The sequence below is a fragment of the Anolis carolinensis genome, chromosome 6 (assembly GCF_035594765.1).
Source record: "Anolis carolinensis isolate JA03-04 chromosome 6, rAnoCar3.1.pri, whole genome shotgun sequence".
In the NCBI taxonomy this organism is placed as follows: domain Eukaryota; kingdom Metazoa; phylum Chordata; class Lepidosauria; order Squamata; family Dactyloidae; genus Anolis; species Anolis carolinensis.
The window spans coordinates 120269252-120404831 of NC_085846.1; the positions used below are offsets into that span (position 1 = coordinate 120269252).

At 49.9% G+C, this 135580-nt stretch overlaps 8 protein-coding genes across 12 annotated transcripts in view; 2 read left to right on the plus strand and 6 right to left on the minus strand.

The window, feature by feature from the left end:
• iqca1l (IQ motif containing with AAA domain 1 like) overlaps positions 1-50 on the minus strand; it is an 18943-nt gene extending 18893 nt beyond the window's left edge. The window contains exon 1 of the mRNA XM_062957866.1: positions 40-50. Coding sequence (XP_062813936.1) covers positions 40-50 — 11 coding nt within the window. The remainder of the gene's footprint in view (positions 1-39) is intronic.
• Positions 51-4665: 4615 nt separating this feature from the next.
• Positions 4666-14274, minus strand: abcf2 (ATP binding cassette subfamily F member 2). The gene is made up of 15 exons (XM_062958181.1): positions 14183-14274; positions 10653-10843; positions 10348-10563; positions 8752-8934; positions 8427-8598; positions 8236-8331; positions 8036-8138; positions 7229-7324; positions 7018-7137; positions 6816-6905; positions 6613-6723; positions 6428-6490; positions 6127-6255; positions 5695-5898; positions 4666-4918 (listed from the first exon to the last, which is right to left on the minus strand). Exons 2-15 carry the CDS (start codon positions 10810-10812, stop codon positions 4781-4783), a joined length of 1881 nt encoding a protein of 626 aa, XP_062814251.1. The 5' UTR covers positions 10813-10843; positions 14183-14274; the 3' UTR covers positions 4666-4780.
• An 8155-nt stretch (positions 14275-22429) lies between these two features.
• On the plus strand, positions 22430-54593 carry smarcd3 (SWI/SNF related, matrix associated, actin dependent regulator of chromatin, subfamily d, member 3). Of its 3 annotated transcripts, none has more exons than XM_062958185.1 (13): positions 22430-22676; positions 43595-43875; positions 45810-45852; positions 47328-47450; positions 47632-47754; positions 48146-48241; positions 48594-48695; positions 50155-50316; positions 51044-51141; positions 51260-51395; positions 52105-52227; positions 52572-52673; positions 52798-54593. In XM_062958185.1, exons 2-13 carry the CDS (start codon positions 43604-43606, stop codon positions 52849-52851), a joined length of 1434 nt encoding a protein of 477 aa, XP_062814255.1. In that variant the 5' UTR covers positions 22430-22676; positions 43595-43603; the 3' UTR covers positions 52852-54593. The 3 variants fall into 3 exon arrangements, with proteins under 3 accessions (XP_062814255.1, XP_062814253.1, XP_062814254.1); XM_062958183.1 differs by lacking the exon at positions 22430-22676 and adding an exon at positions 32419-32503; XM_062958184.1 differs by lacking the exon at positions 22430-22676 and adding an exon at positions 33163-33487.
• LOC134292632 (uncharacterized) lies at positions 30669-32763 on the minus strand. Its single transcript, XM_062958189.1, has 3 exons — positions 32432-32763; positions 31847-32149; positions 30669-31712 (listed from the first exon to the last, which is right to left on the minus strand). Exons 1-3 carry the CDS (start codon positions 32659-32661, stop codon positions 31676-31678), a joined length of 570 nt encoding a protein of 189 aa, XP_062814259.1. The 5' UTR covers positions 32662-32763; the 3' UTR covers positions 30669-31675.
• Positions 54594-55043: 450 nt separating the features above from the next.
• On the minus strand, positions 55044-75731 carry susd2 (sushi domain containing 2). Its single transcript, XM_062958182.1, has 14 exons — positions 75520-75731; positions 74989-75190; positions 73277-73428; positions 72650-72826; positions 70972-71143; positions 70304-70505; positions 68966-69051; positions 68546-68814; positions 66814-66966; positions 63173-63331; positions 60854-61129; positions 58229-58501; positions 56195-56377; positions 55044-55218 (listed from the first exon to the last, which is right to left on the minus strand). The coding sequence occupies exons 1-14, from the start codon at positions 75593-75595 to the stop codon at positions 55148-55150; spliced, it is 2451 nt and encodes an 816-aa protein (XP_062814252.1). The 5' UTR covers positions 75596-75731; the 3' UTR covers positions 55044-55147.
• Positions 75732-78727: 2996 nt separating this feature from the next.
• Positions 78728-93996, minus strand: cib3 (calcium and integrin binding family member 3). Of its 3 annotated transcripts, none has more exons than XM_062958187.1 (7): positions 93847-93996; positions 93716-93750; positions 87505-87588; positions 86175-86286; positions 83745-83874; positions 82856-83051; positions 78728-79310 (listed from the first exon to the last, which is right to left on the minus strand). In XM_062958187.1, exons 1-7 carry the CDS (start codon positions 93895-93897, stop codon positions 79289-79291), a joined length of 630 nt encoding a protein of 209 aa, XP_062814257.1. In that variant the 5' UTR covers positions 93898-93996; the 3' UTR covers positions 78728-79288. The 3 variants fall into 3 exon arrangements, with proteins under 3 accessions (XP_062814257.1, XP_062814256.1, XP_062814258.1); XM_062958186.1 differs by having other exon boundaries at positions 83745-83892; XM_062958188.1 differs by lacking the exon at positions 87505-87588 and having other exon boundaries at positions 83745-83892.
• Positions 93997-101045: 7049 nt separating this feature from the next.
• Positions 101046-108008, plus strand: dctn5 (dynactin subunit 5). Its single transcript, XM_062957903.1, has 6 exons — positions 101046-101211; positions 101358-101426; positions 102980-103098; positions 104553-104664; positions 106856-106958; positions 107047-108008. The coding sequence occupies exons 1-6, from the start codon at positions 101164-101166 to the stop codon at positions 107142-107144; spliced, it is 549 nt and encodes a 182-aa protein (XP_062813973.1). The 5' UTR covers positions 101046-101163; the 3' UTR covers positions 107145-108008.
• A 5164-nt stretch (positions 108009-113172) lies between these two features.
• On the minus strand, positions 113173-125102 carry LOC103281604 (zinc finger protein 135). The gene is made up of 2 exons (XM_062957902.1): positions 125028-125102; positions 113173-117492 (listed from the first exon to the last, which is right to left on the minus strand). Exon 2 carries the CDS (start codon positions 117202-117204, stop codon positions 115882-115884), a length of 1323 nt encoding a protein of 440 aa, XP_062813972.1. The 5' UTR covers positions 117205-117492; positions 125028-125102; the 3' UTR covers positions 113173-115881.
• Positions 125103-135580: the final 10478 nt, after the last annotated feature.

The window sequence follows — 135580 nt, forward strand, 5'->3', positions numbered from 1 at the left end:
GGGAGGGGTCCCCTGCCCCCTTGCCCCCCCTGCACACACCTGCTCGCCATGCTGCCCACGCGGGACAAGCCCCGCCCCTGTCTCCCACGCCCCGCCCCTTATCTCCCAAGCCCCTCCCTCCATTGTTGGCTCCGGTTCCCATGGGAATGAGGGAATGGAGGGCTCCCCCCCCCCGCACCCGGCTCCACCTGCAGATCCCTGGGACACCAGGTGCTCACCTGGAGCGCTGCTGCTTTAACCTCCGGGTCCCGACCCCTTAGCCAAGTGCAAGTGAAGTCTCCCAACACATTGGCCACAGGAAAAGGTTTCTGAACGCCGCCCCCCCCCCCCCCACTTGCAATGACTTTTTCAGGCATTGACACGCACCTGTTCCCCAGAAGCAGCGTTTGCAGCTGACTTGGCAGTAAATGCTCATGCTGTACTTCATAAAATAGGGGAAATCTCCCCTTTCAGAAGTCTTGCAGATGCTGTTATTGGTTTGAAGCCTTGACTTAATAATAATAATAATAATAATAATAATAATAATAATAATAATAATAAAAGAACAAGGTTTGGATCATTGATGTCGCCATCCCAGGTGACAGTCGCATTGATGAAAAACAACAGGAAAAGCTCAGCCGCTCTCAGGACCTCAAGATTGAACTTCAAAGACTCTGGCAGAAACCAGTGCAGGTGGTCCCGGTGGTGATGGGCACACTGGGTGCTGTGCCAAAAGATCTCAGCCGGCATTTGGAAACAATAGACATTGACAAAATTACGATCTGCCAATTGCAAAAGGCCACCTTGCTGGGATCTGCACGCATCATCCGAAAATACATCACACAGTCCTAGACACTTGGGAAGTGTTCGACTTGTGGTTTTGTGAAACGAAATCCAGCATATCTATCTTGTTTGCTTTGTCATACAACGTCGTTGTGTCAATAATAATAATAAACATAATAATAATAATAATATTATTATTAATAATAATAATAATAATACTTTATTCTTATATCCCGCCCCATCTCCCCAAGGGGACTCGGGGCGGCTTACAAAAAGACCATGCCCAAACAATATACAAATACAACAGTAAAAAAAAATCTAAACACAGCAATAAATACATCAAGAAAAAGCATACAACAACAACAATTTAAAAACAATTAAAACATGTTCAATGCCCTGGAGCGGTACAGTTGGTACTTCAATCTTCAGACTAAGGGCGAGGAGTAAGGTCAACAAGAAGCCTTGACTTATATCGTCCTTGGCATTACACGAGCCCAAGCATATAGGCCCATATAAAATACTGATCAAAATCAAACTGATAACAAATCAACATCTGCAAGATTTTCTAAATTCGGTGATTTTCCTTTTTTTTAAAGTACAGCTGAAGCATTTTCTGCAATTTTGCACAATCAAAACTTTTGCGCCAGTTGTGCCTGTACCTTAGAGAGCCAGACTTGGTCACAGTGGTCTATGCTCTGGTTACATCTCTAATAGACTACTGCAACACATGCTATGTGGGGTTGCCTTTGAAGACTGTTCAGAAGCTCCCATAAAGTTTTTTGTGTAGGAAATGCCCTAGAAACCTTGACTTATATCATCCTTGGCATTAGTTGGCAGCCTCCCACCCAAGTCCCAGACAAGGCTGACGTTGCTTAGCTTCCAAGATCAAGCTGGGTTTGAGACCAACCAAGGTCCCCCTATGACTCGGCATGGACTTGTAAATCTACCGGGGAGGCCCTCCTCTCGCTCCCACCACTGTCCCAAGCACGGTTGGTGGGAACAAGGGAGAGGGCCTTCTCAGTGGTGGCTCCCTGCCTTTGAAACGCCCTCCCCAGAGAGATAAGACAAGCCCCGTCACTATCCTCCTTCCATAAGGACCTGAAAACCTGGTGGTTCCAGCAGGCCTTTGAAAATGATTAGCCCCAGACCCCACTCTGGCCATCAGTTAGGACCCTGCTGTGCACTTCACCCACTTCCTTGGCTCTACACTACCTCATTGTATTAGTCCAGCTCAGCAGACCATAGCTGCTCTGCAGCCTTTGGAACTGAGTAGCCCAAGCCCTATCCTGGCCATCAAATAGGACGTCCCTCCCTCTACGAACCATCTTGTAGTTTAAGATCATCTGGGGAGGCCCTGCTCTCAGTCCCACCTCCCTCGCAGGGCCTTCTCAGTGGTGGCCCCTCCCTCAGCTTTGGAACTCCCTTTGGAATTCCCTCCCCAAGGACATTAGATCAGCCCCCTCCCTCCTGATCTTCTGCAAGAAAGTAAAAACGGGGCTTTGTGACCAGCCTTTAGAGCAGGCGTCCCCAAACAAAGGCCCGGGGGCCAGATGCGGCCCTCCAAGGTCATTTACCTGCCCCCCACCCTCAGTTTTAGACTTAGGCTTGCCCAAAGTCAGAAATGACTTGAAGGCACACAACAACAACAACAATCCTAATTAACTTGACTATCTCATTGGCCAGAAGCAGGCCCACACTTCCCATTGAAATCCTGGTAGGATTATGTAGGTTAAAATTGTTTTTATTTTTAAATATTGTATTGTTCTTTCATTTACTAATATTGTGCTATGGTAATAATATCATATATTGTATGTATATACAACTTGTAAACTGCTCTGAGCCCCCTTCGGGATGAGAGTGGGGGGATATAAATGTAGTAAACAAACAAACAAACAAACAAACAATTGTTGTTGAGGTTTTTTGCACTACAAATAAGACATGTGCAGTGTGCATAGGAATTTGTTCGTCTTTTTTTTTTAATGATAATTCGGCCCCTCAACAGTCTGAAGGATTGTGGGCCGGCCCTCTGCTTAAAAAGTTTGAGGACCCCTGCTTTAGAGAATTGTGCAATAAAAAACATATATGAGTCGATATGTTAGGACTATAGGAATGGCCTGATTGATGCTGATGGATCATGTGATTAATTATGACTGTGATTTTCAATGTTTTAATTGTTTTACTTGAATTTTTGTCAAGGTATCAAATAACTTACTTTTCATGTAAAGCCACCTTGAGTCCCCTCCAGGGTAGAGAAAGGCGGGATAGAAATACCGTAAATAATAAAAATCCTACACTGCACTTTGTTACTTTGCTGCACTAGCCCTGGCCCAGCCTGCTCATAGCTGTCTAGACCAGCAGTCCCCAAACTAAGGTCCGTGGGCCGGATGCGGCCCTCCAAGGTCATTGATCTGGCCCCTTTCCTAAACTTTAGACTTAGGGTTGACCTAAGTCTACCTGGTCTTTGGCGAGGTCTTTACTTACTTATGGCCTTATGAGATCGTCTAGATGGTCTTTGAAGGTCTCTTTGCTTAGCTACAGCCTTGTGAGACCATCTAAATGGGTTTTGGAGGTCACTTTGCTTACCTAGGGTCGTATGAGACCATCTAGATGGCCTTTAAGGGTCCCTTTCCTTACCTATGGTCTTATGAGACCATCTAAATGGTCTTTGGAGGCCTCTTTGCTTACCTATGGTCTTATGAGATTGTCTAGATCAGGGGTCCCCAAAAAAAGGTCATTGACCTGGCCCCTGTCCTAAACTTAGAGTTGACCTAAGTCTGAAATGACTTGAAAGCACACAATAACAACAATCCTATTTTTTTTACTATTTCATCATAGCCTGATGGACTGTGAATCGGCCCTCTGCTTAAAAAGTTTGAGGACCCCTGGTCTAGACCCACCTGAAATTCTGACCATTGGAAGTTGAATTTCACCCAATGGAATCGTACTGGAACTGGCTTTTAAATTTTAAATGCATTTTGATTGTTTTATGTTTTATAACAGTTATTTTGTATGATTTTGTGTTGGTAATTGCTTTATGTATGTTGGAAACGGCCGTGAGTCCCCTCTGGGCGACAATGGGGTATACAATTAAAGTTTTATTGTATATTGATGAAGTCTGCCTGCCTGCCCTCGTGTTCACCCCTCCCTCCCTGGATGTTGCATTTCCGGGAAGGGTCCACAAGCAGACCGCTGGCTCAAGCCTTGTTGCTCAGGCCAAGGCCCCGCACGAAAGAAGGAAGGAAACCCCACAAAAAGCCCCCGCGCCTTTCAGAGTTTTAATTCACTGAGAAGACAGAACATTTCCCAAGAACCCCCCACTCCATTTCAACCCCCCCCCCCCCCCATCCTCTCCACACAGGAAGCCCCTTGAATAAACAGGACGCTTGTTCCCACAACAAGAGAAAGAGAGAGAGAGAGAGAGGGCTCTGGAAACACTTTTCTGTTTATTGACGGAGACTTCTGAGGCCGGCTGGGCAATTACACTGATAAATAACTGTGATAAAGAAACCGAGGCCCACGGAGTTTGGAGTGAAGACTGGAAACTGAGGCGGAAAGGGGGGCCCTGCTCCGGAGGGGGGGGAAGGGGGGGCACACCAGGCCCCCTGGCCCCCAGAGGGTGGGGGAGGGGGAGGAAGAAGGTGGCCCCCCAAAGGCAGAGCGGGAGGGGAGGGGAGGGGGCGCTGGCGGTCAGCACAACGGACCAAGAGTGGCATTGGGGGCAGAGGGGGGGGGCTGTGAGTGTGTGTGTTGGGGGAAGAGCTTGGTGTTCCCAGAGGCAAAGCTGTGTGTGTATGTGGGGGGGGGGCGAGGGGGGAGCAGAGCAGGGCCAAAGGTCAGAGCAGCAGCAGCATCAGGAACTGAAGAGAGGGTCCTTTCCGTTCCCAGGCCGTTGGGGAGGAGGAGGGGGCGACTTGGCAGGTTGGGGGCCACCAGTCTCTGAGGAAAGGCCCAACCTTGCCCCCTCCCTCCCTCCCTCCCTCCCTCCTCCCCTCCCCGCCCCGACTGCCTGCCGTGGGGCTCAGGCGCTGTGGGTCTTCTTGGCGAGGGCCGGCTCCTCGTCCAGCAGCTTGGACTTGAGATGCTCCTTGTAGGAGAGGATGTCTCCGGGCCACTTGGTGATCGTCCGCTTCTCGCAGACCCAGATCTCCTGCGCCACCTGATGCAAAATAGGGAGGGGGGGGGGGTGAGGATCTCCTGCCATTGGGAGCGAGGAAGGCTGACACAAAAATATAATGTGCAGATTTGATAAAGGTGGATTTTATATGATATAAGATATGAATGAACTGTATGGGAGAGGAATCAACGAAGCTAGTAATTTTGGAAACACCATTCAAAAATATTAAGGCCTGCAATGACTAACGTGATTTTTAATGCCTTTTAAATTTGTGTGTTTTTGTATTTGATATTATTGTATGTTGGTTTTATATCTGTAAGCTGCCCCGAGTCCCTCTGGGGAGATGGTGGCGGGATACAAAAATAAAATAATAATAATAATTATTATTATTATTATATCTGCCTGCTTGCTGAACTGTAATTAAAACCTGATAATGAGAACTGAAATAGTTGACCTGCCTGGTAAACTGTGATAAGAACTGTGACAATGATAAGAGAAATGTTTGCATCAAGTTAAGGAAATGTTTACAACTGTTAAGAAGGAAGTCAACACAAGGCCAACACCCATCAAAAAGAGTCAACATCTGGTCCAGGAAACTGAGATGGAGCCAGGACGGAAGACGGCTATCATTTTACAGCTTGCCCTCGTCCTCCGAGGATATCCTGGTAATGGGGAGCCCCCCACCCCCGAACAACCCCCCTCTTCCCAATCCTGTCCTGTCCTGCTCCCACCTGGGTGGTTGAACCCCCCCCCCAACCCCGCCCCAGATACTCCCCTGACCCCCTCCAACCCCCCCCCCCCCCCCCGGGTCTCCTGACCTGCTGGATGAGCCGGAAGTCGTGGCTGACCAGCATCATGCCCCCCTCAAAGTCGCTGATGGCGTCGGCCAAGGCGTCAATGGTCTCGATGTCCAGGTGGTTGGTGGGTTCGTCCAGGAAGAGCATGTGGGGGTTTTGCCAGGCCAGCCAGGCGAAGCACACGCGGCACTTCTGGCCGTCCGACAGGTTGCGGATGGGGCTCACCTGGGCGGGCAGACAGGTGGACAGGTGTGTCAGGCGGCAGCTGGATTATCCGGGCCCCCTCCCCAAACAAAGGAAAGGGCCATCCTCCCCTTTAGGAGCAGCAGGGGCCACCCCCAAAGCCCCAACCTGGAAGGCAGCAGAGCATGGACCGCCCAGAGTTCTGTGGGACCCCCAGGCACCAGGGGCACACCCCTCCCTCCCTCTCTCGCTCCCTCTCTTGCTGCTCACCTGCTGCTTCCCGGTCAGTCCGTAGCGGCCAATGACCTTCCTCATCTCCTCCTTCTCCTTGATCTCCGGGTAGCACTTCATCATGTACTCCAGTGGGGAGAGGTCCAGGTCCAGCTGCTCTTGCAAGTGCTGTTGGGCAGAAGGGGGGGTGGGGGGCAGAGCAGGGTGTGTGAGGGGAGCCAAGGAGAGCGGCCGTGCCTTCGAGGCCGGGCTCCAGGCTCTTGCAAAGGGCGGTCTCTGCCCTCCGTCCCAGCCCTTCAGCAGAGCCAGCCTGCCCTCCTGAGACGCCCCTGTGACATACCTGGTGGTACCTGCCGATCTTGACGTGCGAGTGCTTGCGAATCATGCCATCCGAGGGCAGGAGCTGGAAGGGGAGGGAGGGAGGGAGGGGGGAGGGAGACCGGTCAGGCTGTCCTGGGCCAAGCACTGCCCCATTGCCTCCCCCCCAGATCAGGATTGGGGGGACAGGCGGATGACAACACGTACCTCTCCCGTCAGGAGCTTCAGAAGCGTGGACTTCCCTGCGCCGTTGGGCCCCACCAAGGCCACCCGTGTGTCCAGGTCAATTCCAAACTCCAAGTTGTTGTAAATCCAAGGCTGATCCCCCACAAAAATTACAAAGACGGTAAGTACATAAGCCTGGTGCTGAGCAAAGCCCCCCCTCCCCCGGTTCCTGCCCTTCTGCTCACCCCGTCTTTGGAGTATCGGAAGCTCACGTTCTGCACCATGATGACCGGTGGAGGGATCTTGCCGCAGGCGGGGAAGCAGAAGGAGAGTGTCTGCAGAGTAAGAGGAAGGGGCAGGAGGGTCTGGTCAGGCTCTGGCTCAGAAAGCCCCGCCCCCCCCCCCACCCAAGGGAACCCCCCTCCATCCCCTCGCCCAGGGCCTGACCTTGTCCGTAATGACCCGCTCGGTCAGGCCCGAGGCCATCATCTTCTGGAGGGTCTTCTCTTTGCTCTGCGCTTGGCGGGCCAACTTGGCACTTCCGTGGCCAAAGCGGGCAATGTAGTTCTGCAGCAGAAGGAAAGGAAGAAGGGGTCAGAAGGGGTGTTTCCAGGGAAGAACCACTTGCCCCCCCAAGACCAGAAGCAGGAAGCGGCACCTTCATGTGGGCGATCTGGTCCTGCTCCCAGTGGAAGCGCTTCATCTGGTTCTCCTCCAGCTCCAGCCGGGTCTTGACGTACTGGTCGTAGTTGCCCTGCAGGATGGACAGACGGATGTACGGACTCAGTGCACGGCCACCTGGGATGCCACCCCTCAATCACACCCATCAAGAAAGCCCCAAACCCAAGACTTGAGAACGGGAGGGTTGTGTTGGGTGAGTGGGCTTAACAAAAGACCCTCCCCATGAATGCACAGCGGAGTAACTGATTAGCAACAGCGTGACCCAGCACCAGTAGCCACGAGTGATTAAAAAGAACAAAAACACAGAGACCAATGTGATCTCTTTCTTTGGAGGCTTTGCTTTGCAGCAAAATATGGTTGCACTATTTACAAACACAAGGTTTCCATAACACAAAAAAAGTCCTTTATACTTCCTTCTTTGTTTCCACGCTGGGCTTCTTTCTCATGCAGATAAAACAGCTTCGCTTTCACAGAGCCTCCTCTCACACTGAACTTACACAGGAGTTTTACACAGTAGCTTTACACTTGAGGCCTTCAACCTAGGGCTTCTCTCACTGAAGTTTACCTCACACTGAGGCCTACCACACACTCAAGCGTTCTCTCACAGGGGCTGACTAACACACCTCAGGACGACACTAGCTTTGGCCCACTAATTCCAACAGGCTTCGGCCTGCTCACTCTCCTCCGGGCAACACTAGCTCATTTAACCCTTTCAGTGCTTGACTTACATTTTTGTAATTAAAAATACCTAGCTAATTTTTTTAATACTTCTGACAGGTCTCACCGTGTAGTACTTGAGCTTGCGGTTGTGCATGTGGATGATGTTGGTGCAGACGCCGTTGAGGAAGTCCTGGGAGTGGGAGATGAGCACCAGGATGCGCTTGAACCTGCAAGGGTGGGGGGGGGGGCAGTGAGGGAGTGGTAGGGGGTAGTGGGGGCCGGTAGGAGAGCCCCTCCCTCAATGGGCCCCTCCCCCGCACTCACGTCTTGAGCTCCTCCTCCAACCAGACGCAGGCGTCCAGGTCCAGGTGGTTGGTGGGCTCGTCCAGGAGCAGCATGAAGGGCCGGATGAAGAGGGCCCTGTGGGAGATGGGGGCGGGGTCAGGGGCGGAGCCAAGGACCAGGTAGGAGCCCCCCACCCCACCTCACCCACGCATGCTCCGCCCATGACCCACCTGGCCAGGGCCACCCGCATGCGCCAGCCCCCGCTGAAGTCCTTGAGCTTCTTGCGCTGCATGAGGGGAGAGAAGCCCAGGCCGTGCAGGATCCGCGAGGCCCGCATCTCTGCCTTGTCCGCGTCCAGCTCTTCCAGCCGCTCGTACAGCTCCAGCAGCTTCTCACACTCGGCTTTGGGAAGGCAAGGCGGGGAGGAGAGAAGGGAGTGAGTGGCAGGAGGCTTCCCTCCCCGCACCCAAGCACAAGGCCCTTTGCCCCCTGCGCCTGCAAGAGGGCCGTCCCCTGCCCCTTCCCCAGCCCTGCCCAGCCGGATGAGCCAGTCACCATCTTCGTGGGCCAGGCGCTCGGCCTCCCGCTCCAGCATGGCCCTCTCCGTGTCCACCTCCATCACGCACTGCAGGGGCGTCTTCTCGCTGGGGGGCATCTCCCGGGTCAAGTGGTAGATGTCGATGTGCTCTGGGATGGGCACCTCCCGCTTCCCGATGGCCGACAGCAGCATGGATTTCCCTGCGGGTGGAGCAGGAAAGGCATGGTGGTGGTTGACCTCCAGGGCAGGAAGCACCTCCGTACTGAACCACCACACTCCAGTCCAAGTTAAATCGCCAACGCAGTTTGTTGAAGATTATATAAAAGGCAGTTCAGCAAAAATAGTAAAAACTTCCAAGTCTAAATGTAGGAAATAGTCCACAAGGTTCAAGGTACAAGAGTAGTTTCAAAAACACAAAGCAATAAGACACCCAGAACAGGAGTACAAGCAGCATAAAATCCAATACAAAAAACCAGAAACGATCCTTTCAACTTGGAAGCATGAAACATGATCAAAGACATGGAACTAGAATTCCCTTGGCAGGCTTGACTAGGACTTGGCATGAGCTGTTGCCTCAATACTGGCGTAGACCAGACTGGCTGGCAAAACCCCGCAGCCTCTCTAATATACACATAAAATCATGCCTTTTCCCATGAATTCCTGATAATATAGTTGTATAATATAATATAATATATTGTATGTATATATACTTGTAAACCGCCCTGAGTCCCCTTCGGGGTGAGAAGGGCGGTATATAAATGTCGCAAATAAATAAATAAATAAATAATAGCCTTTTCTGTAACAAGCACTGTGACCTTCAGAGATTCTGTTGAGTAGCATGAAGTTTACAAAAACTAAGTCTCTTTTCTACCAGCTCATTATCCTCTCCACCTGGGATTTTATTCTCTGAGCTCACTTCAGTCTCTGACCTTGCTTTCCTAGAGAAACAATTCTCAACAGCATGTGGACCCCTCTCTGGAATGTGGCATTCACTAATAAATACTAATAATAGCAATAACTATTATTCTATCCTGCCACCATCTCCCTGAAGGGACTTGGGGCAGATTACAAGTGGAATCAAGCCCAATACAAACAAAGTACAAACTGACACAGTTAAAAACATAAACAATAAGATATATTAAAAACAATAAAAATAAGTAAAATTAAAGTATCATAAAAAAATTAGCCAAGCAACAGACAATCAATCGGCTCAGTTTCAGGATGCAAAATGTCATGCTGGCTCACAGGCCCAGAAATCCCATGATCCAGTTCCTCATTGATATTTGGACCAGGCACAACCATGGGCTGAACTATAATAATGGTTCACAGACAAAAGTCTTACTTTTAGACACAAACCAAGACTGGGAAACACAATTACACAAAGCAGTCACATAAGAATATCACAAACTAAAAACTCCCCATGTCCCGGACTAATTGCTTGTTCCCAGGCAAACTTGGGTTTGTGCCTAACGTGCTGGTAGGCTGTTAGGAATTGTGGGAGTTGAAGTCCAAAACACTTGGGAGGGCCCAGATTTTCTGGAAATGATCCACAATTCAAGGAAGGGACACCACCTTCTGCAACACCCCCCTCCACCCGTGCCTCTATTATTTACCAGTGCCGTTGAGCCCAATGAGCCCGTATCTGCGCCCGGAGTTGAGCTCCAGCTTGGTGTCGCTGAGCAGCTCCTGCCCGTGGAAGGTGAGCGCCAGGCTGATGATGTGGACGTCGGTGGAGTTGGGGTGCGAGGCCAGGGCCCCCGTCACCGCCCGCGCCGCCGCCTTCTTCAGCTCGAAGGCCTCCAGCGCCCGGCTGGCCTCGTCCACGTCCCCTGGGGGGTCACAGGAGGGGTCAGTGGGCAAGGGGGGTGACTTCTGGTCAGAGTTGTGCTAACTTTGGGGGGGGGGTGTGATTGCTGACCTCCTGCTTCCGGTGCGGGGGTGCGGGTCCCGTCTTGGCCCTGGCTCCCGTTGGCGGTGGCCTCCTCCTCCTCCTCCTCGGGGCTGCGCTTGGGCCGCTGCCGGGCTTTGGCCGCCTCCTTCTTCTTGGCCGCTTTCTTTTTCGCCAGGTCCGACGGCATGGCGGCAAGGGCTCTTCCGCTCTCTGTGTCTCTGTGGGAGGGAGGACGCTCAGCTTTCGACTCTGATCCACTAAAGCAGGCATGGGCAAGCTTGGGCCTTCCTTCCAGATGTTTTGGACTCCAACTCCCACCATTTCTAACAGCCTCAGGCCCCTTCCTTTTCCCCCTCGGCCGCTTAAGCGGCCGAGGGGGGAAAGGAAGGGGCCTGAGGCTGTTAGAAATGGTGGGAGTTGGAGTCCAAAACATCTGGAGGGCTGAGGTCTCCACAATCATGGGGACGTGGAGGAGGGCCTTCTCGGTGGTGGCATTCTTGGGAGATTAGGCTGGCACTCACCCTGGCCACCTTTCATAAGGGCCTAAAAACATGGATGTTCCACTGGTTTTTGCAGTGTATCCATCAGCCCTGCCCTTGCAACTGATTTCTACTTGACTGCCTGCCCGAGTCCAGTAGCTGTTTACTATATCAAGTTGTTAGTTGTTTGTTCAATTGTTGTCTTTAACTTGGAGCTCGCGAGGGGGGTTTCAAAGAGGTCGCTAAAGGCCATCAGAAAACACAAATTTTGATGGTCTTAGGAACACAAATCCCTCCGGTATTTTCTGCTGGTCATGTGGGAAGTTTGGCCCTATTCTATCGTTGGTGGGTTTCACGGGGCTGTTTGATTGTAGGTGAACTATAAATCCCAGCAACTACAACTCCCAAATGCCAAGGTCTATTTTCCCCAAACTCCACCAGTGTTTAGATTTGGGCATATTGAGTACTGATGTTGAGTTCAGTCCAAATCCATCATTGTTTGGAGTCCACAGTGCTCTCTGGATGTAGGTGAACTACAACTCAAAACGCAAGGACAATGCCCAGCAAACCCTTCCAGTATTTTCTGTTAGTCATGGGAGTTCTGTGTGTCAAGATTGGTTCAGTTTCATCATTGGGTGGAGTTCAGAATGCTTTTTGATTGTAGTTTAACTATACATCCCAGCAACTACAACTCCCAAATGACAAAACCAATCCCCTTCCCAACCCCACCAGTATTCAAATTTTGGTGTATGAGGTAGGTATGTGTGCCAAATGTGGTCCAGTGAATGAAAATACATCCGGCATATTTACATTGATTCCTAACAACAGCAAAATGACAGTTATTAAGTAGCAACAGAAATAATTTTATGGTTGTGGGGGTTACCACAACATGAGGAACTGTATTAAGGGGTCACGGCATTAGGAAGGGTGAGAGCCACTGCTTTATACTATGTTATATGATATTGTTTTATATTGCTTTATGATGTTGTTTTATGAACTGTATTGTGTTATATTTTAACTATGTTGACCGGACTTGGTCCCCATGTAAGCCACCCCGAGTCCCTTTGGGGGAGATAGAAGTGGGATACAAAAATAAAGTTATTATTAGGATTATTATTAATATTTGTTTATATTTTATTTCTGGCTATTGTTATGATGCTCTGTGTGGTTTTTTTCTTGCATTCTATGTTCAGTGTGCTTTGATTTGTATTGTATTGTATTGTGATCACATCTCCCCCTACAAACCGGAGCGGGCTCTAAGATCTTCTGGGAAAGCCTTCCTCTCGCTCCTGCCACCGTCACTACAATGTTTGTTGGGGACGAGGGAGATGGCCTTGTTGGTGGTGGCCCCATCCCGGCTCTGGAACACCCTCCCCAGAGAGATTAGGCAAACACCACCTCGGTCTTCTTTCTGCAAGGATCTGAAAACCTGGTGGTTCCTGCAGATCTTTGAGCAGGGCTAACCCTCGTCCCTCCCGGCTATGACCCCGCTCAGCACTTCACACACGTCCTGGCCCTATGCCATACTGTTGCACCTATCCTGACTAGCACTTAATAATAATGATGACAATGATAATGATAATGATGATGATGATAATAATAAAAATAGCAACAACTTTATGTCTGCACCCCGGCTCCATCTACCCAAAGGGACTCGGGCAGCTAACATGGGGCCAAGCCCAGGTAAACACACAAAAACGGGATAAAATACATACTTATAGTTGGCCGTTCCAACGTCGAACCCTTGATCACTGTATCCTGGCCTACTAATGGAGTATTTTGTTATTACTGTAGTGTCTCACTTATCCAAGCTAAACGAGCCGGCAGAACCTTGGATAAGCGAATATCTTGGATAAGGAGGGATTAAGGAAAAGCCTATTAAACACCAAATTAGGTTATGATTTTACCAATTAAGCACCAAAACATCATGTTATATAACAAATTTGACAGAAAAAGTAGTTCAATACGCAGTAACGCTATGTAGTAATTACTGTATTTACGAATTTAGCACCAAAATATCATGATGTATTGAAAACATTGACTACAAAAATGCACTGGATAATCCAGAACGTTGGATAAGCGAGTCTTGGATAAGTGAGACTTTACTGTAGTTTTTAAACCTGTGGTTAATTGATTGATTTGTATGTTTCGTCTACTTATGCTCATGATTGTATTATGTTTTGTTGTGGTTTGGTTTTAAGTTGTTGTATGGTTTCCTGAGGAGGTAGGGTGGCTTATTATTATTATTATTATCATCATCATTATTACTATGCTCATATAAATGCATTGCATTGCCATATAGTATAGACTCATATAAGTTTTTAAACCTGTGGTTAATTGATTGATTTGTATGTTTCGTCTACTTATGCTCATGATTGTATTATGTTTCGTTGTGGTTCGGTTTTAAGTTGTTGTATGGTTTCCTGAGGAGGTAGGGTGGCTTATTATTATTATTATTACTACTATCATTATTACTATACCCATATAATGCATTGCCATATAGTATAGACTCATATATGTTCTTAAGCCTGTGGTTAGATTGGTTTGTATGTTTAGTGTCCTTATGTTCATGATTGTATTATGTTTTGTTGCGGTTTGGTTTTAAGTTGTTGTATGGTTTCCTGAGGAGGTAGGGTGGCTTATTATTATTATTATTATTATTACTACTACTATCATTATTACTATACCCATATAATGCATTGCCACATAGTATAGACTCATATAAGTCCTTAAGCCTGTGGTTAATAGATTGGTTTGTATGTTTAGTGTCCTTATGCTCATGATTGTATTATGTTTTGTTGTTGTTTGTTTTCAAGTTGTTGTGCTGTTTCCTGGCGATGTTGGAAACCGCCCTGAGTCCCCTGAGGAGGTAGGGCGGTCTATAAATAAAGTTTTTATTATTATTATTATTATCATTATTTGTATTGGGCGGGTAACCCGCCCTGCGCGCCCTTCCTTCGGGGCGTGGGGACGGAGCCAGTGAGGCGGGCGAGGCCTGGCCTCGTGGGCCTTCCCTCAGTCCCTCAGGCTCCTCGCGGCCGGCCCGAGGCCACCCACCCCCGAGGCCTCAGGGCCTACCTTCCGGGCGCCGCTTCCACCTCTCGCTTCCTGCCCGCGCCGCCCGCTCTTCTCGCTCTCCGGCCGGCTTCCTCGCTCGCTCGCTCGCTCGCTCGCTCGCTCCCTCCGGGCTCCTCCGGCGCCTTCTCCTCTCCTCTTCCCGGCCCGGCTCTTCGCTTCGCTTCTCTTCCTTCTGTCGCAACAGAACAGCTGCCGCCGCCGCCGCCGCGTGCGCACGCCCCGCCCACTCCGCCGCCGCCTGGCCCAATCCCCGCGCAAGACGTCACCCGGACGCCGGGCCCCGAGCGCTGCCGGGAAGGCGAGTCTCCAGGAAGGAAGGAGGGCGCGAGGAGGGGACTACACGCCCCGGCGGCCCCCGCGCCACCCCGTCTTCCGGCACAGGCCCCGCCCCTTCCCCGCCGGGTTCGGACTCGGTTGAGTTTCACGCGGAGCAGGCCTGGGACCCCTCGCCCCCCCTCCCTCGCTCTCCCTCCCTCCAGGTATTTGGGACTCCAACTCCCAGCATTCCCTACACCCCTCGCCTGAACACGTGGCTCTTCGCACAGGCCTTGGGTTGAAGATGGCCCATCCCCGTCACAGTTGTGTTTCTTGACCATTTTTGCATCGGTGGCTCTTTTCCTGGCTAATTTGATATGAACTCAGGGCCCCTCCCATCCCAAATTGATCCCCAACGAAACTGCAGCACTTTATTCTGTTATCTTGGCTTTACAACTTTTATCATGTGCACTTTACTTAGTCTGTTATCATAACCTCGCTGTTTTTAATTCCATGTTTTATCAACTGTGTTTTTATATCTAGAGGTTAATGTTTAAATTTTATAATTTGCGTATGTTTTTGCTCATTGATGTATTGTATATTGTTATTGTTTTTATCTGGTATTATCTGTGAGCCGCCCCGAGTCCCCTTAGAGGAAGATGGAGGCGGGGTACAAATAAAATTATTTTATTGAATGTCACAGCAAACAAGATAGACATACTGGATTTTGTATCACAAAATCACAAGTCGAACACTTCCCAAGTGTCTAGGACTGTTGTTGTTGTTGTTGTTATTGTATGACACAGCAAACAAGATAGATATGCTGGATTTCATATCACAAAATCACAATTTGAACACTTCCCAAGTGTCTAGGACTGTGTGATGTATTTTCGGATGATGTGCGCAGATCCCAGCAGGGTGGCCTTTTGCAGCTGGCAGATTGTGATTTTGTCAATGTCTGTTGTTTCCAAATGCCAGCTGTGATCTTTTGACACGGCACCCAATGTGCCCATCACCACCGGGACCACCTGCACTGGTTTCTGCCAGAGTCTTTGGAGTTCAATCTTGAGGTCCTGAGAGCGGCTGAGTTTTTCCTGTTGTTTTTCGTCAATGCGACTGTCACCTGGGATGGCGACATCCATGATTCAAACCTTGTTCTTTTCCACAACTGTGATGTCTGGTGTGTTGTGTTCCAGAACTTTGTCAGTCTGGATTCGGAAGTCCCACAGTATCTTTGCGTGCTCATTTTCCAATACTTTTGGAAAAAGTATTATTATTATTATTATAGTATTATATTATATATATTATATTAATATAATATATATTAACACGCTGCTCCCGGGGTTTGAACCTGGGACCTTTCAGTCTCCAGCTCAGTGCTTTAACGCACTTCTCCACCGTGTGTTATCCTCACGGATAAAAAGGGTCTCCCCCACAGAAGCTGTTCCTCCAGGCCTTGTTGCCACAGGACACATTTTCCAAAATCCAGTTCTCACAGGAACAGGAAGTGAGGCGAAGTCTTCTGAACAGGCAGCAAAGCAGACTCTGAAGAGCGAGCTCTTCACCCTCCTCTGTGCTCTTCAAGGCTTAGGTGGATGGAGACTCCGTCAGAAGGGCTTCAAGGCCAAGAACAAAGCGCGAGAGCCAAGGGAAAGAAGGAAAGGCCCGTCCAGAGGAAAGGTGCTCCTCAGACAAGACAGCAAGGGAAGCGGATGACGAAACACAACCTACAAACTATCTCCAGACCCACCAAGGAAATCCAACCAATGCTACGTTCAGCTAAGGACAAGAGGAGTCTGTCGTATCCCATGCAGCTGTGGACAAGTCGACATAGGGACCCCCAAACGCAGCTGCAATGCCAGGCACAACTCAAAGGACATGAAAGGCACGGCAGACTCACTCAGCCAGAGAAGTCGGCCATAGCAGAGCCCTTGAGGATCGAATCTGGGCTCGGAATATTATTACTGGAGAACAGAGACATGCTGGACCACTGTGACCACCACCGTGCCAGGCAACACAGAGAAGCCAACGAAATCCACAAAAAGCAGGTGGGGAATCTCCACAGAAAGGAGGAAACCATGAACATGAACACAATAATAATAAAAAACACTTTATTTATACCCCGCCACCACCTCTCCACGGGGACTCGGGGCAGCTTACATGGGGCAAGGCCCGACCAGAACAATTTACAAAAACAACAGCATAAATACATTGAACAATATACAAAATATAAAACACGGTAAGACAATAAAACAAGAGTTAATACAGCAGTAATAATATCAATCAACCACCAAGTACAATTCAATCTGGCCCCCAGTATTTTAAAAGCCTCTAGAATCAGGGTAGTAAATAAAGAACAACACGCTGAAAACGGGGGAATTCCAGACAAGAAATAATCAGGGCCAGCTGGCACCTCCTAACAAAGGATTCCCCCAGGCAGGACACAGCCAGGTTTGAAACTGAAAGGCCATTCAATGCTAATGAAGGTGGCCAATGGCAACCTTCCTCCCCCCCCCCCCCCCAAAGACAAGAGTTCTTTCTTTCTCGCACCCTGGGCGTCATTCCACAGGGATATCAACCCAACTTGCTGACTTTCCAACAGACCTCACAACCTCTGAGGATGCCTGCCATAGATGTAGGCAAAACGTCAGGAGAGAATGCTTCTGGAACATGGCCAGACAGCCTGGAAAACTCACAGCAACACAGAAATTTAACTTAGGAACAAACAGACAGCAAAGGAAACACTGAAAGAGTTTCAAAGCATATATATATATGTCCCTGTTTGAAACAAATTCAACTTAAGAACAAACCTACAGAACCTCTCTTGTTTGTAACTTGGGGACTCCCTGAGGTTTCCTTGATCAGAGCTGACTGTCCTGGAGGACGAACACGGGGGGGGGGGGGGGCATCTCTGAGGAGGGAGTCACATCCTAAACAGGAAGGCAACACTTGGAGGAAATTGACATATACAAAGTCCAGGAATGATTCTGTTTGGAGCCACAGAGTCAGTCTGGAACTCTCTCCAGAGAGTGCTTTTCAATAACCTTAAAGCATCGGTTCTTTTTATTGCAATTTCAGTGAGAGAGGTAGATCAGAACTTTTACAGAACAACAAAGAATGACATTTAGACATACAGACCTACAGATTCTATGTCAATACATTGGATTCTCAACAACCTACTGTTACATTGTGTTGTCGAAGGCTTTCATGGCCGGGATCACAGGGTTGTTGTATGTTTTCCGGGCTGTACCTCTCCTGAGGTACCTCACAACCTCTGAGGATGCCTCCCATAGATGTGGGCGGAACGTCAGGAGAGAATACTTCTAGAACATGGCCATACAGCCCGGAAAACATACAACAACCCTACTGTTACATTGATTAAGAAACAAGGGGGCTACATTTTCACTCAGTGTTCACACACATCTACCTGCATCCATCTTCATGCATACACATGTCACAATATCCCTTCTCCCTCTTTGGAGAAGCACCTGCTTAGCCCGGGCCCAGCTTCCACTGCAGCCTGCCAACACAAAATCCCAAAATGCCAAAGCGCCAGAATTTCTCTTTCCTTAAGAACAGTGCCAAGGATCAGACCCCTTTTTTCCATAGAGCAGAACTGATTCCCTGCAACACACACAATGACCCCAAAATGCACTCTTTCTTCCCTTGAGAAAAGGAGGCCCAAAAGGGACCAGAATCCTGCTTTCCCATTGCAGATCTGACACAGACACACTCTCTCTCTCCTTCCCAATGGAGCAGAGCATGGCAGGTGAACAGCGTCGCTGTCTGTCACAATTTCTGGATTGTCATAAGGTCACTTATATAGCAAAATTTTGCTGATGTTATCCTAAAGTTTTAAATGAATGATAGACTTCTTCAATTCTGGCTCCATCTCAGTTTCCTGGACCACAGGTTGACTCTTCTTGATTGGTGTTGTTATTGTGTCCTTCTTAACAGTTGTAAACATTTCTCTTATCACTGTCACAGTTCTTATCACAGTTTACCAGGCAGGTCAACTATTCCAGGTCTTATTAGCAACTTTTAATTACAGTTCAGCAAGCAGGTAGTTAGTCATTGTAGACCTTAATTTTAGAATAGTGTCTCCAAAATTTAGCTCTCATTCATACATCTTCCATTCATACCCACACAAACCATATATCATATTTTTATCACAATTCCACAGTGCTTATCCCTAGAAAGGCCCCTGTCAGCAAAAGAAATGACACAGCCTTTCCCTACGCCATCCAAAGCTTGTGTGTGTGTGTGTGTGTGTGTGTATGAAAAAGCATTTGACTGGACTTGCACTTTAAACATGTCCCTGTTCCGACTTACAATCAAATCCAACTTGAGAACGAACCTCCAGACCCTCTCTTGTTCCCAACTCAGGGACTGCCTGTATAGATGTAGGGCAAACCTGCGTGTGAATGGAGGAAGCAGGCAAAGGAAGGCTTCCTCTTCTCCAGAGAAACAAATTGATATAAAAAGGGAGGAGAGAGGAAGTGGTGGGAGAAGGGCCAGTCTGGCCATGCATTTGAATGGGCAGGAAGAGCAAGGGAGGCACAAGGGGAGGACACTCTTCACTGCCATTATAATGCAGATTGAACTGCATGACATGCTTGCCTTAGGACCCATCTACACTGCATACAAAGTCCAGATTATGTACTTTGAACTCCATCATATGGTAGTAGAGACTCAGAACATCCAGCTCAATGCAGGTAAGTATGGGTTTAATACGGCAGTTATAAATGGGGCCCTAGACTCACAGAATCCAGCTCAATGCAGTTACACTGTATGAGTGCACACTGACCTTACCAAGCAGGCCAATCTGCATTATAAAGCAGTGTAGATGAGGATTAAATAGAAGATGCTGCTTCTGTTGGAGCAGGACAGAAATAGATAATGAAGGCACAGTTTCAAACAGTCTCAGGGAGGGAAAACGGGAGGTGCCTCTTCTTACTCTAGGACCCTGAGAATGGACAGCATAGAATCATAGAATCGTAGAGTCGGAAGAGACCTCATGGGCCATCCAGTCCAATCCCATTCTGCCAAGAAGCAGGAAATCGCATTCAAAGCACCCCCAACAGATGGCCATCCAGCCTATGCTTAAAAGCCTCCAAAGAAGGAGCCTCCACCACAGTCCGGGGCAGAGAGAGAGTTCCACTGTCGAACAGCCCTTCTCACAGTGAGGAAGTTCTTCCTGATGTTCAGGTGGAATCTCTTTTCTTGTAGTTTGAAGCCATTGTTCCGTCTCCAGGGCAGCAGAAAACAAGCTTGCTCCCTCCTCCCTATGACTTCCCTTCACGTATTTGTACATGGCCCTCATCATGTCTCCGCTCAGCCTTCTCTTCTGCAGGCTAAACATGCCCAGCTCTTTAAGCCGCTCCTCATAGGGCTTGTTCTCCAGACCTTTGATCATTTTAGTCGCCCTCCTCTGGACGCTTTCCAGCTCGTCAACATCTCCCTTCAACTGCGGTGCCCAGAATTGGACACAGTGTGATTCCAGGTGTGGTCTGACCAACTCAGAATAGAATAAGGGGGAGCAGGACTTCCCTGGCCGCCCCCTTTGAAACCCCACCAAGTTGTGCGGCCAGTGGTGCATCTTGTGGCAGTGAATCCCGCCCTTGGAGTGGCCCCTGGGCCCCTCTGTGTCCTGCGTCTGATGCATCCGGAGATGGTGGGTGGCCCTCATTACACAATGGGATGTGCCTCACCCCCTTGCACTAACCCCAAACACTGCAATCTGTGCCCCCCTCCAGCTCCCCAGCTGCCCTTTGGGGTCCATCCCCCATTTCCAAAGGGAGGATTCAGGGTGTCAGCTAGAACTTTGGCCAGATTGGGCTGCATCCTGGCTGCGCTGGAGATCCTTCCTGGGCCTTGCCATTGGGCCAGTCTGGGTGGCTTTTGATCAGGCCTGGGCCAACTTCGGCCCTCCCTCCAGGTGTTTTGGACTTCAACTCCCACAATTCCTAACAGGTGATAAGCTGGCTGGGATTTCTGGGAGTTGAAGTCTAAAACATGGAGGGCCAAAGTTTTGTCCATGCCAGTTTCTGATTGTTAGCTTCCCACCAGTTCCCAGGACCCCTGGGCCAGGGCCTCCTGCGTGACCCCCGCCCGTTTATATTGGGGGTGGGTGGGTGGGCTGTTGTTTCTGGCCACATCTTCCCCACTTCCCACTGGATGCCCACCTTCTGTTTTGGTCCCAGTTGGAGAGAAGAGTTCTGGGCGCTCGCCTTCTCTTGTCATGACCCTCAGCGGAGCCCCCCCCCCCCCGGGTGTTCCTTGAGGGCAGAAGAGAGTTTGGGCTGGATGGCCCTGGCCCCTCCCAACTGGAGGATTCTGTGATCCCATCACCCTGTGTCACCAGGAACCTTCCAGTGCAGAGCTCTCCAAACGATGTGTCGCGACACAGTGGTGTGTGGGCTGTAGCCCCCCAGGTGTCACATAAAAGTGCTTCTCCTGCATTGGCTGCCCAGCAAACAACAGCGGGAGTGACAGCAGTGGCATTGGAGCTACAATGACAGGGGCTTTTAATACTGTCGTTTTTTATTTTCGTGTATTTTAGCTTCTTATGATGCTTTCAGTTTTTGTTATTTTGTTTGTTACGTTAAAATAGGCTATGTGATATTGTTGAATGTGTTTTTTTAATGAATTGTCTGAATGGTTTTCCTGCCGGAAATTGAACACTTGCCTATATGTTGGAAACCGCCCTGGACCACCCAGAGTCCCTTCGGGGAGACAGATAGGGCAGTAGACAAATAAAGTTTATTATTATTATTATTATTATTATTATTATTGACACAACGATGTTGTATGACACAGCAAACAAGATAGACATGCTGGATTTCGTTTCACAAAACCACAAGTCGAACACTTCCCAAGTGTCTAGGACTGTGTGATGTATTTTCGGATGATGCATGCAGATCCCAGTAAGGTGGCCTTTTGCAGTTGGCAATATTATTATTATTATTATTATTATTATTATTATTATTATTATTATTATTATTATTATTTCTTATGACACAGCAAACAAGATAGATATGCTGGATTTTGTATCACAAAATCACAAGTCGAACACTTCCCAAGTGTCTAGGACTGTGTGATGTATTTTCGGATGATGCGCACAGATCCCAGCAGGGTGGCCTTTTGCAGTTGGCAGATCGTGATTTTGTCAATGTCTATTGTTTCCAAATGCCGGCTGAGATCTTTGGGCACGGCACCCAATGTGCCCATCACCACCGGGACCACCTGCACTGGTTTCTTCTTCTTCTTCTTCTTCTTCTTATTATTATTATTATTATTATTGAGTTGTAGTGTGTTTTCCGGGCTGTCAGGCCATGTTTCAGAAGCATTCTCTCCCGACGTTTCGCCCACATCTATGACAAGTATACCTCCCAACCTCTGAGGATGCCTGCCATAGATGTGGGCGAAACGTCAGGAGATAATGCTTCTAGAACACGGCCAGACAGCGTGACCCAGGGATTCCGGCCATGAAAGCCTTGGACAGCACATCCTGATTATTATTGTTGCCAATGATGTTTATGATGAAGGGGGGAGAGGTGTGGGAGTGGGTGGGTGGGTCCTCTCGCTCTTGCTCCCTCTTCCCGTCTGGGCCCCCCCCCGCCCAAGCCCCCTCCCCCCGTCCCGTGTCCTCGGACGGCACCCTCTCCTGGGCGGCCTCGCTCTCCCTCCGTCTCCCCAGCAACGGGAAACTGGGCATATTATACGGTTCCCATGGAAACCCGACGGGCGGCCGCATCGGCAGCAACAGCAGCAGCAGCAGCAGCATCGGCGGCAGGAGGCTCTGGGCGGTGAGCGGGCGGGCGGGCGGGCGGGCGAGCGAAGGAAGGAAGGAAGGAAGGAAGGAAGGAAGGAAGGGAGGAAGGAAGGAGGGGAGGAAGGAAGCGGGGCGGCGGCGGCGGCGGCGCTCCTTTGTCTCCTCCTCCTCCTCCTCCTCTTCCTCGTCTTCCTCGGGGCGGAGGGCGGCTCGGACCCGGCGGAGGAGGCGACTGTCTGCGCGGCGGGCTCCCTCCCTCCCTCCCTCCCTCCCTCCCTCCCTCTCTCTCTGGCGGCGCCTCTTCCTTCCTTCTCGCCCCCCGTCCCCGCGTGACGCATCCCGGGAGGCGCCGGGGCCGCGCCGCAGAGGGCCCGGGCGGCAAACGAGGGGCCGGCGGAGGCAGCGGAGGCAGCGGAGGGCAGCGCCCGGCGGAGGCGGCAGGAAGGCGGCATCGGCGTCCGAAGGGTAAGCAAGCGAGGGGCCGGGCTGCTCGGGGGGAGGTCCTCGGGGCCGGAGGGAGGGAGGGAGGGAGGGATGGGGCGAAGGGGCGGGGGCGGCTCCTCTCCTCCTCCCCCCCCCCCTCATCCTCCTCCCCCCTCCTTCCCCAGGCCCCGGGGGTCGGGACCCTTTGTGTCGCGCGTTTCGGGGCAGAGGGCAGGGGGAGCTGGGCTGGCAGGCTGCCCCCACCATTCATGGCCCCCCGAGCTGCCCCCGAGTCCCCACGACCCCCCTCCCCTTATTGACAGGCTGCAGGTGCCCCCGCCCGCTCGCCCGCCGAGTTATTGACATTAAACATTGACAATGGCGCCCCCCAATGCTGAAAGCGGTTTGGCCAGATCCCCCCCCCCCTTTCAGGCTCAAGAGCGCCCCTTTGGGACCCCTGGGTCATCGATCTCCGAAAGGCCTGCCCGAGACCCAAGAGGGTCGCCCTCTCTGCGCACATTCCGACTGAACCTGTCTCTTCCGCGGCGGTGGACACGGGGGGATTCCAGGTAGAGTGGTCTGACCAAGGCAGAATAGGAGACGGGGGAGCAGGACTCCCACCTCTGGGTCAAGGCACGAGGCTCCTCGTCATGAGAGCCAGTGGGATCCTGTCCTGCATCAAGAGGAGCCTCGTGCCTGGATCCAGGGGTGGAAGCCCTGCTCCCCTTCTATTCTCTCCTGCCTTGGTCAGGCCACTCTACCTGGAACCCCCCCGTGTCCCATTCTGGGCACAGCCAGGGAAGGGAGAGGTTGGCACTCAGCTGGAAAGTGTCCAGAGGAAGAGGGAGACTCTAAGGATCCAGGGTCTGGAGAACAAGAATCCCTGTGAGGAGCGGCTGAAAGAACTGGGCATGTTGAGCCTGCAGGAGAGAAGACTGAGAGAGAGGGGACAGGAGGAAGGGCAGGGTTCAAGAGGTGAGGAGAAGGAAGCCCCAGGGAGGAGGGAGGGGGCTTCCTTTCTGCTGCCCTGCAGACTAGGACGCCATGGAACAAGGGCTTCAAACTACAGGAAGGCAAGGAGATTCCACCTGAACATGGGGAAGAAGTTCCTCACGGTGAGAGAAAGAGCTGTTAAGCAGTGGAACTCTCTGCCCCAGAGTGTAGTGGAGGCTCCTTCTTTGGAGGCTTTTAAGCAGAGGCTGAGTGGTCATCTGTTGGGGGTGCTCTGAATGCGATTTTCCTGCTTCTTGGCAGAATGGGGTTGGACTGGGTGGCCCACCAGGTCTCTTCCAAATCTAGGATTCTAAGGCAGGCATGGGCAAACATAATCATAGAATCATAGAGTTGGAAGAGACTTCATGGGCCATCCAGTCCAATCCCCTGCCAGGTAGCAGGAAATCGCGTTCAAAGCACCCCCGACAGATGGCCATCCAGCCTCTGCTTCAAAGCTCCAAGGAAGGAGCCTCCACCACAGTCTGGGGCAGAGAGTTCCACTGCTGAACAGCCCTTCTCACAGTGAGGAAGTTCTTCCTGATGTTCAGGTGGAATCTCCTTCCTTTCCTGTAGTTTGAAGCCATTGTTCCATAGCGTCCTAGTCTGCAGGGCAGCAGAAAACAAGCTCCCTCCCTCCTTCCTCTGATTTCCCTTCACGTATTTGTACATGGCTCTCATGTCTCCTCTCAGCCTTCTCTTCTGCAAGCTAAACATGCCCAGCTCTTTAAGCCGCTCCTCATAGGGCTTGTTCTCCAGACCTTTGATCATTTTAGTTGCTCTCCTCTGGGGCAACTCCAGGTGTTTTGGACTTTAACTCCCACAATTCCTAACAGCCAGTAAGCTGTTAGGAATTGTGTGAGTTGAAGTCCAAACACCTGGAGGGCCCAGGTTTGTCCATGCCTGTTCTAGGGCCACACATCCAGCCTACTTATCTATATGAAAGGAATGTTTTTGGGGCCCTGGTGGTGCCAAGGGAGGGGGTTGAAGTGGAAGACCTCAGCGAGGAGGGAGGAAGGGGCCTGGGGGGGGGGAGAGAGACCTGCCCCTTTCCTGCAGGGCTGCCATGGCACGCTCCGGCCACCAGGAGGCGTGCTTCCCCAATCACGGCATAGCGGTTCTGCGCCTGGGCCCGGCCTCCTGTTGACCCTCGTGGTGCCCAGAGGCCACTTGCCTTTCCCCCAAAAGACAGCCCAGTGCTGCAGGCAGAGCAGAGGCAAAAGGCAGCGGCCACATCCGGAGCAGAGGAGACTCCAGAGCAGCTGAAGGGAGGGCGGAAACAGGCAAGGAAACGAGGAAGGAAGGAGTGTTGTCAAAGGCTTTCATGGCCAGAATCACTGGTTTGCTGTGAGTTTCCCGTGCTCTCTGGCCATGTCCCAGAAGCATTCTCTCCTGACGTTTCGCCCACATCTATGGCAGGCACCTTCAGAAGTTATGAGGTCTGTTGGAAACTAGGCAAGTGGGGTTTATCTATATACCTGTGGAATAATGTCCATGGTGAGAGAAAGAAGGAACTCTTGTTTGTTTGAGGCAAGTGTGAAGGTTGCAGTTGGCCAGCTTGATTAGCGTTGAATAGCCTGGCAGCTTCAAAACCTGGCTGCTGGATCACTCTCACAACCACCATGTCGGAAGCCCTGAAAGACCCAGGCCAGGGCCCTCTTTATGGCCTCCAGTGGCCCCTTCTCTCCAGGAAGGAGGAGGAGGATCCATTGGACAGAAACACCTTTTGCTTCGGCCAGTTAACCCATTCCCTATTTATTTATAGTATTTATTTATTTATAGTATTTATTTATTTATAGTATTTATTTACAGTATTCTCACCCCAAAGGGGACTCAGAGCAGCTTACAGAGCACACCTACGACATACATTCAGTGCCAGTTATACAATTAACAAGGACAGACAACACAAACTGAGGTCAAGGCAGTCTTCCCCATCTTATTTCCGGCACCTTGGAGGCTGTGTTCAACTCCACCAACAGGTGTGTGTGTGTTGTTGCTCCATCTCCCATGCCGAGGAGCTTCCTCCCAATGTCCTTAACGTCACCTTTATTTTCTCCCCGCTAAAAGTGGTACCTATTTACCTACTCGCATTTCTGCTTTCGACCTGCTAGGTGGGAAGGTGAGCTGGGGCTGATGGTGGGTGCTTACTCCAAGCCAGGTTGGCAAGATTGTTCTTCAGCTAATGGTTTAGCCTGCTGTGGTAAGCCTGGCCCAGCCCACCTCCCAGTAGCATTGTCTTGCAGTTCACCCATTAGCTTGCAAGAATGTCATGGAAGACCTCACCCAAAACCTTTCTGAAACCTACACATCTACAGCATTTCCTTGGTCTATAAAACTTTCCATTCTATGAAAAAAATGACACGACTAGCTTGGCATGACATGTTTTTGAGAAACCAGGTTGATTTTAGTGCTCTTGGCATTTTTGACTGTTGGATGCTTTCTTCTGGAACTTTTTCCTGGTGTCCAGGTCCTCTCTTTTGCTGTTCCTTCCCGTTTCCATCCAAGGGTTCTCCTCTCCATCCTTGAGCGGTCATCTGTGGGCACCAAGTCCCGCCTGCCCTTCCCTCCCCTCCCCTCCCCTCAAGCACCCTCGTGGGGCAGCTCCCCATGGCTTGATGCGCAGGGAGGAAGCTCCATCATGTTTCTGTTGCCATTCAGAAGGGCTTGTGCTGCCGGAGGGCTGCTCCCCGAAGCCCCTTCGAAGCCACAGTGCCCCCCCTTTTCCAGGCCTCTCCTCCCCTTGTGGGGCTCCTGCCCTTCAGCGTTTCCCCTCCTCATGGGCAGAGAGTGGGTCCAGGTCTGCCAGGTTTGCAGAAAAGCAAAAGCGGCTCTCACCTGCCTTCTAGTTTCCGCCCCCACCAAGAGCAGTCTCACCATAAAATGACACACTGTGAGATCTAGAGAGAAACCGGAGAAATGCCCACCAGAACAAGAAGGAATCCACTGCACGAGAAGTGCCAACTCAGAGCGTGCCCACCTGGCCCCACCTAGAGCAAGGGACGCTGGCCTTTTGGCCTTGGACCACAACCATGCTGGCCTGGCTGCTGCTGGGGCCCACACTGACCCCTCAGGGCCCAGAATGGAGAGCCTGCCAGGGTTCAGACTGACTCCAGGCGCAGGTCACATGAATCCCCTGGTGCAGGGAAAGGCAGGTGCCACCTGGGCCTCTGGGGAGAGAGCAGAAGGTGAGCTGTGGGGTTTTTTTGGAGTGCGGAAGGGGCTCATTCTTTACTTCTCCACTGTTTGTTAAAGGCTTTTGTTTGTATTTGGCCAGCTGTGGAATGCCCGTGTTCTTGACAGAAGATGTGGGGAGCTATACCTGCACCAGGGGCAACTTGATGGTGGCCCTCTTGCGGGGGAAGACCCAGCAGACGCAGGCTTGTGCATCTACCGGCAGTCCCTGGTGGGTTGCAAACATCCGACTTACACATTGTTGTGGTAATCTCTCTGAGTGGGTAGACTCAATTTAACCCTCTCTGGGGGAGATTCCACCAAAATGTAGCAGAGTAGCAAAAGCAAAAGCTTTCAAATGCAACAGTTACTTACACGGGGTGAGCAAGAGAAGCCTTTCAGCTTAGGATGACAATGGAGTGCAGAGTCTCAGTAAAAGTTCAAAAACATTTATTCAGGTAAAAAGAACTCCATTGTAGATAGAAAGGCTTGGGAGCTGTGTAGTCTACTCTAGACTGGTTTCTAAGGAAAAATAAGAAAGGAAAAATAACAAACATCTAAATAGTTACATCTTGCCAGGAGAGACAGCAAGATGCTGCTTGTTAGCTAGAAGAACAAAGGGAGAAGAGAGAACCAAAATGGTTCCAACTTCATGGTCCAGTTTATTGGGGCCATAAAAGACATTCTGACCAATGAGAAGTTAGTGTCCCTAAAGATTCACATTTCTACTAACTTCAAAGGGATGTGACGTAAACAGGACAGAGTGAAACACAGTTCCTAGTGAGGAACGGGGGGTGAGGCAACAGGAAGTGAGAGGAACCAGACCACACCTGGAATCACATTGTGTCCCATTCTGGTCACCGCCATTGAAAGGAGATGTTGACAAGCTGGAATGTGTCCAGAGGAGGCCGACTCAAAAGATCAATGGTCTGGAGAACAAGAATCCCTATGAGGAGCGGCTGAAAGAGCTGGGCATGTTTAGCCTGCAGAAGAGAAAGCTGAGAGGAGGAATGATGAGGGCCATGTATAAATATGTGAGGGGAAAGAAGTCACAGGGAGGAGGGAGCAAGCTTGTTTTCTGCTGCCCTGGAGACTAGGACGCAATGGAACAATAGCTTTAAAGTGCAGGTAAGGAGATTCTACCTGAACACGAGGAAGAACTTCCTGACTGTGAGAAGGGCTGTTCGGCAGTGGAACTCTCTGCCGCGGACTGTGGTGGAGGCTCCTTCTTTGGGGGCTTTTAAGCAGAGGCCGGCTGGCCATCTGTCGGGGGGACTTTGAATGTGTTTTCCTGCTTCTTGGCAGAATGGGGTTGGGCTGGATGGCCCATGAGGTCTCTTCCAACTCTAGGATTCTAGGATTCTGTGCATCTGCCCTGCAGGAGGAAGGAAGGAAGGAAGGAAGGAAGGAAGGAAGGAAGGAAGGAAGGAAGGAAGGAAGAGAAGGGGAACTCACTCCTGGAAGAGTTTTTCTCATGGGAAAGCTCTACCTACAATCCACAAGCCAGATTTTCCAAAACCCAGTTTTCACAGGGACAGGAAGTGAGGTGATATCTGAAGAGGGGCACAGGCAGCAAAACCAACTCCGCAGGAGTGCTGCCCCTTCCCTATGCAATCCAAAACTTATACAGGAGTTACACTTCAGAATGTACCTGTTTTGACTGACATACAAATTCAACTTAAGAGCAACCCTACAGAAGCTTGGGGACTGACGGAGGTTTCCTTGGTCAGAGCTGACACTCCTGGATGAGGAACCTCAGGGGACGTCTCTGAGGAGGAAGCCACGTCCCAAACAGAGGAGGGCAACACTTGGAGGAAAGTAGATGTGGATGGACGAGGAATCATTCTGAGTTTGGAGCTCCAGAATCCATTTGGACCTTCCCCCAGCACCATGGATGGTGCAGAAGAGCAAGAGAAACCACAGTGCTCATCTCGGGGAATGAGTAGGGCCCCTGGAATGAGTAGGGCCCCTGGAAGAAGGGCCCCTGCCACGGCTCCAAGGGGGTGGGCCCTTCCTGGCAGGGGTCTCACTGCCAAGGGTCTGACCCCAGGTGCCTCCAGGCGTTTGCGGTCCCTATGATGGAACAAAGAGGCAGAAGAAGCTTGCCAAGCCCACAGACCTAAGCCCTTTCCTTCCTTCTGGTCCCTGTGGGAACCAATGGCCCTGCAAGGCATCTCCCTCAGGAGGTCTCACAGGTGATCTATGGGTGAGAAGCTGAAGGGCCTGGTGCCCAGGCCCTCGTTCTGTCTCTTTTTTGTTCAAGGAGGCAGGCCAGGAAGGGAGAGACAGGCTGGACGTGGCAGGATCCTCAGGTGGGAGCGACTATCTTCTCCCGAGGAGTCCACGATGGAGAGGAGTTTCTTGAAAGTGGGATATGGGTGGCACAGTTTCAAGCTTTTCCAACAAGGAGAGAGACTAGGAAAGGTTTAAAGGAACCAGAATGCCAGAAATAGCCAGCGCATGCAGGGAGAAAGCCAGAAAGGCCAAAGCGCAGAATGAGTTCAGACATGCTAGGGAGGTTCAAAACAGTAAGGAAGGGGTTTGGGGAGCTTTCTCCTGAGCAAGAGGAAGGAGGAGGAAACAGCGGGGGCCGTTGCCTGAACAAGAAGGTGAAAGGCTGATGGGACAGAGAAAAGGCAAAGTTACTCAACAGGTTCTTTACCTTTTAGGATCTGGAGAACAAGCCCTGTGAGGAGCAGCTTAAGTAGCTGGGCATGTTTAGCATGCAAAAGAGAAGACAGAGAGAGAGGAGACAGGATGAGGGCCATGTGACTGGAAGTCATAAAAGACTAAGACGTGGAACAATGGCTTCAAATTACATGGAAGGAGATTCGACCTATACATTACTAAAACCTTACTAACTGTGAAAGCTGCTCAGCAGTGGAACTCTCTGCCCCAGAGTGTGGAGGACACCGGATGGCCATCTGTCAGGGCTGCTTTGAATGCAATTTCCTGCTTCTTGGCAGAATGGAGTTGGACTGGATGGGCCACCAGGTCTCTTCCAACTCTAGGATTCTATGGTTCTAGGAGAAGACTGAGCCAAACAGTGCTCAACTTGGGGACAATGGAGTAAATAACGCAACGGGGGAAATGCGCCCTTGCCACCCCATATGAGAGCCATGCGTGAGTTGGGGCCTTTTACCCTCGCACTCAAGACCTGGCTCTTTACTAGAGCTTTTAATCTATGTTAATTTTATCAATATTTGTATGTATGTATTTTTATCCTTTACAATTTTATCTTGTAAATCGCCTAGAGCATCGTGGATGGAGGGCGATTAATAAGTAATTAAATGATGATGATGATGATGAAATGCGGCATAGAATAGGTAAAGGCAGCACAGGAATACCTGGCTAATCTAAACGAAGCCACATCTCCAGGAGCAGATGTATATTGAGAGAACTGGCAGAAGTCATTTCAGATGAACTGACAATCATCAAACAAAAGCAAGTCATGCTGGATGAATATTAATTTTTTGGATAGAGTTGCTAGCTTCATAGACCAAGGGAATGCTGTGGATGTAGCATATCTTGATTTCAGTAAGACCTTTGACAAGTCTCCCCATGACATTCTCACAAAAAAGCTAATCATATATGGGCTAGCCCAGGCACTGGCAAACTTGGGCCCTCCAGGTGTTTTGGACTCCAACTCCCACAATTCCTAACAGCCTGGGCCAGATAATGCTACTGTGAATTGGACAGGGAATTGGCCCGCCCCCTGAACCCAGGGGCACTCCTGCCCAACGCTTCCTCCTCCTTCTTCCAGGGGACAAGGGCCCAGTGGGGGCCACAAAGGGGGGGTGAGGTCTGTCCTGAGCCCAGTACTGTTCAACATAATAATAATAATAATAATAATAATAATAATAATAATAATAATAATAATAATAATATACTTTATTTATATTCCCCTCTATCTCCCTGAGGGAACTCAGGGCGAACTACAGAACACACATACGGCAAGCATTCAATGCCATTATACAATTAACAAGGACAGACAATACACAAACAGAGGTAAAGGCGTTTCCCATCTTATTTCCAGCATCTTGGAGGCTGTGCTTGACTCCAGCCATGGGTATGTGTGTGTGTGTGTGTGCTGTCACTCCATTTTCCATGCCGAGGAGCTTTGTCTTCCTTAGATGTCCTCCTGACTGATGTCCTTAAGGGTGCCTTTTTATTACCCCCCTGCTAAAAGCGGTATGTATTTATCTGCTCTCATTACTGCTTTCGATCTGCTAGGTGGACAGGGAGCTGGGGCTAATGGCAGGTGCTCACCCGGCCTATCAATTGGCAGAATTGTTCTGCAGCTAGCGGTTTAGCCACATGCTGAATGTGAGCCAGGAGTGTGATGCGGCAGCTAAAGGAGCCAAGGCCATTCTGGGTGCATCCATAGGAATCTAGGGTCTCCTAAGGAGTGCCAAGGTGCCCTTTCTTCTGCTTTGCTCTGGCCTCTTTGCCTGGAATAATAGCCCTGTGTCCAGCTGGGTGGAAGCTGGAGATGGACTGGGTGGAAGAGGGCCGGAGTGGGGTGGCCAAAAGGGCCAAGGGCAAGAGGGACCAAGCCGCCTCCCCCTCAGTCCCGACTGTGATCCAGTGGTGGTCACCCCACGGACTCCCCTCTTCCCTTTGGTGCCAGGCCTGTCCTCCAGCTGTGATTGGCAGCTCAAAAAGCCAACGGGATCCTGTCCTGCCTCAAGAGGAGCCTGGTGCCTGGATCCAGGGATGGAAGTCCGGCTCCCTCTCTTCTCTTCCGCCTTGGTCAGACCACGCCTGGAATCCCACCGAGTCCCACTCTGGACACTGCAACTGAAGGGAGATGTTGACTCTCAGCTCGAATGTGTCCAGAGGAGGGAGACTCAAAGGGTCAAGGCTCTGGAGAACAAGCCCTATGAGGAGTGGCTGAAAGCGCTGGGCACGTTGAGCCTGCAGGAGAGAGAGAAGGCTGAGAGAGAGGAGACAGGATGAGGGCCAGGGATCAAGATGGGAGGGGAAGGAAGTCCTAGGGAGACGAATGCGCAATGGAGCAATGCCTTCAAAGTACAGGAAAGAGATTCCACCTGAACATCAGGAAGAACTTCCTGACTGTGTGTGAGAGAGATTGCTGTTCAGCAGTGGAACTCTCTGCCCCGGAGGGAGTGTGGTGGAGGCTCCTTCTCCGGAGGCTTTGAAGCAGAGGCTGGATGGCCATCTGTTGGGGTGCTTTGAAGGCGATCTTCCTGCTTCTTGGCTGAGTGGGGTTGGACTGGGTGGCCCACCAGGACCCCCCAACTCGAGGCTTCCACGAGGCGTGTCCCGGAGGCGCGTGTTCAGGCGCGGGGGGGCTTATGGTCACCCGCCTTCCCGCCGTCCGCTCGACTGACCTTCACGGGAGAGGGAAAAGAAATCTCTGCGCATGCGCCCTTCCAGAGGTACGGGGGGGGGGCGCAGGGGAGGGGCAGAGGGGCTCTTCCTGGGGGTGGGGGTCCCTTTCCCGCCTCCGCGACCCTGCAGCCGAGGGCGCCCTCTGCCCCTCCCCCTCCCTCCCCCCCCTTTCTTCCCGCGCGAACGCCCTCCGCAGCCCCGCCCTCCGAAGGGGCGTCCCCTCCCTCCCTCCCTCCCCCCTCCCTTTGAGCCTCCCTTGGGTACCACGCCCCTCCCGTTACCTGGCAACGCCGCCTCTGTTGCCAGGGAGACCAGCGACGGAGATGCCGGTCACCGCCGCGCCGGGAAGGACGGCAAGCGCGCCCCCGCGGGGACGGGAAGGGGACCGGAGGGGGGGCGGGGGGACCGGCACCCACACGCTGCCTCCCGGGCGGGGGTCACTGCGCATTTGGGGGGGAGGGGGGGTCTGGCTGCTCCGGAGGGGGAGGGGGGGCCGGTGGGGGGGGCGCATGCCTTCGGAGAGGAGGCCGGAAGCGGCGGGGGAGGGGCAGCGAGGGAGGGAGGGCGCGGCGTCCGAAAGGGAGGGGGAGGGGGAGGGAGGAGCCTTTGTGCGGGGGGGCGGGAGGGCGGGCGGGAGGCCCCTTCCTGCGCCTTTGCTTCCTTCCTTCCTTCCTTCCTTCCTTCCTTCCTTCCTCCTCCCCTCCCCCTCCCTCCCTCCCCTTCCCGGTCCGGCTCGGGGTCTGAGCGCGGAGGGGAGCCCGCCCGCCCGCCCGCCCGCCCGCCCGCCGAGGGTCTGCCCCGCCCCCGCCCCTCCCCCTCCCCTCCCCTCCCCTCCCTGCCCTCCCCTTCCCTCCGCTTGTGCTTGTGCTTCTCGGCGGAGGAATTTGGGCCGCAGCAGCTGCGCCTGCCTGCCTGGGTCCGGCCGCCCCTCGCAGCGCCCCGCGCGGACCCCTCCCCCCCCGCCCTGCCCCTCCCCCTCCCCCTCCCCTCCCCCGCCCTCCCTTCGGCCTGGCCCGGCGGCAGACTGAGAGAGAGAGAGAGAGAGAGAGAGAGAGAGAGGCCGGAGAGGCCGGAGGCGGCGAAGGCGGAGGCCGGGCGGAGGAGGAGGAGGAGGAGGCCGGGGCGGCGAAGGCGGAGGGAGGGAGGGGAGCCAGGCCCCTCTCCTCCCCCTCCCTCCCTCCCCCCTCCCTTGCCCCCCCCCTCCCTGCGCGTCGCCCGCCGGAGAGAGGGCGGGGGGCGGGGGGCGGAGCGGGCGATCGATGGCCGCGGAGGAAGTGACTGGCGGGGCGCGGAAGGCCACCAAGAGCAAACTTTTCGAGTTCCTGGTCCATGGGGTGGTGAGTCGGGGGGGGAGGGGGGGAGAGGGGAGAGGGAGGGGGCTGCCCCGCCCTGCCCCCAACACGTGCCGTGCCCCGAACAGGTGCCCGGAGAAGGAGGGGGGCCTCGCTCTGCCCCGCCCCCCCCTTGGGCGCCCCTCCCCCTTCCCGCGCGGGAGATGCCTTTGCGGGGTGGGGGGTGGGGTGGGGGGCGCCTTCTGACTCCTCTGGGGCCTCCACGGGGGGGGGGGGGTAGGTCTCCCGGGCAGAGCAGTGCTTGCTTCTCGTTGCCTCCCAGGCGGACCCTCGGAAACTTTTGCCCGGAGTCTGTTCAGTGAGAGGAAGGCCCGGCGCCCCCTCTGCCCCCCGCCCCCCGGTCTCCTCCGCAGCTGCCCCTCCCTCCCTCCCTCCCCCTCCCTCCCTCTCTTCCTGGAGCAGCTGCGGGGCTTTTCTGGGCAGCTGTGCCTCGGGATGCAGCCCCAAGCCTGAGGGGGGGGGGGCAGGAGTGTGTGTCTGGGGGGAGGAGGCACACAGGAGAAGCCCACCCCAAGTTTGGGCTCCTGGAGGCCTTGGGAGCCTTGGGACCCCAGCCCAGTTCTCTTCCCTGGGGAAGAAGACCCCTCCGTCCAGCCCACCCCTCCACCATTGTGTTCCCCGATTGTCTTCTAGACCAGGACTCCCCAACCTTTGGTTGACCAGGGAGCCCTTGACCAGGGGCCACTCTCCAGCGTGAGGACCAAAGGGCTAGGAATCAGTTTTTGGTCAACTTTAGATTTGGTTTGATTATTGGGGTGCGGATTCAGAAAATTGCATGCGACAGACCACCTCAGATCTAGTTCCTGATACAGAACGTATGCCATATCCAGTAGTGGCCGTCTGCTCGCCCACAGAAAACCATGTTTAATCCTCCAGAGCTGATGTGGTCTCTCCAATGCCATTTTCTGAATCTGACCTCAAATGACCCCGAAACAGGCCTCAAAATGAAGACACCAAGAAACAATCTTTTTTTTGACTGGGCTTTGTTATTATCCGTAGTAGTAACAGTGAGGCCACGGACCGTATTTTAGAAAACTCACACAAAGAGTGAAGATACCATACGACCTTATTGTTCGGAATACAAGCGTCTACCCTACTGCCCACCTATATAGGCCCTCGCTACAGTGATACAAATCATTCTTACAATGGGCCTGGAGGTTGCCCATTCTTTCCCCCCACCTCAGGGCAACTGAGTTTTATGGCTGGTTCATACTCCTGTCCTCCCTTTCGGCCCATGGGCATGTGTTCTGTGCCAGCGCTCTGTGTCCGGAGATGGCACGAGATGGGGATCATGACAGGACCACTGTTCTAGACCCCCTTCTGCACAAGTGGGGCCCAAGTGAGTACTAATGCTGGAAAGTGGCCCCTGGTCAAGGGCTCCCTGGTCAACCAAAGGTTGGGGAGTCCTGGTCTAGAAGACAATCACGGAACACAATGGTGGAGGGGGTGGGCTGGACGGAGGGGGTCTTCTTCCCCAGGGAAGAGAACTAGGCTGGGGTCACTTCTGACATGATTAAATCATAGAATCATAGAATCATAGAATAGTAGCATTGGGGGGGGGGGGGGTCAGCCACTTCCAAAGTATGGGGGGGGGGCTTCTTGCTGTCCACGTGTCACTAAAGAAGGGGCTCATTCGCTTGGCTTCCAAAAGGGTGAGGGGGTGCAGAATGGGTGCCCATTGAGAGTCCTATCCCTGGACTCCAAGCGTGGCCTGGCCTTCTTCCAGAGTTTGGCCAGAGCTGCCGTCCCCAAAACATCTGCCGTGAAAAGATGGAAGGCGCATCTCTGGGCTGGTGTCCCAACTAAGACTTGTGCGCCAGCTGTGCCCGTACCTTGGGAAGTCTGACTTGGCCACGGTGGTCCACGCTCTGGTCACATCCTGGTTGGATTACTGCAACGCGCTCTACGTGGGGCTGCCTTTGAAGACGGCCCGGAAGCTCCAATTAGTACAACGGGTGGCAGCCAGACTAATAACTGGGGCGGCTTACAGGGAGCGTACTACTCCCTTGTTAAGCCAGCTCCACTGGTGGCTGATATGCTACCGAGCCCAATTCAAAGTGCTGGTCTTGGCCTTCAAAGCCCTAAACGGTTCTGGTCCAATTTACCAGTCCGAACGTATCCTCCCCTATGAGCCTCCGGTGGCCTAGGGGATAAAAGCCTTGTGACTTGAAGGTTGGGTTGCTGACCTGAAGGCTGCCAGGTTCGAATCCCACCCGGGGAGAGCGTGGATGAGCTCCCTCTCTCAGCTCCAGCTCCATGCGGGGACATGAGAGAAGCCTCCCACAAGGATGGTAAAACATCAAAACATCCGGGCAACGTCCCCTGGGCAACGTCCTTGCAGACGGCCAATTCTCTCACTCCAGAAGCAACTCCGGTTGCTCCTGACACGAAAAAAAAAAGCCCACAAGAACCTTAAGATCATCTGGAGAGGCCCTGCTCTTGGTCCCACCTGCCTCTCAGGCACGGCCGGTGGGAACGAGAGACAGGGCCTTCTGGGTGGTGGCTCCCCAGCTGTGGAACTCCCTCCCCAGTGACATTCGGCAGGCTCCATCCCTTCTGGGGTTCAGGAAAAAAATGAAGACCTATGTATGCAGGCATTTGAAGAATAAGTATGTGTTGGCTTCGATGCGGTCTGGTATAAGGTCTGGTGGATGAATGGCATAAGCACTTTGTATATTGTATTTTATAACTGTTTTAACTGTTGTAACGTTTTAATTCATTGTATAACGGTGTAACGGCATCAATTGCCACTTGTAAGCCGCCCTGAGTCCCTTCGGGTGAGCGGACCCGAGGCTTCAGCCCTCCAGGTGTTTTGGACTTCAACTCCCACCATTCCTGGCCTCAGGCCCCTTCCTTTTCCCCCTCAGCCGCTTAAGCGGCTGAGGGGGAAAAGGAAAGGGCCTGAGGCCAGGAATGGTGGGAGTTGAAGTCCAAAACACCTGGAAGGAGGGCCCAAAGCAGGCCCATGCCTGTGTCAAACCCTTGTGCGGGCTGAACTGTTGTCCTGAAGGTTGAAAGTTCGAATCTGTGAGACGGGGTGAGCTCCCATCTGTCAGCCCTAGCCTCCCAGCACGGTGGTAACACATCCGGGCAACGTCTTTGTAGGCGGCCGATTCTCTCACAAACAGAAGCAACTTGTCTCGAGTCACTTATGACACTATTAAAAAAGAACATTTTGGGGATTTTAGGAGAGGAAGCCTCCAAAAGGAAGGCCCGAAAACTCCCAACTTTCTACTCCTGGGAGAAGAAGGGCAGCTTTGGTCCCAAGCTTGACCGCCACTGCACTGATTCTCCGTGCTTTGTGTGACTTGGGACCTTGCCGTGGCCCTGAGGGTGGAAGAGAGCCGGTCTTACCGTGTTTCCCCGAAAATAAGACAGTGTCTTACATTAATGTTTGCTCCCAAAGATGCAGCAGGTCTTATTTTCAGGGGATGTCTTATTTTTCAGGGGATGTCTTATTTTCCATTTACATTTATTGTTGAACAAAAAATGAACATTTATTATATACTGTACAGTAGTTGTCATCACAAAGCATAACCAGACAAACTGTGAATCCTATCAAGAATTTCTTGTTACTACAGTAGAGTCTCACTTATCCAACACTCGCTTATCCAACGTTCTGGATTATCCAAAGCATTTTTGTAGTCAGTGTTTTCAATTCATTGTGATATTTTGGTGCTAAATTCGTAAATACAGTAATTACTACATAGCATTACTGCATACTGAACTACTTTTTCTGTCAAATTTGTTGTATAACATGATGTTTTGGTGCATAATTAGTAAAATCATAACCTAATTTGATGTTTAATAGGCTTCTCCTTAATCTCTCCTTATTATCCAACATATTTGCTTATCCAACATTCTGCCAGCCCGTTTATGTTGGATAAGTGAGACTCTACTGTACCGATATTTCCATGTACAACACTCTATGGTATGTACATTTACCGATCCTGCATGCTCTGGTGTTCTGTTTGTTGGGCATGCTTCCAAACAAAAACTTTGCTAGGTCTTACTTTCAGGGGAGGCCTTATATTTAGCAATTCAGCAAAACCTCTACTAGGTCTTATTTTATGGGGATGTCTTATTTTAGGGGAAACAGGGTAGGCCCTTGGTGTTTCGTGGCTGTGCGTGTGTTTGTGGGGTGTATGAATTCTAGAAAAATGTCTATCAGCGATGGCTCGGCCGCTTGGCATGATGGAAGGCGGCAGCTGAGCCTCCTTCTGTGGAGGGTGGCCAGGATTGCAGATGGACAGCAACAGGCCTTTGCTGAAATGCAACGGGCGTTTGTTTGCAGGGTCAGTTGTGCCAGCGGTCTGTGTGTGTGTGTGTATCTGCACATACCAGCATGAGCGCCGGTTTGGGAGGAGACCGAGGTGGTGGTCTCTTTTTCAACAGGTGCCACTAGGGCAGAGGAGGCATCGTCGTCCCCCCAAGCAGGACCTTGCATGGTGGCCTCCCTCTCTCTGGGAGCTGGACGTGACTCTCGTGGACATTGCCATTAGGAGAGTGGCCAGGGAACAGGCCTGGCCTGTGCGCCCCAAGGTGCTCCTTGCTGGTGGTGCAGGGAAGCGCACGGGTCAAACAGCGTATCTTTTTGAGGAGGTTGCAGAAGAGGCCTGGCAAAGTGAATTCCAGCGCAGGAGAGACAAAGACAAGCCTCACCATCTGGCTGAATTCAGGACTGAATGGACTCACAGTGGTCAGACCAGGCATGGGCCAACATGGACCCTGCAGGTGTTTGACTGCAACTCCCATCATTCCACTTAAGCAGCTGAGGGGCAAAAGGAAAGGGCCTGAGGCAGTTAGGAATTATGGGAGTTGCAGTCCAAAACACCAGGAGAGAGGGCCCAAGTTTGCCCATGCCTGGACTAGATGGCCCCTGACAGAGCCGTCCTTAGGTAATTTTCTGGAGTAGGCAAACGGAATTTTGGCGCCCCCCCCCCAGGAGGCGGGGCCGCGCAGGGCAGAAGGCATGGCCGCATGGGGCGGGAAGGAACACGTTCCTGGGCACTTTGCGTCCGCTTCTCTCTTCAGCAAAGCACCCAGGAACGTTTGCCTTCTTACCAGGAAGATGTTCCTGGGCGCTTTGCGGAGGAGAAAAGCGGCGCCCGCTTCTCTCTTCAGCAAAGCGGCCAGGAAAGATTGCCTTCTCTGAGGCGTGGCCAGGCCGCACGGGCCGGGAGGCAGGGCCAGGCCGCGCGGGCCACATGGTGGAAAGGCCCAGGCTGTGGCGGCAAGGCCCAGGCTGTGGTGGGAAGGCCCAGGCCACAGCGGGAAGGCCCGTCCCGAAGGTGAAGGAGGCGGGGGGGGGGGGAGGTGTGCCACCCTCCCGGGGGCCTCGACGGCGCCCCCGGGACGATGGCGCCACAGGCAAATGCCTAGATTGCCTGGTGGTTGGACCGCCTCTGGCCCCTGAGGTCCCTTCCAACTCTGGGATTCTATGAGTCCCAATACGATAGACATAATGCAGTTTGGCACTGCTTTAACTGCCATTGCTATGAGATTCTGGGAACTGTAGTTTCCTGGGAGAAAAGACTAAAGGCAGTGTAAAATTACAGCTTCCGGGATTCCATTGCATTGAGCTGCAGCATTTAAAGTAGTGTTAGTAAAGGTAAATTTTTCCCCTGACATTAAACCTAGTCGTGCCCGATTCTGGGGGTTGGGCTCATCTCCATTTCTAAACCAAAGAGCCGGGGTTGGGCATAACAGCATGGAGCGTCAGTGTTACCTTCCTGCCGGAGCGGTACCTATTGATCTACTCACATTTGCATGTTTTTGAACTGCTTAGTTGGCAGAAGCTGGGGCTAACAGCGGGTGCTCACTCCACTCCCTGGATTCAAGCCTGCGACCTTTTGGTCCGCAAGTTCAGCAGCTCAGCGGTTTAACACGCTGTTCCACCAAAGTAGTGTTAACCTCATTAATTTTGCCGTGTAGATGCATCCTAATACATTGCAGGCAACACAGTTACCTGTAATAAATGGCAGGTTTGCCCCCCAGTTTTGCCTCGTGTTCCTTGACCTGTTCATGCAGTCACAAAGGGTTGTGTTATACGCGTTTACAACTGACCCAAGTGCCACAGTTATATCTCTAGGTGGGACTATTCAGGTGGTAAACACAGTGAGGCCGCAGCCAGCATCAATGTTGTTCTGCTCCTGGCTTTTCTTGCGCCAAAGCCACTGGGTCTAATTAATTACAGCAAGACCCCCCCCCCTTCTTTCTCCCAGGTGAGGCATCTGGATCTTCCTTTTGAGGGCAATGGGAGAGCAAGGCGGTCTCCTCAGTGTGTGTTTTGGGGTGGGGGGAGGTCTTGTGTGACAGGACAGTTCCCAAAAAGAGGGCTGTAGTGGGAAGTCCAGGATTCCTGGGTGGATGATGGGGGGGGGGGGGGGCTTGCTATGTGCATCGACCTTCTCCCCTCCAGAGCAGTCCCTCTAAGCAGCAACGGCAGCTGAATGAGCAGAGCCCTCATCTGTGCTCCTTGGTCTACCTTTCCCACACCTTTGACCCCGCTGGCCTTCCAAGGGTCAAGGGGGCACTCGGTCAGCCTTCAGAGCTGGGCCAAAGCAGAGTGAGGCTGGAAGAGTCGGCTGCAAGGCCGGGAAGGGGCAGTCTGGAAGAATCGAGCCTTCAGGGCTGCTGCTCTCTTTGATTCATTGACTCCGTGCAGTCAATTTTCCGCCCAGCCCCCCCATCAGGCCTTGTTAACCCGCCCACCCACCCCCCCCCCATTTCTCATGTAGAGCGTCCTGCGTTTCTTTTCTTTCAGTTAACTAGTTCTACATAATGTGTTGTCGAAGGCTTTCGTGACTGGAATCACTGGGTTGATGTGAGTTTTCTGGCCTGTCTGGCAATGTTCCAGAAGCATTCTCTCCTGACATTTCATCCGTGTCTATGGCAGGCATCCTCAGAGGTTGTGAGGTCTGTTGGAAACCAGGCAAATGGGGTTTATATATCTGTGGAATGATCAGGGTGGGAGAAAGAAAGAATTATTGTCTGTTTGAGGCAGGTGTGAATGTTGCCATTGGCCACCTGGATTAGTACCTTGATTAGTACTTTGAAGACTTACAGCTTCAAAGCCTGGCTGATTTCTGCCCGGGGGAATCCTTTGTTGGGAGGTGTTGGCCAGCCCTGATTGTTTCCTGTCTGGAATTCCCCTGCTTTCGGAGTGTTGTTCTTTATTTACTGTCCAGATTTTAGAGGGTTTTTTTTTAATAGTAGGAGCTAGATTCCTCATTTCCGTTGACATTGTCCACGTGCTTCTTGTGGATTTCAGTGGCTTCTCTGTGTCGTCTGACATGGTGGTTGTGAGAGTGGTCCAGCATTTTTGTCTTCTCCAATAATCTGCTGTGTCCAGGTTGGTTCATCCAATGCTCTGATATGGTTGATTTAGTCTGCAGGGCCTTGCATGTTCCTTGATGTGTTCCTGCGCAATGTTGCTGCGTTTGGAGGTCCCTGTGTAGACTTGTCCACAGCTGCATGTCATACGGTAGACTCCTGCTGATGTGAGAGGATCCCTCTTGTCCTTTGCCAAACAAAGCATTTGTTGGATGTTCTTAGTGGGTCTGTAGATTGTTTCTAGGTTGTGCTTCTTCCTCAGTTTCCCTCTGCGGTCAGTGGTTCCCTTGATGTATGGCAAGAACGATTTTCCTCTGGGTGAATCTTTGTCTTGACTCTCGTGGCTTTTTCTTGGTCTTGCAGCTCTTCTGAGGTCTGTGGACAATTGCAACATTCACACTTGCATCCAACAGACAAGAGCTCTTTCTCCCACCCTGGACCTTCCACAGATATATAACCCCACTGGCCTAGTTTTCAACAGACCTCCCAACCTCTGCCACAGATGTGGGTGAAAAGTCAGGAGAGAATGTTTCTGGAACATGGCCAGGGCTGTAGCCAAAGGGGTGTGTGTTTAGGGGTTCAACCCCCCCCCCCATTTTTCAGGGTTTTTTTAAAACCTGGTTTACTCATGAATTTTAACTGGTTAACCAAATCCCAAATACAGTAGAGTCTCACTTATCCAACATAAACAGGCCGTCAGAATGTTGGATAAGCTAATATGTTGGATAATAAGGAGACATTAAGGAAAAGCCTATTAAACATCAAATTAGGTTATGATTTTACAAATTAAGCACCAAAACGTCATGTTATACAACAAATTTAACAGAAAAAGTAGTTCAATACGCAGTAATGCTATGTATTAATTACTGTATTTACGAATTTAGCACCAAAATATCATGATATATTGAAAACATTGACTACAAAAATGCGTTGGATAATTCAGAATGTTGGATAAGCAAGTGTTGGATAAGTGAGACTCTACTGTACTCTTCATGATTCACTAAAAATAAAGTTCCAATCCCCCCCCCCCCAAAAAAAAATTATTTTCTGGCTATGGTCCTCAACATAGCCATACAGCCCAGAAAATGCACAGCCACCCAATTCTACATAAGACTCCCCTTCCTCCTCCTCCTGAAGCCCCCTCCCCACCCCACTGTTTGAATGTGTGGTGGCTTCCCCTATTTGATTTGCCCTCCGGCTTAAATTGGGGTGGGGGATACCGGATGACCTGTAATGGAGAAAGTAGGCAGGCACTCATGGTCAGCAGTCTCCCCCCCCCACCCCATGCCAGGGCGAGGCTTCCTGCCCCCTTTGCTGCTTCCTCACAGAGGGACCCCCCCCCCCCCCAGGAGCTCAGGCATCCCAAGAGATCATGTTTCTATGCCTGCATTGGCACGGAGGAGAGCTTAAGGCAGTGCCTGGAGGCAGCGAGGGAGGCCACAGCCCCCCGGATCAGGCTCTCAATGGGGCTTTGTGGGGGGCCAGAAGGGCCACTGACTCGGGGCCCCTCCTTGGGTGCATCATTGGTGGAGGCTGTGGGGAAATGAGGCCTCCCTCCCTCTCTCTGCCATATTTATTTATATTTATTCATTTACAGTATTTATATCCCGCTTTTCTCACCCCGAAGGGGACTCAGACCTATGCGGCAATGCTGATTATAACAATGACAAGACAGACAACAGATAGAGGCTTTCCCATCTTTCAACATCTTTTGGAGGCTGTGCTCGGTTCCAGCCACCTGGGGGCGCTGTTGCTCCATCTCTTTGTTTGTAAACTTCTCCCTCTTTCTGATTGAAATGCTGAGCCTAAATACCTCCCTGCTTTTTTTTTTTTTGGCCCCCTTGATTAGTATTGAATAGCCTTGCAGTTTCAAAGACTGGTGCTTCCTACCTGGGGGAATCTTTGTTGGAAGATGTTAGCTGGCCCTGATTGTTTCCTGTCTGGAATTTCCCTGATTTCTGAGTGTTGTTCTTTATTTACTGTCCTGATTTTAGGGCTTTTTTTAAATACTGGGAGCCAGATTGTGTTCATTTCCATGTTTTCCCTCTTTCTGTTGAAATTGTTCATATGCTTTCCTCTCTGTTGAAATTGTCTGGGGGGGGATCCAACAAAGGATTCTCCCAGGCAGTAAGCAGCCAGACCTTGAAGCTGCAAGGCTATTCAATGCTAATCAAGGTGGCAACATTCCCACTTGCCTCAAACAGACAAGACTTCCTTCTCCCACCCTGGACCTCATTCCACAGGTATATATATAAAAAAACCCATCTGCCTAGTTTCCAGAAGACCTCACAACCTCTGAGGATGCCTGCCATAGATGTGGGCCAAACAACAGGAGAGAATGCTTCTGGAACATGGCCAGATGGCCTGGAAAACTCACAGCAACCCAGTGATTCTGGCCATGAAAGCCTTCAACAACAAATGTTCATGATGTTTATGTGTTTTTAGTTATTGTAACCTGCCTCGAGCCACGAGGAGAGGTGGGTAAGATATAAAATAGGATAATAATAATAATAATAATAATAATAATAATAATAATAATGATAATAATAATGGCACCTCACCTCACCCGCAATTATCCAATTATCCAGCAAGACAGCCTGCAGTGGGGCCTCCCACCACCTTCGCGGGTGCCTCTGTTGTGGAAGTGGAGTGGGAGTGGGCTTCTTGCGGCGTCTCCCTCCAGAGCCAGGGGTCCCTCCCTCCCTCCCTCCCTCCCTCCCTCCGTTAACCAGCGCCTTTCTTTCTCTCCCGCTGCAGCGCCCTGGGATGCCCTCAGGCGCCCGCATGCCCCACCAAGGGGCTCCCATGGGCCCCCCCGGCCCCCCCTACGTGGGGAGCCCCTCCGTGCGCCCCGGGATGCCCCCGGCCGTGATGGAGCCCACCCGCAAGAGGGCCGCCCCCCAGCAGGGCCAGCAGCAGCCAGGGCAGCAGCAGCCGGGACAGGCGCCGGGCCAGGCGCCGCCAGGGACACAGCAAGCCCAGGGCCCGCCAGGGTCAACCGGGCAGCAGGGCGGAGCCAGCCAGAACCGGCCCCGGAGGTGAGTCCATGGCGAAAGGGGGGAGGGGGTGCAATCTGGAGGAAGCGGCATCCAGGCACTGCTCTTAGGGCGATGGAGGGGCACCTGGGACCCCCCCCCATCCCCCAGAGCAGGGCTCACCCTCACGGACAGAGGGGCTTCCCTGGCACTGCCCTTGGATCGGGGCCCTGGCTGATCTTTCTGGTGGGGCTGAGGGACCCATGGGGGGTCCGTATTGGGGGGCGGGGGCAGGGAGAGCAGCCTGCAGAGTTTGTCATGGGAGGGGGCAGCAAGGGCTCTGGGGATGCTCCTGTTGGGCGAGTGGGCTTCTTAACAAAAGACCCTTCCCATAAATGCATAGCAGAGTAACTTATTAGCAGCAGCATGACCCAGCGACAGTAGCCAAAAGTGATAAAAAGAACAAAAACACACGAACCAATGCAATCTCTTCCTTTTTGGAGGCTTTTCTTCCTAGCAAAATAATATCGTTGCACTATTTACAAAAACAAGGTTTCCATAACACAAAGTTCTTTATACTTCCTTCTTTGCTTCCGTGCTAGGCTTCTTTCACATGTAGATAAACAGCTTTGCTCTCACAGAGCCTCCTCTCACACCAAACTTACACAGGAGCTTCACACAGTAGGTTAGCACAAAGCAGCCTTCACACTGGAGCTTCACACATGAGGCCTTCAACATGGAGCTTCTCTCTTTGAAGCTTCTCACACCAGACCTTCTTTCACTGAGGCCTTCTCTCACACTGAGGCCTCTTCACACTGAGGCCTTCCTCACACTGAGGCTTCTCTCCCTGAGGCTTCTCTCACACAGAGGCCTTCCTCACACTGAGGCCTTCTTCACACTCCTCAGGACGACACTAACTTTGGCCCACTAACTCTGACAAGCTTTGACCCACTCACTCTCCTCAGGACAGGCTAGATTGTTTAATCCTTTCAGTGCTTGACCCACCTTTTTGTAATTAAAAATACCTAGTTGATTTTTAATATTTCTGACAGCTCCTCTGCCCCTTCTCCTCTTGGTTTGCTCCTGAGTGGGCAGCCTGTGGCCCTCCCTATTCTCCAGGGAGTGGACAAGATGTTTGAGGAGCTGAGGTCCAGGAGCCCTCCCTGCAGAGGCCCAGGAGCCCGAGGGGAGCAGCCCATTTTGGTCTCCTTCCACTCCTCCTCTCCCAGCCTGCCCTGTGTGTCTCTGTGTGGAGGACCACAGGAGGTCTGCCAGCCCCTTCTTGCCCCCTTTAGGTGGTGGGCGAAGCCCGGCTGGTTCTGCCCAAGGAGCCCCAGGCAAGCCATGGGTGGCTGGGCCTCTGCAAGGGTGGGCTTTGGAGGTGGCTTTGAGAGGCCAGCTTTGGTGGTGGACGCAGAGGAGGTGCTTGTGGCGCCCCCAGTGGCCTGTTTGGGTGCCTCCACCCAGTGGTTTCCAGGGAAGGCCAGACTCCGCCAGGGAGGGAGGCAGCGGTGGGGAGGGGGCTTCCTCTGGCCTGGAGAAGGCCCAGCCGGGCGGCCAGCGGTGGGGAGGGGGCTTCCTCTGGCCTGGAGAAGGCCCAGCCGGGCGGCCAGCGGTGGGGAGGGGGCTTCCTCTGGCCTGGAGAAGGCCCAGCCGGGCGGCCAGGGGTGGCGCCTCCTTCGCCCGGGAGCAGCAGCTGGGACTTGGCTTCCCTTCCTTCCTGGCAATCTCAGTTGGGGAGGCGGGGGTGGATCAGTGGGGACCTACCCTCTGCCCCATGCCCCTCTTCAGTTGGAGCCCCCCCCATTAGGGGCAGATAGCCAATGGGGCGGGAGGGCTTTTGGGGAGGGCAGCGGAGACCCCCCCACACTCCCCTCGCAGCATCAGCCGGGGCCGGGCACAGGGATGCCGGGATAATTTCGCAGGTGGCCGCCTGGCTCCTTGACCAGTTGCCATGGTAACCAGGCCTCTCTTTTTCCCCTTTCAAAAATGTGCAGTGCCAAGCGGAGGAAAATGGCGGACAAGATCCTCCCTCAGAGGGTGAGTGGCTTCTTCTCCACCCGGCGTCCTTCTGCCCTTCCTTCCTTCCCGCCTCCCTCTCCCCGCTCTCCCTGCCATTGCTGAGCAGGGTCTCTGGCACGGGGTTTGCCCGGCTGCTGGGCTGAAGCCCCACGTGTGTGTGTGTGTGTGTGTGTGTGAGTGCAGGGGGTGGGGGTGTTTCCCACCCCCCCTCCCTCCCTCGGCCCCTCTCCAGGCTCTGCCCAGGTGGGCTCTTGGACAGTGGGAGGTTCCTTGGCCGGCTGCAGTGGGAGGGAGGGGCTGGACTGCAGGGGCTCCTGAGGGGGGTCTTCCTCTGGAAAGTGTCCCACACCTGCAGCCCTCTTCCCTGGCTCTTCCCCCAAACAACGGGCAAACTCCTTCCCCATTTGGTTGCCACGGCAGGTCCCTGGCTTTTGGCTTCTCTCCCAGGGAGCCCTTGCCCAAAGGCAGTGTCCGGCCCGTTCCCGTTGGCATTTCCGGTGTCCTCCCTGTGTGCTCCGCCAGGAACAAGGCAGCACCAGCGTCACTGGCTTTGCCCACCTCCCCTCCGGACCCCACCTGCACCTCCTGCTTCTTGTTGGGAGGGCAGGATCCCCCCAAACCCCATGCCTCTCTCAATGAGTCCCGTGATTGATCTCTTTGTTTATCGATTTATTAATTGACAGTATTTATATTCTCCCCTTCTCACCCCGAAGGGTGCTCAGAGCGGATCACAGAACACATCTACGGCAAACATTCAATGCTGATTAGAACAGTGACAAGACAGATAACAGATAGAGGTGTATATAGGCTTTCCCATCTTTTGGCATCTTTGGAGGCTGTGTTTGGTTCTGGCCACCAGGGGGTGGTGTTGCTCTATCTCCCTGCCAAAGAGCTTTCTTTGTTCATAAACTTCCTCCTTTTTCTGATCAAAAGGAGCCTAAATACCTCCCCGCTTTAATGTGGTCCCTATTTAGTCTTCTTCATTGCCTTAGTTCTTGACCGTTGACTATGCTAGCTTGTGTTTTGGGGAGACAAAGTCTAAAGCATCTGGGTGACCAAACTCTGAGATGGGCTCCGGGCTGTGGTGCAGGTGGGAGAGCAAGCAGCTGCAATTAACTGCAATGAATCACTCTGACCAGGAGGTCATGAGTTCGAGGCTGCTCGGAGCCTATGTTTGTTTGTTCTATGTTAAAAGGCATTGAATGTTTGCCTATATGTGTAATGTGATCCGCCCTGAGTCCCCTTCGGGGTGAGAAGGGCGGAATATAAATGCTGTAAATAAGTAAAAATAAATAAGAACCCCTGATAGATCTTGTCTGATCTTGGAGGCTTATTAGGATCAGTCTTGGTTAGTAGTCACTGGATGAAAAACCACCAAGGAACCCAGAAGCCTTTGGAGGAGGCAACTGCCAAAGCCATCTCCGAGGCTTCCTTGCCTGCCGGCCTCCACCCCCCCCCCCCCCAAGTGACACTGCTCCCTCCCCTCTGCCCAGATCCGGGAGCTGGTGCCGGAGTCTCAGGCCTACATGGACCTCCTGGCCTTTGAGCGGAAGCTGGATCAGACCATCATGCGGAAGCGCGTGGACATCCAGGAGGCCCTGAAGAGACCCATGAAGGTGGGCAGTGTTGCACGGCGGGATCCCAGTCTCCGTCCTTTGCACCCCTCCTCCGGTGCTGCAACAATCACCTTGGTGCCCAGGAACCACCTCCTCTGGGCAGATTTTTCCACTGGGCCTCAGGCCCCCGGGGCCAGCTCAGCCCTATATCTGCCCCTCATGTTGCTCTCTTTTCTGACAGCAAAAGCGGAAGCTGCGCCTTTACATCTCCAACACCTTTAACCCGGCCAAGTCTGACGCAGACGACTCCGATGGGAGCATCGCTTCCTGGGAGCTGCGCGTGGAGGGGAAGCTCCTGGACGACGTAGGCATGCATGCGCCCGCACACGCATGGCATGGAGGCACATGTGGGGCTCCCCTTCATCTTGGGCCCCTTTCTGAGCCTGGGTGGGGCTGCTTTCTCTCCATTCGGGGTTGCAGGGGGTCCACCCCCCACCGGTCAGGGCAGAAGTGGCCCTGGGTGGGGGCAGGGGAGGGGCACGCGGGGAGGGGCCGTGGCCCTTCTGCAGTCTGGGCAGGCCCCACGGCTTCCCCCACGGGTGCCTGACTGGCTGAGCATCCCGGGACAGCGAGGGGCCTAATCAAGGGCTGGGCCTGCCACCCACCCGCAGGAACGGGGGGCAAGGTGGGCAGGGCAGGGGCAGCGAGAGGGGGTCACGGCAGTGCTGACACGTTTCTCCCTCCTGGCTCCACAGCTCAGTAAACAGAAGCGGAAGTTTTCCTCCTTCTTCAAGAGCTTGGTCATCGAGTTGGACAAGGACCTCTATGGGCCAGACAACCACCTGGTGGAGGTAAGGGGGCCCCCAGGGCCCACGAGGAGGAAGGCGGCCCACTCCTGCGCTGTGGCCTCCACACGGTTCCTGGAATGGGCCTGTGCGCCGTGTGGAGCATCGGGAATCACCGGCAGGAAGGAGAAGCCTGGGAGATGCAGGAGGGCCCAGGGAGAGCAGGGCAGGGGCCCCAGTCTCTGCCAGAGGGGGTTGCCCCCGCCCCACACAAGGCGAGAGCAGGAAGGGTTCCTGTGGGTGGGCTTCTGTCCCAGAGGTGGTGTGATTCCAGGCTGAGCTGTAGTTCTGCTGAATGTCCCCAATTGGGGGGGGGGTGTCCCCGCCCCTCAACACCCCTCTTGTCTTCTCCCGGCAGTGGCACCGGACGCCCACCACCCAGGAGACGGACGGCTTCCAGGTCAAGAGGCCCGGCGACGTCAGCGTGCGCTGCACCCTCCTGCTCATGCTGGATTACCAGGTGGGGCCCTTGGCAGCTCTGCGGGTGTGGGGAGGGAAGGGGGGACACACACGTGTGCATGGAGGTGTGGTGCGTGAAGGTACGGTGCCTCCGTCTGGCTCCTTGGCTGGTGAGGTCAAGGGCCCTGAGCTGCCATCGGACCCTTGGGAGAGGAACGCTGGGAAAGGGGTTAAGGCTGGTCTCAAGAGCCAGAGAGGAAAGTGCATGTACAGTAGAGTCTCACTTATCCAACATAAACGGGCCGGCAGAACGTTGGATAAGCGAATATGTTGGATAATAAGGAGAGATTAGGGAGAAGCCTATTAAACATCGTTAGGTTATGATTTTACAAATTAAGCACCAAAACATCATGTTATACAACAAATCTGGCAGAAAAAGTAGTTCAATACGCAATAATGCTACGTAGTAATTACTGTATTTACAAATTTCGCACCAAAATATCATGATATATTGAAAACATTGACTACAAAAATGCATTGCATAATTCAGAACGTTGGATAAGCGGATGTTGGATAAGTGAGACTCTACTGTATATGTATTTGTGTGCGCGCGCAGGGCTGTAGCTATGCATTTCCCTCCCAGCCGGAGTCCGTCCTTCTCCCTCATGAGTTTTTCCTTCTGTCCCCAAATTCCCAGCATTGCAAAGTGTGAGGCCCTGAACACGGTTCCCTCCAGCAACGCTTCCCTTTGTTGGTTCGGCATTCCCTGAGTTGCTTTGCCTGCCGCTCTTTTGACCTGGAGGCTGAAACCCCATCTTGAAAATGCAGCTGAAATGCCGCGTTGCTCTGATGCTGGTATTTTGAGGGCTGAAGGAAAGTTTTATCTGGGAAGCTGAATTCTGGAGCCCCCTGCAACTGCGCTCCCTTTTGTAAATAAGGCATTTCAGTGTGTCTGTAAAAGTTCCCCTTCCCCCTTCCTCATTGTTGCTGTATGATGTGGTTGTGGGGGCCAAGGGGGGGGGGCGCTTGGGAGCTCAGGGTAACCCATGCTAAGTTTCCGCTGGTGTTGAAAGTTGTTCTGCTTTGCGTGGGGAAAGAGCAGCCATTATCTTGACGGAGGCTCTTCTGATGGCCATTGGCCATCTGCCACAAATGGGGACGGGAGCTGAGGGGCCGGCAGGGGGGCTCTGGCATTCTGGTTCCCGTCGCAGAGCAGGCACCGGAATGCTGTCATTAGGGTTCCATATCTTGAGTTGTCCGAGCACAAGTGGCCCCTTCCGTTTTGGAACAAACAAAAATGGTTGGACTCCCTGGGCCCCGCATTTAATGTTGGGGTCTCCCTCCTTCATTCCCTGGTTCAGATGGGCTCTGGGAGGTGTGTGTCAGTGTCTGAGTGTGTGTGTGTGTGGGGGGGCAGCACCAGAGAACGTGGCCATGTAGCCCCCCCCCCCGAGAGAACCAAGCTGGGCCCAGACCTGATGCCCCCCCCCACAACACACACCCTCCCTTCTCTGCTGCAGCCCCCGCAGTTCAAGCTCGACCCCCGCCTGGCCCGCTTGCTGGGCATCCACACGCAGACGCGCTCCGCCATCATCCAGGCCCTCTGGCAGTACATCAAGACCAACAAGCTGCAGGACTCTCACGACAAGGAGTACATCAACTGCGACAAGTACTTCCAGCAGGTGAAGTGTCCCCTCCACCCTGCATCCCAACCACCTCCCTTGACTGGCAGGCCACTGGCCACATGGGCTGCTCCGTAGCCACAGGCACAGCTGCCGGGACTTGGCTCTGGGGGGGGGGGCAGGGCACACGTGGCAAACAATTGAATCCACTTCCATGCTGCTGCCCTGCTTGTGGCCACTCTGCTGACCTGAGCAGTGATGGCTGTGCCCCCACCCCTTCTGAAAGAGGAGGGTGAGGAGGGGTCCCACAGTGTCTCCGAATGGCTCCCAGAGCTGGGGAGGGGGCTGCTGTGAACCAGAGAGGGGTCTCCCCAGGGCAGATTTTGTCATAAGCACACATGCAGCAGAAGACCCACATAGAAGCACTGGCACCAGTAACGAGGCTGGAGACTTCTGCTATCTATAAAAAGGTTTACTGGTGAACGGAAAACTCTCACAAGACGATATACATACAGACAGAGTGCAGAGAGCAGATAACCAGAGAGAGAATACAGGAAGCAGAAGGCTATATATCAACACCTCTGCTGTATGATGCAATACTCAGTTAACTCTTTACACACTTGCATAGTGGACAGCAGACAGTGCATGATGCAATCACCAGTCCATATTGCAACAATTACATTTAAACAACTCTATATACAATCATTCCCACTTCAACAGATTTGGGGGCTTCCTATCTTTGGCCTCCTCCTGACCACCACCCTCGGTTTCTTCTCTCTCGTTCCAGATCTTTGACTGTCCTCGGCTGAAATTCTCTGAAATCCCCCAGCGGCTGACGAACCTGCTGCTGCCTCCCGACCCCATTGTCATCAACCACATCATCAGGTCAGGTGTCTGGCTGGGGACCCTCCCCCCCCTTGGTGGTGGCCTCCATGGGACATTAAGGGTGTCCTCCAATTTGGGGAAAGCTATGGGCTTCATGCTGCCCCCCCCCCCCCCGCAGTGTGGACCCCAATGACCAGAAGAAGACGGCTTGCTACGACATTGACGTGGAAGTGGAGGACCCCCTGAAGGGCCAGATGAGCAGCTTCCTCCTCTCCACGGCCAACCAGCAGGAGATCACTGCCCTGGACAACAAGGTGCCCCTCAGGCGGGAGGCCCACTGAGCGCCTTGGGGTGAATGGGGGTGGGTGGGGTGCCTCCTTAGGCAAGCAGCCTCTTCCCCACAGGAAGACAGTGTGGGGCCTGCTAGCCAGCACCAGATTTGGGGGGGGGCAAGAGGGGGCAGATGCGTGACGGTGGAGGAGAGCTGTTGGCCTCCCCTCCTGCTTTGGCACTTCTGACCCTCATGGAAAGCAAAGGGGTGCCAGATCCCGCAGGCCCACTTGGTCCAAATCTCCCCTGCGGGGGATCCACACCCACTCTCCTGAGCTGGAGCCCCTCTCAACAAGCCAAACTCAGTTCCAACTCTCATGCACCAGCTGTAGTCCTGATCTTGCAAGCCACCTTGGCCTCCTCGCTAGCCCATTCCTTTCTCAAAGGGGCTCCTCTCCAAGTAAGTCATCTCCAACCATTGAAGATGTGATGCTCCTCCTGAGGCACCTGAGACCTGTGGCCGTCCCCATCCCACAGCTGGGGAGACAGGCCCAAATGGGGCCAGCGGGAAGAACCTGTGTGCTGACGGAGTGAGGGAGTGGGGTCCTTTCCAGTGTGATTGTGAGGCACCAGACCTGGGTTGGGGTGCGATGGGGTGGGACACGTCCAGGGCCCAGAGAGTTTAGGGCGAGTCTTTCCCTGACTGGCTTCTGATAAGTGGCCCCCAGGTGACCCCCAGCCCTCCCCATGCAGATTCACGAGACAATCGAGTCCATAAACCAGCTGAAGATCCAGCGAGACTTCATGCTGAGCTTCTCCAAAGACCCCAAGGGCTACATCCAGGAGCTTCTCCGGTCTCAGAGCAGGGACCTCAAGGTAGGCCAGGGCTCCTCCAATGGGACCTCAGCTGCCATCTTGTCAAGCAGGAGGCCAGGTGGGGTGGCGGTGGTGGTGGTGGTGGTGGTCCTGGGGGTTGGGTCTGGATCCCCCGTCCATTGAGTTGCTGGGCTGCAAGGCCTTGTGGGTCATGAGCTCACTTGGAGAATGGCCACAACTGGAAGACAGCCCCAAGAGCGAGAAACCCTTTCCTCATTCCTGTTGCCCACCCTGCTCTTGCATCCTTGGCGGGGGAGGGGGGCAGGGGAGCACAGGGGAGGGGAGGGGAGGGGGTGGCCTTGTGGCGGTGGCCCTGACCCACTCCTCCTGCCTCCTCCTCCAAGGTCATGACGGACGTGGTTGGGAATCCTGAGGAGGAGCGCCGGGCAGCGTTTTACCAGGAGCCCTGGTCCCAGGAGGCCGTCAGCCGGTACTTCTATTGCAAGGTGAGGGGCTTTGGGGAGGGGGGGGGGCAGGTGGAGTGCATGCCATCCTGAGTGCACGCTTGCAGCCTTGGGGGGTGAACAGGTGACTCCCCAATGTGACCCTGCCCCCTTTTCGCTTTTTCAGATCCAGCAGCGTCGGCAAGAGTTGGAGCAGTCTCTGGGGGTGCGCAACACATAAGCCCCCCCTCACCTCCTGGCCATGGTGACCCAGCGGCCGGTGGACTTCTCTCTCACAGGCCTGCTCCACCAGCTTCTGGGGGGGTCTTGCCCCACCAACCCGCGCCTCCTCGTGAGGAGACTTCCGCCATGACTTTTGCTCCGCTCCCTCCAGTTGGTGGGCAGCTGCGCGGGGGCTGTGGTCCCCGTGGACCCCCCCCAGGAGGGAAATGGACCCAACGGCCACCTTGGTTTTTGTCCCACCGCCCTCTCATTTGGGCAGAAAGATTGCCGGGCCCCAAGGATGGGGGGGAGCACTTCATCTGTGTGCAGGGTGCCCCCCCTTGCTGGCTGCCTAATGCCAGGCCTTCGGAGAGCCAACCCCCCCCCCCCCCCCCGCACTGCCCCCCAGCTCTGGCCCGGACCGGACCGTCCTTCCCAAGTGGAGGGAGGGAGGGAGGGGGGGCAGCGGAGGCTGCTCTGCCCATCCCCCGGGGCCTGATTGGCGGTTTCTGCAGGATGACCAAAGCCCACCCCTCCCCCCATCCTGGAGAGGCCCCCAAAGTCTTGCCCCCCCTCCCCCCCCTTTGCTCTGTCCAAGGTGGGGCTGTAAATGTTCCAAAAAAATTTGTTTGGGGGAAAAAATTTTCAGAAAAAAAACTGAAAAGCGTAGTCTCGGCACCGTTTGCAGATGGAAAGTCACTTTGTTACTTTAGGATCATCAAATGCATTGTATGTATCTTGGTTTGACATAAAACGATCATGTTTGGTAGAAAATGAAGACTCTTTGGGAACCAATTCCAAGGGGGTGTCCAAGGGGGTGTGGCCCTGGGTTGGGGCCCCTGCTTGCCCAGGGATCCAGGCCGCAGGAGGGGCACTGGGGGCCCTGGCCTGGCGCGCTGGGAGCGGGGAGGGGGCGGCGAGGAGGGGTCTCCTGGGCAGCAGCCCGGCCTTCACCTGGGCCTCACAACCAAGAGCGGGGCTGACGGCGCTCCCGGGCCAGAGTTCGGGCTGGCGGCCCTTTTGTGGGAGGGGGGTCCTGTCGGTTGGACCTATGGGTCGGACCACCACCTGGTGTTGCAGGAGGGGCTTATGGGAGCGGGAGGGGCGGTCGTGGCAGAGGCAAGGCAGCCTGGCTCGGGGCGTCAGAGGGCTCCTCCGGAAGTGAGGATGGGAGGCGGCACGGAAGAGTCTGGCGGGGGGGGGGGGGGGGCTGCAGGGCCCGATCCAGAGAGAAGCCATGCAGAGATCCAGGGAGAGGGCAGCACCGGCGCAATGGGTTAAATCCTGCTGACCTGAAGGTTGCTTTGAATCCGTGAGACAGGGTGAGCTCCCGTCTGTCAGCTCTAGCTTGCAGGGATAGGAGAGAAGCCTCCCAGCAGGATGGCAACACATCCGGGCCATTTCCCCTGGGCAACCTCTCTGTAGGCAGCACCAGAAGTGACTTGCAGTATGTTCTCAAGGCATTGTCGAAGGCTTTCATGGCCGGGATCACAGGGTTGTTGGACGTCTTTCGGGCTGTGTGGCCATGATGTTCCAGAAGCATTCTTTCCTGGAGAGAGAATACTTCTGGAACATGGCCACACAGCCCGAAAGACATACAACAACCCTGTTCTCAAGGCGCTTATGACATGATAAAAAAAAGCTGGCTCTCCGGTAGCCACCAGGGGGCGCTTCCTGTGCGACACCCTTCTGTCTGTTGGGTCGTCCCCTGCAGACTGTTCCCTGGGGGACTTTTTCAATAAAAGGCTCCGTTTCTTTGTACCTGTTTCTCAAAGACTGGAGGGGGGGGGGGGGAGAGACAGGCATGACAGCTGCTCTCTCAGTCAGGGCCGTAGCCAGAAAAAAATTTCGGGAGGAGTTTTGAAAATTTTGGGTGGGGGGGAGTTGAACCCCTAGCACACACCTCTCCCCGCTACAAACCTGTCAATATCTGCTTGAAATAGTGCCTGGAGGGACTCTTAATGTTTTGCGTCTCATAGACTTAGCATGGGGATTTGGTTAACCAGTTAAAATTCATGAGTAAACCAGGTTTTTTTTATAACCTGAAAAATTTCGGGGGGGGGGGGGGGGTTGAACCCCTAAAGTGCTTCCTCAAGGGAAGTGGGATCCGGGGGCCATGCTGGGAGGGGGGTTGAGTGCCCCCCCATCTGACACCCCCCTTTCCTCTCTGGCTTCTCGCCTCCCCCACTCTCTCAGAGACAGACAAATGACCACAGGCCTCCTGCCTTGGCTTTATTGCATTCATAGCACCCCACGCACCTGAAGCACCTGAGGCTTCTGCTGTCGGCCTTCTGCCTTCTGCTTCTCCTCCCCGTCTAGCCCGAGGCCCCCAGGCAGAGCGCCAGGCTCAGGAGCCACAGGGTGGAGGGAAGGGGCCCCGAGGAGCCTGAGAGAGAGAGAGAGAGAGAGAGAGAGAGAGAGAGAGAGAGAGAGAGAGAGAGATCTTGGAGTCCTCAAGGACAACAAGTTAAACATGCACCAACAATGTCATGCAGCAGCTAAAAAAGCCATTGCGATTCTGGCCTGCACAAATAGGATGCCTAGTGCCTAGATCCAGGGATGGAAGTCATGCTTCCCCTGTAATAATAATAATAATAATAATAATAATAATAATAATAATAATAATAATACTTTATTTATACCCCGCCACCATCTCCCCGTGGGGACTCGGGGCGGCTTACATGGGGCAGAGGCCCAAACAACACAAGGATAAAATATAAGCAACATAATACAATCACAATATAAAACAGTAATGCAATATATCAATTAAAACAACAATACAGGGGGAAAAAATTACATTAAAAACACATAAATTCTGAGTGTCCAGAGGAGGGAGACTCAAAGGAGCAAGGGCCTGGAGAACAAGAATCCCTATGAGGAGCGGCTGAAAGAGCAGGGCATGTTTAGCCTGCAAAACAGATGGCTGAGAGAGAGGAGACTGGATGAGGGGCCAGGGATTAAGATGTGCAGAGGAGTCACAGGAAGGGGGGAGGGGGCTTCCTTTCTGCTGCCCTGGAGACTAGGACTTCAAATGACAGGAAAGAAAAGAGATTCCACCTGAACATGAGGAAGAACTTCCTGACTATGAGAGAGAGTTGTTCAGCAGTGGAACTCTCTGCCTCGGAAGTCCAGTGGAGGCTCCTTCTTTGGAGGCTTTGAAGCAGAGGCTGGATGGCCATCTGTTGGGGGGCTTTGAGTGTGGTGTTCCTGCTTCCTGGCAGGATGGGGTTGGACTGGGTGGCCCACCAGGCCTCTTCCAACTCTGGGATTTTAGGATTCTATGATTATATTCCTTTTGCGGGCGGGGGGGGGGATGTTCTAAGTGGGCTCCCCCCTTCCCTCCCACGGACCCCTCCCCTCACCTGCAGCGGAGGCGCAGTGGGAGGCACTTCCGGTCCAGGCGCCGTCCTGCTGGCAGAGCCTCGTGGGGGGGCCCTCCAGGTGGAAGCCTGGCTCGCAGCGGAAGTGGACGGTGGCCCCGGCCAGGTAGTTGGTCCCGTCCTTGGCCCCGTGCTCAGGGGTGGGCAGCCAGCCGCAGGAGACCACTGGGGGGGGGGAGAGAGAGAGAGAGAGAGAGAGAGCATGTTGAGGTTCATCCCTGAACTTCACAAGTCTCTTGTATCATCAAGTCTCCAGTCCTCAATGAGTAGCTAGTTTAGAGACAGGGCCAAGTTTATTTATTTATTAATTTTATTTCCAATATTTCTACCCCGCCCTTCTCCCCGAGGGGACTCAGGGCGGCTTACACAACTGGCAGGATCAATACCAGTATATCAAAATACAATAAAATAATACAACAGTTAAAATACTTAAATAACATAATAAAATACAATATATAAAAGATTTAACACAGTGCAACACTGAATATATATGCCAGTCATCCATCAGACCTTGTACAAGAGCCTTAATCCAATCCATGTCAACGCCGAGTTCATTCATTAAACGCTTGCGCACATAGCCAGGTCTTCAGCTTCTTTCTAAACCCCAGAAGGGATGGAGCCTGCCGGATGTCACTGGGGAGGGAGTTCCACAGCCGAGGAGCCACCACCGAGAAGGCCCTGCCTCTCGTCCCCACCAGCCGCGCTTGTGAGGCAGGTGGGATCGAGAGCAGGGCCTCCCCAGATGATCTTAAGGTTCTCGTGGGCTGATAGGAGGAGATGCGTTCGGACAGGTAAGTTGGACCAGAACCGTTTAGGGCTTTGTAGGTCAAAACCAGCACTTTAAATTGGGCTCGGTAGCATATCGGCAGCCAGTTTAGCCAGTTTAGGGGTTCCTTTCCCTACATTCATATGCGTGTTCCCCAAAAGGGCTTTGTCTTTCCTCTTCCAGCCAGCCACTGTCTCCCCCACCCCCACTTTGATGACAAAGCAATGGAATTCTGTGAGACAACTTCCTTTTTAAGTGCCCTTATTGCCCTTAGCTGGCCATGTGGCCATTCATTCACCTTTGTCTTCTGTCTTTATTTCTACCGGTGAGGATGCACATTCGGCCTCTCTCTAGGCAAAGTGTAGCTGCGTGGACCTTTTATCCTTTTACCACTCTTAGAAGATGAGACTGAGTAAGCTAGTTCGCCCCAAGACCTTTCCTGTCAAGAATGTATCTCCTTTACTTTAATCAATAAAAATTCTGGCTCTGTAATCCTGAACCTTCCCGAGGAATGGAAGCTTATCCCAGATCATCACATGTAAGTTTCTGCTGGTTTCCTTCTGGTACTCTGCTATTTTACGGTGGAATCACCCCAACTGAGGGTTATTTTGAGCCTAACAGCTTGGATCTCCCAACAAAGGGTTATGGGCCCAGCACGCTTCTGCTGCACACCTCTGCTATATTTACGGTGGAATTACCCCAACTGAGGGTTATTTTGAGCCTAACCACTCAACTTCTCCAACAAAGGGTTATGGGCCCAGCACGCTTCCACTGCGCAACTTTGCTATATTTACAGTGGAATCACCCCAATTGAGGGTTATTATGAGCCTAACCGTTGAACTTCTCCAACAAAGGGTTATGGGCCCAGCATGCTTCCCTTGCACAACTCTGCTATATTTACAGTGCAATCACCCCAACCAAGGGTTATATTTAGCCTAACAGCTTGGATCCCCCAACAAAGGGTTATGGGCCCAGCACGCTTCTGCTGCGCAACTCTGCTATATTTATGGTGGAATCACCCCAACTGAGGGTTATTTTGAGCCTAACTGTTGAACTTCTCCAACAAAGGGTTATGGGCCCAGCACGCTTCTGCTGCACAACTCTGCTATATTTATGGTGGAATCACCCCACTGAGGGTTATTTAGAGCCTAACAGCTCAGATTCCCCAACAGAGCAAGAGATTGGTGCTGAGCAGATGACCGCCTCCAGGTTGCTCTCCACCACCCACTGGCCTCCCCATGTGCCCCTACCTGGCCGGAGGCTGTCCTGGAGGCGCTGGAAAGTGAGGTGTGCCTGCCGGGTGGCATTGCCGGTGGCCAAGTCCCGGGTGGCGAGGGCGTCGAAGCGGCAGGAGGGATCGGAGCGGCAGAGCATGGCCACAGCCTGGGTAAAGGGGTCGGCGAGGTCCTCTTGGGGAGGGGCGTCCGGCACAAAGGAGGCGTGGTGCTTTGGGCCCCACAGGAAATCCTCCCGCAATGATACGGAGTCGTAGGCGAAGAGTGCGCTCTCGTTGTGGACTGACCCTGGGGGAAAAGGTCAGGAGAGAAGCAAGAAGGTCAGAGGGGAGAACCTCCCTGGCCCGGCCCTGCTCCGTCATGGTCTCTTCTGCCCCTGCTTTTGGAGGCTTAGATCAGGCATGGGCAAACGTTGGCCTTCCAGGTGTTTTGGACTTCAACTCCCATGATTCCTAACAGCCTCGGGCCCCTTACTTTCCTTTTCCCTTTCTTCTTAAGTGGCTGAGGGGAAAAAGGAAGGCTCCTGAGGCTGTGAGGAATGGTGGGAGTTGAATGTGTCAAAGTCTTTCATGGCCGGAATCACTGGGTTGCTGTGTGGTTTCCGGGCTGTATGGCCATGTTCCAGAAGCATTTTCTCCTGATGTTTCATCTGCATCTATGGCGGGCACCCTCAGAAAATATGCAGGACCACTCAGACAACCACCCTGTCAGACTACACAGAGAAGCCACTGAAATCCACAAGCACGTGGACAATTTCAAAACGATCTTGACAGACTAGAGAGATGGGCCGAAACTAACAAAATGAAGTTCAACAGGGACAAATGCAAGATACTTCACTTCGGCAGAAAAAATGGAAATCAAAGATACAGAATGGGGGACGCCTGGCTTGACAGCAGTGTGTGCGAAAAAGATCTTGGAGTCCTCGTGGACAACAAGTTAAACATGAGCCTACAATGTGATGCGGCAGCTAAAATAGCCAATGGGATTTTGGCCTGCATCAATAGGGGAATAACGTCTAGATCCAGGGAAGTCATGCTCCCCCTCTATTCTGCCTTGGTCAGACCACACCTGGAATCACACTGTGTCCAATTTTGGGCACCGCAGATGAAGGGAGATGCTGACAAGCTGGAAAGCGTCCAGAGGAGGGCAACTAAAATGATTAAGGGTCTGGAGAACAAGCCCTATGAGGAGAGGCTTAAAGAGCTGGGCATGTTTAGCCTGCAGAAGAGAAGGCTGAGAGGAGACATGATAGCCATGTACAAATATGTGAGGGGAAGTCATAGGGAGGAGGGAGCAAGCTTATTTTCTGCTGCCCTGCAGACTAGGACGCAAGGGAACAATGGCTTCAAACTACAGGAAAGGAGATTCCACCTGAACATCAGGAAGAACTTCCTCACTGTGAGGGCTGTTCGGCAGTGGAACTCTCTCCCCCGGGCCGTGGTGGAGGCTCCTTCTTTGGAGGCTTTTAAGCAGAGGCTGGATGGCCATCTGTCGGGGGTGCTTTGAATGCGATTTCCTGCTTCTTAGCGGGGGGTTGGACTAGATGGCCCTTGAGGTCTCTTCCAACTCTACTATTCTATGATTCTATGATTCTATGATTTCAACAGAAAAGAGGAAATGATGAAAATGAACACAGTCTAGCTCCCAGTATTAAAAAAAACTCTAAAATCAGAACTATTCTAAAATCAGAACTATTCTAAAAAAATCAGAATAGTAAATAAAGAACAGCATTCCCCCCCAAAAAAAACCAACAAGGGAATTCCAAACAGGAAATAATCAGGGCCAGCTTATCTCTCCCAACAAAGGATTCTTCCAGGCCGTAAGCAGACAGGCCTTGAAGCTGAAAGGCTAATCAATACTAATCAAGTTGGTCAATTGCCAAGAGTTCTTTCTCCCACCCTGGACATCATTCCACAGATATACATATAAACCCCACTTGCCTAGTTTCCAAGAGACCTCACAACTTCTGAGGATGCCTGCCAGAGGCAGTTCAACCACCAGGCCAACTAGGCAGCTGCCTGTGGTGCCATCTTGTGGGGGGCGCCATCGAGGCAACTCCTGTCTCCTGCGGCCTGCCTCCGCAAGGTATTGAACTGCTTTTTCTGTTGATTTGTTGTAAAATGATGTTTTAGTGCTTAATTTGCAAAATCTTAATGTAATTTGATGTTTAATAGGCTTTTCCTTAATCCCTCCTTATTATCAAACATTTTAGCTTATCCAACGCTTTTATGTTTCAGTGATTGGTTTGGGAGGGGGACGCCAAAATTCTGTTCACCAACACTTGAAAAATACCTAGGGTCGGCTCTGATGCCTGCCATAGATGTGGGCGAAATGTCAGGAGAGAATGCTTCTGAAACATGGCTAGACAGCTCGGAAAACTCACAGCAACCCTGTGGGAGTTCAAAACACCTGGAGGGCCAGTTTGCCCATGCCTGGCTTAGAGGGTCCCAACTCCCCCTCTCTCGGAGCCCCCTTCCCTTCTTCCTTACATCCCCCCTCGTGAAGGAGCCCCTAGAGAAGAGAGAGGGGTCAAGGCTCCACCCTGGGGACTGTTGTCACGGGGGAGATGGAGTACTTTGGGGCAGGTCCAGGTCCAGGGAAGCCCAAGGCCACCCTGCCCCCCCCCCAAAGACCACTCACAGTGGGCCCCAAAGGCCAGGATCTGCTCCGGGGAGGTTGCAGCATCAGCATCCAGGGCGGTCCCGTTGCGGAAGGTCAGGTCGTCGCGTGGGTCCCCGTTCAAGGTCCCGAAGAGGCCCCGCGTGCGCCCCGTGAAGGCCTCCGGCAGCAGGACCGTCACGGCCAGCGCCCGGCTGCCCCCCACCACCACGCTGGCCCCCGAGGAGAACATGGCCGTCACCACCAGGCCGCCTTGGCCTTGGCCTTCGCCCCCGGGGGAGACCGAGAGGAAGAGCCCTGCCGAGAGAGACACAACGGGGTGAGAGGGAGAAGGAAGCAAGTCTTCAACAAGGCTCTGCAGAAGGAGAAGAGTCCTCAGGATGGGACATGAGAGGGTTCAGATGCTTGGCGGGAAGCCCACCCTTGTGCCCCCATCTTTGGGGCTTAGACTGATGCCCTCCCAGCCCCACATCTTATCCACTTCCCAGGAACTGCCTTTTCCCTTCCTTCTCACAGAAGGAGCTTAGCCTTGCCAGAGCAGTGGGTCCCAACCCTTTTTTTTTTGACCAGGGACCAGTTTGACCGGAGACCACTCTCCGACATGAGTACCAAAAGGGTCACTTTCTGGCCAACTTTAGATTTGGTTTGATTATTTGGGGTGCTGATTCAGAAAGCTGCATTGGAGAGACCACATCAGCTCTAGTTTCCGATACAGAACATATGCCACCCAGTGGTCGCCATCTGCTCGCCCACAGAAAACCACATTTAATCATCTGGTCTACCAAATGCAATTTTCTGAATCAGCACCCAAATAACCCCAGGAACAGGCCTCAAAATGACACCAAGGCGCCACCCCTTCTAGGCACCACATGGAATGGCTTCACTCGGGGAGGGAGGAGGAGAAGCAGCAGTCAGGAGGCCTGTTGTCGCACCTTTCATGGGTAGTCAGCCTCTCCCCTCCCACCGTCCCTGTTGCCTCAGCACAATAAGAGGGTTTAATGAGACCAGTTGCTCTCATTGTAACGGTGAGGCTGCTGACCATATTTTAGTTCTTGTGGACCACTGGTGGTCCACAGGTCACTGGTTCAGAACCACTGTGCTAGAAGAACCACCATCGTCTCTTTTTCCCCATGGGCTATAGAGTTCTCTCAAACAAAGATCTTTGCAGCTTTAGCTACTGGTTTTGCTGGTCAAGTGTGGGATCTCATGGCTCCTCCTGAGAGGCCCTCTCTCTGCCAACAGAACGGGGGGGGGGGGGGCTGCTCCTGGGATAGGAAAGAAGGCGTCCAAGGATTGGGGGAGGGGAATGGGGGGGGTCTGGCCCTGGCTGTTCCTTGGGGGCTGCTCCAGATTCTGGCTCTGCTGGCTCTGCTATGGACTGGAACCGCCTTGTGCGAATAATAATAATAATAATAATAATAAATCTTTATTTGTGCCCCACTTTTCTCCCTAAAAGGGACCCAAAGCGACTCACAACATTATGTAAAAGCAATACAAGGCAACATACACATATAAAACAAAACCTATAAAAACAATGTACAATAAAAACAAGTAAACATATTTAAAAACATTTATCTAGTACGGTTATTAATGGCAACTCAGCAGACGGGTGATAACTTGAGCACGACTCAATACAAGTGAGCCTTCCTGTCACTATAGCTAAGCATCTTCATGAAAGGCTTGCGGACAGGAAAGTCCTTGATTGCTTTCTAAAAGCTGTCAGGGAGGGGCCTGTTTTAACCTCCTTGGGGAGGGAGTTCCAAAGGGTTGGTGCAGACATGAGAAGGAAGGTCTTCTCTCTCGTGGCCACCAACCGCATTTGCAATGGTGAGAGCCAGGAAAGGAGGGCCTTGCTAGAAGATCTTAACCTTTGGGCAGATTGGTCAGACAGGTGAGTAGGATCTGAACCATTTAGGGCTTAATAAGTCAAAACCAGCACTTTGAATCGGGCCCGGAGAGGAATGGGCAGCCAGTGCAGGTGCTTTAGCTGAGGGGTTGACCACTTTCTGGGTCCAGCACCCATTAATAACCTGGCTGCAGATCTCTGAAATAATGAAAGTTTCCGGACACGCTTCAGGGGCAGCCCCACATAGAGCCCGTTACAGTAGTCTAGATGGGATGCAACCAATGCAGGTCTTTGTCCCATCCCATACCCCCCCAGAAACCATGTTTTGAAGTTGTCTACACCCCCCATTTTCATAGGCAAAAGGCCCTTCTGGCCCATGGAGAGGTGGGTTGGCCACCCCCCCCCCCAGCAGCCCCAGTGGAGGCCCTGTGCCCCCCACTGCACACAAAGGGCCCCTCCCTCCCTCCCCACAACAGCCCCTTGAAAGCCCTCACCATTCAGGTCCATCCAGGTCTGTTCAGAGAGGTTGAGCGGCTTCTGGTTCAAGAGGACCTCCAGCTCCTCCGAAGCCTCCGGGAGGCGGACCTCGACCACGTCGGAGGCGTTCTCCTGCATGGCGATGGCGCAGAGCCCCGTCACGTTGGGCCCGGCTCCTGCGGGGAAGGCCAGGCGTCAGGGCAGGGCCGCCCAGGACAGGCTGCGCAGCCAGGCAGGCCTCACAAGGGGACCCTGGGCTCTGACCACGGACCTTGTCAGCCGGGCAGGGGGTTCTGCTCCCAATCATTGAAGTCTGACCTCCTTCTTCCCACATAGTTTCCCCGTCTTTTCCCGCTTCCTCTTCCCTTCTTTATCAAGAGTTGGGAGAACCCCCACTCCTCTGGCCTCTGCTTCTCTCTGCTGCGAGAACGGAGCCCCACAGAGTCCCGCTGGAAGTAGCCCAGCATCATGAGATGGGCTTGGTGGGACTCCGTTTCCACAGCAGGGAGAAGACCCGCCTCTCCCTGCGACTGATAAAGTCCTAAGAGGAACCCAGCACTGCATACGGCAAGGCTGAAAAAAACACTAAACGCCAAACACAGCATTTAAGAAACCAACACGCTTGAGCAAGATCCCTCTGAAAACCCCAAATGGATGTTCTGCCACCATATTTTGAAAGACACATGAGAAGAAGGGGATGGCAATTGGTAGCAACAGGACCAGAAGCAAGATTTAGTGTGTGTGTGTGTGTGTGTGTGTGTGTGTGTTGAGATTCTCACAATCTCGCATGTCTCCCTTCTTTGTTCCCTTCCTGCTGCATAGTAATCCCCATTTGTCATCCCCTTTGTCATCCCCATTGTTGACAGTCACTGGGCAAAAGGAGATTCCTTTGGATGTTTGAAGAGGGGAGCGGACTCCTTTGTTTTCAGAGAGCCAGTTGAGCTGTCTTTTGTCTCAGTTGGCAACCCACCTTTTATCCTGCCAAAGAGGGCTTAAACTTGCGTGGCAGTCCTTGCACAAGTTTGCAAGTGAAACTACTGTGATGCCTCGTTCAGTGTGACCTGCTCTGGTCTCTGAATATCTCAGTGTGTGAACAAGGAGACAGGAGGGACTGGGGACTGAATCTCCTGCACTGCTCTACCTGCCTTCTATCTGGATGTTACCAGGTGCTGTTCACCCTGTTTTCTTGAAGGGAGTTCAAATCTCAGCAGGTTTGCAACCTGGTCAGATGCCCAGAGGTATGCAAATAGTGGCATTCCTTAAAGGAGCGGCTTAAAGAGCTGGGCATGTTTAGCCTGCAGAACAGAAGGCTGAGAGGAGACATGATAGCCATGTACAAATGCGTGAAGGGAAGTCCTAGGGAGGAGGGAGCAAGCTTGTTTTCTGCTGCCCTGCAGACTAGGACACGGAACAATGGCTTCAAACTACAGGAAAGGAGATTCCACCTGAACATCAGGAAGAACTTCTTCACTGTGAGAAGGGCTGTTCAGCAGTGGAACTCTCTCTTTGCCCAGGACTGAAGTGGAGGCTCCTTCTTTGGAGGCTTTTAAGCAGAGGCTGGATGGCCATCTGTCGGGGGTGCTTTGAATGCAATTTCCTGCTTCTTGGCAGAATGGGGTTGGACTGGATGGCCCATGAGGTCTCTTCCAACTCTACTATTCTATGATTCTATGATTCTATGCTTTCTCCGGCATTTGATGGGCTCCAAGAATCAAGAGACCGAGCCAGAAAATAAACCAGAATCCCAAGCTGCTTCTGCAGGAAGAGGGGTCCGTCCGGTGGGCCGTCAAGGGCGCCAAAGAGGCCGCCCCTCCCGCCCCCCCAAGCCAAGCCAAGCCAAAGGGCTATGAGAGCACCACACACACTTTGGGAAACACACAGACTGCTGCCCAGAGGAACCACACACACGTATGGCATCTCCTTGCAAGGTGGCGCTGCAGGCCAGATTATGGAGCAGAGCTTTCCTAACCGCGTGTTTGGCAAAACATTCCATGTGTCAGCTGCAGAGTGTAGGTGTGAGTCTATGTGAAATAAACAATACATCCTATATTTGTCAAAATGCAAATCAAAGGTTTTCATTTCCTTATTATGATTTGTGTGTGTGCCTAGTTGGTTTAACTTCTAGTAACTACTAGTTTGCTAATAAAACTGAATATCTGTGTCACAAAATGATGCAACTCCCAAAAGTTTCCCCAACATGAAATGTTTAGAACGGGCTCCTCCCTCCCTCCCTCCCTCCTCAAGGTCATTGCCTCAGAAAACAGCATGAGTTTCATGGGATTGCCACAGGTTGGCAGGCCGTGCGGACTTGCTTCATATGTTTACCTTTGCCTTAAGACGCTGGAACAGTGTCATGAGAAGCACAAGCTGTAAGTAAAACACTTGGCTGTCTTGCTTGTTTTGGCTCGACCTGCCTTTTCTGCTTCTCTTGCCAGCAGGACCGAGGGGCTGGCCGGCTGGCCCTTCGTTAAAGTTCTCTCCCTATTTTTCTGTTCACTCTGCTGTTTTAATGAGAGGATTAACAACCCCCTGTTTTTTGGGAACTTAAACAGGTCTGTAACCACATCTCCAAGGATTCCACTGCCTCCCCCTGTGCTTCTTTCCATAAACAACGAATGGCCACAGCAGGAGCAGCCTGAGCATGGGACAGTCGCAGCCCAAGGGCCCCACCGAGGATCTGGCGCAAGGTAAAGCACCTTTTCTGTGGCAAAATGGGACTTCTGTGCAAGAAAACCACATGTATTTTTTTGCAGAAATGAACTTGCCTCAGCAACATCCCAAAGTGCATAATAGTGATTGGAAATGTCACAGAAACCCTCATGGTTTCAATGAGTGGGGAGAAAATGGCTGAAATATTTCATTGGGAATGAAATTAGTGACTATTTTGACACGCGCATGGAGTGAGTTTTGGGTGGCTGGAGCAATGGTGTGGCCAGCACCACCTCCCATTCCCTGGCCTCTGATCACCTTCTCAGCGGGTTGTGTCACCACTCCTTCCGAAAGGCCTGGCTGGTTTCATTTAGGCTCCGAGTGAGGAAAGGCATGTATTTCAGTAAAGGGCCCAATAAAGCCTCAGAGGGAGCTGCAGGCAGGGCGGTTTCCCTGGGAGGCAGGTGCAGATCCCCAGCCCGCTCTACCTGGCAGAAGACCTGCAGAGGTTTCTCTCTGCCGGGAAGGGGAGTGCTGCCCGATTTGCATGCTCCCTTGGCATAGGCATCAATAGGCAGTTCCCACTCAAAGGCTTCTGCCCTCCTGCCCTCCTCCTCACCAGGAAATGGGAGCCGTCCAAGGTGGAGGCGGAGGGAGCAAGAAGCGTCCTGAGCCTCCTCGGCCCCACCTTTCAGCTCTGAGTCAGTGAAGGAGGCACCTGCACCCTGAGAACAGTTCAACAGCCTTTCAACCTGAGATGGGGAGAAGCTTCCCATATCCTATCCCTGGATTCCATCCACAAACTACTTGTATCTGCAGTGCACTTTGCACTGGAGATGTCCCACCCCACTGTCACAAAGGTTAGCATCACTCCACGGCTGCTTGTGGTTTCCTAGCTTGCAAAGAGGAGTGTGGTGAGGTTGATGGGAAGAGAGGTGACGGCACTGCATTGCATTACATTTCATTTCAGGATAAGTGGAGCACCCCCCCCCCCCCTCCTCGTGCTCACCTTCCGTCCCATTTGGGCTCTTAGCTGGGCGGGTTCTCCCTTGGACCGTCAGCAGGGTCAGGCTAGATTCCAAGAGAGTGTACTCTCCAAGGCCTTTGAATGTGAAATTCAGGCCGTCAAAAGTGATGAAGTGAGGATCCCCAAAGGCCGAAGCTGTGGAAGAAACACAGGGACAGCAGCATGGGAATCGTGAACTTCCCAGAGGAGGAAGCTGGGCCCCAACCGTGCCCTGTCCTGGGTCGCACACTAGAAAAGGCAGTGGAAGGAATGAATGGCCAGGGAGAGATATTATTTCAGCCACTGGATGTCTATGGAGCTAGAACCCAGCCTTTCTCTTTAGCCCTCCTTGAGGACAAGCCCATGTCCTCCTTGCTTCTCTCTATGAGCCTCCTTCACATCTGTGGAAGAAGAGAGACCCAGCAACGGGAGCCCTGAACACGCCAGTGTCCTTTTCTGCCAGGTTCCAGCCCAGTCTCCAGCAGAGATGCAAGGCTGAAGAGCTGGGCCACCCAGGCTGCTCCTCTTGTGAGGGACACTTTCCCCAGACCCTTCCTTCCATGCAGAAGCCGAAGCAGGGACAGAAAGGGAGCCACGCTTCTCTCTGGGGTGACAAGGCCCCGAGGGTGCCGTGGGCGTGAAGCAGGAAGAGCCACAGCCTCATCCCAACTGGGTCACCCAGGAACTTCCTGGAGGAAAGCGGGAAACACTTTCTATGGGACTGAACTCACAAACGTCACCCTCAAAAGGCAAAGTTTTCCAGTTCAGCCCCAGCAAAATCTCACAGCAATTTTCAGGTGTGATTGAGACTGATGTGAACATCCAAAGCCAAGATTTGGAGAACTCCAGGCAAAGCTTCCATGTAACTCTCTTATCCATTGTTGTTGTTGAGTTGTTGTATTCATACCCCACTTATCCCTCTCAAGAGAGATTTAAACTAAAAATCACAAATGTGTAAATTCAAACATAGCTTGTGATGGAAATGGGGCTGTGAACTGGGTTCGCTTTAGTGGGTCACAAGCAGCCTACCCCCCATGATGCCCCTGCTGTGAATGGCCTTTGGTGTCTCAATGCCAGTGGTTCCCACCAGAATCTTCCCACCAGTTTTCAGTGATGCCTGTTATATCATACGTGTTTTGTTGTGTTAAGAGTTCAGGTTCATCTTGTATTTTTGCCATGCTATATGCATTAACATTGGTTCCCAGCCTTTGGGCCTCTAGGCGTTTTGGACTTCAGGTCTTACAGCTGGTAAGATGGCTGGGATTTCTGGGAGCTGAAGTCCAAAACACCTGGAGACCCAAAGGTTGGGAAGCACTGCTCTATGCTAATGCATAGAGCATAGGGAAAAACAAGATGAACCTGAACTCTTAACCCAGCAAAACACATATGATATAATAGGCATCACTGAAAACTGGTAGGAAGATTCTACAATTTGCAGTAGATAAAAAGACAAATGGGAAGACCTGAGCTAATGGACTTGCAAAGAATACGGCCATGCAAAGGATCCTATACTATCTAAAATCCCTAATTGCTGTAACAGCAATAAAACGAAAGAATGCTTGATTTTCCAACAGACAAGTTTCAAGTACTTTTTCTGTTTGGAGTCCTTTTTAAAAAACTACTCACAACCCCAATGTTGGACTCAGATGTCTGAAACCCTTCCCACATGGCCGTGGGCCTGAGGTGTGTGACCCTCCTGCAGACCGGGCCCCACTGAGACACCCGAAGGGCCTACCTGCCCTGGGGGGCTGGTACTTCTGGCATCCGCTGGAGGGCCGGTGCTTGAAGTAGACGGGGCAGTTCTGAGACCACAGGCAACAATAGTAGAAGCTGAGGACGTCGTAGATCCAGTGCGAGAAGCCGGGCACCCGGGGGGGCTTTTGGTAGGGAGGCGACCCCCAGTCGTGGCCCCGATCCGGCGTGCTTCCCCCGATGGAGTCTCCAGTGAGCACTTGGACCCCCGTGGCATCATAGCAGCACTGCTGGCCTGCCGCATACTGAGGGCTGGACAGAGAAAGAGACGTGGAAGCCGCTCAGCATTCTCCCGAGATGCACCTGCCCTTCCAAGACAGTGGTTCTCAACCTGGGATCCCCAGATGTTTTTGGCCTGTTCCCTGGGGAAATGAGGCCCAAGGCCAAAGGCTGCCTTACTTACCTGGCCTGAATGCCCCTCACACAATGCACGGCGCCCGGGTGGTACGTACATACGCTCCCCTTCTCAATGTCGCATCCGTAGTCTGTCTGGAAGCAAGCCAAGATGGACCAGCTGAGGTCACTCCCAAGTCCCACCCCCCTCACTGGGCGACTGTCTCACTCCAAACAGTTCTATCTGGCTCAACATTCAACAGATCTACAATGGGCCTTGAGTTGAACTGTCAACATTCATCTACAAACATTTGTAATCCACTGGAGCAATGCTAGAAGCTCCTGCATGTGGGGAGGGGCACCCTGCTGACTTCAGTGGGGGCAACTTCCAATGTGACCCACCAGGCAGGAGGGAGGGAACATAGTGTGGGGCAGGCAGGTGATTCTTCCAACCGACTATTGTGGAGGGAGGATTTTGATGCTCAAATAGCCTCTGCAAAGCCTCCTGTTCATCCCAAGCAACAGCCCAGAACAATCTTCAAAGGCAGTCCCATGCAAAGTGCATTACGGTCTCCCATCCTGGAGGCTGGCAGAGCATGGGGCACTGGGGCCGGGTCGCACTGCCCACACCTGAGGCCCCCTCCAGCCCTTGCCCATTCCCTTTGGATTGTGGTGTTTCTGGGTCCGGCACCGGGTGCAACGCAGTCCAAAGGCTGGTGCCAGCAGCAAACCAGCCTGGCCTGTTCTCTCCTGGCGGTGCTCCAGAGCCTGGCACAACCATCAGGAGGGGCTGGGGAGGGGGCAGGAAAACACCTCTCCCTGTGCCAAAGTGTCACTCAGAAGGGAGCGGGCAGGTGGGGCGGTGGACATGTCTCCTCCCACCGATCTTCTTCCTCCCTCCTCAATGGCCTCACTGCCTTCAGAGCCGCCAGCCAGCCGGAGAAGGGCCCCTCCCGTCCTGTCCCCATTCTCACAAACACAGGCTCACCTGCCGCTCTGCCTTCAGAAAGACGAGCTGAGCAACCATCCCGCTCCCACCTGCTCCCCTCCCTTCTCCACTGCCTGCCCTGCCACTGCCCTCCGATTGGGGGTTGGACTGGATGGCCCATGAGGTCTCTTCCAACTCTACTATTCTATGATTCTATGATTCTATGTGTCCCACCAGAAGTGTGTGACGTGCTGGGCAGGGTCTGCCCCGGAGCCCTTCAGGACACGAGGCACGAGAGCCAGGCCCTGAACAAAAGCCCCCCCCCCCCCAAGGCCCTCCTCCTCCAGGTGGGCTCAAGAGGGGTCTCGGCCCAGACTTGGCTGAGCCAGGTGGCCATAAACAGGCGCCCATGGCAGGAAGAGCCCCTCTGCCCACCTACTCTCCCACGGATCCAAGCAGAGCCCCCCCCCCCCCACCTACGTGGAAGCGGCCGGTGTCGGCCCGGGCCTGAGCCAGAGTGCAGGGACAGTCCACAATCTCCTCCAGGAAGCTGGGGAGGGCCATCTCCAGACGGTCCCACTCGTGACACTTGGCCGTGGCCCAGGCAGCCGGATCCTGCCGGAAGCCCCCTCCCAGGTGCCAGGCCATGGCGTGCTCATTGCTCCAGATGGCGGCCACGTTGCTGCGGGAGGGAGAAAGAGGGGAGAGAAGGCGGTCAGGCCGTGGGACCTGGCAGGGCAAAGAGCTGTGTCCAGCAGGGAGGGGCCTTGGAGGTCATTCGTGGGGGAGGCAAGGAGGTGTCCCCAAGGCTGGAGCCCCCTTCCTCCTGGTCCAGAAGGAGGGGGCACACCAAGAGGGAGACAATGGGAGTGGAGGAGCCTGTGCTTGTGTGGGGTGTGTGCATGCCATTGAAGGCAGCCGGGACCCCCAGGACAGGCTGTGGGGCAGTGGCATCACAGCCGCCTCACTCCAGAGAAGCAGCCGTTGAGGGGAGCACAGGGGAGCAGCCTCCCAAGGCACCCCACCAATCCAGGGCCCCCACCGCCCCCTTCTCCCTGCACCCTGGGGGTGGGAGGGGCTCTGGTGAGGGGCAGCCACTGTGCCAGCAGGTCCAGGGCTAAGTGCCGGTTGACCGCTCCCTCGCTGACCTTTGGCCTTCGGGGGAGGTGCTGGAGGAAATGCGCAGGGCCCCCAGCTCCCAGTGGCCATGTTGTGCGGAGGGTTCGGGCAGGAAGGTGAAGGTGCCCGAATTGGTGTGGTTTCTCTGGAGGCTGTAGAGGTATTCCCACTTGGCGGCCCAGTTGGCGGAGTAGGGCTTCCCTGTGGAGGGGGAGGAGGAGAAGTAGTAGTAGTAGTAGGAGGAGGAGGAGGAGGGGGGGTTGGCTGGCTGTGGGCACATGGAGAAGGCAGCCCCCCCCCCACCTTGGTGCTAAACAAAGGGCTCTGATGGGATCCACCCCCCCCCCCCGCCAAGTGGAAGCCCAGGCAAGTCCCTCCCCCGTTCCTGCCCAGAGTCCAGTGCGTTGGAGGGAGTGTGATTCTGGACCTGTGGTCATTGTCATATTAAAATGATGTGCAGATGTGGATTTTACATGTGTGGCTATGAACGAACTGAATGAGAGAAACGATTTCCTGCTTCTTAGCAGGGGGTTGGACTGGATGGCCCATGAGGTCTCTTCCAACTCTACTATTCTATCATTCTATGAGAGGAATGAACGAATGAGAGCTAATCATTTTGGAGACACCATTCTGAAGATTAAGGCCTGCAATGACTAAACCATCAACTACCTGCTTGATGAATTATTAAACCTGCTAATGAGAGCTGAAATGGTTGACCTGCTCTAGTAAACTGTGATAAGAACTGTGACTGTGATAAGAAACATGTTTACATCCATCAACATTTATTGTCAATATCTGTTAAGAAGGAAGTCAACACAAGGCTCCTTATGTTTACCAACACCAATTAAAGAGAGTCAACATCTGCCCGGAACTGAGATGGAATCAACATGTTTCAGGCTGGAAAAACAGCTATCATTGGTTTGCAATTTTGGAATGACATCAGAAGAATATTCCTATAAAAGACTCAATCTAATAATTCTCAGTTGTGACAGACAGCTGTGCTGTTCACCTGCCACACTCTGCTCCATGGGATGGAGAGAGGTGGAGGATTTTGCTGGGTGACCAGAGAGAGTCTGGTCGCTCGGAGAAGAGGAGCATTTTGGGAAAGTATTGTACCTTTGGGAAAGTGGCAGATTTGCAAGGAAGTCTGGTCACCTGCTTCTTCCTCAGGGAAAGAATGAGTTTTGGCATTTTGGAAGTTTCGGAACTGTGTGTTGGCAGGGAAAGCAGGGTCTGGCCTAAGAGATGTGCTTCTCCAAGGAGGGAGAAAGGATGTGTTAATATTGGTATGAATGAGGATGAATGAATGTGTAATCTGAATGCAGAGTAAAATGTAGTTCCCCTCTGCTTGCTAGCAATGTAGTTACATAGAATCTGAATGTCTGCATGCCCAATGTCCTTCTTTGTGTAAGTGTAAAAGTTCTGATACCCTTTCTCTCACTGGAAAACTGCGATAAAAAGAACCTATGCTTTAAAGTTATTGAAAAGTAATTCATAACATCAGTGCCTGTTCCCCTCTGGGCACAGCATTTGGCATAGAGAGACAGAGGGAGGGAGGGAGGGAGGGAGGGAGGGAGGGAGGGAGGGAGGGGAGGGGCAATTCCTCAGGGCTCTCTCTCTGTCCCCTCCCCTCAGAACCCTCTCCCACCCCAGAAGCCAAACCCCATGCTCAAGGGCTCCCCCGGGTGGAGTTGTGGTGGGTCCCACCTGTCTCAGTGTAGCCCCAGACCTCGATGTTGACGCGCGGGATGGAGGCGCCCAGGTCGCGGGGCTGCCAGGTGATCGTCAGGTTGCCCGGCTCCGTCCCGGGGGTGCCGTAGTACTGCCAGCGGGTCTCGTTCACCAGGACACTCTTCTCCGAGGTGGGCACCTTGTTGTGGTGGACTGAGAGCGAGCGAACGAGAAAGAGAGAGGGTGTTGGGGATTCTGCTGGTTATGAAGTTTCCTTCTGGGACTCTGTAATATTGATGGTGGAATCACCCCAAATGAGGGTTACTTTGAGCCTAACAGCTCAGATTCCCCAACAAAGGGTTATGGGCCCAGCACGCTTCTGCTGCGCAACTCTGTAATATTGATGGTGGAATCACCCCAGCTGCAGGTTATTTTGTGCCTAGCAGTTCAGATTCCCCAACAAAGGGTTATGGGCCCAGCACGCTTCTGCTGCGCAACTCTGCAATATTTATGGTGGAATCACCCCAACTCAGGGTTATTTTGAGCCTAACAGCTCAGATTCCCCAACAGAGGGGAAGGGGCGTGTCTCACCCAGGCCCCAAAGGCCCACCCACGCGCCCCCTCCTCATTCCAAGCCCCCAAAGCCCCCCCGCCCAGTGTCACCTGAGGTCCAGGCGGAGTTCCAGGGAAAGGAGCGGCCCCCATCCGGGGAGACCTCCAGTGGGAGTCGGCCCAGGCGGAAGAGCAGCGGAGACACACAGTGCACCCCACCATCCGCCGCCACATAGCCCTCGGTCACCACGGTGCCCCCGAACCTATGTGGAAAGGGGGAAGGGAGGGGGAGGGGAGGGAAAGGAGGGGGTCAGCCCTGCCCCTCCCCTGAGAGGTCTCTCCCCAAAGACCAGCACAGGCTGAACCAGGCCTGCCCCACTCTGCCCTGGGGGCGGGGGGGGGGGGGGCAAGCTGAACCATGTTGGAAATAGCAAACCCCCCCCCAACAAGCCCCTCACTATTTGTTTGTTAATGTATATACAGTGTCTGCTAACTTGTATTCTACATGTATGTTGATTTGCCAGTTTGACTGTACCTCTTTGGTGTGGGAGGGACTATAGGCATGTGATTGTACTGAGCATGTTCAGACTCAGGACTCCATTTTTGTATTCCCTTTTGCATCAGACCTCACTGGAGGTGGATGTATGTATGTTGCTGTTTGGGCGTCAATGTAGAAATATGCTTATGGACTTCAGTGAGTATACCTAAAGACTATGGACTATTGATTAAGAATGATCCTCAACACAGAGAAGCTATATCCTATCTGTAACTAATCTTCAATAAGAAATGTGCCTGTGTGGTGAATTAATACAAGATGTTTTATGAGCAAACAAGATGAGTTATTTTTCAAAGATGACTTTGTTTTCTATCTCAACTCCATTCTGCCAAGACGCAGGAAATTGCATTCAGAGCACCCCCGACAGATGACCATCCAGCTTGAAAGCCTCCAAAGAAGGAGCCTCCACTACACTCTGGGGCAGAAAGTTTTTATAGGGAGTCAGGGCCGTAGCCAGAAAAAAAATTCGGGAGGGGTTTTGAAAATTTTGGGGTGGGGTTGAACCCCTAGCAACCCCCCCCCCCCCCCCCGCTGCACACCTGTCAATATCTGCTTTCAATAGTGCCTGGAGGGACTCTTAATGTTTTGCGTCTCATAGACTTAGCATGGGGATTTGGTTAGCCAGTTAAAATTCACGACTAAAACAGGTTATTTTATAACCTGAAAAATTTGGGGGTGGGGGGGGGTGGGGGTTGAACCCCTATTCCCCCCCCCCCCTTCGCTACAGGCCTTTAGGGAGTGTATATGTTTTGGGCAATTACAACTGCAATTGCAATTTCTTTGGCAGCTTTTAAGCAGAGACTGGATGGCCATCTGTCGGGGGTGCTTCGGATGCAATTTTCCTGCTTCTATATATATATATATATTTGTAGTGGCCTGTCTTTGTCCTTGGCAGTCCACAGACATGGTTATTCAGTTTAACAGTTGAGTTCCCTGTGTGCCATTACATGAATGTTTACGACTATCACTTGCTCAGAGGCTTGACTTCCAACAAGGTCCTGCTCTCTTTGACTCCTGGTTTTCAAAAGGTGGTCTCCACATGCATACATGCATCCACCTCCACTGAGGTCTGAGGCTAAAGGGAGATTCACATTTGCCAAATCCCTTTTCCTTTTCAGTAAGGTTATGAGTGCCATTTGTTTCCAAAGGGATGTGTGCCCAGAGAGTGGGTGGAGTTATTTCCAATAGGGACCCCCAAGTGCGGGACCCCTCCCCCCTCCTTAAGCCCCTCCCCCCCCCCCCCCCCCCCCAGGCGGGACTCACGGACCGGCACCGGATGGTGGCGGCGGCGGCGGCGACTCCGGAGAGGGAGAGGTTTCGGAGGGCGAAGTCCTTCCCGCCGAGGAGGGTCCCGGAGGAGGGCGAGGCCTCGGGGCAGGACAGCCAGAAGTCCGCGCAGCACGAGCCCAGCCCCGCGCACGACGGAGACCGGGGAGGAGGGGGGGAGGAGGAGGAGGAGGAGGAGGGTCCTGGGGGGGAGGGAAGGAGGGAGGGAGGGGGCGCCGGGTCAGGGGCGGGACGAGGCCCTCCCCGCAGCGGACCCCAGCCCCGCCTCCCGAGGAGACAGACCTTCAAGGGGCGCGGGGAAAGGAATCCCCCCGCTCCGCCCGCTCTCTAGCCTCGCTACTCCTTGAGGACTGGGAACTTGATGACACTGGTGCAGTCCAGGGATGAAACCCGACAGTTCCCCCCCCCCCCCCAGGCTTCAGAGCGGGCGGGAGGTGAGACCCTTGGTGGGAAGGGCGTCTGGGTGGGCGAGCCCCTCCCCTCCCTCCCTCCCGCTCCCCCCGAGACCCACCTGCTCCCAGAAGCAGCAGCAGCAGGAGGAGGAGGAGGAGGAGCCTGGGCCCCGGGGCCGCGAAGGGGGCCGCCATGCGGGAGGGCAGGACGAGCCAAGCCGAGGAAGTGCGGGACGGACGGACTTCGGACGCGGCGGAGGCTCAAAGGTCCTCCCTTCGTGCCTTCCTCGCTTCTTTCCTTCGGAGGCTGTGGCGGAGGCAGAGCCCTCCCTCCCTCCCTCCCTCTCTTGCCTCGCCCCCTCCTTCCCTGCCCCTTGTCCTTCCCGGCCGAAGGCACCGGGAGAAGCCCTGGCAGAGCCCGGAGAAGAGGAGGGGGAGGGGGAGGGGGAGGCCGGGGGGGGGGAGTAGCTGGTTCGCCTTGGGAAAACGCTGCGCGGCCCTTGAAGGCCTCACCCGGGAGCGCTTCAGGAGGCTTTGAGTTTTCCAGGCTGCCTGGCCATGTTCCAGAAGCATTCTCTCCTGACGTTTCGTCTACATCTATGGCAGGCATCCTCAGAGATTGTGAGGCTGTTGGAAACTAGAGAAGTTGGGTGTATGTCTGTCTATCAGGGCCGTAGCCAGAAAAAAAAATTCGGGAAGGGTTTTGAAAATTTCCGGGGGGGGGGGGGCTGAACCCCTAGCACCCCCCCCCCCCCCCCCGCTACAAACCTGTCGATATCTGCTTGAGATAGTGCCTGGAGGGACTCTTAATGTTTTGCGTCTCATAGACATAGCATGGGGATTTGGTTAACCAATTAAAATTCATGAGTAAACCCGGCTTTTTTATAACCTGAAAAATTTCGGGGGGGGGGGGGGTTGGACCCCTAAACCCCCCCCCCCCCCCCCCCTCGCTACAGGCCTGCTGTCTATCTATCTGTGGAACACCCAGGGTGGAGAAAGTCTTGTCTGCTGGAGGCAAGTGTGAATGTTGCAATTGGCCACCTTGATTATAGAATCATGGAATAGTAGAGTTGGAAGAGATCTCACGTGCCATCCAGTCCAACCCCCTGCAAGAAGCAGGAAAATCTCATTCAAAGCACCCCCGACAGATGGCCATCCAGCCTCTGCTTCAAAGCCTCCAAAGAAGGAGCCTCCACCACAGTCCGGGGAAGAGAGAGAGTTCCAGTGCCGAACAGCCTTTCTCACAGTCAGGAAGTTCTTCCTAATGTTCAGGTGGAATCTCCTTTCCTGTACTTTGAAGCCATTGTTCCATTGTGTCCTACTCACTGAAAAGCCTTGCAGCTTCAAAGCACTGAAAAGCCTTGCAGCTTCAAAGCCTGGCTGCTTCCTGCCTGAGAGAATCCTTGGTTGGGAGGTGTTTGCTGGCCATGATTGTTGCATGTTTGTAATTTCTCTGTTTTCAGACTGTTGCTCTTTATTTACTGCCCTAATTTTAGAGGGTTTTTTTTAATACTGGTCACCAGATTTTGTTCATTTTCATGGTTTCCTCCTTTCTCTTGACATGGTCCACCTGCTTCATGTGGATTTCAGTAGCTTCTCTCTTTGTGTCGCCCGGCATGGTGGTTGTGAGAGTGGTCCAGCCTTTCTGTGTTCTCCAATAATCTGGTGTGTCCAACTTGGTTCTGTTGGGAATCACCCTGGACAACTCAAGTCTAAATGTAGTTAGATAAATGATAAGAGTTAGATTGAGGAAATCTAAAGCATGCTTAGACAGGCTTTACTGTGTTTCACTCTATCCTGTGTACTTTCCTGTGTACAATCCCTTACTTTGAAGTTAGTAGAAATGTGAATTTCCAGGGATACTAACTTCCCATTGGTCAGAATGTCTTTTATGGCCCCAATAAACTGGACCATGAGGTTGGAACCATTTTGGTTCTCTCTTATCCCTTTGTTTTTCTAGCTAACAAGAAGCATGAGAGCCATGCGTGAGTTAGGGCCTTTTACCCTAGCACTCAAGACCTGGCTCTTTACTAGAGCTTTTAATCTATTTTAATTTTTATCAACATTTGTATGTATGTATTTTTATCCTTTACAATTTTATCTTGTAAATCGCCTAGAGCATCGTGGATGGAGGGCGATTAATAAGTAATTAAATGATGATGATGATGATGATGATCTCGCCGTCTCTCCTGGCAAGGTGTAACTATGTAGATGTTTGTTATTGTTCCTTTCTTATTTTTCCTTAGAAACCAGTCTAGAGTAGACTAGACAGCTCCCAAGCCTTTCTATCTACAATGGAGTTCTTTTTACCTGAATAAATACTTTTTGAACTTTTATTGAGACTCTGCAGTCCATTGCAATCCTAAATGGTCAAAGGCTTCTTTTGCTCACCCCCGTGTAAGTAACTGCTGCATTTGAAAGCTTTGCTTTTGCTACTCTGCCATATTTTGGTGGAATCTCCCCCAGAGAGGGTTGAATTGAGTCTAACCGCTCAGAGATGACCACAAGACCCTGGACGCCTGGAGGAGGGGCATGTGGTCAAGGATTCGCCTGCAGTTGTTGGAACATCAGGGCTCAGCCAGGCCGGTGTCAGTATCGAGGGCAGGGAAAGGCAGGTGTAAACATCTGGACGCTGCAGGCCAAGCGTGAGAGCAGGCAGATAAAGAAAGAACTTGGGAGGGTTCAAGGGGTCAAAAAGCCCAGGGGGAATTGTTCCATTGTCCAGGCGCTGGACAGAAGAGAAGGATGGCTATTTTCCCCTCCTTTCCTGTTATATCCCCCTTACTTACTTACTTACTTACTTACTTACTTACTTAGGTGACCCCTGGTTGTCCGAGTATGATGGCCTTCCAAGTGTAGTATTATTCTTGGAAGACGCCTGTGTGGAGAGGGCTGAGCCCTAGGGTAGGCATGGGCAAACTTGGGCCCTCCCTGCAAGTGTTTTGGACTGCAACTCCCACCATTCCTCACAGCCTCAGGCCCCTTCCTTTCTCCCCCCAGCCGCTTAAGCGGCTGGGGGGAGAAAGGAAAGGGCCTGAGGCTGTGAGGAATGGTGGGAGTTGCAGTCCAAAACACTTGCAGGGAGGGCCAGAGCGATGGGGTTCAGGCCGGGCCAGGTCTTTTCCTGTTATGACGGAGAGCAGCGAACCAGACAAGGAACCAGACAATGCTATTTGTCTCAAGGCCTATCTCATCTGGCCGGGCTCACCAGACAGTTCTAAGCATGAATGTTAGACCCGCGTCCTGTGTTTAATCTCTGTTCTGTGTATTTTAATATGCATTCTGGATAAGGAAAGCATAAGATATAAATGCACTCTTGATACCAAGTTAGAAAAATAGATCCTATCAAGTTTTATTGCCTTGACTAACAGTGTTGCAAGAAGATACCCCAGCATGTTCTGATGGGCAGGGCCGGTCCAACAATGAGGCGAATTAAGCGGTCGCTTCGGGCGCAAAACATACGGGGGCGCAGTCGAGACTGCTTTTTCTGTCAATTTCTTGTAAAACATGATGTTTTGGTGCTTAATTTGTAAAATCTTAATGTAATTTGATGTTTAATAGGCTTTTCCTTAATCCCTCCTTATTATCCAACATTTTCGCTTACCCAACGCTTTTATTTTTCAGTGATTGGTTTGGGGGGGGGGGCGCCAAAATTTTGTTCGCCTACACTTGAAAATTACCTAGGGCCGGCTCTGCTGATGGGCCTTGGAGAAGGTGGGTGGGTGGGTCTCCCATGGAACAGAGGGGCACGGGGGGCCGGGTTGGGAAGGAAGGCTTGCTCTGGGCGTCCCATTCAGCCCAGCTTGTGGTCCAGACTGGGAAGGAGTAGCAGCAGCAGCATCCACCTCCCAGAAGGCCTCAGGGAAAGGCAGCAGGAGCAGGCAAGGCTCAGATCCTGATATGAAAAGTGCTGTCAAAAGGGAAGAAATTGCAATGACATGTGAGCATTGGCAGGAATTGTCAGGAAAGCACACACCAATAAAAACAAGGATGGCGGGGAGAAAATACCAGGCGCTCAACGTCATGGTTGTTCAGATATTCTGTATCAGGAAAACATGGGTGACACCCCAAGCAGGTCAAGGCAGCCAGCCAGTGAGGCCACAATGATGTTGTTGGGGATGATGGGCAGTCTCTCTGTGCCCTGAAAGGGAACGGTGACCAGCCCGTGCAGGACAAGTCACAGAATCATAGAGGTGGAAGAGATCACATGGGCGATCCAGCCCGACCTGCTTCTGCCAGGCAGGAAAAGCACAATCAAACACGAAAGGCACCTCAGACTCACTCAACCAGAGAAATCAGCCATAGCAGAGCACTTGATAAACCAACCTGGACACAGGATATGATCTGAGAACACAGAAATGCTCAACCACTCCAACAACTATCATGTCAGACGACACAAAGAAGCCACTGAAATTCACAACTTCAACAGAAAGGAGGAAACCATGAAAAGGAACAAAATCTGGCTACCAGTATTTAAAAAATTAGAAAAATCAGAACAGTAAATAAGAAGCAACACTCTAAAAACAGAGGAGTTCCAGACATGAATCAACCAGGGGCAGCTAACGACTCTGAACAAAGGATGCCCCCAGGCAGGAAGTAGCCAGGAGATGAAGCTATTCCATGCTAATTAAGGTGATTAACTACAACATTCACACTGGCCTCCAACTGACTAGAGTTCTTCTCTCACCCTGGACTTTCCAAATATATATATATAAACCTTCCTTGCTGAGTTTCTCCATACCTCACAACCTCTGAAGATGCCTGCCATAGATGTGGGCGAAACATCAGGAGAAAATACTTCTGGAACATGGCCATACAGCCCGGAAAACATACAACAACCCTGTGATCCCAGCCATGAAAGCCTTCAACAACACAATCAAAACCCTCCTGACAAGTGGCCATCCAGCTTCTATTTAAAAGCTTTCAAAGAAGGAGCCTCCATCGGTCTCTGAGGCAGAGAGTTCCACTGCTGAACAGCAATTCTTACAACCAGGAGGTTCTTCCAAATATTAATGTGGAATGTATGTTTGTGCAGTTTGAACCCGTGGCTCCACTGAGTCCTAGTTTCCAGGGCAGCAGAAAGGACACCCGCTCCCTCTTCTAGTGACCGCCCAGCCAGCCTGACCTCAATATCAGGAGAGAATCTGGGACCAGTTAGGGTTAGGGTTAGGATCATTTGCAGACAGTCTGTAAGCACCCCAAAAGTAATGCTTTGGTCACTAAAATCAACATGGATGTGTCAAAAACAAGTCATGCTTGACATATCTTTTTAAAAGGCTCTACAAGCTTGGTTATAACCCCACACTGCTTAAGTCTCAAGTCCTCAATGAGGAGTAGTTAGTTAGCTTAGAATAGGTTGTGGGAAATCCCTTCCCCTCTGTCTCCTGAATGACAGTTGTCTATTTCTTCTCTCCTCTCTGTCTCTGCTCTCATTCTGATTGGTTGTGTAGAAAGGACACTTTGCAGGCGCATGCCTTTTGCCCTTGACTTCTGGGTGTGTGCTGTGTGTATTGAGACCTCAATCTGCTTGTGTGTCAGGAGAGACGTGTGCTTGGTGATTTCTCCCTCTATTTTGAATCCTAGAAGAGATAGGGTTAGTTAGTGTAGCTCAGACCCAGTGCTTTACTATGAAAAAATGTTTTTGTAAATCAACCTTTTGTGATTTTAAAGACAGAACTCTGGATCTTTGCCTCCTAAGCCCTCCTAAGCCCTCATGCTCTGCTTGCTGTGAGCTGAATGCTCAGCTATAAGTCTCCTGGTTTTGCATATCTTGGACGCTCTGCTGTTTTGGGTAGTTTTCCCATAACACCCAGAAAATCCTGACAGGTTGATGAAGGGAAGGTTGTGGATCGAGCATGATTTGATTTCTGTGAGGCATTTGATATTCTGTAAGGCATTTGATATCCTTGCAAATGAGCTAACAAGATGCGGGCCAGACAATGTCACTGTGAGGTGGGTCGGTAATTGGCTGGCTGGCCAAACCCAAAGGGAGTTTGTGTCCAAAGGCTCCTCTTCCTTCCTTCTTTCCTTCTTCCTCCTGGAGAGAGAAGGGTCCTGTCCTGGGACTTTCAGGCCTGGTCAACATCTTTATTCATGACTTTTCAACAGGATTGAAAGAATGCTTAGAAAATGAGCAGATGGCACCCAATTGGGAGGGAGAGAGAATGCCCACAAGGACAGGATCGACATCTAACAGGCTTCTAATGGTCAGGAAACCACGAATCCTTCTGAGAAGAGGCTTTGAGTCCCCTCCAGGGAAGATAAAGCAGGGTATAAATAAATATACAATAATAATAATAATAATGGAGTTTGGTTTGGACAAATGTTCGACAGTGGCATTGAAGAAGGGAAAAATCATTGAAAGTGAGGGCATAAATATGCCAAATGGCCAAACGATAAAGTGTCACCAGCCAGAGGCCTATACATATCTGGGCATATTACAGCTGGACAACATCAAGCATGAACATGTGAAAACTGTGGTCAGTAAAGAATACACACAAAGGGTCAGAAAAATTCTCAAAAGCAAGCTCAATGGAGGCAACACCATCAAGGCCATAAACACCTGGGCCACACCTGTCATAAGATATACTGCTGGCATCATAAACTGGACACAGATGGAACTTGACAATTTGGACAGAAAAACAAGAAAACTCATGACCATTCATCATTCACTGCACCCTCAGGCCACCCTACTGGGATCTGCATCATCATCCGAAAATACATCACACGGTCCTAAACGCATGGGAAGTATTCGACTTGTGATTTTGTGATATGAAATCCAGCATATCTATCTTGTTTGCTGTGTCATACAATAAAATAATAATACTGATGATGATGATGATGATGATGGAACTGGGCATGTCTAACCTGCAGAAGAGAGGGTTGAGAGGAGATACGATAACCATGCATAAAGGCTTGCAAGGCTGTCCCATTGAGGAGGGGCCCCATTTGCTTTCTGCTGCTGCAGGGTCCCATCTGCAAGAAGCATTTCATGCAGTTCCAAGCTAGCTTCCAACTGCGGCGTCCAGATCTCAAACTCCCACAAAAGCATGCGAAAGAAAGCCCCTAATGCACATCGGTGCTCTGTGGTTTGCGAAATTGCCATCTAGGCCCCAAGTGTTTCCAGGATTCCCTATGGGATCATCTGCACAGTGAAACCACTTTCTTCAAAACCAGTTTGAAGCTGCAATAAAGACTACAGGGAAAGAGATTCCACTGTAACACTAGGAAAGACTTACTGGGTGGGAAGAGCTGCCACCCAAGAGTCCGGCGGAGTCTCCTTCTTCTTTAAACAGAGGCTGGGAGCGGATGGCCATCAACTAGGAGGGCTTGGGTTGTCTATTGGTGCCTGGCAGAAGGGCTTGGACAGGTGGTCTTAGGCTCTCTTCCCAATCTAGGGCTCTCTGGACCCTCTTCCGTTGGAGCTACCCTTCCAGCTCCAGAAGCATCTCTCACCTGAGGAAGTCCGGGGCTCGGATGATCATGTGCTGGAAATCTTCCAGGGAGAGCTTGCCATCGTTGTCCAGGTCGGCTTCATCGATCACCTTGTTACACACCAGGCACACCTCCTCCGGGGTCAGCTCCTTGCGCGTCAGCTTGTTCACGGTTTTCTCCAAGTCAAGTTTGCAAATGTAGTCGTCGTTGTTGAAGTCTGACAAGGGGAAGAGAATCCTTGAGGCCCTGAAGTGTGGCCAGGGGGGCGCTGGACCTTTGCCTGGCCTCCCCTTTGTGACCCACTCTCCGTGCGCCCCCTTTCCCCCGGTGTGGGCCCCCAATGCCCAAGCGAGTGCCCCCTCCCCCAGGGCACAGGGCCACACAGAAGACCCTCCCTCCCCCCACACTGGCGGCCCCTCGCTTTTCTGGGCTCAGAAACCTGTTTCCTGAAGACTTTGAGCTCTTTGACAAGGTCTTCATTACCTGCAAGCTGCTCTGGGATTTTCTTTGCAGCTCACCAGGGGCAGGATGGAACTCCGGTGGCGCAATGGGTTAAACCCTTGTGCCGGCTGAACTGCTGACCTGAAGGCTGCCAGTTCAAATCTACGAGATGCCGTTTTGTTTTTGTTTTTCGTGTGAGGAGTGACTTGAGAAACTGCAAGTCGCTTCTGGTGTGAGAGAATTGGCCGTCTGCAAGGACGTTGCCCAGGGGACATTTCCTGGATGTTTCAACATCCTGTGGGAAGCTTCTCTCATGTCCCTGCATGGGAAGCTGGAGCTGACAGATGGGAGCTCACCCCATTCCCTGGATTTAGAGGAAGGTGCTTGAGATCGACATGGCCTGGTGGGCTCCTCCCATGACTTCCTCCCGCACCCCCTCCTCAGCCAGGGTCTTCCCATGGAGACTCACCGTAGATTTTGAAGGCGTAGTAGGCCTTGAGGTCGCGAGGGGCCATCTCACTCATCACGGAGAACATGTCCAGGAAGTCGTCTAAGGTCATGTTGCCCTCGCCGTCCTCAGAAAACACCTCCGCGATCCGCTGGCGGAAGGGATTGTCCTGAGGAAAGAGGCGGTGGGGGGTGGGTGGGTGGGTGGGGGGTGGGGGGTGGGGGGGGAGCAATGCCCCCTACGTTGGCCTTCTCCAGAGCCGGGCTGCGTCTTCTGGAGAAAACATTTGCAAGTGTGCAAGGACTGCTGGCTGCCCTGGGCATGAAGAGCGCCAGTGTGGCCTCAGGTGGCACCAGAGCAAGAATACGGGCAGAAGGGTCCATTTGCCTGCCGGGTGGGTGCATGGGTGGGTGCACGCCCGCAAGGGGTGGGGTCTGGAAGAGGGCGGGGCCAGGAGCAGGTGGGCCAGGGCAGGGTCTGGGTCATCCTCAGGTTGTCCTTACAGCACAAGGACGGGGCTGCTTGCCCCATCCTTATGCCAGGAGGAAGGCGGGACACGTGGCGACTGCCCTAACCATCCTCCCCCGATCCTCGGGCTGTGCTCTTGGAATTATGCCAGGAGGAAGGCGAGACAGGCGGCGGCTGAGAGGGCTCGGGAGGGCTCTCAGCCGCTATGTGCCTTCCTTGAGCTGTCCTCCCAGCCTGTGGAAGGGGCTGCCCATACCGTCCTGATGCCGGGAGGAGGGCGGCACATACAGAGGCCGAGAGTGCTCCAGACGGCTCTCTGCTGCTGCAACTGCTGTGTCCTCGTGCCAAGAGAACGGGGCAAATGAGAAGAGTCAGAGGTAAGCAGCACCCCGGGGGCCAAATCGGGCCCACTAGGCCTTAGTTTGCCCATGCCTGATTTATGCCATCACAGCTCACTTGTTTGGTTGTTGCTGAGGCTGGGATTCTTGCTGATTCTGCAATGGTGAAATTCTGTTCTCCCCCGCCCCCCGCCCCCCCAACATGGCCATATCTTGGATGGAGAGCAGGGGAGCATCAGTCAGGCCTCCCACTGTCTTCCTGTAAAGCAGTGATTCCCAACCTTTTTCTGACCAGGGGCCACTCTGCAACATGAGTACCAAAAGGGCTTTAGATTTGGTTTGGTTATTTGGGGTGCTGGGCTGTATTTGGGGTGCTGGGCTGTAGCACAGATGGTAAATCACCAGCAGTAATAAGATCTACCAACCAACACCCGGTCAGGGTAAGCGCTCAATCTCAAGCCCAGCTCACTGGAGACCTAAGCAGTTCAAAAACAGCTCATAAGCTGTAAGTAGAGAAATTAGGTACCACAAGTTGCTTAAGCGGCCGAGGGGGGAAAGGAAGGGGCCTGAGGCTGTTAGGAATGGTGGGAGTTGCAGTCCAAAACACCTGGAGGGAGGGCCCAAGCTTGCTTGGTTTAGAAAGTTTGTAGGGTATCCAGGGCTGGCCCTAGGTAATTTTCAAGGGTAAGTGAACAGAACTTTGGCGCCGCCCCCCCAAACCAATCACTGAAAAAATAAAAGCGCTGGATAAGTGAAAATTTGGATAATAAGGAGGGATTAAGGAAAAGCCTATTAAACATCCAGCTGCTTCACTCAGCGGGAGGCAGCCTTGCCGGAAGCGGCAGCGCACACAAACAAAAAGTTGGCTTTAGGGCACTTGGAGGCACCTCAAGAGGTGCCTCAACTGCGCCCCCCAAACGATGGTGCCTGAGGCAACTGCCTAAATTGCCTTACGGTTGAACTGCCCCTAAGGGTATCCCCCCCCCTTTGGTCCTGTCTGCCGCCCTGACCCTGTCTTTGATGTTTAGACTGATGCTCCCAGGGTCCCCCCTCTTCTCATGTTTCCAGCCCCCTTTCCAGCCCCCTTCCTGGGACTTTCCGTGTCCTTTGTTCTCCCAGGAGGAGCCTGGCTTTGCAAGGGAAAGGCCCTAAGTCTCTTTTCCTCTCATTAAGTTCTCTTAATAAGGGAAGCACTTTGTAACTTTAGCTGCTGGCTGTGCTCCTTAAGCCTGGCATCTCCGAGTTCCTCCCGAGGGGCACATCACTCTGCTTTCATGTGCGTATCCTATTTTCAAACAGGGCCAGGGCACCCTTCCTGTGGCCCTCACCCCCAGACCCTCTTTCCTCCCCAAACAGGCAACACCAGAGGCTGCAAAGGGCCCATCAAGGCACCTGCCTGAAGCCCTTCCTGCTTCTCTTCCAGGCTTCCCTCTGTTCCTGGCTCTGCCGTGAGCCCCGTGGAAGAGGTTCAGGAAGGCTCTGGCTCTCAGGAGTGCCTGCCTGCCTGCCTTGCCAGCACCCATTGCCATCCTCCGGGTATCGTCCGGCTCAGCCAATTAGCAGAGGATCCATTATTCACAAGGAGCGTGTCCACCCGTCCCTCGCCCGTGCCCGGCCTTTGCCTGCTGGCGCTTCCTTGGCCTACCTTCAGCTCGGGCATGCTGCCAATGAGCTCGTAGGGGAGCTTCACCTCCGGCTTCTTGGTGTAATCGAGTGGGACCAGCTGTGGGGCCAAGTCGCGGTACCTGTCAAACAACCTGCGGCACAAGGAAGGAAAGTGCAGGAATGCCCCCCCCTCTCTCTCTCTGGGGCAGGAGGAGGGGCCCATCACCCTCAAGGGGTGGGGAGGGGGCACAGTGGATGATGGGACGCAAGGGGGCTGCCTGGGGGTGGGGGTGGGGGGCCACGTGTGTTAGCGTTCTGTTCAGCACTAAGAAACATGCCCCCCAGAGTCCCTCCAAGTCCCTCCAGGTTAAAATACATGGGTTGAATTTTCTCATATAGTACGGTGCTTATCAAGTATGCACCCCATATTTCACCCACCCACATCTGCCAAAAGATGCATTTTTAGGAATTCTCTAGATTCTCCATTATTTCAGTGGGATTCGCTATTATCCCTGGTTTTCTGTTTTCACAGTAATTTCAGGATAATACTGATAGAGGCAAGCTTCCAACTTAATGGGGCAAGGAATCCATTCTGGGTTATAGTTTGGATTTTAAAGGAACTGACCAAGGTGCTGATATTATGTGCATGACAGGCTTCAGTACCTTGAACAGCTCCTTTAGGATGTTGTCCTGATTTGTCTCTCAAGAACAGCCTTAAAACAACGTGGTAAGTACATGAAAAGTTCGTTACTTCAGCAAAACATAAAGAACAGCACACACAGTTGTATAATGCAAATAATGCAAAAGAAAGCAAAGAAGTCTTAATGCAAACACAGTTCTTAAGTCTCTGATAAATTCCCAAATCAAGTAGCAGTCTTATTTCAGACAAAGAAACAACAATAAATCCTTAGCAGCAGTTTCCCAAACGCAGACTCGAAGCAGGCACAAGGGGAGCAAAGGCTTAAGCAATAGTCTGTTTGTTACCATTGAAAGCTGACCACTCCTGCTTCTGATTTATAGCCCTGAGTTCCCTCGTCTGCAGCTGTTAGGGCGGTTCAGTGTTTTTGGCAGCTATTCTAGCTGAATGGCGTCTCTGCTCTGTTTCTTTTCACCTTTCCTGAAATGTGGGTACTTGCAAAATCTCCTCCTCAGATTCCAACTCCCCCTCTAATTCCTGAACACTTTCCTGCTCCCCTTCCTCTTCTGAAGATGAGGAATCCCTTACAAATGTGACCAAAATCCAGAGTGGATGTCAGCAGGAAGGGGCAATGGGGCCCCAAGGTACTGAGACGGGCCTCTGCTTATCTTTTTCCAAGAGCTGTGGGGCCCTGTCCCAGCTGGACTGCTGACCTGAAGGTTGGGTTGCTGACCTGAAGGTTGCCGGTTCGAATCCACAAGATGGGGTGAGCTCCCGCCTGTCAGCTCTAGCTTGCGGGGACATGAGGGAAGCCTCCCTGCAGGATGGTAAGACAACGGGTCAATGTTCCCTGGGTAATGTCTTGGTAGACAGCCAATTCTCTCACACTAGGAGAGACTTGCAGTATGTTCTCAAGCCAGGTGAGCTTCCATCTGTCAGCTCTAGCTTGAGGGGACATCAGAGAAGTCTCCCAGCAGGATGGTAACACAACCGGGCAATGTTCCCTGGGTAATGTCTTGGTAGACAGCCAATTCTCTCACACTAGGAGAGACTTGCAGTATGTTCTCAAGCCAGGTGAGCTTCCATCTGTCAGCTCTAGCCTGCGGGGACATCAGAGAATTCTCCCAGCAGGATGGTAACACAACCGGGCAATGATCCCTGGGTAATGTCTAGGTAGACAGCCAATTCTCTCACACTAGGAGAGACTTGCAGTATGTTCTCAAGTCAGGTGAGCTTCCATCTGCCAGCTCTAGCTTGCGGGGACATCAGAGAAGTCTCCCAGCAGGATGGTAACACAACCGGGCAATGATCCCTGGGTAATGTCTTGGTAGACAGCCGATTCTCTCACACCAGAAGCGACTTGAAGTATGTATTGTCAAAGGATTCCATGGCTGGAATCACTGGGTTGCTGTGAATCTTTCAGGCCGTATGGCCATGTTCCAGAAGCTGTGGGCAAAAACGTCAGGAGAGAAAGCTTCCCTCCCTCCAGGTGTTTTGGACTGCAACTCCCACCATTCCTCACAGCCTCAGGCCCTTTCCTTTTCCCCCTCGGCCGCTTAAGCGGCCGAGGGGGAAAAGGAAGGGGCCTGAGGCTGTGAGGAATGGTGGGAGTTGCAGTCCAAAACACTTGGAGGGCCAAATGTTCCCCATACCTGATCTATGCCTAGAGATACTGACCAGGAAAGTGCTCAGAAGCTGGGCTCCCTGTAAGGGAGGGGCAGGGTAGATTGGGGGGGGGGCTCTCCTCTTTGGAGCCTACTCTAACCCCCCCCTCCCCCTCCCGCCTGTCATCAGGAAAGTGGCCGAGGACAATGAGGCAGAAGTTTCAAAAGGGCTCCCTATCAATAATGAATGCCTTATTCATGATACAATTATGGTCTTGGCTTCCGTTCCAGACATGAAAAACATTGCCAGACTTGGGTTTCATGGGCCGCAGCCTCCCAGAGAGGGGACGAGCGGGCGTCCAGTCCCAGGGCCAGTCCTGTCACCCCCTTGCCCCTCGAGGCTCCTTCTGACCACCCAGCCATGCCCTCTTTGACCTCCCAATGGCCCCAGAGGGAGGGAGGGAGGGAGGGAGGGAGGGAGTGGGCGACTGGCCCAAGGGCACCAGCCCCGGCCTCGGTTCATGACCCCGGGCTGAACCTCCATGGAGGTTATTGTTGGGTTTCACCCCTGGATTACACGAGTCTCCAGTCCTCAATGAGTAGCTAGATTTAGAAACAGGATTTTTCATGTCAGGAGCGACTTGAGAAACTGCACGTCGCTTCTGGTGTGAGAGAATTGGCTGTCTGCAAGGACGTTGCCCAGGGGATGTTATGATGTTTTGACCATCCTTGTGGGAGGAAGGCTTCTCTCATGTCCCCGCATGGAGCTGGAGCGGATAGAGGGAGCTCATCCACGCTCTCCCCGGGTTGGATTCGAACCAGCAACCTTCAGGTCAGCAACTGAGCCCCCAGATGGCGTAGTGGACTAAGTGACTTGAAGGTTGGGTTGCTGACCTGAAAGCTGCCAGGTTCGAATCCCACCCGGGGAGAGTGCGGATGAGCTCCCTCTCTCAGCTCCAGCTCCATGCGGGGACATGAGAGAAGCCTCCCACAAGGATGGTCAAAACATCAAAACATCCGGGCAACGTCCCCTGGGCAACGTCCTTGCAGATGGCCAATTCTCTCACTCCAGAAGCAACTCAAGTTGCTCCTGACACGAAAAAAAAAAAAAGGTCAGCAACTCAGCCTTCAAGTCATCAGTCCTGCCAGTACAAGGGTTCAACCCACTGCGCCACCGGAAACAGGATTAGAGTGAGAGATTTATTATTTATTTACAGTAGAGTCTCACTTATCCAACATTCTGGATTATCCAATGCATTTTTGTAGTCAATATTTTCAATACATCGTGATATTTTGGTGCTAAATTCGTAAATACATTAATTACAGTAAAGTCTCACTTATCCAAGCTAAACGGGCCGGCAGAAGCTTGGATAAGCGAATAGCTTGGATTATAAGGACTGATCAAGGAAAAGCCTATTAAACATCAAATTAGGTTATGATTTTACAAATTAAGCACCAAAACTTCATGTTATACAACAAATTTGACAAAAAAATGATTCAATACGCAGTAATGTTATGTTGTAATTACTGTATTTACGAATTTAGCACCAAAATATCACGATATATTGGAAACATTGACTACAAAAATGGCTTGGATTATCCAGAGGCTTGGATAAGCGAGGCTTGGATTAGTGAGACTCTACTGTACTAGGTAGCACTGCTGCGTATTGAACTACTTTTTCTGTCAAATTTATTGTATAACATGATGTTTTGGTGCTTAATTTGTAAAATCATAACCTAATTTGATGTTTAATAGGCTTTTCCTTAATCCCTCCTTATTATCCAACATATTCGCTTATCCAACATTCTGCCGGCCCGTTTATGTTGGATAAGTGAGACTCTACTGTATTTACAGTATTTATATTCCGCCCTTCTTTCTCACCCCGAAGGGGACTCAGGTAGGATCACATTACACATATAAGGCAAACATTGAATGCCTTGACATAGAACAAAGACAAACGCAGGCTCCGAGCTGGCCTCGAACTCATGACCTCTTGGTCAGAGTGATTTGTTGCAGCTGGCTGCTCACCAGCCTGCGCCACAGCCCGGGCCCAGGAAAGGGATTCCTTTCTCTGCACATTCCTATGCATGCCTTTCTAGGAGGGGCCTTCTGTCTCCACTCTCCACGCTTGACTGCTATCTCCTCCCCCATTTGAAGATGTAGCCATGCGATCTCTTTCAGGGACGAGGCAATTTCGTCTTTAAATTTATGCCATTTCTATCTTGCCTTTCTCCCCCGAGGGGACTCAAGGCAGCTTACAAATCTGGCAAGTTTCAATGCCAATAAAACAATAATAAAATAGAGTAAGACATTGAGCAATTAAAAACAATTAGGCATTAAAACATATGAACAATATACAAAACTTGAAATATATAAAGTGCATAAATCCATTTGTCCAAAAATCTTGTGCATAATCCATGAACCAGACCGTGTCGAAGCCATAAAAAATTTATTTGTTAAACTCTTGTGTGCATAGCCAGGTCTAAAGGCATTTTGATTGCCCTAGGCTCTGGCCGTGTGGCCAGCCTCCCTTGCTTCTTGCCCATCTTGCCATTCTCTAGGCAAGACGTAGCTGCATGGATATTTTTGCCTTTTACCTTCCTTAGAATGTGAGATTTAGAAAGCTAGTCAGCTCCAAGAACTTTCCTATCAAGAATGTAGTCCTTTTATTTTAATAAATACTTTTGAACCTAAAGTGTGCCTCTGCAATCCTGTGCCATCCTAAGGAATGTTGGGAATCACCTGGACGACTCAAGTCTAAATGTGGTCAGATAGATGATAGAGTGAGATTGAGGGAATCCTTTCCCTGTTTCCAAAGCATGCCTAGACAGGCTTTACTGTGTTTCACTCTCCTGTGTACGTCACATCCCTTACTTTGAAGTTAGTAGAAAAGGGAATCTTTAGGGACACTAACTTCTCATTGGTCAGAATGTCTTTTATGGCCCCAATAAACTGGACCATGAGGTTGGAACCATTTTGGTTCTCTCTTCTCCCTTTGTTCTTCAAGCTAACAAGAAGCATCCTGCCATCTCTCCTGGCAAGATGTAACTATTTAGATGTTTGTTATTTTTCCTTAGAAACCAGTCTAGAGTAGACTAGACAGCTCCCAAGCCTTTCTATCTACAATGGAGTTCTTTTTACCTGAATAAATGTTTTTGAACTTTTACTGAGACTCTGCAATCAATTGCCATCCTAAGCTGAAAAGCTTCTCTTTGCTCACCCCGTATAAGTAACTGTTGCATTTGAAAGCTTTTGCTTTTGCTACTCTGCTGCATTTTAGTGGAATCTCCCCCAGAGAGGGTTAAAGTGAGTCTAACCGCACAGAGGTTACCACAACAAGGAAGAGAAGCTTAACCTAGCTGGCCACACGTAAGCTTCTGCTGGTTGTGAAGTGTGCTTCTAGCACTCTGCTATATTTTGGGTGGAATCACCCCAAGTGAGGGTTATCTTGAGTCTAACCACTCAGAGATTCCCAACAGTTATGATCTATAAAGCCCTAAACAGTTCGGGCCCTGCCTATCTTTGTGACTGCATCCCCCCTGTGTACAAATGTTAGGATCTGCCAGGGAGGCCCTTCTCGCGGTCCCACCACCATCACAAGCGTGGTTGGTGGGGACGAGGGAGAGACGGGGCCTTCCTTCTCGGTGGTGGCCCCCCGGCTTTGAACTCCCTCCCCAGGGAGATTGTAATAATAGACTTTATTTCTACCCCGACTCCATCTGTCTCCCATAAGGGACTTGGGGTGGCTTACAGGGCTCTCGTAATGTCACAATATATACGGTACAATAAATACGGATACATCAGTATAAAAGGAAAACATAATCCATACCATCAATACATAAAACAATACCACAGTAAAATCAATCAACCCTAAAATACACATCAGTAAAATGTTATGGTAACAATAGACACAAAATGAGCAACAACCAGCCAGTCATGTAAAGGGATTTCAGTGAGAAAACTAATGAGTCTCCAATTTGAACCTTTTGGGCTCTGTACCTCTTGGAAAGCTTGGTTAAAGAGCCAAGTTTTTAGGTTGGACCAAAAACATTGCAGGGTGGGGGCCAGCCTAATTTTCCTTGGGAAGGCGTTCCAGACCCGAGGGCCACCACTGAGAAGCCTCTCTCTCCCTCGTCCCTACCGACCATACTTGTCAAGGCAATGGTGGGACTGAGAGGAGGGCCTCCCCGGTGGAACTCAGAGTCTGTGCTGGTTAGTAGAAAGAGATGTGGTTGCGAAGATAGGCTGGACCCAAACCGTATAGGGCTTTGTAGGTAATAAACTGCACTTTGAATTGGGACCGGAAACTTGTCGGCAGCCAGTGGAGCTGCTTCAGTAGAGGCACAGTATGCTCCCGATAAGAAGCCTTGGTTAACAATCTGGCTGCTGACCTTTGCATTAATTGCAGTTTCCAAGCTGTCTTCAAAGGCAGCCCCATATAGAGCGCATTGCAGTAGTCCATCCTGGATGTAAGTAAAGCATAGACCCACCCTGTCCTCCTTCTCAAGGGAACCGAAGACTTGGATGTTCAGGCATAGAAGCCTTGGAGAACGCCGAGCCCCAAGGGTCCGCAGTGAGTGGCCCAGCCCCGCACTTGCACCCCATGCCCTTGCTCCTTGGCTACAACTTGCACTGGCCCATGCCTTGTTCTTGTTTATAGTTTGGCCCTATTTTAGGACAGTTGTCCAGGGCTGTAGCCAAGGGGGGGGGGGGTTAGGGATTCAAAAAGAAACCTGGTTTACTCATGAATTTTAACTGATTCACTAATCCCCCCTGAGTGTCCATTGAAGTTTATCTGTTTTGAGTGTCCATTGAAGTTTATCGAGGGAGCCTAATTTCTAAATTACTTTCATGATAAGCCAAAAAGAAGTTTCAACCCCTCCCCCGATATTTTTTTTCTGGCCATGGTCCTGACTGTCACCAGAGGTTCTTGGGCGCTGTTCTGAGTTTAACTTGTTGTTTCATCTGCTCTTGGTTTGACTTTTGCATTGTACTCTGTGTATATTTTGTGCCTTGTTTTGGGCACCTTAAGCTGCCGGAGTCCGTTTGGGGAGATGGAGGGTTTCCCCCCCCCCCCCAAATTAAGTTATTATTATTGTTATTATTATTTCTCGCTGGGGGGGGGCGGAGGAGGGAGGGAGGGAGGGAGGGTCCCAGGGGCGCCTTGGTTCCTTGCGACTCCCCCCAGGCCATTCCGGCGGAGCGGAGCAGAGCAGAGGGTCTGGGGCCGATTCCGAAGTGAGGGGGGGGGGCAGCGGGACAGGGGCTCTCTTTCCTCCCCCCTCCCGCCCCCCCCCCCCCCAAAGGAGCCTTTGCAGGGGCGCCTGGGTGCCTCTCACCTCAGGATCTCTTTCCTGGTGAAGAAGGTCGCGTCCTGCAGGGAGAGAGAGAGGGGCGGGCGGGTCAGGGCCAGGCCGGGCGCCCCCTCCCCACTCCCCCCCCAGCCTCCCCCCCCACTTTCCCCGCCCACCTGATAGGCGTCCAGCTGCTCCGGCGTGAACACGGTCTGCTTGTTGCCCATCGTCTCATGGCTCCCGCGCCTCCCGGGCCGGACCTAGGAAGGGAGGGGGGGAGGGGGGCTCTCCGGGGAGGGAGGGGATCCGGTGTCGCTTCATGGGGCCCAGGGGAGGGGGAGGGGGAGGGGTTGGGCCCCGCCCCTCCGAGGGAGAGGGAGGGAGGGAGTCCTCCTGCGTCCGAAGCCCCGAGACGTGGCTGGAAGCAGAGCCGGCCCTAGGTATTTTTCAAGTGTAGGCGAACAGAATTTTGGCGCCCCCCGCCCCAAACCAATCACTGAAAAATAAAAGCGTTGGATAAGCGAAAATGTTGGATAATAAGGAAGTATAAAGGAAAAGCCTATAAAACATCAAATTACATTATGATTTTAAAAATTAAGCACCAAAACATCATGTTTTACAACAAATCAATAGAAAAAGCAGTTCAATACATGGTAATGTTATGTAGGAATTACTATATTTGCGAATTTAGCACTAAACATTGAACAGGGATATAGGGCAGTGTGGACTTAGATAACCCAGATAGCCCTCAGTATTAAAAAAACCCTCTAAAATCAGGACAATAAATAAAGAACAATACTCTGAAAACAGAAGAAATCCAGACAGTAAACAATCAGGGGCAGCTAACTCCTCCCAAAAAAAGATTCTCCCAGGCAAGAAGAAGCCAGGCCTTGAAGCCACAGGGCCATTAAATGCTAATCAAGGTGATTAATTGCAACATTCACACCTGCTTCAAAGAAAAGTTCTTTCTCCCACCCTGGACCTTCTACAGATATATCAACCCCACATGCCTAGCTTCCAAGTTCCTACAGACCTCACAATCTCTGAAGGCCCCAAAGGTGGGCTCGCGTGGTGCGATGGTGGGTCTGCGCCGGCCGGAAGGCCCAGCGCGGTCGCTGGAAGGCCCGAAAGAGAAGGAGGTGGAGAGTGGTGCCCTCCTCCCAGGACGATGGTGCCCCCGGGACGATGGCGCCACAGGCAAGTGCCTAGTTCACCTTATGGTTGGACCGCCTCCGGCTGGAGGGGCCGCCCGCCTGACCAGGACCCCGGAGAGAGAGGCCGCACTCAAGGAGGCAGGACAGCAGCTCAAGTGGCCAATGCTGTCTCCAAAGAGAACTGGGTAGTCGGAGGCTTTCGTGGCCGTAATCACCGGGTTGCTGTGAGTTTTCCGGACTGTGTGGCCATGTTGCAGGAGCATTCTCTCCTGACCTTTCGCCCGCATCTATGGCAAGGCATCCTTAGAAGTTGTGTCTGTTGGCAACTAGGTGAGCGAGGTTTATATATATCCCTGTGGAATGACCCATTTCCCCTGTTTTTGGGTGTTGTTCGTTATTTAGTGTCCTGAACGACTGACAGCAGAGGGACGCTGAGGAAGAAAGACAACCTACAAATGATCTCCAGACCCACTAAGAAAATCCATAGGGACCCCAAACGCAGCAGCATTGCCCGGGCAGGGAGGGATCAAGGGACATGAAAGGCCGGAGAAGTCAGCCATAGTAGAACTCCTGAGGAACCCACCTGGACGGAGTATAGGATTGGAAAAGACAGAACTGCTGGACCACTCTCACAACAACCACCATGTCAGACTACACAGAGGAGCCACTGAAATCCACAAGAAGCATGTGGACAATTTCAACAGAAAGGAGGAAACCATGGAAATGAATACAGTCTGGCTCCCAGTGTTGAAAAAACTCTAGAATCAGGACAGTAAATAAAGAACACCACGCAGAAAACAGGGGAATTCTAGACAGGAAGAAATCAGGGCCAGCTAACACCTCCCAACAAAGGATTCCCCCAGGCAGCAACAGACCTCACAACCTCTGAGGATGCCTGCCATAGATGTGGGCAAAACGTCAGGAGAGAATGCTTTGGGAACATGGCCATAGAGCCCGGAAAATTCACAACAACCTACTTTTTGATTTTGTATTGTTTTGTATTACTTTAAATTTTTTACATGTTTCCGCATGTGGTGGACCTGTCATAAGGCCCACACATATTGGACAGCTGTTCAGGAAGTAATCCAAAGAATTTTGCAACAGAATATACCGTTTCCACCAGAAATATTTTTGTTGGAACTGGCAAATGTTGTCATCAATAAGAAAAACATGGTTTTCTTTCAAAATGCTATGACAGCAGCCCAAATAGTTTATGCAAGAGACTGGAAAGGAAGTATTATTCCACCTGTAAGTGAATGTCTGACCGAACTGCTAAACTTTGCAGAATTTAGTAAATTGACTTGCTTCCTCAGAAATGAAACAATACAATGTTTTCAAAATGATTGGAAACCTTTCACAGAATATGTAGGTAGAATATTGAAAGACTGGCTCATAGTGGCATCGGGTGACTAGAAATACACTGACAGAAAGACCAAAATTATGATAAATGTTATGCAGCTGGGTCACCTTTGTATACTTTATGTAATATGTTTCTGTATATATAAAAATATACATTGCTTGTTAAGAGCCTTGAGAGTACAAAATATTGCAAAACCCTATTCCGGTGCAGGGTGCGGAAGTTTGATTTCAAATAGGATACACATTTTATGTATGTATGTGTTTATTTATTTACAGTATTTATATTCTGCCCTTCTCACCTTGAAAGAGACTCAAAGCAGCTCACAGAACCACTTACGACAAGCATCCAATGCCGTTATACAATTAACAAGGACAGGCAATACACAGACAGAGGCAAAGGCCTTTTTTCCCATCTTATTTCTGGCATCTTGGAGGCTGTGCCCACCTGTGGCCACTGGGGGTGCTGTTGCTCCACCTTCCATGCTGAGGAGCTTTTTGGACCTTAAACGTCCTCCCGATCCTCTCAACCGATGTCCTTAAGGACGCCTTTATTACCTCCCCGCTAAAAGCAGTACCTATTTATCTACCCACATTTCTGCTTTCAACCTGTTACGTGGGCAGGTGAGCTGGGCCTGATGGCAAGTGCTCACCCCGACCCGGGATTGAACTGGTGACCTTTCAATCGGCAGAATTTTTTGCAGAACAGCATATGTTTTACTATTATTAGAAGGTGTAAAAGTACCACTGTTAATTGGTGGCTTTATATACCAATATTTATGTTATAATGTGTACATTTTGGACATAATAATAAAAACTGTAAAAAAAAAAAGAAGAAAAAATGAAATGGATGAAGTGTAAAGAAATAAAGGCAGCGATATGATGTAATGGTCAATTAATTTAGTGTTTTCAGTAATTATCAAATGCATTTTTAAAACAGTATTTAATTTTAATATCCTCCTGCAGGGTAGGTAAAGTTTGTGTAAATAAATATATTTATCAAACATTATGATTTAGGGCAGGGGTCCTCAAACTTTTGAAGCCGAGGGCCGGTCCACAATCCTTCAGACTGTTGAGGGGCCGAATTATCATTTGGAAAAAAAAAACCGAACAAATTCCTATGCACACTGCACATGTCTTATTTTTTGTAGTGCAAAACAGCAACAACAACAATGAAAGAACAATACAGTATTTTAAAATGAAAACAATTTTAACCAACATAAACCTATCAGGATTTCAATGGAAAATGTGGGCCTACTTCTGGCCAATGAGATAGTCAAGTTAATTAGGACTGTTGTTGTTGTGTGCCTTCAAGTCATTTCAAACTTTGGCTGAGCCTAAGTCTAAAATTAATTATTTATTTACTGCATTTATTTACTACATTTATATCCCACCCTTCTCACCACAAAGGGGACTCGGAGCAGCTGTATGTACATACAATATATTATATTATTAGCATAGCACAATATTAGCATTATATATTACTATATTGAACTATATCACTATACTGTAATATTATATGTAATATATATCATATAATTAATATTATTATATAGGATTATTATTAGTATTATATTGTGTAACATAATATTAGTATCAATACTATATGTATATACAATATATTATATTATTAAATTTTTATTTATTTATTTATTTCCAGAATTTATACCCCGCCCTTCTCACCCGGGGGGACTCAGGGCGGCTTACACAGTTGGCAACATTTAATGCCAAGAACATAATAATAAAACAAAAAACAGTACATATAATCAATTAAAACTATAAAAATACATCATTAAAATACATTATAAAAATTAAAACATAAGTAAATTAGCTCCATTTGTCTAAAAACCTCATGCTTCAGCCTTCAATCGGACCATGTCGACGTTATCATATTACTCGTTAAAAGCTTGTGCACACAGCCATGTTTTCACAACCTTTCTAAAACTCAAAAGGGTTGGGGCTTGCCGTATTTCTCTGGGGAGGGTGTTCCACAGCCGGGGAGCCACCACCGAGAAGGAAGGCCCTGTCCCTCGTTCCCACCAGCCGCGCCTGCGAGGCAGGTGGGACCGAGAGCAGGGCCTCTCCAGATGATCTTAGGGATCTAGCTGGCTCATATGAGGAGATACGTCCGGATAAGTAAATTGGGCCAGAACCGTTTAGGGCTTTATAGGTCAAGACCAGCACTTTGAATTGGGCTCGGTAGCATATCGGCAGCCAGTGGAGCTGGCTTAGCAGGGGGGTGGTACGCTCCCTGTAAGCCGCCCCAGTTATAAGCCTGGCTGCCGCCCGTTGTACTAGTTGGAGCTTCCGGGCCGTCTTCAAAGGCAGCCCCACGTAGAGAGCGTTGCAGTAATCCAAACGAGCTGTAACCAGAGCCATTAAAACTGATATAAAAATATTATATTATAAAACTGAGGGCGAAGGCCAGGTAAATGACCTTGGAGGGCCACATCCGGCCCCCGGGCCTTAGTTTGGGGACCCCTGATTTAGGGTATATAGCAGATATATTGCAACCTTGTATATAAACAGCCTGTCAATCAAATTCCGTCTCTCTTCGTATGACGGAGGTCCTTCTGAAGCACCGCAGCGACATCTAGTGGGCAATAGAGCATTGCAGACAGACAGGCTGTCTCCTGTGTCGTCGAAGGCTTTCATGGCCGGAACCACTGGGTTGCTGTGAGTTTTCCGGGCTGCTTGGCCATGTTCCAGAAGCATTATCTCATGACGTTTCGCCCACATCTAGGGGAGGCATCCTCAGAGGTTGTGAGGTCTGTTGGAAACGAGGCAGGTGGGGTTTGTTTATGTATCTGTGGAATGATGAAAGAACTCTTGTCTGTTGGAGGTAAGTGTGAATGTTGCTATTGGCCACCTAGACTACCATTGAATGGACTTGCAGCGTCAAAGCCTGGCTGCTTCCTGCCTGGGGGCTTCCTGCCTGGGGGAATCCTTGGTTGGGAGGTGTTAGCTGGACCTGATTGTTTCCTGCGTGGAATTCCTCTGTTTTCAGAGTGTTGTTCTTTATTTACTGTCCTGATTTTAGAGTTATTTTTAATATACTGGTGACCAGATTGTGTTTATGTTCATGGTTTCCTCCTTTCTGTTGAAGTTGTCCACATGCTTCTTGTGGATTTCAGTGGCTTCTCTGTGTGGCCTGACATGGTGGTTGTGAGAGTGGTCCAGCATCTCTGTGTTCTCTGATCATCTTCTGTGTCCAGCTTGGTCCATCAATTGCTCTGCTCTGGCTGACTTCTCCGACTGAGTGAGTCTGCAGTGCCTTTCGTGTTCCTTGAACATTAAATCAGGACTGTAAATAAAGAACAACACTCAAAAGACAGGGGAATTGCAGACAGGAAACAATCAGGCCCAGCTAACACCTCCCAACAGGAAGCAGACAGGCTTTGAAGCTGCAAGGCCATTCAATGCAAAGCAAGGTGGCCAATGGCAACATTCACACTTGCCTCAAACAGACAAGAGTTTTTTCTCCCACCCTGGACATTATTCCTTCCTCACTTCCTTAGGCGATCCCTCGTTGTCCGAGGATGACGGCCTTCCCAGTGTAGTGTCTTGGCGGTGGGTCCGTGGGTGGCTGTGGGGCCCTATTCTTCACCCGCATGTTCGTTCTTCCACAGCAAGGACATCCATTTCCAGACAAGATCCGGTCCCGGTCAGGGTTGGCTTGAGGCGCCTTCCTCTTGGCACGCTTCTCCCTTCCGCCCTCCATTTCTGCTTCTTCAACTTCCACAGCACTGCTGGTCACAGCTGACCTCCAGTTAGAGTGCTCCGTTCTCAGTGTCTCTGCCACAGTTTTTGAGGTCACCAACATTACATTTCCTGTTCTTCAGTTGGGAGTAGAATAGCTGCTTTGGGAGACAATGGTGATCTTTGGGCATTCGGACAACGTGGCCTTCAGTCCAGCAGAGGTGATGGCCTAGGAGCATCACTTCAATACTGGTGCTCTTTGCTTCTTCTTCCAGATTTTGACAATTTTCCGCCTTGCAGGATTTTCCGGAGGCAACGCTGATGGAATTGCTCCAGGAGTTGAGTGTGACGCCTGTAGATGGTCCACGTTTCGCGGGCGTGGAGCAGGGTTGGGAGGGGAATGGCTTTGTAAACAAGCCCCTTGGTCTCCCTACGGAGGCCCCCATCCTCAAACACTCCCGGCTTCATTCCACAGATAGGTAAACCACACTGGCCTCGTTTCCAACAGGCCACTCAACCTCCGAGGATGCCTGCCACAGATGGGGGCGAACTGTCTTCCGCTGCGCCTTTGGATAACCGAGCCCATGGCTATAGTAGTTGCACAGGCCACCTCTTTGACCTGAAACACTGCACTTTATTCCTCTGCCCCAAAGCATCTTAGAATATCACATTCCATTTTAGTTCTAGTGGTTCCTCCAGGCCATCCTCTCCTCCATCCCAGTGGTCTTTTTTCTTTGCAGATTCATATGTTATTTGAGTGATTATTTTGCTTCTGTTTATGTGATTGTTTTAGTTAATTGTTATGTTTTGTTTTCGTTTCTAATTCTTATAGCGTTTTATAGTGTTTTCAGTGTTTTATTGTACAATGTTTTATGCTGATTTTATATTGGAAACCGCCCAGAGACGGCGGCATACAAATAAACTTTTACTTACTTACTTACTTACCGTCAGGAGAGAATGCTTCCGGAACAGGGCCAGACAGCCCGGAAAACTCTCAGCAACCCACGGTAGTTCTCCTTCTGCCGCGAGGGGGCGCCCTAGGACAGCGCCCCGCTCCTCACCGGCGGCGCCTGCGCACTGGCCCGTCGTGTCTTTTTCCCAAGCGGAAGGCAGGCTTGTTTGTCCGGCGCGGATCTCCTTGGGCTGCCCTGATTGGCTGGGCGGGAGGCGGGCTCTCTGGGGCCGCTCCCCTGATTGGTTGCTGAGCAAGTGGCGGCGGAGGAGCCCGGCCTGGAGGAGGAGAAGGCCAAGGCGGCGGCGGCGGCGGCGGCGGAGGCGGCGGCCATGGAGCTGAGCGAGATGCTCTACAACAAGTCCGAGTACATCGAGACGGTGAGCGGGCCCGGAGGGAGGGAGGGAGGGAGGGAGGGAGGGGGGCAGCCGGGAGGGGCCCGGAGGGGGGGGCGCCTGGGGCTCCGCCTCTCCCGGAAGCGCGGCCTTCCCCTCAGCGGCCCCTTGCCCTCCTCCTTTCCCCGCAGGCCTCCGGGAACAAGGTCAGCCGGCAGTCGGTGCTCTGCGGGAGCCAGAACATCGTCCTCAACGGGAAGGTGAGCGGGCGGGCGGGAGACCGGGCGGGCAGCACTCTCTCCTGACGTTTCGCCTGCTCCTGTGGCTGATGGCCTCCTCAGAGGTTCTGCTGGAAGTGAGGCAAGTGGAGGGTATATACCAGGGGTCCCCAAACTAAGGCCCTGGGGCCGGATGTGGCCCTCCAAGGTCATTTACCTGGCCCTCGCCCTCAGTTAATAATAATAATAATAATAATAATAATAATAAAACTTTATTTATACCCCGCCACCATCTCCCCAACGGGGACTCGGGGCGGCTTACATGGGGCCATGCCCAGGACAATACAATATAGCAAAATATAAAAACAACATATCATAATACAATTAAACAATACAATAAATAATCATGTACAGTACAACACAAAATCAAAAAAGCAATATAACAGGGCGGGCCGCATGAACACTCAATTAAAACTTGGGGTGAGAAAAAGATAAGAATAAAAACCACGGGGAACAGGGACATAAGATAGAAAATCAGTCTAGAGCAGGGTTCCTCAAACTTTTGAAGCCGAGGGCCGGTCCACAATCCTTCAGACTGTTGAGGGGCCGAATTATCATTTGGAAAAAAAAACCCGAACAAATTCCTATGCACACTGCACGTCTTATTTTTTGTAGTGCAAAACAGCAACAACAACAATGAAAGAACAATACAGTATTTTAAAATGAAAACAATTTTAACCAACATAAACCTATCAGGATTTCAATGGAAAATGTGGGCCTACTTCTGGCCAATGAGATAGTCAAGTTAATTAGATTGTTGTTGTTGTGTGCCTTCAAGTCATTTCAAACTTTGGCCGAGACTAAGTCTAAAATTAATTAATTATTTACTGCATTTATTTACTGCATTTATATCCCACCCTTCTCACCCCAAAGGGGACTCAGAGCAGCTGTATGTACATACAATATATTATATTATTAGCATAGCACAATATTAGCATTATATATTACTATATTGAACTATACCACTATACTGTAATATTATATGTAATATATAACATATAATTAATATTATTATATAGGATTATTATTAGTATTATATTGTGTAACATAATATTAGTATCAATACTATATGTATATACAATATATTATATTATTAAAACTGATATAAAAATATTATATTATAAAACTTGTGGGAACAAGGGAGAGGGCCTTTTCTGCTGTGGCCCCCCGATTATGGAACTCACTGCCCATTGAAATCAGGCAAGCCCCCACTCTTTTAGCCTTTAGGAAAGATTTAAAAACCTGGCTTTTCCGGTGTGCTTTCGGAGAGTAACTATTACACACTTCTTTTGTTACTCCTTCTGGAGTTGTCTTATTTTAGGGGAAACAGGGTATGTGCTTTGAAATACGACAGTTCCAATTCCAGCTCCCATAACGGTCAAAGGTGTATGAGATCTCTCTGATAACATTCTCCCTACGGGGCCTCCAACGGCTGACCACTTGGAGGGAGGGGGGCTGCTTCTTCCTGGGGGTCGGAGGGGCCAGGCGGGACTTGGCCACAGCGTTTCTCCCCCTCTTTATTCCCCCCCCCCCAGACCATAGTCATGAAGGACTGCATCATCCGGGGGGACCTGGCCAACGTGCGGGTGGGGCGACACTGTGTGCTGAAGAGCCGGAGCGTCATCCGCCCGCCCTTCAAGAAGTTCAGCAAAGGGTAAGCGGGGCACCCGTGATTCAGGAATCGGGCCTTCACCAAAGACATACCGTTAAAGTTAACCTCGGGATTGATGTAAGAACTAATGTTATTGTCATGTTTGTGACCGTTGTTTATAGTTTTACAATAATAATAATAACTTAATTTTTATACCCCGCCCCATCTCCCCGAAGGGACTCGGGGCGGCTTACATGGGGCCTTGCCCGACACAACAATATAATAACAGCAACAAGACAATAAAACAAATATCCCAACAATACAATCTCCGCATCAATAAAACAGTCATAAAAATCAACATACAGCATAAAATGTTAAAAACAGGAGACTAATAGACAGATCTGGGCCAAAGTGCAGAATATTTCAAAATGGGGAGAGGTAGTTTCACAGCTAAAATAGTCAATAAAGTGCAATGTAATAATGGCAAAGCAACAACGATGGAGCTAATGTTGAATGGGCAAATAAATCGAAACCTACAACGATTAATCATCAAAGGCCTTTTGGAAGAGCCAGGTTTTAATGGTTTTAATCTATTGTTATATGTGGTTAATTCAATATGTGATGTTTTATATATGTAAGGCATTGTATTTTGCCAAGGATTGTGTTGTGAACCGCTTTGAAGACCCCTCAGGGGTGAGAAAAAAGCGGTATATAAATACAGTAATAAATAAATATTCAACTCTGGTAAATCCATTGTTATCCTAAGAAAAAATGAGTCACCATGGGTTTAACTGACAAGTACCCGCTAATGGAATAATAACAAGGTATTAGATATCGTTAAACATTGTATTATGTACAATAAAGGAATATAAATGCCAGATAAGCGGTTACAAATCACAAGCCTCCTGTGGTGGAGGCTCCTTCTTTGGAGGCTTTTAAGCAGAGGCTGGATGGCCATCTGTTGGGGTGCTATGAATGCGATTTCCTGCTTCTTGGCAGAATGGGGTTGGACTGGATGGCCCATGAGGTCTCTTCCAACTCTATTATTCTATGATTCTATGATTCTATAATCAAACTGTTGCATTCACAATATGATCAATGGTAGTTGTATTCACAATGTAATAATAATAACTATTTTTATACCTTGGGGCGGCTCACATGGGGCCTGGCCCGATAAAACAAACAAATAACAGTAACAAAGCAATAAAACAATTATCCCAGTAAAAACATCAACATCAATAAAAACAATCATTAAAATCAACAAGCAGGATACAGTGTTAAAAACAGAAGACTAGTAAACTTTCTTGTTTGTTAATTCTTAATTTCTTAATTCTTTATGAGAGGGCGCAAGTTTGCCCCTGTCTGGTTTAGACTTTGTTTGCATCTCCAAGATGGGGGGGGGGGGGGTCTTCAGGAGGATGCCCAGCGCAGTGTGTCCTGGTCCTGGGCCCTTGGCCACTCCACCCCTTCCCCAAAATCCACACCGCTTTGCCCCTCCCCTCCTCTCCCCCCCCCAGGGTGGCCTTCTTCCCACTGCACATCGGGGACCACGTCTTCATCGAGGAGGACTGCGTGGTCAACGCGGCCCAGATCGGCTCCTATGTCCACATCGGCAAGAACTGTGTCATCGTGAGTGCGCCCCTTCCTTTGTCGCATGCGGAAACGTGAAGCCGCCCTATGCTCTGTGGGAATCGCCTTGTGGCACTCCCTCTTTCTCACAGACACAAAGGTCATAAGTACTTTTCTTTTATTCCGCTTTGAGTGAGACAGGTTGTATTAGGCACTTTCAGAGAAAGAAGCAGACACAGACTCCTGTATTGGGTTTTAGAATAATGATATTGGTCACATAGGCAAAAGGGGATATTGCATCAACAGTTACACATATAATCTAACATTCATTCGTCATTCATTCCTCAAGCATTCTTGCCATCCTTCTTGTTGAGGTTGATCAGCTTCTTGAGAGGAGACGGCTGTTCATCGTGGTGTTTGAAATTGGTGTTCAGCTGGTCTGACACACCTTTCCTGAGAGCAAAGGGTCCTTTATGTAGTGTTTTCTGTTGATTTGGTTCTGAAAGTTGTAAATTACTGACAGACAGTTAAAATCCATCAGTTCCTAGACAGATGTATACATTGCTTAATTAGCTTTCCTTATCAAGGAGCCTTGTTTGCTTCCTTAATGTTGACAAACGTAAGGAGCCACCATGTTGACTTCCTTACCTAAAAGAACCATTGTCTTTCGTAATGTAAACAAGTTGGTTTTCCACCAAGAGTTAATCAAGCCAGCAATGTCAAGAGTTAATCATTTGTCACAGGTCTCATCAGCAAGTCCATGAATTGTAGTTTTCCAGGCCTTATTCCTTAGGATGGTATCTTCAGCCCAATTAGGCCACATTCATACACCTTTCTCACTCAAATCATACATAATATATTTCATAACATTAGATATTTCATGACACAAATGCAGGTCTCTGTGTCTCGGTGGGAGGTCTGCGTGGCCATTCTTTTCTCCACTTCACCCACCCATCCTTGGTGGGCCATGTTTCCATTTGCAGTTGGGGGAATCGGGGCAGAAAGTGGGGAGACAACAGCCACCCTGAAGAGCCCACGTCCCTTCTGGTCTGGCCCTCTGGCATGATGCTGGGCCACATCATCCAACTTGAATGCTTTTTAAACCAAAGTTCTTTTTAATTGCAATCTCCAGCATGAGGGTACATCAGAATTTTTATACAAACAACATTAGACATAGAGACATGAAGATTCTATGCAACTAAATTGGATTCAAAACTATCTACAGTTTCATTGGCTAACAAACAAACAAAGGGAGGTTTGCATTTTTATTCAGCATTCACAGGCATGTACACGCATTCATCCTCATTCGTGCATCACCGTTTCACCATTCTTTCTTCTGCTTTCAGGCCAGACCCTGTTTTCCCTGCAGCCTGCCAAACACAGTTCCAAAATGCCCAAACTTCAAAATGCCAAAATTCTAAAACCCCTAAGAACATGACTCCAAAACGCGCTCCTTCCTCTTCCCTTGAGAAAAGGAGGCAGGTGTGTCCAGAATTCTGCTTTCCATTACAGATTTGACACTCCCAAAATACATCCCTCTCCACAGAGCATAGTGGATGGACAGTGTCACTGTCTGTCACAATTTTTGGATTGCAATAAGGTCACTTACATAGCAATATTTGGCTGATGTTGTCCCAAAAAGCTGTAAATGAATGACAGACGTCTTCCATCTTAGAACATGTTGATTCCATCTCAGTTTCCTGGCAGATGGTGTTAGCCTTGTATTGACTTCCTTCTTAACAGAAGGAATCTTGTAAACATTTCATGAACTTAAAAGAGCCATTGTCTCTGATTAATATAAACATGTTGTTTTTCCCCAAAGGTTCCTTAAGTCTGCAAATGTTGACAGATGTAAACATTTCTCTTACCACTGTCACTGTTCTTCTCACAGTCAGTTCAGCAAGCAGGCAGTTAGTCATTGCAGGCCTTAATCTTAGAATGGTGTCTTCAGCCAAATTAGGGCCCATCCACACACCTTTCATACAATTCATTCAAACCACATATCATACTTTTCGTTGAGACAAGCCCCTCAGTAAACGGCTCCCTCGGCAGAGACGAGCAAGGGAGTGCCAGGAGGCAGGTCTGCCCGGGTTCAGCCTCCTGCCTTTCTCCAAATCTGGGCCCAAAGTGACTCAGTCGGCGCCTGTGTGTCCAGCCCCAGGGGCCCTGCTCTTTGGCCTCAGGGGCCTGGGCAGGCGGGGCCCGGCAGGACAGTGCTGGACGCTGGCTTGCGTTGTCTCCTTCCTTCCAGGGCCGCCGGTGTGTCCTGAAGGACTGCTGCAGGATCCTGGACAACACGGTGTTGCCCCCGGAGACGGTGGTCCCGCCCTTCACTACTTTCTCAGGCTGCCCAGGTCAGTGGGGGGGGGGATTGGGGGGGGGGCAGGATGCAGCCCTCTTCCGGGGCCGGGCCTTGTGCTCACGCGCCTCTTCCCTCCGCAGGGCTCTTCTCCGGAGAACTCCCCGAGTGCACCCAGGAGCTGATGGTCGACGTCACCAAGAGCTACTACCAGAAGTTCCTGCCCCTCACCCAGGTCTAGCCCTCTCCTCCCACCGCCCCCGGCTGACGGAAGACCACCAAAGCGCAGCCGCCTCCTGAGAGTGAGGAAGGGAGGCCCTGGCAGTGGTTCCCTCCCCGACCTTGCGCCCCACCCCCACCCCCACCGCCCCCCATGCTCTCCTGCCCGGCATCGGAGGCGCCCCGTGGACCAATCCCTCCCTCCCTCCCTCCCTCGCTCATGCGTTATTTATTCAGCCTCAGGCGTGGCAGAGCGCTCGGCCTGTGGCAACTCCTCCCTCTCCTCCTGCCCATCTTTCTACATTCCTGAGTGACAGACAGAACGTGGGGAGAAAATGCCTCATGCGTGGGCCCCTTGGGAGCTGCCTCTGGCCCTGAGGCTGGGCCCTCCCCTCTTCATTGCCAGGGGCAGCACTGGGCATCTGGGCGTGGGGGGGGGGCAGGGGGCTGCACCCAGAACCTTCTCTTGGGGGCACATTGGCCACAAAGCCTCACTCCAATTCCATCCAGTTCCACTTAAAGCCACATCATCCTCTCCCTGGACAACCTGAGTTGTCCCAGGACCCAGGGGCTTGTGGGGAGGGAGGGGAGGGGAGGGGGGTCCCATGTGGGATCAGGAGGGAAGTCCCCTTGGTGGTTGGGGTTGCCCCCAGAAGGGCTCTAGGCCCCCATAGGTCTCTGGCAGATGAAGCCGGGCCCAGAAGGCCCCCCTGGCCCTTCCCCTCCTGGAGCCATGGGGCCCCTGCCTTGCTTTCCACCCCCCTCTCCGCTTGTGGCTCCTCGCGCTCCAAACACGGAAGGCTCTTCTTGCAAATGCCACTGACTGCACAGCCGCTGCCCAGTCTGTTTGTATTCCACGTCCCACAATAAAATCCCTTTAAAGAGAGCCGAGTGCCTTGGAAGTGGTCATTTCCCTCTGCCAAGGAGCAGGGCCAGGCCTTGGCCGGGCAGAGCCAGCGCGGGGGCCTGAGCGCTGGGCTGTGAGTGGAGACCGGTTTGAGGACCCAGTGCCTGGCGCTCGAGCCCATCCCGGAGGGGAAGGGGCTCAGAGTCCGACGAGACCCAGCCGGGCGCAGGGCCAGCGGGCGGAACAGCAGCCGCCTTCCCAAGCAACGCTGCCTGGGCTGCAGCAGGGCTAAAGGGAGCGGAATCTGTTGTTTGGGTGGCTGTATGGCCTTGTTCCAGAAGCATTCTTTCCTGACGTTTTGCCCACATCTATTTCAGGCTTCCTCGGAGGCTGTGAGGTTTGTTGTAAATTAGGCAAGGGAGGTTTATTTATCTGTGGAATGATGTCCAGGGCGGGAGAAAGACAGAACTCTTTGTCTGCTGGAGGAAAGTGTGAATGTTGCAATTAATCACCTTGATTAGCATTGAAAAGCCTTGCAGCTTCAAGGCTTGGCCGATTCCTGCCTGGGGAAATCCTCTGGTGGGAGGTGTTAGCTGGCCTCCAACAGTTGCAGTTGATTATTTGCAACACTCACACTTGCCTCATGCATCACTCATAACCACCCACACAGAAAATGCAAGAAGAGCGAGATCTTAGGACTTGTTGGCTAAAACCACCATTATTACTTTACATCCGCGTTTCTCAACCTGGGGGCCAGGACCCCTGGGAGGTGGGGGTCACAAGGGGGTGTCAGAGGGGCTTGCCAAAGACCCTCACAAACACATATTTCTGTTGGTGTTAGGAACCCCTTTGGCAGAGAAGACTGAAGATCCCTTTGCCTGTCCTCTTTTTTTCTTTTTTTCTTTTGGAAAAAGACAGTGAATAATCCCATCAAAATTCACTGTCTTTTTCCAAAAAAAAAAGAGAAAAAAAAGTGAATCATTCCATCAAAAGGCGTAGTGGACTAAGTGACTTGAAGGTTGCGTTGCTGACCTGAAAGCTGCCAGGTTCGAATCCCACCTGGGGAGAGTGTGGATGAGCTCCCTCTATCAGCTCCAGCTCCATGCGGGGACATGAGAGAAGCCTCCCACAAGGATGGTAAAAACATCAAAACATCCGGGCGTCCCCTGGGCAACGTCCTTGCAGACGGCCAATTCTCTCACTCCAGAAGCAACTCCGGTTGCTCCTGACACACACACACACACACAAAATCCCACCATAAGCCCAATTTGCCCATTTCTATTGTTGGTGGGATTCAAGGGGCTGTTTGATTGTAGGTGAACTATAAATCCCAGCAACTACAATTGCAAAATGTCAAGGTCTATTTTCCCCAAACTCCACCAGTTTTCACATTTGGGCATACTGAGTATTCATGTTTTCTGCTGCCCTGCAGACTAGGACGCAATGGAACAAGGGCTTCAAACTACAGGAAAGGAGATTCCACCTGAACATCAGGAAGAACTTCCTCACTGTGAGAAGAGCTGTTCAGCAGTGGAACTCTCTGCCCCGGGCCGTGGTGGAGGCTCCTTCTTTGGAGGCTTTTAAGCAGAGGCTGGATGGCCATCTGTCGGGGGTGCTTTCCTGCTTCTTGGCAGAATGGGGTTGGACTGGATGGCCCATGAGGTCTCTTCCAACTCTACGATTCTATGATTCATGCCAAGTTTGGTCCAGATCCACCATTGTTTCGAACCCATAGTGCTCTCTGGATGTAGGTGAACTACAACTCCCAAACTCAAGGTCAATTCCCATCAAACCCTTCCAGTATTTTCTGTTGGCCATGGGAGTTCTGTCTGCCAAGTTTGGTTCAGTTCCATCGTTGGTGGGGTTCAGGGTGCTCTTTGATTACAGGTGAACTACAAATCCCAGCAACTACAACTCCCAAATGACAAAATCAATCCTCCCCCCAACCCCACCAGTATTCAAATGTGGGCGGATCTGGTATTTGTGCCAAATGTGGTCCAGTGAATGAAAATACACCTTGCAGATCAGATATTTATATGATGATTTTAACAGCAACAAAATGAAAGTTATGAAATCACAACGAAAATAATTTTCTGGTTGGGCGTCACCACCACTTGAGGAACTGTATTCAGGGGTCATGGCATTAGGACGGTTGAGGACCACTGCTCTGCATATACTTTTGTAATACTTATTAACCCCTCATTTAAGAATCTCTGGACAACGGAGGAGTTGGTGCCCCTTAATTAGATTTGCATTGATGAGTGGGGGAGGGGGGAAGAGATGAATAATAGTGTTATATAGAATTTTTTTGTCAGCACAACACTAATCTATACACATAATAAAAGTGAAAAGTCCACAAACAAGCTGTCGTTCCCAGTGCTGAGGAGCCACTCAGTCATTCCCTCCAAGGACATTGCAAGTTACAGCGAGCGCCATGAACATGTATCCCGACCCCTGCCAATGCCCCCCAAACACTACGGCCCACCACCCAAGGAATGCTTTCATTTGGGGACCATTTCATCCTAGATTTTGCATGTTCCTCCACCACAGGCAGGCATCCCAGGGTTCTCCATTGGTGTGGAATTTGCATGACCCCGCCTACTGCACTTTTAAATCTTTCTGCAGAACAAACACCAGAACTGAGCACAACTAAACTTACTGGAAGAGTTTGGGGATTGACTCCACAGGGTAGAAGTTGTCGTTCACCCTGCATCCAGTCAGATTCCTGTGACTCCTACTGGGGAATGTAGAGGAGTTGTAGTTCACCCACACTCAGAACGCTATGAACCCAAACAATGACGGGTGTGGACCAAGCTTGCCATGCAGACCCGATATGCCCAGATTTGAATACTGGTGGGTTTTGAGGGGAATTGGCCTGGACATTTGGGAGTAGTAGGTACTGGGATTTATAGTTCACCTGCAATGAATGAGCATTCCGAACCCCTCCGATGATGGATCAGGACCACACTTGGCACACAGAGCCCCCATAACCAACAGAACATTTTGGACAAGTTTGGGGAAATGGGAGTTATAGTTCACCTGCATCCAGAAAAACAGTGATCCCCACCAACAATGGACAGGGACCAAACTTCACACAGAGAAGCCTCATGACGAACTGAACATACTGCAGGGGTTTGTGGGAATGGGCCTTGATTTTGGGAGTTGTAGTTCACCTGCATCCAAAGAATACTAAACCCAGCCAACGACGGATCTGGACCACACTTGGCACACAGACTCAGCATATCCTACTGTGGATACTGACAGATGTTTCGGGACAATTACCCCGGGAATCTGGGAGTTGTAGCTGTCCACCCCCATCCAGAGAGCACCGCAGCCAGGCGATGATTAGCCAACGACAGATCTGGACCACACTTGGTACACAGACCCAAAACGGGCAACTTTGAATACTGGCAGGGTTTGGGGAGGACTGACCCACAATTCTGGGAATTGTAGTTCGTCCACTCCAAACAGAATATCTAGCATTCAAAGACAAAGGCATAACCCAGGCATCGCTGGGTCCCTAAGCTAGTTTACTAATAAACTAAACCTTTAGATTATTTAGACAATAATTTAGGCAACAAAATGTGATAAAAGAATTAAGTGCTAAAAGAAACAATCCGAATAAGAAGAAGCAAGATTAACTTTTGACGAAGAAGAGCTGGAGCAGAAGACAAGAACATGGAATAACACAAAAAATAAGGTATTAGTATTAGGTTTTAAATAGGGGCCCCTGGTGGCGCAGTGTGTTAAAGCGCTGAGCTGCTGAACTTGCAGACCGAAAGGTCCCAGGTTCAAATCCCGGGAGCTCCTGCCAACCTAGCAGTTCGAAAACATGCCAATGTGAGTAGATCAATAGGTACCGCTCCGGCAGGAAGGTAATGGCGCTCCATGCAGTCATGCCAGCCACATGACCTTGGAGGTGTCTATGGACAATGCCGGCTCTTCGGCTTAGAAATGGACATGAGCACCAACCCCCAGAGTTGGTCACGACTGGACTTAACGTCAGGGGAAACCTTTAACTTTTACTATTAGGTTTAAAATTAGACGACAATATTATTATTATTATTAATAATAATAATATTTATATAGGACCGGGCTTTAGCACAGCCGGTTAATCCCCAAGCTGCAATAAATCTTGCCAACTGGGAGGTTGAGAGTTCGAAACCCGGGTCAGGGTGAGCTCTTGAGACCAGCTTCTGCCTACCTAGCAGTTTAAAAACAAATGTGAGTAGATAAATAGGAACCGCATTAAAAACAGGGAGGTATTTATTTAGGCTCTGAGTTTTGATTAGAAAAAGGAGGAAGTTTAGGAAGAAAGAAAGCTCATTGGCAGGGAGATGGAGCAACAGCACCGCCGAGTTGCCAGAACCGAGCACAGCCTCCAAAGAGGCCGAAAGATGGGAAAAGCCGATATATACTTCTTATCTGTTGTCTGTCTTGTCATTGTCCCCGTGGGAGGTAGGGTGGAATATAAATAAAGTGATATTATTATTATTATTATTAAGTAAGCAGCTTTTTGGAAAGCCTTGACCCTGTTAGAGATCGTAACCTTTTGGAAATCGAGCATCTCCAAGGCCATTTGGAAGTGTGACCCTTTTTGGATCAATCATAACCTTCTTGTATACAATAGAGCCCCGGTCATCTGAGATAAAGGGGTGGGCCCCATCTCAGATGACCGAATAGCTCGGATAGGGCAAGGGCTCGCTGAGGGACGCCCCCCCCCCTCCCTCGGCCAGGCCCTTGCCGGAGGTGCCGGCCAAGGAAGATCCGGGGAGCCGTCCCTCGGCGAGCCCTCGCCCCTTGAGAAGCAGCACACGAGCGCTGCTAGGCAGTGGCCCTTGTGGGCTCCTTCCAAGGGGCGGGGGCTCCTTTTGCTGGAGAGAGGGAGAGGGAGGGCCCCCAGCGGCGCCTCGGATAATACAGAGCCTTGGTTAACCGGGGCTCTACTGTAATAGGTCTTCCTGAGAAGAGTTAAAAATTCGCTCGAGTCAACCTTCTCCACTAGCATTTATGCAAGGCCATTTAGGTTTCTCAGCGGTTAGACTGATATGCCTGGTTATCTCTCTGAACTGTCAGGAACAAAGATATGCCAATGCACAAACTAGAGAGCAGAACTTCAGACATGTTATTTCAGTTGCCCAAACTGTATCTACTCTCCCGTAAAATATATTGTTTTCAAATCATGCTCTCAAGAGACCAAAAATAAGTAGTCTTCGATTTATTTATAAACTTCATGTACAAGCATGCAGGTACAGTTCTTATTGGTTTAGAGTTTAAACAGTAAGTTCTCTAAGCATGTTGTGTTCAGTCTCTTCCCCGTTGCATGCAGACTCTCACTCTCTTCAGTCTAACACATTACGGAACATTGGCTCCATATAAACTGACTGCTCACTGCAGCATACGGACAATACTCAACTATACTCAACTAACTTCATACATCAACTGATACAAACTGACTCATACGCTAATTGACATCAATTGACTCCAACTGACTTCGGATTCAAATGGATTCTAGAATGGAGTCTTGCTCTGAACACTCTCAGATCTGGGTCACATGGTCTGTAGTCCTTCCCACAACTTTAGAGTAAAGGGAAGATTGCATACCAATATATACATACAATATAGTAAGCAACCTTAATTCTATACATAACAAATAACTAGTATAGGAGGCTTGTAGAAGGTTGTGATTTCCAACAACCTTGGCTTCTCAAACTCCAATTTCCAATTTCTCCATCATTTATTTAGCTGTTGTACTGTTTAACAAAGATCATAAACATAGATCATAGATCTGAGAGTGTTCAGAGCGAGACTCCATTCTAGAATCTATACCGTTTAACAAAGATCATATGGCAGTGTGGACTCAGATATCCTGATTTTATTATGTTTTAATCTATGGTTGGAGCCCCCAGTGGAGTAGTGGGCTAAAGCCTTGTGACTTGAAGGTTGCGTTGCTGACCTGAAGGCTGCCAGGTTCGGATCCCACCCGGGGAGAGCGCGGATGAGCTCCCTCTATCAGCTCCAGCTCCATGCGGGGACATGAGAGAAGCCTCTCACAAGGATGGTAAAAAACATCCGGGCAACGTCCCCTGGGCAACGTCCTTGCAGACGGCCAATTCTCTCACTCCAGAAGCAACTCCGGTTGCTCCTGACACGAAAAAAAAAAAACCCTGAGAAACGTGATGCAGCTGGAAGCGTTCTGAAACATTCGGGGGCTTGTTTCTCCGTCATTTGTAGGGCCATCAGGATGGAACTTGACACACCTGTAGGACATGTTAACAACCATAAGCCCCCATGTTTCAGAACATTTTGCTAATCCACTAATTTTTGGGAAACTTTATACGTTTTTACCAATAACATAAAAAACGACATAACATAAAACAGCTTGTGCCGTAAGAGGGGAGAATGGACAGAACCGACTGACTGAGAAATGTGATGCATTAAGTGCAGCTGAGCTCGTCGCTCAGCTCCATCGGAGAGATTGCAGCTTGTGCTCACAAAATAAACAAACGACCAGAATACTAATGATAAAGAACAAGTTCTAATCAATTAATATTTCCCAAATTTAGCCAAAGGAGTAGGAGGCTCATGTTTAGTTCTGGTAAGGCTTCGGAGTGGGTCCTCCCCTCCCCCGGGGTTTGTTTTCAGCAGTTCGGCTGTAGAATTGCCAAAATTACCCAAAATCCGAATTGACCTACTGAATTTCACACACAACTAATGTGTATCTCTATTTACTCAATTTAAATTCTTTTCTATATTTATCTTTTCATTTTAATAACATGAAGCTAATTCTTAAATCCCACAGTAAACAAATGTTCCCTCATTATTACAACTAGTGACTTAGTAAGTCCCAGTCTTGCTTGTAGTTGGACCAATATTTCCATTCATCAGCTTAGTTAATTTGTCCATCTCAACAGATTCATGAATCTTCATCTGTCACCGTCATCATTCTTTAGTTTTCCATTTTGGCGGTTAGGGAGAGATGCTGTATATCCGAATGGATCCTTTGCACAAGGGCGCTATTAAGCAGTCTCGATTACTACGGGGGTTCATGCTCAGCAGGGATAAATATACACAAAGCAAAAGTGATGTCTCATCTTCCGGGGCTCTCCCCGTATCAAGGCTGAGGGTTATTAAGCACAAGGTAAGCCAAGGCCACATTGCCTTATAAGAAAACCGAAATCTTGATTTTTTTTTCAAGTTCTGGCTAAAATACAACAATGGCTGTGCATAGCCAGAGTAACAAACACAAGCCAAGGTCAGAGTCCAATTAATTCAGACAAGCCGAGTGCTGCGGAGCCAGATCAGGAGCCAAGGCTACACCCCAATAGTCAGATGCCCGGGGTGAATTCATCAGAGTTCATAAATAATGACCAAGAACCCACGAGTACAAACGGAATCAGAGTTCCAAAGTCAAGCTGGATAGTGAGGGGCACAAACTGAAGTCCAAGTCCATAAATCATGCCAGGAAGTCAGTCCAGAATTTAGTCAACGATACAGGGAACAACAGAGTCCTGAACAGGGTTACAGGAGCAAGGCCAGAGTCCAGATTTCTAACTGAGGGGCAGCAGAGCCAAGGTAAGATATCTGCTCCCAAAGAGCTGTTCTTTTCCAGAACTCTTTTATCACATGATCTCAGATGATGCTCATTTTAGCCATTATTCAAGGATCGTCCCAGAAGCTGATGATGTTTTCCTCAAGGAGGAAGAGGTTAAGCCCTTCCAAACTGGCTCCAGTACTGAGAAAAGTCATTCTCTGTGGGAGTTCTGCCCCAGCAGCAGTCAAGCCAGGCCACACAAACTACTGTCCATGACAGAGAGACCACCGTGACAACCGATTCTTTCCTTCCATTCTGCCATTCTTTGCCAGTCTGCAGAAGGGTGGGACCCTTGTTTTTTTAGCAGAACGAGGAACCTCAAAGACAGATCTCCTCTAGTTGTGTGCAAGTTCTTTGATGTTTAGTGCGTGCTGAAGTGTTTCTGAAGCTCTTTCCACATTCCTTGCATTGATACGGCTTCTCCCCAGTGTGGGTCCTTTGATGGGGACGCAGGTGTCCACTCTGACTGAAGCTCTTTCCACATTCCATGCATTTATATGGCTTCTCCCCTGTGTGGGTCCTTTGATGGGAACGGAGACTGCCATTCCGAGTGAAGCTTTTCCCACATTCCATGCATTTATATGGCTTCTCCCCTCTGTGTGTCCTTTGATGGTCATTAAGATGTCCTCTTCGACTGAAGTTCTTTCCACAATCCATACATTGATATGGCTTCTCCCCTGTGTGGGTCTTTTGATGGGAACTAAGATGTCCTCTGTTACTGAAGCTCTTTCCACATTCCATGCATTCAAATGGTTTCTCCCCTGTGTGGGTCCTTTGATGGCAGTCCAAATGTTCCTTGCTACTGAAGCTCTTTCCACATTCCATGCATTCAAACGGTTTCTCCCCTGTGTGGATCCTTTGATGAGAACGGAGATTTCCACTAATATTGAAGCTCTTTCCACATTCTATGCATTTATATGGCTTCTCGCCTGTGTGGGTCCTTTGATGAGAATTCAGAGCTCCACTATGACTGAAGCTCTTTCCACATTCCATACATTGATATGGCTTCTCCCCTGTGTGGGTCCTTTGATGGGAACGAAGTTGTCCACTCCATTTGAAGCTCTTTCCACATTCCACGCATTTATGTGGCTTCTCCCCTGTGTGAGATCTTTTATGAGAATGGAGACCTCCACTCTGACTGAAGCTCTTCCCACATTCCATGCATTGATATGGCTTTTCCCCTGTGTGAATCCTTTGATGGTAATGCAGACCGTCCTTCTGACTGAAGCTCTTTCCACATTCCTTGCATTTATGTGGCTTCTCCCCTGTGTGGGTCATTTGGTGGAGATGCAGCTTTCCACTCTGACTGAAGCTCTTTCCACATTCCTTGCATGTATATGGCTTCTCCCCTGTGTGGGTCCTTTGATGAGAATAGAAAGCTCCACTATGACTGAAGCTCTTTCCACATTCCATGCATTGATGTGGCTTCTCCCCTGTGTGGGTCCTTTGGTGACTCTTCAGATCTCCATTCCAACTGAAGCTCCTTCCACATTCCATGCATTGATATGGCTTCTCTCCAGTGTGAACTCGTTGATGTTTATTAAGATTACTTCTGCTACTTAAAATTTTCCCACAGTCCATACACTTATGTAGCTTCACTCCTATGTGTGATGTGGCTGTGGGATGTAGAGGATTTTCCATTCTTTGACGTTTACAATTCAAATACAATGCCAGAGTTCACAGATAGTAACTCTTGGGAGCACAGGACTTTCTCTTCTCAGTCTTTGCATTGCATTTCAATCTGTTTTCCAGGTCCCTCTTTGCAGCACAATCTTCCCTTTTCTCCATGATTACACAGATATGTAGCTTGAAATATGTCTTTCTCCTTGTTTCTTCTTGTTAGTGCCATGTACCTTCATTTCAGACCTAAGGCATCCCTAGGGCAAAGCTCTCACAAGGTTTTCTTCACAAGGTTCATTCAGAGGTTACCTGCCGGACAAATAAGAGGAACATCTCATTAGGAGCAGAGCACAGAAAGATCTCATTGGACATGAAGAACAAGTGTCTAGTGCTGTAGCAAATGCAGAGGAAGAGGGGAGAAAGACTGGCCCAACTGAGAAGAGCCTGTTGCCTGATGAGAAATACTTCAACACCTGCCCAACGAAGAACAATGCTTCTTCAGATACAAAGGGGACGGTGGCCCAAGATTTTGAGCATAAGATTTCTTGCTCTGCAGTGTGTTCCAACCTTTGTAAAGGAAGAGATCTTACAATATGGTCAGCACAGAATGGGACTAAGGCCGCAAAAGCATTTCCTGTCTAGATCCCCTACTTCTTAACATCCCAGTTCAGATCTTGAATGAGGACCTGTATGGACAGACCATCCCAAGTTATCAGTCTTGGGAGGAAAATACTTGATTGCCTTGTGTAGATTTCTCAAAAACTCAGGAAAAGGATATGTTCCAACCCCTCAGTAGCATGATCCCTGTCCCATGTTTCTAAAGCAAGGTACCTGTAGATACTGAGAGCACAGTAGGCTGCAAAGTTTCCTTGACAGATGGCATTCTTACAAAACCTATATCACAAAGGTGTGTAAGCAGAGGCTGAACCCCTCTATTGCTACATTCCAATTATAAGAGTCGTCCCATCAGGTTTCAAGTATGACTATTACAATGTAACTGTTTTGTTGTGCTAAGAGTTCCAGCTCATCTTATTTATTTCCCATGTTCTGGGCATTAGTGTAAAGATATCTAAACAGCTAAGGGACATTCCCCTTAGCTGTTTGTTTTTTTAGATCATTGTCCTCTTGCTGCTTTGTACTTGTTGTATTTGTCCAACCCTCTCTTTAGCCTTTTGTCTGTTCACTCTGGACTTGAGAAACTACTGTTCCCAAGGATAATGTCACCCTCCACCATACAACCTAGTTTAAAGTCTGCTTGATCAGGATTGTCACTCTTTGAGCAAAAACATTCCTTCCCGTCCCATGCTAGTAGACCATTTTTCTGGAAGAGCAGATCATGGTCCAGAAAACTAAATTGTTCTTCCTAACACCATCTGTGGAGCCAGTTATTCACCTCTACTATTTTTCTCACTCTTCCTGGGCCACGTCGTACAACAGGGAGGAGAGATGAAAAGACTATCTGTACATTAAGATCTTTTAGTTTTCTTCCAAGAGCTTCAAGATCCTTTCTGATCCTTTAATGAAAGGTTCTTAGATACAACTAAGTGGACCATCCTTGATCAATGAATGGGGAGTGTCTCTGGGGAGGAAGACAGTTCACAAACATGGGATTTACAGTTACCAAATGAAACAGAGGCTTCTCCCACAATCGTAGACAAGGCAGAACAAGAACACACTAGGGAGGGTGAGGGGGTCTTGGATATATCTGACTGGATTACCCTTGATAAATGCTGAGGGGGATGTCTCTGAGGAGGAGGCTAGTTTAGAGCTACACAATCCAGTTCAAAATGTAGAGGAAGAACAGAAACAGGGTTAATTTTCAGAGCACCTTGCAGGAAAGGGAGTCTGTCAATTCTCAAAGGAGTCGGGGTTGGTGGTAGACAACTCCCTCTTGAGAGGAACAGAAACAATGATTTGCAAATCTTACAGGATGTTGAGAGAAATATGCTACCTCTCTGGGGCAAAATACCACCACATAACTCAGCAGGAAACAGACCTTGGTAGTAGGAAACTCCCTCCTTAGAGGAACGGAAACCATCATTTCCAGACCAGACGGCTCGAGAAATATGCTGCCTCCCGGGGGCAAAAACACACCGTGTCACTCAGAGCCTCACCACGCTCATCACCCTCCCCTTCTTATGTTGATTCATGTAGGAACCAATGATACTGCTAGGCATACTTTTCAAAAGATCACAAACTATTTCTGAGCTCTCAGGACAAAGCTAAAACAGCATAATATACAGGTGGTTTCTTCATCCCTCCTCTCGTTGTAAGACAAGGCCCTAAAAGGGCCAGAAAAATAGTACAGGTCAATAACTGGCTCTGAAAATGGTGTCAGGAGGAACGCTTTGGCTTCCTCGACCATGGCCTACTTTTCCCGGAGGATGGCCTACTGGGGTGCATCTCACACAAGGAGGAAAACACCTTTTTAAAGTACTGTTTGCAAGGCTGCTGCCCCCCTCCCCCGGTGCACCTAATTTGAAGTGCGCCTGATGAGGTTTGCAAGTTTGTGAGCAAAAAGGTGTTTTCCTACTTGTGTGAAGTGCACCCATCCTTTGCCAGTACGTCGGGGGCTTATATAACAAATTACTTGCTGATGCTGAGATACAAGAAGTAAATGAGTGACAAGTTATTTTCCAGCCTGAAACACCCTGGTTCCATCATTTCCTGGACATATGTTAGCTTTTCTTCTTTAGAACGGTGTAGTGTGTTTGCTTCCCTCAACTGAAAAGAGTTATTGTCCCTGGTAATGTAAACATGTTGTTTTCCACCCAGAGTTAATCAGATCAGCAATATGAACAGTTCTCATCAGCAGCTTTTCTTATCACAGTTCAGCAGTGTCGTTGTTTTCCAGGGCTCAATATTTCTTAGGATGTCTTCAGACCCTATAGGCCCCTACCATATTCCTTTCATACAATTTCATTCATACCAAATCCATTTCATTTCCACACATATTTCATGACACTTCACGCTGGCACGATGTCATGCCCTCCCATGCCCAGCCCATGTGACTCTAGACTGCACGCATGGGCAAACTTCAGCCCTCCAGGTGTTTTGGACTTCAACTCCCACAATTCCTAACAGCCTACCAGCTATTAGGAATTGTAGGAGTTGAAATCCAAAACACCTGGAGGGCCAAAGTTTGCCCATGCCTGCTCTAGACATATAGAAACAACAGAACATGTGCTCCTGCAGTGCCTGTTTAACAGAGACATTCATAAGTCTCATATCACCAGTACTTTACAAACACCCTGGCGCTCAGGACAAATTTACACCACCATGCTGCTCTTGGACTCCAATGCCGTTACAACATATAAAGTTGGCAAGTTCTGTGCAGCACCGCTTAAAATTCACCAGGTGATGACCGGTACCATAAGCCACCATTTTAACTTATTAGAAACTTGTAATTACTAGGGCTATGCAATTAATGAAAAAACGTTTCAATACTTATTACTAATTTGGGGAAGGGGGTGAATAGTTTCTGAGGGTATTTCCAAAATTGCAGCCATTATGAATGTAGTAACTATAACGAAGTAATGAATTCTTTGTTTTAACTTCTGTTTTATCATCTTCTTGTGTTTTAAACTGTGTATATTGTTTAATGTATTTGTGTTTTAAACTTTGTATATTGTTTAATGCTGTTACTTTTGTAACGTTGTGAGCCGCCCCGAGTCCCCACGGGGAGATGGTGGCGGGGTATAAATAAAGTTTTATTATTTTATTATTATTGTAATTTTTTTTCATTATGTAATTGGGTAAGTGGGGAAACTTCAGGGGTCCTTTTCTCCCTCATTTTTAGAGATATCGCGAAAAAACTTTGTGCAATTGCAGAACACATATACCACTGTTACCACCCCCAGTTTCAGAATGCTTCACTCATCCACTGAATTTAGGAAAAATTCTGAAGTTTTTATGAATAACATTTAAAAAAAACTACAAGAGCTATGTTCTTGAATTTTCTATACAATGACACAAAATAACAGGGCATCATTCTCGCCAAGTTTCAGAAAGATTCACACATCTACTGATTTTGGGGATTTTTGAAAAAATAATTTTCTTTTTAAAAAGCCACAATAGTTATCTCCTTGAATGTGTCTCTCTCTATATGGCACAGAACACCACAGAACGTAAATTAGCACAGATTTAATTTAATTAGCAGAAGACTTAATTATCACCAGTCCTCTTGCTGATTCAATCATTTATTGGAACTTGGATGGCTAAACAATTGATCTCCCAAATCTCACTGGGGCTTTTTCTGGCACACAGGATTCTGGGAGATGTAGTTTGAGGCAGGGCCTTTTGAATTTTCTGCTACAGGGGTCCTTGCCTTCCCAAACTACATTTCCCAGACATCCTTGGTCTCCCTCCCATCTCCCTCCCTCCTTCAGAAGAAATTCCACTGGAGCACTGCAGCACACCAAACCACTTGGGAGTTACCCTGGACTGTACCCTGACTTACTAGAAGCACTGCTTGACTATCAAGCAAAAAGTGGGCACTAGAAATAACATTGTACAAAAGCTGTCTGGCACAACCCGGGGATCACAACCAGGCACAGGGAAGACGTCTGCCCTTGCACTTTGTTACTCTGCTGCTGAATATGCACGCCCATTATGGAATACATCTCACCACTTTAAAACAGTGGATGTGGCTCTTAACGAGACGTGCCGCATTATCACAGTATATCTATGCCCTACACCACTGGAGAAATTATACTGCTTAGCCGGCATTGCACCAACTCACATCCACTGTGAAATAGCAGCCAACAATGCAAGGACCAAGGCAGTGACATCTCCGGCCCAGCCCCTGTTCAGGTAGCCAGCCAGCACGCCAACGCCTTAAATCAAGAAATAGTTTTCTAAGATCGACAGAGATACTCGCAGGAACATCTCAGCAAGCGAGAGTCCAAAAGTGGCAGGCTAAAACCCAGAACCTCAATCCATGGCTGATACCAGATAAGAGACTCCCTCCTGGGCCCACAGAAGACTGGGCGACTTGGAAGGCACTGAACAGACTGCGTTCTGGCACCACAAGATGCAGAGCCAACCTTAAGAAATGGGGCCACAAAGTGGAGCCCACGACATGCAAATGTGGAGAGCAACCCACAGACCACCGACTACAATGCAGCCTGAGCCCTGCCACGTGCACCATGGAGGACCTTCTCACAACCACACCAGAGGCACTCCAAGTGGCCAGATTTGTCAGAATAATTCGCAGCGCAGCAGCAGTTGGATGGAGTCAGTGGAACGCAGAACGAAGTGACATCCAGAGACTTTGGTAAAACTATATACAAAGTTTTACTATATGCAGTAATAATCAAGACAAACAGACTTGCAGACGAAGACAGGATTCTCACTCTCAGCAGACAGCACTCAACACAACTCAGAACTGAACTGATGTAATCAGTAATGCATACACACTTGTGTCTGGACACTCCCCAGGTTCCAGCCACACATCAAGGTCAACACAGCTTCTTAGTAATTAACTCTTTACAGACTATAGCACACTCTGGATGATGCAATCAGTATGCAATACAGGCAAGACACAAATTTCATTTAAACACTATCAATACACAAATCCCACATTAACAAAATTCTGGTCAAAGCACATTTAGTATCATGCCAAGTTTTTTAAAACTTTGCTTGTGTTTTCAAATACATTACCACTTGTACCCTTGGTTTGCTTCTGACACAATAAATAAATACCTCTTCACCTAGTCCCACTCACGTCATGGTGACCGGCAAGCAGCTGGTGACCGATTGCTTCTTTGCAGCTGACTGATTTTTTCAGATGAGGCTGCAAAGCTCTAAACAATTCTTATTTTATTTTGGATGGCAAACTTAGTGAATTTAGTCATGAGAGAAGCCATGGAGGGGGGCAGGACTAGGGGTTGTTTATATCTTGCACATACGCTGTGTTGTTTTCTGTATTTTTAGGATTTTTAATAATAATAATATAATAAAACTTTATTTATACCCCGCCACCATCTCCCCAATGGGGACTCGGGGCGGCTTACATGAGGCCATGCCCAGAACAGTACAATATAGCAAAATATAAAAACAACATATCATAATAAAATTAAACAATACAATAAATAATCATGTACAGTGCAACACAAAATAAAAAAAACCAAAAAAACAATATAACAGGGCGGGCCGCATGAGACACTTAGTTAAAACTTGAGGTGAGAAAAGGATAAGAATACAACCATGGGGAACAGGGACATAAGATAGAAAAACAATCTAGAGGATAGATGTTGGGGGGAGTAACAAAAGAAGTGTGTAATAGTTACTCTCCGAAAGCACATCGGAAAAGCCAGGTTTTTAAATCTTTCCTGAAGGCTAAAAGAGTGGGGGCTTGCCTAATTTCGATGGGCAGTGAGTTCCATAAACGGGGGGCCACAGCAGAAAAGGCCCTCTCCCTTGTTCCCACCAGGCGGGTCTGGGATACAGGCAGTGGCGACAGGAGGGCCTCCCCTGATGATCGAAGAGATCAGGCAGGTTTATGGTAGGAGATACGGTCACGAAGGTAGGTGGGTCCCAAACCGTTTAGGGCTTTATAAATGATGGTCTGCACCTTGAATTGGGATCGGAAAATGAACGGCAGCCAGTGGAGCTCCTTAAACAGGGGAGTAGATCTCTCCCTGTAACTCGCCCTCGTTATTAATCTGGCAGCCGAGCGTTGGACCAGTTGTAATTTCCGAGCCGTCTTCAAGGGAAGCCCCACGTAGAGCGCATTACAGTAGTCCAGTCTAGAGGTAACTAGGGCATGGACCACCGTGGTCAAGTCAGACTTCAGTCAGATTTTTAAGTCCTTTTCTCCGTGTTTTTTTTCCTTTGTGGTGGTCAGTCATTGAGCTGGGATCCGCCCTGAGTCCATTCAAGGAGATGGACGCATTCTATAAGAAATGAATAATAATAATTATTATTATTATGCTGTTGTTTGCTGGGATCCGCCCTGAGTCCCTTCAGGGAGATGGAGGAAGGCTTTAAGAAATAAATTATTATTATTATTATTATTATTATTATTATTATTATTATGCTGTTGTTTGCTGGGATCCGCTCTGAGTCCCGTCAGGGAAATGGAGGCGAGCTATAAGGAATACATTATTATTATTATTATTATTATTATTATTATTATTATTATTTATTATGCCGTTGTTTGCTGGGATCCGCCCTGAGTCCCTTCAGGGAGATGGAGGCAGGCTTTAAGAAATAAATTATTATTATTATTATTATTATTATTATTATTATTATTATTATGCTGTTGTTTGCTGGGATCCGCTCTGAGTCCCTTCAGGGAAATGGAGGCGAGCTATAAGGAATACATCATTATTATTATTATTATTATTATTATTATTATTATTATTATTATTATTATGCTGTTGTTTGCTGGGATCCGCCCTGAGTCCCTTCAGGGAAATGGAGGCGAGCTATGAGGAATACATTATTATTATTATTATTATTATTATTATTATGCCGTTGTTTGCTGGGAGTCCCTTCGGGGAGACAGAGAGGGCGGAAAAGAAATAAAATTATTATTATTATTATTATTATTATTATATTCTTTCTGTGTCAAAGCAGTGTGTGGACTACACATTTTGATTTTTTTTCAAGACGCAGGCATGGGCCAACTTGGGCCCTCTCTCCAGATGTTTTGGACTCCAACTCCCACCATTCCTGACAGCCTCAGGCCTCTTCCTTTTCCCCCTCAGCCGCTTAAGCGGAAAAGGAAGAGGCCTGAGGCTGTCAGGAATGGTGGGAGTTGGAGGGAGGGCCCAAGTTGGCCCATGCCTGCTCTAACCTATTTCCCATGCATTTGGTTGCCAACTCCCACCATTCCCTACCTTCTTTTTTCTCTCCCCGAAAGGCCTCTCCTTTCCGCCGCCATTAAGCCACTCTCTTTCCCGCCTCTTCCTCCTCCGGAAGTGAGCTCGCTCGGCTCCTCCGCCTCTCTAGGAAGCAGAAGCCGCTCCTGTCTCCCCTCTCGCTGTACTTCCGCCCGGCTCTAACATGGCGGCCGTGGGCGGGCAGGCGCCCATAGAGAGGCGTGGTTCGGCGAAGCGGATCTCCAGAATGAGAGAGAAGCAGAATGTTTCTGAGAATATTTCACTGAACATTTCTGCAAATAGGTTGCTGGGAGTTTTCAGGGCTGTCTGGCCATATTCCAGAAGCATTCTCTTCTGACTTTTCGCCCACATCTATGGCAGGCAGCCTCAGAGGTTGTGAGGTCTGTTGAAAACGAGGCCAGTGGGGTTTATATATATATATACACTAGAGTCTCACTTATCCAACGTTCTGGATTATCCAACGCATTTTTGTCGTCAATGTTTTCAATGCATTGTGATATTTTGGTGCTAAATTCGTAAATACAGTAATTACTACATATAATTAATGTGTAATGAACTACTTTTTTCTGTCAAATTTGTTGTATAACATGATGTTTTGGTGCTTAATTTGTAAAATCATAACCTATTTTGATGTTTAATAGGCTTTTTCTTAATTTCTCCTTATTATCCAACATATCCGCTTATCCAACGTTCTGTTGGCCTGTTTATGTTGGATAAGTGAGACTCCACTGTATATATATATTTGTGGAATTATGTCCAGGGTGGGAGGAAGGAAGGAAGAACTCTTGTCAATTGGAGGCCAGTGTGAATGTTGTAATTAATCACCTTGATTAGCATTAATGGCATTGCCAGATTCAAGGCCTGGCTCCTTCCTGCCTGGGGGAATCCCTTGTTCAGAGGTATTAGCTGGCCCTGATTGTTTTCTGCCTGAAATTCCTCTGTTTTCAAGGTGTTGCTCCTTATTTACTGTCCTCATATTAGCATTTTTTCAATACTAGAAGCCAGATTGTGTTCATGTTCATGTTTCCTCCTTTCTGTTGAAATTCCCCACCTGCTTCTTGTGGATTTCAGCGGCTTCTCTGTGTCGCCTGACGTGGTGGTTGTGAGAGTGGCCCGGCATTGCTGTGTTCTCCAATCATATGCTGTGCCCAGGTTGGCTCTGCTATTAACAACCTCAGATATATTTTTTATTTTTATTTACAGTATTTATATTCCGCCCTTCTTTCTCACCCCGAAGGGGACTCAGGGCGGATTACAATGAACACATATATGGCAAACATTCAATGCCAACAGACAAACAACATATATAGACAGACACAGAGGCATTTTTAACATTTTTTTCCAGCTTCACGATTCCAGCCACAGGGGGAGCTGTTGCTTCACCGTCCAGTAGTGGCTGGACTTCCTCATTCCTTTCCTTGTGTTTTACTGGCAGTTCTTTATGGTGTTGTAAATTAGCCTCCCGCATAAAGCGTCCCTAAATTTCCCTAATTGACAGGTGCAACTGTCTTTCGGGGCTGCATAGGTCAACAGCAAGCCGGGGCTATTAATGGTCAGAGGCTTAACCCGACCCGGGCTTCGAACTCATGACCTCTCGGTCAGTGGTGATCTATAGCAGCTGGTTACTAGCCAGCTGCGCCACAGCCCGGCTGTTGTATGTTTTCCGGGCTGTTTGACCATGTTCCAGAAGTATTCTCTCCTGACATTTCGCCCACATCTATGGCAGGCATCCTCATATACCTCACAACCTCTGCCTTCGACAACACAAAGGACAAAGTGTTTGTTTGGACCTTGAAAGCCCTCCATGTTTTGGGTCCAGGTTCAGTGCAGTGATATAGATGACATGAGAGATAACACCAAGAGAGATCCTTTGAGGGGCCAAAAAGTCCAATTTATTATTTCCATCTGTCTCTGGAAGTGGAATCTCTTCCAAAAACAAACCAGAGCCCCGATCAAGGCGTTGGCATTGCCTTTTATAAATTTCCAGACAAAGAACATGCTTCTACATGTATCTCATCATCAGTACGTCACTTCACATGCTTACATACATGGGCATAAATATGCACAATCAGCATTTGCCTACCTAATCACTCTTAAAAGCCTGTAGCAAGTCACAGACACCACGGCTCAGCTCTAGTACATTAATCCGGGCCCTACTTTTGCCTTGTCAAAAGGGAGGGAGAAGTCAGCTCTCCCTCCATTCGCACACCTGGCACCATCTCGTACTGGGATGTATAGATAACAGGCCCCCTTCTCCCCCCGTCCTGTCAGCTTGTGCACCCCTAAAATCTAACACAGAGAGAGTCTGGTTTTTCTACATTTCACTGCTTCTAATGTGCATACCATATATGTCTAAAAATCCATATTTCCCAGTTCCTCATCAGCAGGAAGGCCTCCTCCCGCCCCACGCAGGGCCCCTTGGGCACAGAGGTCCTCTGCAGGGAGGGTTCTCCAAACACAGACAGACAGAACCGACTGCCCGCTGTGACCCAGAGGACCCCCTTTCCATCATCCCCAAAAGAAGACTGGGATGAACGGCCTGCCCAAAGAAGAGATCCCAGAGCAGCTACATCAGCTATCGCAACTTACTGTTTATTTGTTTTAATGACTATTATGTTATTTGTGAACTTTAATGGTTTGTTTTTTATTGGTTTATTTCCAATTTTGTTTTGTCCTTTTTTTATTTTATTTTTATTTTTTTTAGAAATTAAATATAAGAGTTTACCCTAACATTCAAACAAAACAAAAACATACAACGTGTTACACACAACAAACCCTGCACGCACCCAAAACCCCTATCCCACATAAAATAAAACCCCTTCCCCACACCCGTGCACCCTTCACCATGACTTCCAACCCTGAAGCACTATGAAGCCTTTAAGCCAATTTATCTATCCTTGTTAATAGTAACCCTAAATTCCTAATGGAACTCCTCTATGTTACTGACTCCTTATTCAGATATGCTATGGCCAGCTTCCATGTTTCTAAAAAGTCCTCATTACTTTTGTTCTTCCTATTGTTGGTAAGTTTGGCCATTAGCATATATTCCCGCATTCTTTCTCTCCAATCCTTTTTAGTTAAACCTTTTTCCCCTTTCCAGTCTTTGGCTATGGTCAATCTTGCTGCCGCAAAGCTATATTGGTATATTTCTTGGTCCTTTTGGTTATTGTTTTCTCTATGTAGACCTAATAGACACAATCCTGGGCTTTTTTTAATCTTATTATGTAGGATTTTATTAGTCTCTTTAATTACCTTGTCCCAAAATGCCTGTATGGTCATACACGTCCACCACATGTGGATGAATGTCCCTTTCTGTTTCCTACACCTCCAGCAAATACCTTGTTGTGATTTATCTATTTTTGCCAATGTTGCTGGGGTGATATAGCATCTATAAAACATTTTATATTGATTCTCCCTAATTGATCCAGATATTGTGAATTTGAATTCTTTGTTCCATAGGTACTCCCAGTTATCCAATTCTATTGGCCTACCTAGGTCCTTGGCCCAGGATATCATTACTGTCTTGACTGTATTATCCTCCATATTATAACTTAATATGTATTTGTATAATCTGGATATTAACCCTTTATTTCCCTTTTCCCATATTCTTTCCAGTTCTGATTTTTTAGTTGCGAAACCAACCCTCATATCTTTTTTATATCTTTCATGCAATTGGTGATATCGAAACCAATCATTAATCTCCAATTCTTCCCGCCCTTTTAATTTCCATTCTTCATTTTCTCTAATAAGGTATTCTTTATATGTTCTTGTTTCTACACTTAAGGCTGGTCTTATAACTGCTTCTAATGGCCTCAACCAAAGGGGTGTTTTCGGTTCCATACCTTTTCTATATTTTTTCCAAATGTCTAATAGTCCCCCTCTAATTATATGTTTATTAAAGTCTTTATTTAATTTGTCTCCATCGTACCATACATATGCATGCCAGCCGAATCTTAATTCATATCCTTCCAAATTTAATAGGGTCTTATTTTCTAATTTTATCCATTCCTTCATCCAGGACAGAGCTGCAGCCTCGTAATAGGTCCTTAGATCGGGTAAGCTTAGCCCCCCTCTTCCTTTATCATCAATTAAATTCCGGTATGCTATCCTCGCTCTTTTTCCAGCCCAAATAAAATCTGTAATCTTTCTTTTCAATTTCTCAAAAAAATTTATTCCTTTGATAATGGGTATATTTTGAAACAGGAATAGCATTTTGGGGAGTACCATCATCTTTATTACTGCAATTCTGCCCATCCATGTTAGTGGGATTGTTTGCCATCTAGTAAGATCTTTTTTAATGTCTTCCCATACTTTGACGTAATTATCCTGGAATAAATTGATATTTTTGTTTGTGACCCATATACCTAAATATTTTACTTTTGGGATTACCTCGCAGTCTGCTGCGGCCTCCAGTTTCTTACAGCTTTTAGCATCTATATTTTTTACTAAAAACTTAGATTTTTCCTTGTTTATAATAAATCCTGATATGTCACCATGTCTTTGAATAATGTCCAATACTTTTTTAATACTTTGTAGTGGGTTAGTTAGAATACAGACTATATCGTCTGCATAAGCCCTAATTTTTAGTTCTTGGTCACTGATCTTTAAACCCGTAATTTCCTTCTCTTCTCTTATTCTGACATTTAAGATTTCCAAACCCATAATAAATAATAGTGGGGACAGCGGGCAACCTTGTCTGGTCCCTTTTTGTATGTCGATGTAATCTGATAGTTGACCATTGATGTTTAACCTTGCTCTTTGATTAGTGTATATAGCCCCTACTGCCCTTTTGAATTGGTGGCCAACTTCAAATTTTTCTAACACTTTTTCCAAATAATCCCATCTAACATGGTCAAAGGCTTTTTCTGCATCAATAAAGAACAATGCCAAATCTCTATTTGGGTCTTTTTCTGCTACTTCCAGGGTGTTCAATATCAGTCTGATGTTTTGTTTTCCTGGGAGAAACCCCACCTGGTCTTTATGAATGATCTGTGCTAGAGCTTGCTTAATTCTATTTGCCAATATAGTGGCAAATATTTTGTAATCGCAGTTCAGCAATGATATTGGTCTATAATTTTTAATTAAGTCTAAATCTTTATCCTGTTTAGGGACTAAAACAATTATGGATTCCTTCCAAGATTCTGGAAGTTCCCCCTTTTTCAAGACCACATTCATCACTGACACCAACTGTGGTACTAGCTCTTCCTTAAACGTTTTATAGTATAGGGTCGAAAGTCCATCTGCCCCAGGGGACTTATTTACTTTGGCCATATTTATTGTCCTGATTACTTCCTCTGGTGTAATTTGTTTGTCTAAGTCAGCTTTCATTGCTTCTGAAATTTGTTTTAAGTTTGTCTCTTCCACATACTGGGAGATTGTCTTAATCTCCCCCTGAGTTTTTTTGTATAAGTTGGCATAATATTCTTCGAATAGTTTTTGTATCTGTTGTGAATCGGTGACAGTTTCTCCTTTATTTTTTATCCTCATTATCAATGGTTTTTTCTTTGCATCTTTTATTTGCAAAGCTAATAATTTCCCTGGTTTGTTTGCATTTTCAAAAAAGTTGTATCTATTATACATAACTTTCCTTTCTATTTCACTAGCAATTAGCTGTTCGTATTGTTGGTGCAATTTTTTTAGTTCACCTTGTAGTCTTGTCTTTGTACCTTTTTCTTTTTCTATTTCTAATTCCTTTGTCCTGATTTTTGATAACAACTCCAGTTGGGCCTTATTTTTTCCTTTGTGCCAGATCGAGTTTTGTTGTATCAATAACCCTCTAATTACTGCTTTACCAGCATCCCAGACTATTCCCTCCTTCATTTCTTCTTTAGCATTGTCCTTAAAGTAATTATTAATCCCCATTCTAATTTTTTCCCTATGTGACTTGATTTTCAAAATATAATCATTCATTCTCCAGGCTCTGTTTCTTTTATATCCCACTCTTAATTTCATTAATATCGGATTATGGTCGGCTAATACTCTTGGTAATAATTCAATCTTCTCTGTTTTACCCACTAGTTCCTTAGTGCCAAATATCAGATCAATTCTTGAGGATGTGCCATGTCTATGTGAATAGTATGAATACTCTTTCCTTGTTGGATTGTGGACTCTCCAGATATCATAAAGTTCCCAATACTGAATTTCCCTTAGGAAGGATCCTGGGAGTCGGCCTTCCTTCCTGTCCTTTTTAACTTTACTATCTCTGTCCTCTTTGGGCACCATGACTCCATTAAAATCCCCCATCCATAACATTTCCTTTTCCCCATATTCTGCTAATATACGTGTCAATTTTTTATAGAACAGTTTTTGTTTGTTGTTTGGTGCGTAGGCTCCAACTAATAGTACAGGGGCTTTTTGTATATATACTTTAATTATTAATATTCTGCCATCCTCATCACAGAATATTTTCTCTGGTGCCAGATCTTTTTTTATATAGAAGAGTACTCAATTGGTCTTTTTACTGTTACATGCTGTGAATAAATGGCCCAGCCTTTCTCTTTTTAACAGGTGACTATCCTTGTATATCAGATGTGTCTCAACCAAACACACTATGTCTGATTTGATTTTCTGCAAGAAATGAACCACTTTCTTACGTTTATAGCCATTATTCAAACCGTTAATGTTACAAGACATGATTTTTAAATTTTGTACAGACATTTGAATCTACTCAATCCCATCCCCCCACCTTTTCCCCATCCCAGTCAGCAAAAGAAACATATTGTATTTCCCAATAATCAGTTCATTACTCTTAATGTCTCTTTATTTGTTAGTCTGTTCCCCCACTTTTTTCATCTTCTTCCACTTCTTCAACTTCATCTTCCTCTTCTTTTTCTTCATCTGTCTGGGTGCCCTCCTTCTCATTTTCATCCTGCTCCTTCTGCTTTCGCTCTTTCCTTTCCTGTGGCACCCCTTTACCCCTTCTGTGCCCCTGGCTCTCATCGCCTGCAAGCTGTTGTTCTCCCCCCGGAAAGTCCTGGGCATATTTCCTTAGGAACTGTTCAACCTTCCCTGCATCTGTAATATAGTGTCTCTTTGACTTATGGTAGAAGGAGACACCCTTTGGGAAGAGCCAACGAAAGGGGGTGCCTTTGTTCTTCAGTTTAACCACCAGTGCATTGAATTCTTTCCTTTTTCTAAGAAGCCTTCCTGGGATCTCCTTCATCATTAATATTTTCTTTCCCTCAATCACAATTGGGGTTTCATATTGTTTTTTCAGCACTATCTCCTTAAATGTTTTGGCAACAAATTGTACTATACAGTCCCGAGGTACTTTTTTTTGTCTTGCGAAGGCTGAGTTGATTCTGAAACAAGACGAAATTGAAGCATGAATAATGTCCAGATCTTGCTCTTTCAGCAGCCCTGCCAACATATTAGCAATGAAAGAGATGAGACTTTCTCTTTCCAGGCCCTCCTTAAGACCTCGTATCCTCAAAGATCACTCACAGGTTTTCAATTCTTGCATCGCTATGGCATCTAAGACCTGTTCATGGTGGTCTTCATAGGTTTGACTCTGCTCTTCCAGTCTTTCCACTCTTTTTTAAACAGATTTTTGGTCTTTGTCCAGTTTTGCAAGTTTATTGTCCATTTGGTCTTGCCTATTAGCAATTTTTTGTAAGTCCTGCTGCACTGCTCCTATTGCTTGTGTCAGATTTTCAAACATTGATCTAATCTCCAGGAGGGTTTGGTCTGGTGCTGCTGCTGCTGCTGTGGAGACTTGTTTTTTTATTTTTTCAGATGCTGCAGGGACTGTGGCATAAGATGATATCAGGCCTTTCATCCCCGGCCCCGTCACTTTGGGGGAGCGTTTATCCATTTTTTCCCCCACTCCTTTTTGTATCTAGATCTTGACTTTTTTTCCCCTTTTCCTCTCCTTCTCTCTCCTCCTTCTTGCTCAAGGCCGTTCAAGGCCGTTCAGTTCTGTAGACAAAACAACTATTCCGGAGAGTGCTGCTTATAGGAATCTGCCAAGATTGGTGGTGGTGGGGATAGGTATAGTTAAACCTCAAACATAAGAGGAAAACAGTGTCTTTTAATCCAATTATTATTCTTCTGAATCTTAGTTCAATTAAAGTCCTTGCAACTATACATCTTCTGGATTGGAGACATCTGGATCGAGCCTCCTATCAGGCATGGTCAGTAGCATGCATATTCATAGTCTTTTGTTACGACCTGCCTCTTTCAGCACAGTATTACAGTGCAGCTTTTAAACTTTGGAATACAATACTTTTAGGCTCTTGTCTCTCAAGGAGTTAGCTTAGCAAATTATCTTATCTCCAGCAGGAAAAGTCCAAGCTTTTAATTGTCAAAGGAACTTATTTATAGCTTCAGTGCTCAGTGCTAAATCAAATAAACGTAAATCATGTGCTTACTTAAGAGAAGAAGAGTTGGAGCCTTATGTGGAGAGATCGTGGAGACGGGAGGATTTCTCTGTGCCTTCGAGCTTTCCATTCGAGATGCTCTTTGCCGGCAGACACTCTCCTCTCTTTGTCTCGCCCAAAGATGAGGAATTTGAGGGGTGAAGATAACCTTTCCCCTCACCGTCTATCTCCGATGCACGGAGCTGAGGCTCCATGCAGCTTTCTCTCCTCAGCTCCAACCGGAAGTCCCAATTTTGTTTTGTCCTTGTAAGCCGGGCTTAGCACAGCGGGCTAAACCACTGTGTTGCAGAAAAATCCTGCCGATTATAAAGTCAGCAGTTCGAGTCCGGATCGGGGTCGGGGTTAAGCACCCACCATCAGCCCACCTAGCGGGTCGAAAGCAGAAATGCAGGTAGAGAAATAGGTATCGCTTTTAGCGGGGAGGTAGTAAAAGGCACCATTAAGGACACTGAATGGAGGAAAAGCTCCTCAGTGTGGAAGATAGAGCGGCAGCACCCCCTCCCCTCAAGCACAGTCTCCAAGATGCCGGACATACGATGGGAAAAACTGCCTTTACCTCTGTTTGTGTTGTCTGTCCTTGTTAATTGTGTAATCGGCGTTGAATGTTTGCCCTGTGTGTTCTGTGAGCCGCTTTGAGTCCCCTTCAGGGTGAGAAGAGACAGGTATACATGCTGCAAATGAATAACAAATAAGCCACCCTGAGTTCCCTAATAATAAATAATAAAGCTATTATTATTATTAAGATGCAGCTGAAGACCGATGGCTTTTCTGCAGCTGACTGATTTTTGCAGATGAGGCTGCAAAGCTCTAAACAATTTAGTGAATTTAGTCATGAGAGAACCCATGGAGGGGGGCAGGGCTAGGGGTTGTTTAAATCTTGCACATGCGCTGTGTTGTTTTCAGTATTTTTAGGATTTTTAAGTCCTTTTCCCCGTGTTTTCTTTCTTTGTGGTGGTCAGTCATTGAGGAAGGGAGGGAGGAGAAGCTGAAGGGAGAGAAAAGGAGCCCAAGCGGCAACGGGGGGAGAAGGAAGCGATTTATCAACACACAACTGGTTGATAAAGACTTAAAATGGTGTATAATTATTAAATAATGTATAAATATTAAAATTAATATAGTGTCCCTACTTTGCGGATTTTCACTTATTGCGGGTGGTCCTGGAACGTAACCCCAGCGATAAGTGAGAGAACACTCTATATAGATAATCCTATATATGATAAATAGATAGAGATATATATTGTTAAAACCATACAGCTCACTGAGTGGCTACCACAACAACTACAAAAATAAAACAGAAAAAACACACCAATAAAACATTCCCATATAGATACACAAAGTACACTAAAAACGAACAAACTAACCTCGGCCTAATTCTAAGAACCTCACACTGAGTGGCATCCCTAATTATTCTGTTTCCCTTAGATAATCCTATGTAAGTACACTTCTGCTTTTGGCAACAATCTTCTAATTCATAAATCTGACAACTGACATTTGCCAGTTGTTGTTGTCGTTGCGAAATAGTGATAAAGCAGCCCCAACCCTTCTTCTAGTTGAGCAAAGACTTCTTTGATTGGCAGAATCCCTTTGCCCATCTCTGCTAATCTGTGGATCTTCATCCGTCATTCTACTTGAGTGGAATAACAACTTCCTCCCACCTCTGAGGAAAACCAATGCTTGCGCCAGTTACCATATATTCTAGGCATCTTCCCAATTTTGTTACTAGATGACTGTCCAGCATTCCTATGAAGCAAAACTCTTGTCTCATTTTAAATGAAACCTTAACCATTTTCGTCCAGCATCATATACATTTGAGTTCAGTATTTCGGGCGGGGCCTTTCTGCAAAGGCACACAATATGATAAAACAACAACAACATCCCAACACGGTGCTCTCATTTTTCAGCCTTAACGAGCATTGTCTTTCTTGTCTTTGACTGGAGCCTTCCAAACTGTGTGCCATGACTCAAGAGTGTCAGTTGTAGTCCACAGGTGCATTGCATGAAAAATGGAAGACACCCTTAAAGGGCATCCAGTCCAACTCCCTTTAGCCAGGCAGAAAGGCACAGTCAAACCCTCCCAACAGACAGCCATACAACCTCAGCCCCCTCGATGGATTGTTCTTAAGAAGTTGAGCATTACTTGCCATGATTATCACCCCTAGATATTTTATTATT

What these genes read in the sequence shown, in the direction of transcription:
- smarcd3 (XM_062958184.1), top strand. Translation starts at nt 33,410, where the DNA reads ATGGCCGCGGAGGAAGTGACTGGCGGGGCGCGGAAGGCCACCAAGAGC. An exon ending in CAGACAACCACCTGGTGGAG is followed by an intron (nt 48,242 to 48,593) that starts GTAAGGGGGCCC and finishes TTCTCCCGGCAG; the next exon opens with TGGCACCGGACGCCCACCAC. An exon ending in GTCATCAACCACATCATCAG is followed by an intron (nt 51,142 to 51,259) that starts GTCAGGTGTCTG and finishes CCCCCCCCGCAG; the next exon opens with TGTGGACCCCAATGACCAGA.
- LOC134292632 (XM_062958189.1), bottom strand. Translation starts at nt 32,661, where the DNA reads ATGCGCCCCCCCCACCGGCCCCCCCTCCCCCTCCGGAGCAGCCAGACC. An exon ending in AACAGAGGCGGCGTTGCCAG is followed by an intron (nt 32,150 to 32,431) that starts GTAACGGGAGGG and finishes TCTCCCGTGAAG; the next exon opens with GTCAGTCGAGCGGACGGCGG. An exon ending in AAGTTCTTCCTGATGTTCAG is followed by an intron (nt 31,713 to 31,846) that starts GTGGAATCTCTT and finishes TCTCTCCTGCAG; the next exon opens with GCTCAACGTGCCCAGCGCTT.
- dctn5 (XM_062957903.1), top strand. Translation starts at nt 101,164, where the DNA reads ATGGAGCTGAGCGAGATGCTCTACAACAAGTCCGAGTACATCGAGACG. An exon ending in ACATCGTCCTCAACGGGAAG is followed by an intron (nt 101,427 to 102,979) that starts GTGAGCGGGCGG and finishes CCCCCCCCCCAG; the next exon opens with ACCATAGTCATGAAGGACTG. An exon ending in TACTTTCTCAGGCTGCCCAG is followed by an intron (nt 106,959 to 107,046) that starts GTCAGTGGGGGG and finishes TTCCCTCCGCAG; the next exon opens with GGCTCTTCTCCGGAGAACTC.
- susd2 (XM_062958182.1), bottom strand. Translation starts at nt 75,595, where the DNA reads ATGGCGGCCCCCTTCGCGGCCCCGGGGCCCAGGCTCCTCCTCCTCCTC. An exon ending in CCGACACCGGCCGCTTCCAC is followed by an intron (nt 69,052 to 70,303) that starts GTAGGTGGGGGG and finishes GCTTGCTTCCAG; the next exon opens with ACAGACTACGGATGCGACAT. An exon ending in CCAGGACAGCCTCCGGCCAG is followed by an intron (nt 56,378 to 58,228) that starts GTAGGGGCACAT and finishes CCCCCCCCCCAG; the next exon opens with TGGTCTCCTGCGGCTGGCTG.
- LOC103281604 (XM_062957902.1), bottom strand. Translation starts at nt 117,204, where the DNA reads ATGGAAAATCCTCTACATCCCACAGCCACATCACACATAGGAGTGAAG.
- cib3 (XM_062958186.1), bottom strand. Translation starts at nt 93,897, where the DNA reads ATGGGCAACAAGCAGACCGTGTTCACGCCGGAGCAGCTGGACGCCTAT. An exon ending in ACCAGGAAAGAGATCCTGAG is followed by an intron (nt 87,589 to 93,715) that starts GTGAGAGGCACC and finishes ACCATCCTGCAG; the next exon opens with GGAGGCTTCCCTCATGTCCC. An exon ending in TTCGAACCGGCAACCTTCAG is followed by an intron (nt 86,287 to 87,504) that starts GTCAGCAACCCA and finishes CTTGTGCCGCAG; the next exon opens with GTTGTTTGACAGGTACCGCG.
- abcf2 (XM_062958181.1), bottom strand. Translation starts at nt 10,812, where the DNA reads ATGCCGTCGGACCTGGCGAAAAAGAAAGCGGCCAAGAAGAAGGAGGCG. An exon ending in ACCAGATCGCCCACATGAAG is followed by an intron (nt 7,138 to 7,228) that starts GTGCCGCTTCCT and finishes CTTCTGCTGCAG; the next exon opens with AACTACATTGCCCGCTTTGG. An exon ending in AGCGGGTCATTACGGACAAG is followed by an intron (nt 6,906 to 7,017) that starts GTCAGGCCCTGG and finishes CTTACTCTGCAG; the next exon opens with ACACTCTCCTTCTGCTTCCC.